Source organism: Neovison vison, chromosome 1 (assembly GCF_020171115.1).
Source record: "Neovison vison isolate M4711 chromosome 1, ASM_NN_V1, whole genome shotgun sequence".
Classification (NCBI taxonomy): Eukaryota; Metazoa; Chordata; class Mammalia; order Carnivora; family Mustelidae; genus Neogale; species Neogale vison.
Genome location: NC_058091.1, coordinates 308,828,271 through 308,969,932, shown reverse-complemented (window position 1 = coordinate 308,969,932; position 141,662 = coordinate 308,828,271). Strand labels below are relative to the sequence as shown.

The 141,662-nt window shown below is 51.5% G+C and overlaps 1 protein-coding gene and 1 pseudogene across 1 annotated transcript; both read left to right on the top strand.

The window, feature by feature from the left end:
* Nucleotides 1-53,224: 53,224 nt before the first annotated feature.
* ANKRD33B (ankyrin repeat domain 33B) lies at nt 53,225-123,495 on the top strand. The gene is made up of 4 exons (XM_044233824.1): nt 53,225-53,591; nt 99,245-99,374; nt 115,005-115,145; nt 122,290-123,495. The coding sequence occupies exons 1-4, from the start codon at nt 53,238-53,240 to the stop codon at nt 123,120-123,122; spliced, it is 1,458 nt and encodes a 485-aa protein (XP_044089759.1). The 5' UTR covers nt 53,225-53,237; the 3' UTR covers nt 123,123-123,495.
* Nucleotides 110,200-110,299, top strand: LOC122898259 (annotated as a pseudogene).
* Nucleotides 123,496-141,662: the final 18,167 nt, after the last annotated feature.

Genomic DNA, 141,662 nt, shown 5'->3' with positions numbered 1-141,662 from the left:
AAAAAAATCCGTGCCTGAGCATGGGAGGTGCTAAAAATAGGGGTTCCTTGGTTTCCAGAAGAGCAGATAAATGAACAAACAGGCCATAAGCAAATGTGGTTATTTCTTCTGGGAGGTTTCTTTCTTTCAGGGGTCCCCTGGAGCTATAAAATACACAAATACAGATTGATAGATTTTTCTCATTCATTCAGAAGCCATTTATTTCTTGGACACCCATCCATGTGTAAGGCGATGGGCACAGCAGCCCAGTTTCTGAGCGACTGGAGGTCCTCCAGGAGATGTTAGGAGGGGAAAAGAGCTCGAGACCATTTTTTGTTTGCTTTTTAAAAGATTTTTTATTTATTTGAGAAAGTGAGAGTGAGAGAGAGCACAAGCTGGGGGGGAGGGGCACAGGGAGAGGCAGAAGCAGACTCGACACTAAACAGGGAGCCCAGCACATGGTGGCCTCGATCCCAGGACCCTGAGATCATGACATGAGCCCAAGGTAGATTAGATTAATAATCTACCCAGGCACCCTGAAAGAGATCAGAACCATTCTGAGAACCCCAACTTCTGTTCCAGAAATTTCCTAAGGTTCCCAGCAATCATTGCCATGAATCACCCATTTTGGTTGCTGATTTATTGCATACTTTGGAATGGGGACTGTGTGATTTGAGGTGGGGATGGGACTATGGGAGTCAAGATGAGACAGGGAGAAGCAGGCTGGGCACAAGACAGTCTCTGTCTCATCCTCCAGGCTCACAGCTAAGGGTAAGCCTTGTGCTGAGTGTGTCCTTCAGCCCCTGCTCCAAACGAGGGTCAAGGTCAGCAGCCTCAGGCATCCCCCGGAGCTTGCACACCTCCTGAATACTGCTGCCTTTTCACGAGCTCCCTGGGGGATGGGGTCATGTAAGCATTGGGAGACTCCTCTGGACCCCGAAGGCCTGGTGCTCCCTTCTGACCTCACACTCCCTCCCCCTTTTGGGAAAGCCAGAAAGCGGGGCTCCCCAGCCTCAGCTCCTCCAAGAGGATCTGCTTCCTCTCATGTCCAAACTGACGGGGGCTTGGGCGTGGGGGTGGGGCGCCTTCTTGCTTCCAGACCTTCCACTGCTGTCTTCAAACCCTGCGGCTGCAGTATCAGGCCTGGGGCTGACCAGACTGCGAGCACTCTGAAGTTTTGCCTGCTCCCACGGGTGGCCTGTCCTTGGGTGTCCTGGACACTGCCAGGGGACACACAGCTCCTGGGGCAGAGACAGAGTGGGCTTCGTTACTCACAGCAGAACAAGCAGCCCAAGGTTAGCTTTAAAATACAGCGTGGTAGTAGAAGACCGGAGATACAGTAAGGCCCACAGATGGGAAAGGTAGGATGCTCACCGCATTTACCAGCAGCAGGGGGCCTGCTCCCAGTGGGGGCCACATGGGGAAGCATCAGGAATGGGGGGGGTCGCAGGCAAGAGACAAGAGCCTTTGTTGCGGTTTCTATGGGGAGGAGGAAGGCAGGCAGGTTAGAGCTGGCTGGTTTGGGTAACTTCCATGGGCTCTGGGCAGAAGGGCTACCCCTAGGAGCCTGGTACCCGTCCCCAGGAGGCTGAGGCTGCGGACTGCTGGCCGGGATGGGGGCGCGGGGCAGAGGAACGGGAAGGACTGTTGGGATCAGGATCATGTTGCAAGGTCAGGATTCCCAGCCTTACCAGGTGTGCAGAAGAGGGAAATTACAAGTCCCCCTACCTGAAACAGCCAGTGAGACACTGCTTCAGAGGGGCTGGATCTGGTCAGTCCAAAAAAGCCATCTAAAACCTTCCTTTCTCCATCTCTTGGCTCAGGCTGAGACATTGGTGCACTCAGGAGCCTCGGAGTGGCCTGGCTTTGGGAACCTGCCTGTCCAGATGTGGACCATCTGAGTGGCGAGACCTCAGTCCCCTCACACCTTTGCACTGACACTGGGTGGGGGGTCCTCCCGAAGGAAAAGTGGGGATGTTGTGACTAAGAGAAGCAGACAGGGATCTGAATGGGCAGAAACACCACAGGAAACACTCCACCTCTCCTTATAACCAGCAAGCACTCCACGTTTCCGCCTCTGTGTCCCTCCCAACACTTTCACCCACAAGTGACCACACTAAGGGTCGTGTTGAACACTCAGTATTTGTGGGACTTGGCAGAATGATCCAGCTGTGATCCAGATGTGCTGTCTGCCGCTGATCTTGGGGAGGGGGCTGTGAAGCTCCACTAGGCTGGCCTGTGCCCAGCCTAGTGCCCTGGTCATGGGGTCAGGGCTGTCCCCTTGGATGACATTTACTCAGAGAGTAAATCCAGACGGTCAGCACTGACTAGCCGCATGTTAAAATTTCCCAAGTGAATCGGAATGGGGAGGATATAGTAATCAGAACGAAAAAATGTTGTACAGGAGAAGACGCATCCTTTTACCTTTTGAAGACTTTTAGGGACCCAGGGAGCTTCCCGGGGCTGTGCTGATTCCTTTCGATGCACAACCACGCAGCGTCTGCCGCGGGGGTCTTAGACCCGCCAATCCTGGGGATAAGCTGGGGATTATGTCTGGGGGATGAGGACATCCGTGCCCTGGGTCACCTGGCTGGAAAGAGGCTCTAAATTGCGGGCAGTGGGGTGGGGATAGAAAAATGGAGGGGGAGGGGTACATTTTTCCTACTTAAGGGGCATCTCAGCGCATGTCAGTGGTCAAACAGCCGTCCCGGAGCATTCCCATGGGGTGGGGCAGGTGCCGGGGTAGCCATTCCCGCCCCCCCCCCCCCCCCCCGCTTCGTGCTGAGAAGCAGAGAAGAAGTGTGAAGAAGAAACGCCAGGAGAAGACCAGGCGGAGGTGAGAGAAGGCAGAGGAAGTGGGGGCGGGGGAGGTGGAGAAGATGGACAACACACAAGTGAAACATCGGCGATGTTTCCTGGACCCCAGACATGGTCCTAAGATCGCCAGCAGCACGGCTCCGCACAAGCCTTCGAGGCGGGAGCTGTGATTCCCCCCTTGTAAGGCTGCAGAGATGGAGGCAGTTTAGGGCCTGACAGTCACCCAGCCTTCCCTGAAACACAACGTGGTCACGAAGCCGGTGTTGAAAAGCCACGCGTGGAATCTGGAGGTTCCCGCCACAGTATTTGCTGAACTGTTCGAGGGTTGTGAAATCCACCGGCCCCCAGGCTGAGCGTCCCTCCGGGGGTGCTCGCAGCCTAAGAAGGGGACACACAGAGCCGCAGGGCTGCGGGGCGGCTCGAAGATGCTCTTGCTGGACGCAGCCCCTGGAACGCCGGCAGGAAACGGAGGGCCTGGAACTTCCCAGAGGGCGTCAGCACTTTCGGAGGGTTCCCAGTGCGGGAGTCGGGGCCAGCGAGGGAACTGATGGAATGGAGTTAAATGGGGGTGGGAAGGGGGTATTAATACCAACGGAGGGGAGGACCCTGCCCCTGGCGTGGCAGACAGTGAAAGGTTTGAAGATGGAAGGCTTTAGTCAGGACTTTTTCAGTTGCAAAGGACAGAAACCAAACCCAAACCAGTGGAGGCAGAAATAGGAATGGGTTAGGACCACTCTGGAGCCAGTATGGCAATGACCGCAGGACTACAGGGGCGCTGGGGAGGAGCCAGGACTCCCTCTTTACTTCGACTCTAATCCCGGCTCCTCCCTGCGCCGCCGAGTTCCTCCCACGGGGATGCACACGGTCCACGCCGGGGCATCCATGCAGCTGGGGGCCACGGTGCAGGCTCCTCTGTGTGGAGGCTGCCCTGACTGCGTACCTTGGGGTGGTGACATTAACATCGTGCCCCTTTAGGGAACCCTGAAGAGAGAACAGAGACCCGATTTCTCAGCTTCAGTAGGAAAAGCCCCAGGGAAGAACTCTGATTGGTCTAGTTTCTGTCACGTGATCAGCGCTAGACCAATCACTGTGGGCAGGAAAACAGAGTATCCAGGCAGGCTCGGTCATGTGACTACCACGTAACTGGGTCCTGCGGGGATGCAGAGCAGGGGGTGGGGGTGTAGAGGTGCGCCTGCGCCGACTGGCCGGCCTCTCGCGGGAGGAGGCCTTTTCTGAAGGACGGGGGCGAAATGCTGGTGTGGGGGTAGGGGGGTGGCCAGGCCTGCTGCTCCCGGATGTGGACCGTCAAAGGCAGCGTCTGTCAATGTCGTGAGCACAACCTACAACCTCCCCCCCCCCCGAAGAATACCAGCCCAAGCCCGGCTCTCTATCGGCCTCTGAAATTAGAAACAAAGTGTCGGGAAGATAAACTAAAGGAGCCGGAGCCCGGCCTCCCGCTGCGAGAGAAAGGATGGGAAGTTGAACGGGACCCCTGACCCTGACCCTGACCCTGACCTTGACCCTGACCCTAACCCTGACCCTGGCCCTAACCCTGCGGAGCCGGTCAAAGGGCAGATCCTGACTCCTGACTCGGGAGATGGGGGCAGGGCCTGAGAGTCCGCTTCTCCGGGAGCCGCCCCCCCCCCCCCCCCCCGCGATGGCGACGCCACGGTCCCCACGCCCCTCTCCAGTCCGGAGGACTCAGCGTGCGGAACCACTGGGACCGGTGAGCGCTGGATGAAGCTGCGAGCCACGCGTCCTGGCAGCCACCAGGAGGGCGCCGCCCCGTGTCCCCCCTCAGCCCGGCGAAGCTGGAAGGTGGCAGAGCCCGGCCGGTGGACGGGTCTTCTCCCAGCTGGCGCCAGTCCGGGTGCTCGGGGCCACTCAGCTGCTCCCTGGACGCACGGAAGGGGGGATCGGCTTTTGTCCTTGGATCGGAAACGAGGACCTCAGTGGGGTCCCCCTCGGGACATCTGTGCGGGGTGAGAGACGGCGGGGCCTGTGAGCTCTTCTGGGCAGCAAGGATGGAGGCCCCACTCCCAACCTCGCTACTGTATGATGAAGAATGATGCCACAGATACAGGCTGTCTTCTCCGGAACCTGAAAGCTTTGGTTGATGTGGCAAAGTCCCTGCACATACAAGTGAATTAAGGAGCCAGAGGTGGGAAATCGCCTGGCTTATTGGCCCTGGCCCTCATTAGGGGGCCCTGACAGCAATCCCGTGGCCCACTATAGAAGGGAGGCAGACGGAGATTGCCACGGGAGAGGGACCCATGGGACCAGGGAGGCAGCGATAGACTGATGCAGCCAGCCAGAAGCCAAGGAATGTGGGCAGCCCCCGCCCCTGCTGCCCCACACCCCACCTCCGCTGAAGCTGGAGGAGCGAGGCCAGGGGTTCCCCCCAGAGCCTCTGGAGGGAGTGACGCCGCTGACACCTTCACTTCAGATTCGAGGCTCCAGAACAGGGAGAGAATACACTTCTGTTGTTTGAAGCCACCAGGTGTGGGTCCTGTTTCTGGAGCCCCGGGAACTGGGAGCTGGTGGAGACCGCCCCTCCTCCCCACCACGGCTCTGCAGAGCCCAGGTGCGCCTTCAGGCTACAGACAGTGGGGCTTTCCCGCTGGGCAGAGAAGCCTCAGGGTGTGGCGAAGTTTCCTCGGATGAGCCACAGGAGGCCTGGATAGCTGCAGGTGGAGAGAGCAGGGAAGGGATGCATGACCTCTGCACACCCACACCCACAGGGGGAAGGGCTGTGCCCGTGCAGCTTCCCCTGGCTCCCACCCAGCCTGCCATCGTCAGGCTGTCCACGCTCAGTTTTCTTCCCCTAACTCCCACATTCCCTGACCCAGCAACCCCCCCCATCCCTCCCACCCCGTCCCCACTCTGCCCCATGCTCCACCGCCATGACTTCTCCCAGGCGTCAGTGGGTGAGGCTACAGCGTTCCCTTTGTTTTTATTAGGACTTAAACCTGCTCCAAAGCCCTCCTACCTTTCCTTCTGGGTCTCAAGAGCCTAGCCTATGGATTAGAAGCCCTACCTGTTAAAAGCCGTGTCTTTTGTGTTCCTGCGGTAAGGAGCCTGTTCCGTGTGTGGGCACCTGTCAGAGACAATGCGAAGGGGAAAAAAAAAACCACAAGAATTTTATTTTGAGATCTTCTGGGGCACAACAGATTGGATCTCTGAAAAAGGATTTTTTGGAATGGTGTAGACATACAAATAGTACCTGAGGCCGGATGGGCCTCTTTAGCACCATCCTGGTCGTGACAAAGGTGGGGTTATGATTGAACTGTGTCCCCCCCACCAAAAAAAAAAAAAAAAAAGCTGTGGTGAAGCCCTAACCCTTAGGACCTCTGAATGTGACCTGATTTGAAAACTGGGTCATTGCAGATGTTACTAGTTGAGATGAGGTCCTCCTGGAGTCAGGTGGACCCGAATCCAGCAGGACCGGTGTCCTCTAAGACGGCCACATGAAGACGGGGACATACAGGGAAAATGCCTGTGATGGCAGAGGCAGAGATTGGACACCTACATCCACGAGCCAAGGGATGCCGAAGATTGCTGGCCAGCCACCGGCAGGTAGGTGACAAACAAGGGGAGATTCTAACCAGAATCTCAGGGACGCTACTAATGCCTTGATCATGCATGTCTAGCCCCCAGAACTTTGACAATGAATTCCTGTTGCTTAAGCCACCTGGTCTGTGGTACTTGGGAGAGGGACACAGGTAGTGTCGACCCTGTCCTTGGTCACCCCTCTGCCACAGTTCTTGGCCAGCCCTCAAGGGTGGACCCTCTTTTCCTCCTTGTCACCCACAACAACGCCTTTGTCCCATGTCTGAAAACGGCTGATGACCATTAGGGAACCCACCTGACGGTGGGAGTCGGAGAAGGGGAGCATGACAATCAGGGATCCGATTTTTTTTTTAGGGATCCGATTTTTGACAGAACCTCTTTAGCCCTTCAGAAGAAGTCCAAGACCAGCAGAAAGTCCAAGCTTCCCTTGTGCCCTTGTCCTTGCTCAAACTGCCTTGGGAATTTTGGAAGAAAATGCCTTTAGAACCAGATGACAACACACACGAAGAAACCACGAATGTCACGTTGCAGCCGTATCTTGGATTTCCCTTCTAGTAGGGAACGCTAGTAGGGTTCCATCACCCGGCTCGCTCGCCTGACCTGATTCTGAATAACTTCTAACCATTTCCAGAAATCACCTCCAGACTGGGAAGGTGAAGGGCACCTGTTGAGACATTAGAGTCCCGTCCCTGGCAGCTCACGTTGGGGTCACGGACTATGACCGAACAGCTTTCTTCTGCACAACTTTTGTGGTCTCAGAAATAGAGGAAACAGCACTTCCTTTTGGTTAACGCCTTTCTCTTATTTCATTGTCTCACCTCAAGGCTGAAACCAGTCCATTCTGAGTGAGGAAAGGAAGTTGGTGCTCATTTCCCTGGGCTGGGCTCAATTCCTGAATATTCTTCCAGCGGGAATGACCCAAAATTTTCCACTGAGCTTCCCTTCTGTGATTCTTGACTCACCAACGCATGCAGGCTCCCAGTTAACTGAGCTTTTTAAATCAAAGAACAGGTGAACCGCGCTTCTCGCTCCTGGCCTATTTTTATATCTTCCTTATCCTTGTCTCTGCTCTTCCCTTCCTACATTTTTTAAATTTTGTTTGCTGTTGGTGCCTGAATTGAACGTTCCTGCGATCTGTCTGTATTGTCACGTGAGGATGGAGTGTATCCGTTTTATTCCTAAGTGGAACGCCACTGTTTGAGGAGCGCTTGGGTGGCTCAGTCAGTTAAGCCTCTGCCTTTGACTCAGGTCATGATCCCGGGGTCCTGGGAGCGAGTCCTGCATCAGGCTCCCTGTCCAGCGGGGAGCCTGCTTCTCCCTCTCCTTCTGCTATTCCCCTGCTCATGTGCTTTCTCTCTCAAATAAATAAATAAAATCTTTTAAAAAATAGGGTTATTAGAGATGTCATTCGTTGATACGAGGCCATACTGGAACAAAGCCATCCTAATCCAGTATGATCGGTGTCTTATAAACGGTGGAAATTTGGACAAAGATACAGACACCAGGAGAATGTCATATGAAGATTGGGGTAAGGTGTCCACAAGCGAAAGATTGCCAGCAAACTTCCAGAAGCCAGAGGAGAGACCTGGACACATTCTGTCTCCCAGCCCTCCCGGCAAATGAACCCCGCTGACCCCTTGATCTCAGGCTTCCAGACTTGACAGCTGTAAGACATTCAGTTTCCGTTCTCTATGCCACTGACTTGATGGTACTTTATTATGGTAGCCCTAACTAATGGTATATGGAGTGGTTATTCACTTTTAGAAAGATGTCTGTTTGGTAACGAATGCTCTCACCAAGTTAGCGTTCCTTGAGGTAGCCTGACTAGCAATTGTGCTTACAATATATTTTGCCTTTCAATGGGGCATCTGGGTGGCTCAGTCAGTCGGTTGGGTGTCCGACTCCTGATTTCGTCTCCAATTATATCTCAGGGCTGTGAGACCAAGCCCCGCCAGACTTGGCAATCAGTCCAGAGTCTCCCTGAAATTCTCTCTCCGTCTCTGCCCCTCCCCCCCAAAATAAGTAAATAAAATAAAAATAAATAAATAAAAATAATTTAGCACAGACCGGCAGACGCAGGCATGTGGCGGGTCCCAGCATTCAGCCACCGCGCCTTCCCTGGTGTCCTGGTCTCCTTTATGGCTGGGATAGCCCTTGCGGCTCCCCCCTCCCCTAGGCTCCCTGGACACCGTCTCCCTTCCCCCTGTCTGCATCTCGGCCTCGCCCACGCTGTGGGCTTCCACACTCCATGCCAGTCTAACGTTGAGTGTGGCCCCCTCTAGTCACCAACCGAAGCATCTTTAAGCAGGGTTACACATTGGTGGGTAGTCTGGAGGGTTAGTATTTCCCTTTGGCAGAGAGCTTGCCTGTCCTGGAAGCAAGTCTGGGCAACTCAACCCCTAGGGGATTTCTCTGGAAGGCTGAGAGGAGGAGGGGAGGTCTCTTCCCCAAGGTCTGCGCTCACATCCTCCAGCTGGAAGCCCAGATTTAGGATGCGCTCTTCCTCAGAACACATGACCCAGAATGGGGCTAAAAATAGCACAATTTCTTAAAATTCCACAAGGTTTTGATTATGGAGTATCCTAGCTTCCCCCGCCTGCCATAATGAGGCACCACGAACTGCGGGTAGGGGGCTTAAAGCAAGAAGTCTATTCTGCAACCGTTCTGGGGGTGAGACTTCCCTCCCCGCCTCCCCCCATGGCGGCCACCGCCAGTCCTCTTGGTTCTCGGTTTAGAGCCGACTCACTCCTGTCTCTGCCTCTGCTTGCACGTGGCCTTGACCTCTGTGTGTCCGTGACTCTGTGTCCAAATCTCTCTCTGCCTACAGACGCCGGTCACATTAGAGGCGGGGTCTGCCCACGCTCAGGATGACCTCATCTTGACTTGATTAAGTGTACAGAGACCCTGCTTCCAAATAAGGTCCCATCCCGCGACTCTGGGTGGGGGTGTATTTGGGGGATACACTGTTGAACCCGGTGCACAGAATATCTCCAGTTTCGAAGTCAATGTTTTGCTTTGTTAAATGTGTTGCATTTGAGAATCTCTTGCCCCACTGCCTTGAACTTGGATGGTTTAGCTATTCAGTGCACATCTGTGGGTGAGGATAATCTCTGTGTGTTAGTGGCTTTACATCATGTAAGTTTATGCCTTACTCTTGGGAAGCCGAGAAGGGGATTCTGATGAGCGGGCGGTGGCCCGCTGAGCCATGGTCTGGGGACCTGAGGTCTTTCTGTAGGCTTCCCAGGTCTCCCTGCTCCGCCGCATCAGGCCTCGGCGAAGGGTGCGCAGGGACGGGCTTGGACAGGTTTTCCCGGGCTGGGCCTGGAAGTGTTTCTCATCACGTCTGCGTGTGTTGTGCAGCACAGGCCATGCCGAAAGGCAAAGGTAGTTGGACCTGGAGGGGCGGGGCTGGGAGAAGAAGAGAGGGATGAGGGGAGTAGCCGGTGTTCGTGTTCGCAGATCCAGGGGGCTCATCCAGGACAGGCTCATCCCAGCAGGAATTTTCTTTTGGCTCCTTCTTCCCCTAGTTCTTCTGTCTTGCTAAGCGCGGGCTGGTCACCCCTCGGATGTCCCAGTCTCGATACCCTGCAGTCCCTTGGACACCAAGATGCAAACATCAAGGGAGCATTGGCCCTTTAAAAGGTGGCCCTCACTGTATAAATCTTAAGTCCGTGTTCTTGGACATGGCCTAAGGGAATCTGGACGGCCTAGACCCAGAGGAACCTGTGGGGCGGGGAGGGGAGCTGTGGCTGGAATTCACGAACTTCTGTCTACCCCTGCCTCCGGCTCTCACCAGGGACTGGGCAATCCTACCCTCTGAGACTCGGGCCCTGGCGGAAGGTGCTGGCGCTGGGGGACCCGGGGTCCAGGTAACCGGACGGGGCGTTGGGGACCACACCTGGGCACCTCTGCTCCAAAGATTAACCTCACTCTCCCGCTTACCTGGCTCGTGGTTTTCAAACTGCCACCCGAGGTCAGGCGGAAGCCAGTTCCTAAAAATGAAATAAAATAGTACCAAATAGAAAAATAGCAGGGCGCACAGAACAATAGAACATAGGAAGAGAAAATATGCTTCAGGAAACTTTGATTTCCCTTTATATAGGTCTTTGTTCTGTGCGTTATGATGTAAAGCGTTCCACCGGAGGCTGCAATCAAAACGAGCTGAAAGCAACTGAAACTTGAAAGTAGATGATAAACAGACACCAGGGAGGTGATAATGATGGTCTGGTTTTCACAAATGCTCGGTGCCTCTGGCAGGAGAGAAGGTGTGAGGTGGAGGACCAGCCTGGGCTGGGCCTGGAGCCACCTCCCCCACCCAGGACAGACTTGGGAGGGCTGCTTCATCCCCCACCCCCAGCCTGCACTTCCCCATCTGTAAAATGGGTTACATAATTACCCTGATGAAGAGCAGGAAGAGGAAATCGCGATGCACATTTCTCAAGCGCTTTCCATCTTGGAGGTCGTTTTGAGCATCTTGGGTCCGTCTCTGTACCGTTCCTCTGATTAAGTCCCAACACCAGCAGGTGCATCTGGACAGACCGGGAAGCCAGGGCATGGGGAGATCGGGGAACGGGCCTGAGCGACCTGATGTGCATGGAAATGCCCGACACAGTGCTTGGTCCCCAGAACTGAACAATTTTCAATTTCTTTGCCATGAATTTTGTTTTGAACGTTTTAAAGAATTCTTAAATATAAGCAGATGGGCACTGCGGGAAGGCCGTGGGAGAGGCTGGCTAGCAAGCTGCGGGAAAACCTGCTTGAAGAGGACTCTGGAGTCTGGAGCTGTCAAGTCAGCACCCCCCCCACACACACACACCACCTCCAGACAAGGACTGCTGTCCCGAATTTTCAGCATCAGAGGAACCACAGGAATTGAGAGGACGGGACCCTCACATCTCAGCCCAAGGGGAGGCCTCAGCTGTGGCTTCCAGAAGGAAAAGATATCTTTCCAGAAGGAAAGATAATGATGGGCCTGCATGTCACTAAATTGGCTTATTGCAGTTTTTAAAGACTAGAGACCCAGGAACCCGCAGACCTCCAGAGTCAACACTCCCTGGAAGTAAAAGCCCTGTGGTTCAGACACAACTGGGAGGGGCAGGGGGTGCCCACCAGGGAACCTGGAGGCTGAGCTCCCTATGAGGGCATCAGACAAGTCATTAGACCAAACTGTGAGCCTCAATTACGTCTTTGTTTCACAGAAATTATAAACAGAAAGCAAAGAGAGGATTGCATCACACCCTCCCAGGGGCAAGGGGACGTTTGCTCTGAAAACAAAAGTTGAGCCCAGGGGGAAGTGCACCGGGGCCCCTGGAAGCACTTTCATTCAGCTCAGAGGGAGGGCTGCCCCCTCCAAGTGTGCTGCTCCCCCTCCAACAGGCGCCCCTCTGCCCTATTCTGCCCTGTTCTGACTCCTTCCACATAGTTTTTCGGGATCATCTTAAAGGGTGTAAGGTGCTTTATGCCTTATCTTAATACACTTGGTTTTTTGTTTTTGTTTTTGTTTTTTTTTAGTTGAATCCATGATTTGTTTTGGTTTCATTAGCAAAACTCAACAGTGTATCTCCCGTGATGCTCAGCTAGGAGAGGGCATGAAACGAACGTGGAATAAAACGGTGAGGCTGCTCTCACCACGCGCGCAGTTACGTGATTAATATTAAAGCTCGTCATGAGAGGACAGCTGACTGCTGGAGCTTCCTCTGCCTCCAGTCCTGCCCCGGAAGCCCCCCAGTGGGAGCCCCCCAGCTTGCAAAGGCTGCCCCTCCCCACCTCCCCTGCAAAGAGCATCCTTGCAAACGCTCACACCCTGGAAATGAGGGCAGGTGGGGGTGAAGGCGGGGTCGGGGGACAAGAAATTAAGGGGTCTCCTATGTGAACCCAGAGCAGAGGCACCGGAACCGAGTTCCCGCATCCCCCTCCCCAGCCTACCCGGAGCAGAAACTTGTTCCCCCAGCCCCGGAGTCCCCATGTACATGCCAGCTACTGCAGAACCCCCAGCTCCAGAGCTTGTGCTGGGCTTGGGGCTCAGGGTCCCCAGGATGGGGGATGGGGCGGTGTACACAGTCATCTGGAGGGATGGGCACAGGCTCCTTCCTCTGGGCAGGACAGAGGAGCCAGCCCAGGGTCATGGGGAAAGAGGCTCTCCCTGTCTGCTCATTGGGGAAAACATCGTCATCCTGGCTGGGACTGTCCCCTCCCCGCCCCCCCAGCCTCATTGGGAGCCAAGAGCCAGAGCGGGAAGAGCTCTTCCCAGCTCTCCTCCAAGAGAAGCTGCCTTCTTGGGTGACAAGAAGTTCTGCACTGGGACGTCAGTGGCTGCAATGTCGCTTGCTATCGCCTATGTTGCTGCAAAGCCATCTCAGGAAAGAGTCAGAAAACAGTCCCTTTCTCTCTCTCTCTCTTTTTTTTAAAGATTTTATTTATTTATTTGACAGACAGAGATCACAAGTAGGCAGAGAGGCAGGCAGAGAGAGAGAGGAGGAAGCAGGCTCCCTGCCGAGCAGAGAGCCCGATGCGGGACTCGATCCCAGGACCCTGAGATCATGACCTGAGCCGAAGGCCGAGGCTTAACCCACTGAGCCACCCAGGCGCCCTCTCTCTCTCTTTTTAAATCCTTTCCAGAGGTAGATTGGCTACGGCTGGGCACGTGACCCCAGCTGGGCCAATCAGAACCCTTCCTTGGATTTCTGAGCTTGGGTGGGAGCCGCGGATGATGGCTGGCACCCAGGGTCCTGGCAGAATTGGGGGGGGGGGCTGTAAGGAGAACGTGAACTCAGACAAAAGCCAAGATAATCCCTGGAGAGAGTTTCTGCTTTGTCCCGGGTGTCTCTGAGGCCCTGCCTGCACCATCTCCCCTGTTTGGGTGCTCTGGGCCATCTGTCGGTTTCACCCGGAAGCCCTCACTGATGCAAAGACCACCCACCCTTGTCTTCCCTGCGTCTCCAACGGGCTCGACGGCGGCGCCCACACTCCACCTCACTCCAACCAGTGAATGAAATAGCAGTTTGAGGGACACGTGGTTAGCATCACAGCGTTTGCCGTCTCTGCCGTTCAGTTCCCACTTCTAGAACCTGGTAAGTCAGAACCGAATCCTACTTTCTTCTTTGGAGGTCATTTCACACGTGTTGAACAGCATTCGTTTTAACCGGCACCTGTGAGACTCTGTTGAGGTGATTTGCAGAAACAATCTGCTGGCCTAATGAAATCAGAAGGGCCTTGTTTTCCATCCCGAACTTGGGGATTAAAGAGGAAAAGCCGGTGTAAGCAGGGCGCCCGGTGAGCGCAGCTGTGGGATTGCGCAGCTCCGCCTGGCCAGGGACAGTCAGCCAGGGACAGTCGGCCAGCACACGACCTCAGATGACGAAAATGAGTTCATCAAAATGAAGGGAGTCCCGATTTGACTTCGCAAACAGCTCATCTTAAAAGAGAGAAATAATCCGAGACAATGACTTGGTTGGACAAGTTGTTTCTACTTGATGGCTGTGGCCACACTAGGGACAGAAATAGGACCCCGGTGTGTATTTTGACAGAATGAGACCCTCGTTTGCTTGTTTAACATGAAGCTCTTTCCGGAGCACCTGGGTGGCTCAGTCAGTTGAGCGTCTGACTCTTGATTTCAGCTCAGGTTGTGATCTCAGGGCTGTGGGGGTCTCAGGCTCTGCCTCGGGTGTGGAGCCTCTTGGGATTTTCCCTCCCTCTGCTCCTCCCTCCGCTCCTGTGGCCCCTGCTCCAAAAAGTAAACAAACAAGCAAAAACCTGTTTTCTTCGGATTATAAAACATACCAGTTAATTTATAGAAAATTATTTATAGAAAAAGCCTAATGCCCAGGGCTGGTCACGTGAGGAGGGTTAGGGTGGAAGTGGGTGGGGGGGCCGGGCAGGGTGGTCAGGCCCCCCAGGCAAGGAGCACAGTGTGAGAAGGAGAAGCTCACACTGGAGCCTGGTGCTCGACTTCTCTGCTGTCGCAGCTGTAAGACCACCTCCGGAGTGCACAGAGCCGAGGGCAGCAAGACACCCACCATGAACGGGACTTTCTGCTCTTGGGTGTTCGAGAGGGTGTGATGAGGGTGTTCTAAGCTTTAGGGAGCCAAGGCAGCACCCCGGCGACCGTGGCGTGACAGAGAGCTTGAGGGGCTGTTTGGACGGTCACCAGCTGTGGCTCACTGAGGCTCTGACCTGGGCTCCAGCAGCAGCAGGCCTTGGGGTCCCAGGCTCTGGTGACCCTGGAAGGCAGTGTCGGTCCCAGGGGTGGCTCTCTGGGGGCAGAGGCAGTGGCTTGGGTTGGGAGCATGTTGTTGAGAGGACAGCCCTCAGTGAGAAGCCCCACTGCACCCTGTACTCCCCACCCACCCCCCGCACCCCTGCACAGCACTGACAACAGTTCCAGCGACTAATGAACTGTGAAGTGTCTGCCTCTTGTTAGGGTAACCGGCCATCAGTTACACATGGCGGCCAACCTGTCTGGTTTGTCCATGGTTTCCCCAATTTCAGCAATGAGTTTGCTGCACCCCAGGGTGCCCCCCCCACCCCGCCAGTCCTGGGCAAACCAGAATCCTTGGTCACCCTCCTTTGCAGACAGATGGAAATTTCCAGGAGCAGGGCCCCGATGTCTGTTACCTGTGGCCTCTCCTGTACCCCACCACCCCGGACAGATGGTGCATCCAATAAAATATTTGCCAAGCGGGAATTATGATTACCAGAAATCCGCAGTAGATATTTGCAGAATAAATGTCCCCTTGCCCGTAAATGAATTGTTTTCCATATGATAATATATTAACACAAAATGGGACAGACTGGATTTCCAGATTTGTCCGAAAGGGAAGAGATTTTTGTGTTAAGTAGAAAGTGCCAAAGAGGATGAGTTTCTCGGGATAAATCCTCTAAAAACATCGGCCCATGGCCTCGAGGGGGTTGGTGCGGATTTCTTGAATTGGTCTGTAAGCGGAGATTACAGACATCCAGATCCTCTCAGATACAGGAGCCAGAGCAGGAAAGACAGATGTTAAGCGAATGTGACAGTCAGAGTAAGAACTTTCCTTGCATGTCATTTGCCATAGAAATGCCACAAACATTCCCTTGGGTGGGATGTGTCAGGCTCCAGCAGGCTTGGAGAGGTGACGTGATTTCCTCAAGGATACGTACAGAGTAGAGATTTGAAAGCCAGGCACTGTGTGGTCGTTCTTTGCCCAATTCTCCCGTTTCACGTTGGCCAGGGCCATGGCGATGACGCCCAGTGGCCAGTAGATGGTTTCCGGAGGCCGCCTAAGCTGGACAGACGCGTCTGTAACTGTAGGCTGATGGCCTCTTGGCCAATGTTAAAAATGTGCGGAAAAGAGCCAACACGGCAGGCCTGGTTGTTGGCTCCTGCATGTTTCCAAGGAAACCTGGAACCATGATGAACCCTTGGGCAATCCTTGGAAAGGTGGCTCTCAGAAGGTTTATGATGTCAGCGGTGGATGATTTTGTTGTGTTACACCTAGAGCAGTGGACCGGGACCCACCAGCTTGTGGCTTGTTGTCGCGGGGGCTGAGATGGATGACATATTCCTGGTTTCACCGTGGGGAGTCCTGAGTTTGAGTGGGCCTGGGGTGACTGCTAGCAGGATAGGTCTATCCTGCAACTCCCTACCCCTTTTTGGAATTTCTGGGATTCGTAGGCTCAGGTCAATGTACGTACCTGGAGCTAAATCCGCAAGGGCTTCCCCAGACCTCTGTAACCCAAAGATGCTCCCAGACCTTTCCCCAAAGATGATATACGAAAGCCCATGAGCAGAGGTGACTCAAACTAAAGTCAACATTACCAATAAACAGACAAAATTGCCATCAGGCACCTCCGCGTGCGAGGAAACGAGAGGGACACCTCACTATATATTCTTACCAAACACGTATAATCCGAATCTGGTGATGAAAGCCAAATTTCAGAAAATCTGGGTGCAGAGTCTATGAGAGTTTTTATACTATTCTCTTATAACTCTTTGGGAGCCCCTTATGTGTCCCCTTCAAAAATATCATGGTCATGCAAGATTTTTTTTAAAAAGGCAAAAAATAGCTAACAGAAGATGTCAGATTAAAGGAGACCGAAGAGAATTGGCATCCAGATGGGACCCTGGACTGGGAGAAAATTCCGTGGAGACATCACGGGTCACTGACAATCAGGTAGTAGTGCTGGATCAGTGATGAACTTCCTGGCTGGGATACCGCCCTGCGGCTTTGTGAGAGGACGTTCTTGCTCTTAGGAGATACACACGGGAACGTTTAGGGGTAATTGCATGATGTCTTCAGTGACTGGGGAAAAGTAATATGCACACTTATCTAGAAAAAGAGGGGTGATGTGGCAAAATAGAGCAAAATGTTAACAACAGGTGTGTCTGGGTGAATTTTTCACATTATTTTTGCAACTCTTCCCCAAGTTCGCTATTTAAAAACAAAAGTTGTAAGATAAAATATATACAAGTCTTATTTTATTTTAAAAGACTTTTTACTTATTTACTTGACAGATAGAGATCACAAGGAGGCAGAGAGGCAGGCAGAGAGAGAGAGAGGAGGAAGCAGGTTCCCTGCCGAGCAGAGAACCTAATGCGAGATTCGATCCCAGGACGCTGAGATCATAACCAGAGCTGAAGGCAGAGGCCTTAACCCACTGAGCCACCCAGGCACCCCACAAATCTTATTTTAAAAAGAAAATATTCATGGGCGCCTGGGTGGCTCAGTGGGTTAAGCCTCTGCCTTTGGCTCCCAGGGTCTTGGGATGGAGCCCTGCATCGGGCTCTCTGCTCAGCAGGGAGTCTGCTTCCCCTTCTCTCTCTGCCTGCCTCTCTGCCTAATTGTGATCTCTCTCTCTCTGTCAAATAAATAAATAAAATCTTAAAAAAGAAAAGAAAAGAAAATATTCATAACACAAAGTTAGAAAATGTTAGGATCTCTACCATACAGACTTTGGGGACAAAATCACCCCAGCCTCTAGGAGGCAGTGTGGTGCCCAGTGGCCAGGGTGGTTGAAAATGAAAGAAACAGTACGCTTGGCACTGACCCTGGCAGAGAGTGCCCGAGGCCCAGAGCCTTACCTGGAAGAGGAGAGCATCATTTCCTGGCAGAAGATGAGGAAGATGAGAAAAATCACTTCTGGGAGCAAGTGAGCTTCTAGAAGAATCCAAGGAGCTGGAAGCTCTGCCTGTGTCCTCAGAGGCCTCAGTGAGGGCAACTGTGACCTTTCGAAGCCTGTCCTTCCTGCCCCAGGCAATCAGAGCCACATTATCTCAAGCCAAGGTGCAAAGGCTGAGTGTCTCCTGGGTGTAGGATTCTGTGGGACTGAGGAGGCCACCAGGAGAGGCCTGTGAATGTGTGTGTGCACGTATGTTTGTGTGCACACGCGTGTTTGAAGTGTGGAGGTGGTGGAAACCCTCAAAGCCTTGCAGTTACCACTACACTGGGGTCAGCAAACAACCTCACTCCCCCGAGAAACCCACGTGGAGGCCATGACGATTTCAAGAGGGCAGGGCGGCGGCCGGCACTGCGCGGGGACTTACTCCGTGTCAAGGAACACTTGAAATATTTCACCCCCATGAACGCTTAACCCTCATAACAACCCCGGGGAGTACCACTATTATCTCTTACTTTGCACGCGAGAGGTTGAAATGACTCGCTCGAGGAGATGGGAGGTTCTTGGCCAAAGTCGAGGTGGCCTCCCTAGCGCTTCTCACACACCCGTTCTTGATCTTGCCCTCCTGGAGCATTGGCTGAGTCGCCAGTAGGAAGCAGCTCTGAGGAACGGTCCCCGGTGTTGTCATCACTCCGGGAGACGAGCCAACGGTTTGGAGCGACGGCGAGTTCATACACGGCATCACGGCCTCACCTCTCCCTCGCTGCGCTGGTCACGGTTCTATCCATTGCTCAGGTATGGAAGGACCAAGCGCTTCAGCTGGCATTCGTGCGTCTCACACCAAATTGGAAAAAAAGGATGGGTTCATCCAGTTGGCATTTTGGGAGCATCTTAAGATATTTAAGTGTACCAGCTCAAGCGTTGGTGCCTTCCCATTAGGGAAAACTGAAAACCAAAAAACAAAAACCCCAGATAGCTGCCAAGCATACTCTGAGCATGATCTGTGCACATGGCCAGAGCCTCCTTCTGTCTCCCTCCGGAGGGTCATTTCAAGGGGAGCAGTCCTTGGGGGAAATGCTCTTGGTCCCTTCCGAGTTATTATAAAGGTTTATAGCCACGCCATGAGTCTGCGTTTTGGTTCGTCTGTAGGCCACTGCAAAGAAACACAGTAGCTAAGCAGGTTGCCTCTGCTCCGAAATTTTTTTCTTCTCTTTTAAAAAAATTATTTCTATTAACATATAATGTATTATTTGCCCCAGGGGTCCTCTGTGATTTTTCAGCATGAATAGCTACTTAGCCTTGGCCAATGGACCAAATTCTTTAAATGCTTTAAAAAGAGTCTGTCGTGTCTGGGAGCCGGTGAAAGCCACGTGCACCTGCTTGGTGTCAGGAGACGGAGGGGCTCTAACCCGACAGCCACAAAGCTCTTCATTGAACACAGGTGTCCTCCAAAGCAAGTGTACAACAGCGTCACCTGGGGACCCTGCCCAGCCCCAGACAAGTCAACCAGCCTCCGCGGACAGGCGCCGGAACTACGTTCCCAAGCAACAAAATGGGCGAATGGATTTAGGTCAGAAACGTACAGAGTCAATGGAAAGGCCGCTCTTCTTGTCTTCCATCGCCCAGCTACCGGCTAGGACTCCAGGAGCCACTGTCAGGAACGGGGGTCTTCTCAAATGAGATCACAGTGTTAGGTAAATTAGTCCCCCTAAAATGCTCAGATGTTACCCATCTGTGGTTGTTTCTCATTCACGGGAACAAGACAACCAGAGCATGTAGTTCATACCTTGAGGCCTGAGGTCACTAAAATTGAGACAACGACATTTCTGCAGTAGGCAGGTGTGTGGCAAGCCGTGTTTTCCACAGTGTTCCCCCCGTCCCTCATGCTCTTGTGCAATGGGACCTTGTCACGCCCCCCCGTCAAGAAGTACAGGTTCTTTCTTCCAGGCCCTGGAAACTGGGCTGCCTGTGGTTCTCTTGTAACTAACAGAATGTAGTAGGCGTGATGCCGCGTGACTTCGGAGGTCAGGTTGGAGCAGGTCCCGAGGCTTCTACCTGGTTCTCTTGGAATAGTCCCTGTTGGGGTGCTCCTGCTCAGACCCCAGTCGCCATACTGGGAGAAACCCAAGCCATGTGCATAGGCTCCACCAACCAACTTAGAAGCTGGCCTTCAAGTCATCCCACCCTATGTGCCGAGAGCCGAGAAGCCTCCAGATGGCCCCGGCCCCAAGCCACTCATGTCTTCCCCACTGAGGCTTCCATCCCTCCCCATCTCACTCCATGCACCTTCCTGACCACAGAACCTCAAAGCATGAGAAAATGGTTTTCATTCAATGCCATTAACTTTGGGATGCTTGTTCTACAGCAGGGATAGCCAAAATAATGGGGCTTTCCTGTGTCTTGTCATGAGGATTCTTGGGTGATGGGTCTCTGGGAATAGGGACCCTCAGGGCGGCCAGGCCCTCTAGGCTCTGGTTAAGAGACCAGCTCCACGGGCGCCTGGGTTCAAATCCAATCTCTTCCCCTTACCAGGTCTGTGACCTTGGGCAAGTTACTTAACCTCTCTGTGCCTCTCAGTTCATCTGTGTAGTGGACATAATAATTGCCATCACGAGTGGGATGTCATGAGGACTAACTATATTAATGTACAAACAGCTGCTGGTTTGCCGGCAGGGCTCTAAGTGTTGGCAACATCGGCAATTTGCACAGGCCTTGGCCCAGATTTGATCTCTGGAGGGTTTACTCTGATCGCGTGGGCATTGGTACTCGGAGGATAGTCCTCTTTCTTCATCTCAGGTAGTGTGTGTCCCTCCTTGTCTGTGAGCTGGCAACTCGGGCCATAAAGAAAGATGCTGCCTTCCCGCCGGAAGGAGCTGGAGCGCTCCCGGGGAAGAGCAATCCGGTGAGATCGAGAATAAAGTGAAGCAGGGGAGAACCGGGCAAAGAAGCTGGCAGGAAGGGAGCCTGGCCTGGGTGGGCGGGTCGGTGTGTTACTGGGGTGTGTGCTTCTGTGTGTGCGTGTGTGTTACGTGTGTGTGCTGTGTGTGTGGATATGTGTACGTGTGTATATGCAAGTGCATGTGGTGTGTGTGTACACATGTGGGGGGGACCCCAGGGCAGGATGGAAGAACGCCTCTGGAGAAGTGAGTCAGCCTTAGCCAGCGAAGGGCACACGAGATGTGAGCCCTGCACGCCGAGGTTTAGGAATCGGGGGATTTTACGCAAGGTGGCAGCCAGCTCGGTGATGGGAAGGCCCCCTGAGACAGGGCCTCTGGCAGTGGGGAAGGGGGCACGGGGTGGGGGGCCCAGGACAAGACACAGGCATGACCACCGGCCTGGTTCCCGAGAGTGGGGTACCGTCCAGGTCCTCAGCTCACGCGGGGACAGCCCTCTTCCGTGTCCTCCAGCATGGAGGGATCGAATCCAGCTCTCCGGACGCGGGTGTGCGTGGACACACGACTTTGTTCTCGGGCTGATCTCTCTCTTGCTGGTGAAGGAGCACGCCCACCGTCCCTGGTCCCCACACAGCGGAGCCCTCCTCGCCCCTTCCCTGTTCCCTCTGCTGATCGCCGCTGCCCCCCGCCGCCCCCCGCCGCCCAGCAAACCGCATCGAGGCGTGTGCACAGATGAACCTGGGGGGAGGGGCTGCTGTAATCATTTTAAAGACTTGACTTGACTTTCAGGAAAGCGCTGAGTATGATGGACTGTCGTGGCGGGCAATCCGCAGGGGCCGGCGCCGCCGTTCCAGACACCAGCGGGCGGTCTTCCTGCAGAGGGTCCCAGCCGCGGCCCCGCTTGGCTAGAAGAGCAGCTTCAGCTCGTAATCACCAAGCGTCGTGATGCCAGGGGTTGGCACATCGTGGGTACTTCATAAACATTTGCGGGACGAGCGTGCATGAAAAATGGAATGGAAGGCACCGGCAGTTACGAGGTCCTGATTAAAATTGTTCTCACTGAAATCTCCCAGCCAGGAGCAGCTGCGATTTCCAACGTCACCCACGCCAGACGCAGGCTTGTTCGTAGCTGGGCACTCCAGAACGGAGGAAAAAGAGCAGAGTAAGGGACCAGCTCATGCTGTGCACCTGCCTCCAGCGACAGGACCCGCCTGTCCCCACCAGCTTCGGCAACCCCCACCCTCTTTAATGGCAAGTTCCCAGTCCATGGGCCAGGGGCTCCAAGGGTTTTAGAATGGGGTCGAGCAAATTCGTGCCCCCGGAAACAGCACTTGAGTGGCAGGTGTGGCCTCTTGAGGATGCCCTCGTGGGTGATCTTACCTGGTCATTGGCCCCGCGCGTTGGCTGCTCCCCACACCGGATGGGCCTCCGTGTGCAGCCTGGTCCGCCTGTCCAGGTAAGCGCAGTAGCCCACTAGTTCCCACGTCTGCGTCTTTCAGGGGGGTGCAAACTTCTTTCTGGCTTCCCGTGGGCATGTTTTTGGGCCTCCAGGAGCCACCTCAAGCCCCGTGGGGCTCTCCTCTGGCAGCATGGGCCTCCCCCGCGTGACCGGCCTCCGGCAGACTCGACAGCCTTCTCTGCGGCAGGGGAAGGCGCATCGCGATCCGGCAACTGCTTCTTCACCACCTCCGGACGCCCAGGTCCCCCAGAGGAGTGACCTTGAGAAGCAGAGATGCGTATTTCGGCGTCCCTAAAACTTGAACTGCTTTCAAACCTTGCAGGCAGTTCTTTCGCATAGATCCCCATTAAAATCAGTGGAAAACCGTCAACTGCTAAGGGCTGATTTGAAGTCCAATGCGCTATCCATTGCGCCACAGAGCCTGTGGATTACAGCAGTTGCCTAAGGGCTGATTTGAATAGGAGAAAGCTGAGTGATTCAGAGTGGAGTCCGGGGAGCAGGCTGCATGATCCAACTGGAATAAATAGGCAGTTTTAGGTGAGAACTAGGGCTGCCTTAAAACAACCAAACTGGTTTTCATATGTGACTGTTCACCTGAACTTTCCAAGTACCACATAGATGTCTTGGGCAAAGACAGCTGTATTACTAGAAGGTATTTGTTTGTTTGTTTGTTTGTTTTTAAAGATTTTATTTATTTATTTATTTATTTATATGACAGACAGAGATCACAAGTAGGCAGAAAGTCAGGCAGAGAGAGGAGGAAGCAGGCTGCCCCTGAGCAGAGAGCCCGATGCAGGACTCCATCCCAGGACCCTGAGATCATGACCTGAGCTGAAGGCAGAGGCTTAACCCACTGAGCCACCCAGGTGCCCCTGAAAAGTATTTTTTTCCCCAAGCTTGCCCACAATGACCTTCACTTAGATGGACGAATGTAGGTGTGTTTGTTTTAAAAGCCGGTCTTATTCATTTATTGCCACAACAAGCAAGGTCTAGAAACAAATCTGAATAAGCTGGAACGATCAAGGTGATGTCCCCCAACAGACATCAGCCCACTCATTCTGTAAGGGGGTCTAGCTTTAGAAAGTAATAGTTATTTTGTGTCTATAGGGACTGTTTCCCCTTTTCTTTCCTTTCAGGCTTCACAAAAGTAACAGGGGCCTCTGAGTGACCGATACTCTCATGGGAGACTAGTCCTAGTCCCTAAGACCCCACGGAGGCTTCCCCGCAGACTATTTCTGCCCTCTCTCCTAAGTGGCTACACTCGGGTCATTTGGAGTTTTTATGGCAGACCCACTTAGCAATCTACCCGGTACCCATCCCTGCCCTCCGCCCTGTTGGCAAAGAACCACCCTTCAGCCCAGATAAATGCATTCCTCTTGCAGCCAGAGGCCGGATGAAAACAGAAGTCACCTGACTTCTGCAAATGTCTAGCTTTCCTGATGAAAGGCACAGACATGGCCACGACGCCCCTTGTCTCCCATGATGTCTGGGGCTGCAGCAGCCCTTTTGAAACCAAGAGGAAACAAGACTGAGGATGAAAAAGCAAGTTGAGGGCGCCTGGGTGGCTCAGTGGGTTAAGCCGTTGCCTCCGGCTCGGGTCATGATCTCAGGGTCCTGGGATCGAATCCTGCTGGGATCGGGCTCTCTGCTCAGCGGGGAGCCTGCTTCCCTCTCTCTCTCTCTCTGTCTACTTGTGATCTCTCTCTGTCAAATAAATAAATAAAATCTTTAAAAAAGAAAAGAAAAAGCAAGTTGATAAGGACAGGGACGAGCCTGGGTCCCTGATGCCATTGTTCAGCAGTGGAAGCAAGGCCGGCCATTTCAGGCTTCTGGGCTTCTTAGCATCCAAGAAGCACAGGACCATTTGCTGCGGCAACTGGGCTCTCTGCTCTCACCAGCCTGACCTAACTCACCAGCCATCCCTCATGCAGCAAACACATGACAAGCACAGCTGTGCGGCCGGCAGGCGGGGTGGGAAGAGCCATGGATGGAACACTGAGGCTGGTAATTCTTGTCTGGACAGGATTCGGCAATCAATAGTTATAACATAATTTTTAGTTTCTTATGTAAAGTGCACTAAGGCAATTGTGTATTAATAGTTTAAATTTGCAAATGACTCATGTGCTTGGGAGGCCATAATCTTTAGTGGGTGGCAGGGGAGGGGATCCGATGCTGTTAAAGACCCCTGCTCAGGGGAGACGGGAAAGGAATCGTGTTTAGCTCTCGCCTGCTCTGTGCCCACGCTGTGCCCACACTCCTCCTACGTGGGCCCACTGAGTTCCCGCACGCATTTTGACAAAGAGGCTGTATTCTCTCTTTTATACATTTTGAACGCCAGGCTCAGAGAGGTTAAGTCATTTGTGCAGAGCCACACAGCTTGGAGAACAGAGCTCAAGGATGACTCACGCATGACTACACTCGAATCACAATTTCTTGACGGAAACCTATCGGAGAAGAGCCCCGTCCCCACCCGAGAAGCATGCAGTTTCTTGGGAGGGGGCAAAATTCCTAATGTTAGAGGTTCCTGAAATCCTCCCTTGATGCATTAGCTGAAGAAAATTGCTGGGTTGCTCTCTGGAATATTTAGGGAGAATGTGAATTAGGAGCTGTTGAAAGAGACATTAATAGATGTGAAGTTTCTGTCGTGATTCAACCAATGCCTTGTTCATAAGTAACAGACCTGAGAGCCCATCTGTTTAATTCTCCTCTTCTTGTGGGGACACAGCGGAACAGGGATCGAGTCCCCCTCCCCCAGGACAGCCTGCGAAGCCCTCCTCCCGCTACCTTTATGGAAAGGGCTCGGGGTCCGCGTCTCACGTGGTGTAGGCAAATAATCCGTGTCCACGCCATCTGTTCGGTTACCTTCATCTCTACCCAGAAAAGTCCTGAGTGCCGACCTGTGCCAGAGCGAGCGGACTGAGGGGGTCTGCAGGCCAGTGGGCTCAGCTGACGTCTTCTTCCGCCACTGTCCCTAACGCCCCCTCGGGAGGAAAGGGGGAGATTAGATTGCTCCAGGTCATGAGCCGAATTGTGTCCCCCCACAGCCCCCCATTCATATGCAGAAATCCTGAGCCCCAGTACCCGCTCAGGGGACGTTGTATAGAGGGCACGGCTTGCATGGAGCACTGGGTGTGGTGAAAAAATAATGAATAATGTTTTTCTGAAAATAAATAAATTGGAAAAAAGAAAAAGAAAACCAGGTGCAGATGTACTTAGTGAAGATGAGGTCGTGAGGGTAGTCCCCAGCCCCATCACACGGGTGTCCTTCCGGAAGGGAAATCTGGGCACAGACACACGCAACGGAGCTGGGCACAGGGTGAAGGGCCCACGAGTCAAAGGAGCGTGGGAGATGCCCCATGTGCCCCCAGGAGCAGGGGGGAGGCATGCAGCAAAACGGGGTACACACCTATGTGTACATGCGCGTATGTACATGTGTGTGTCTATGTGAATGTGTATGTGTGTGAGTGTGTACATGTGTGTGAGTATGGGTGCGTGTGTACGAGGGTACGTGTGTGGACGTGAGTATGGGTGCCTGTGTGCATCCTGTGTGAGCGTGTACGGGTGCGCGTGTGGATGTGGGACCATGGGAGTCTATGTGCGTGTGCACACGTGTGGACGTGTGGGTGAGTGTGCCAGCAGGTGAGAACGGTGTGTGAGTGTGTCTGTGTCTGCGTTTGTGAATGTGTGTTAGCGTGCGCATATCTGTGTGCATTTGTGTGAGAGAGCAAACACATGGGCGAGAACGAGTGTCTTGTGCCATGAATATGTACACAAGTGTGATCGTGTGTGTGGGAGCGTGTGAGGGAGCGAGTCGTGCGCCAGACGTCACCGTAAATCTGTCAGAGGTTTTGTGGCCTGTCACTCTCCTAGCAGAGTCTGAATTCCCCATGGAGAAAAGACCACGGAGGGGTCCCTTGCTGTGCCTGGAGAGGGTTTGGGTCTCAAAGGGGCCGAGGGTTTCTGAGCCTCCTGATGCCTGGCGCCTGCAGACAAGGGGGGTCCTTGGGAACAGTCTCTGGACACGCACCGCAAGGAAGGGAAGAGGCTAGTCAAGGCATTTTTATGGGATGGAAACACTGGGAACGCCTCACTGTTCCACACTGGGAATAATTTAATAATTCACCATCCCCCCCATATAATGCCTACCACACAGACTGAAAATCAGATTCTCAAGAATTTTTAATGCCTATGAAATCTGCTTCTGGGGCACCTGGGTGGCTCAGTTGGTTAAGCATCTGTCTTTGGTTCAGGTCAAGATCCCATGTCCTGGGATCGGAGCCCCTTGCTCCGCGGGGAGCCTGCTTCCCCCTCTCCCTCTGCCTGCCCTGCCTTGTGTTCTGCTTGCTCTCTCTCGGTCGAATAAATAAATAAATATGATCTTAAAAAAAAAAAAAAAGGAAAGAAAGCTGCCTGCGATGGTGGAAAACAGCAGTATCAGAGCGACGCCAGAGCCTGGAATGTTTTCTGCGCTTACTTCTGGCGTTCGAAGCCAAGGTCACCACTTGCTAGCTGTGTGACCTTGAGCAGGGAGCTTCCCTCCTTCACGTGGTTTCTTCATCTATAAAATGGGAATGACAAGAGTGCCAACCCCTAGGCAATGGCGTGAAATTAAAAAGATGTCCTGTTACAAAGCACCTCCCCACACACCTAATTCGTAGGGTTGCTGACTATTTTGGGAATAGACACAGGCTGCTTCCACTATCCCAAAGTGGAGTGTTCCTGTGAAAACTGTACTAAGCCAAAATGCAAAACAAAGGAGCAATTACCACTAATTGATGTGAACATTTTTGAGCCATCCCAGACCTCCCAAAATAACCTCTCTTAGGCTTTTCTGATACCTGAGGGCACCCTGCTGATAGAGGCACCAAATCCACGGAGATAAAGCCCAGATGCTCACAGACACAGAGTCACAGCTGGCCTCCGGGACACAGCCTGTTTCCAGGGGATGGAGCTGGGCGGGGGGGCTCTCTCGCTGCTGTTGGGGGTGGGGGGTGGGGGGCTCTCTTGCTGCTGGGGGTGGGGCGTGGGGAGGACACACTGTTGCTCCATCCTGTACAGCTCACGTCTGTGTGAAACCGATGCTGGACACTTGCCGCCCGCTTTTCACCTTCTCTCCTACAAGTGAAAATCCTCTTTGGATTTCTTTCAGTTAGCGAAAACAGGTTTCTTGTGAAAGTGAAGTGCGGTCTTTCCTAACACAAATTTTCCAAAAGTGAGAGGCACTGGGCTCCCGTCATGGCCACTTTCAAGCTCTGGATGGCTTAACAACCAAGTCACAAAATTTTTGAGGACTTTGCTGTCACCCTCCCAAGCTAGCTGAGGTGAAGGGAGCAAACCACTGCCAAGGTATCGCTGGGAACAAAGTCATACATGTATGAAACGCCTGGGGCAATGCGTAGCACAAAAGACAAATACCGCCTCACTGCCAAGCTACTGTATTTTGAAACATGGAACAAAATAAATCCGCAGGACGCCGAGGCACGGGCCGGTGACACAGTGGGATGGGCCCGGGGCCATGATCGAGCACTTCTGCCCATCTGAGGTCCGAAAACCGATTTTCAAATACATACGTGGCTAAAATGAAGTTCACCAACGTGCCGAGGGCTGGGATCGAGGGCAACATGCATAAGGTTGAGGGTTTGCCCGGGTTCGCACAATCAGCACAGACAAGGCTGTACTAATCGGATTTAGTTTAAAGGTGGGGGGAGTTCTGAAGGTGATAACACATCTCTCGGGAGGAGGCTGGGGAGACCCGGCCAGCGGAGGGTGCCTGTGGAGCGGTCCCTCCACACGGCCCTAGCTGCTGCAGGACTGGCCCCTGTCACCCCAGAAGTGGCCCAGGACGCCTATGTTCCTTCAGATCCAAAGGGTTGATGTTTTCCGGGCACATCCTGCCTCCCAGCGCAGCGAGACCAAACCAGCCACCTCTCTGTCCTGGACTGCGGGCATTGCTGTTGGGGGCAGCAGGTTGAACGGTGCCCCCTCCCCGCTCCCTGCCCAAGTCATGTCCACCCGGAGCCTCAGAGGAGACATCATTTGGAAATAGTCTTTGCAGATGTAATTAAGATGAGATCATTCTGTGTCCCGCTGGAGGAAGATGGGCCCCTCACCAAACGCAACCACTATCTTTATAAGGAAGAAGATGGCCATGGGATGTCAGGGCAGAGATTGGGGTAATGCAGCTGCAAGCTAAGGAACCCCGAGATTTGCCAGCAATCCCTACAGCCCGGGAGAGAAGCAGGGAACAGACCTTCCTCCCCAATGGGACATCTGAAGTGTGTCATCCACTCCCTGCACAAAAGGGAAGGGGAAACAGGCTGCTGACCCTGGGCGGCCGGGAGGAAGGGGCCCCAGCTCTGGGCCCCCATCCCCCCACCCCCCTGGGCTGGCGGTGCCCAGAGCCCCACGGCCACCCTCGCAGGCTGGCTGCTTGCCTCTCCCAGGCTCATCACCACCTGCCCAGCTGCCCGCCCCTCCCCCAGGGCATCAGGGATGATCGGACTGCGGACTGCGGACTGCGGACTGCGGACTGCCGACTGCGGACTGCCGACTGCTGGGAAGGCCTAGCCCAGCAGCTTAATAGTCACTTCGGAACTAGACCGGTGGCAGATTAAGGGTTGCTAATTTGGAACCAGGGACTGATGTTCTATAAAAAGCAGAGGCTTTGGGATCTGTTTCGCTTTTTTTTTTTTTTTTTTATAAAAGTAAGCCATTTTAGAAACTCTTCCTACACAAAAGTGATGAAGTCAGAGGAATTAGTCTGCTTCCCTCACCGGTTTCTTCTTTGGTGCGTCCTCCTTTCCAGCTTCCTGTCCAGTCCCTCCACATCCCCCCAGATGTCCCTGCCCCACGCTCGGGGGACGAGACTTGTCCAGGCTGCTCCAAAACGGGTCCGCAGCTCTAAAGAGACGCACCCATCCTTCTAGGAGTCCAGGCACAGAGAGAGATGTCGGGGTGGCAGGGACCCACCTAGTGGTCCTGGGGTGGGGGGTCCAGCGCTCCCGCAGGAAAGGGTGGCTGGTGACAGAGGGGGTGCCTGGGAGTGGGAGACTGTCCCAAGGGCCCATGTGACTCCCGATGGCCCTGCCAGAGTGTCTGCATTTCAGAAAAGCAGTACAGGGAGAAGAACCCTGGGGAATGAGTTGCTCATTCATTCCGAGGAGTGAGGAAGGCCTTCCGGGGACCCTGCGAGTACAGGCCAGAGGCTCCACGGAAGTGACCCTAAACTCTTCCCCGGGATGGACACACACGGAATCTGTGTCCTTTCTGATGCCAGGCACACCAAGGCCTGGAGACGTCGCCGCCTTCTCCTCCTTGGCCTGCAGAGGGAATGTAAAGAGAAGGCAGCTCCGGGCTGGAAAAACCCAGAATGTTGAAAGTGACTGGGAAAACGAGCTTCCCGTCATTTCCTATCTTTATCCTGCAGAGCGCAAGTTAGCAAGCACAGTAACTTCGAAAAGCATCTGTGTGAACACGCACACGCACGCACACGCACACACGCACACATCCTAAAGGGAACGCATCTCCAGAAAGCAAATGAGGTACCATCTGGGAGCCTTGAGTGAACCAATGTCAGCTCGTAAAGTCCTTTTTTTTCCTTTTCGTTTTTGAGATTCGCCCCAAACCTGTTCTTCTGGCCCATCATAAGCCACTCGATGCGGAAGCCAAGCCGTTCCTCCCTGGAAAGATCCCTTGCTGTGCAGAGGCCCCCACTCTCTCAGTGGCAAGTTCCAGGACGTTCGTTTGAGGCCCCAACATCTGCTGTGTAGCCATTGAGAGAAATTATGAGAAGCCGTCAAGGCGGAGAGGAACAGAGGCCAGGGTTGGGAAGCAGGGGCCGGAGTTACTGGGGGCCTGCGGGGATGAGCTCACCCTGACCTCACTAAGAACAGGGCCTCCTGGGCTGAGGGGGCACTGTGGCTCACAGACCTCCGGACGGCCCTGCCCCTGTCAGCGGGGCACTTGAAGCCACCTGTTCCTTGGGACACAGGTCTGGGAAGGTCCCTGTCACAGGGAGGGGACAGGAGGCCACAGAACCACAATGGCAGGACTAGGGAGAGGCCCACCCAGCCATCCCACGAGTGAGGTGACCTCTTCGCAGAAAAGGCGCCAATCTGGTGACACGCCACCTCTGCCTTGGGTGTCTTCGCTTTCTCAGCCGGTCCACTGAAGTATCGCATCGCGTCTACTCCCGACTGTGTGTAATGCCCTCATAGTACGTAATTACAGAGCGAAACTTGTAGACTTACATATGGTATCATACAGTGCACTTTATAAATTATATAACATGCATAATAGTATAGTAATTATATAATATAATACAACTTAAAGTGTGATAGGATTTATAGCACGTACGGGTCTATGATTTCTGTCAGGTGTGTAACCACCAGCATAATCAAGATGAGCACAGAACAGATCTAGCACTTTCGAAACTCTGGATCCTGATGCCCCTTTGGAGGCGGCCTTCCTCCAACCCTGGCCCCCTGACCCCCTCCGTCTTCTGCCCTGTCCTGGAGGCCTCTGGAGCCTGCCTTCTTTCCGAGGGTTGTCCATCCTGAGCGGCTGGATCTTGGTTGTGCAGCTTCCTCATCGACCCCACTGGTCCATCGTGTTATTTTCAAGTTTAAACATTTTATTAACAGCCAGATCCCGCTTGATTTTATTCTGACTTTCCAGGCTTTAAGGGAAGCAAACTCAGCCAGAATATTTGCAAATATCCTTCTTAGCTTATCATGTTTTCAGCTGGAAGAAGTGCCTTGGCTGACAGTCACGACCTGGGCACGATTTAAATCATTTTTGATTCATGTCAGCCTCCTGAAATGTGTTTGGCAGGGCTTCCCCGCGACCTGGTATACTGGTATTATATATTTTTTTAAAGTCCCCAACACATGAAATCCCCTTCCAAACTTAGATCAGACCTCACTAAGTAACATTCCTGAAATGTCTACGATCGGTTCATCTGGAACTAGACAGACCCAGTACGAGTAGGACCTAGAATTGTCACTGTTACCAAGCAGCCCACCCCCACCCCCCTGCCAGGAAAGGGCCCCTCGGCCAGTGGGGTTGCTGGAAGAGCTCTCCTGACCCATAATGAAAGATATCATGCGTCAGAGCAAACTAACCAAAAGTCACGCAGGGTGCAGAGGCCTGGGGGGCCTGGGGCTCATGGTGAGGATGCCCACTTCCCAGGGACTGGAGTGCTGCCCTCCTCTTCCCACCACGGGCCGCTGCCCACCTGCCGGACGGTCTTCCTGGAGATCCTACCATCATCTTTTAGGAGACTCGGCCTTTTCAGCCCCTCCCTGCCTGTCCTGGGCCCCAAGCTGGGTGGAGAGGAGGGAGGTTTGCATGGCAAAGCCTAGAAGGGGAAAATTCCAGGTGGAAAGAATGTGTTCAGATGCTTATGACTCAGGGTGTTTGGAGGGAGCAGCAACAGGAGGAGAGGGAAGGTGAGGGGAGAGGAGAAAAGGAAGAGGGAAAAGGAGGAGGGGAAGCCGGTGTTGCCGGGCCAAGCTGGAGCGAGCCCTGGGGTCCCGCGGAACAGTCCGGGTCTTGCCCATACCTGTCCTTATTCCTGACTCTTCCTTTTATCCTTCACTGTTTAATGACTACCTTCAGGAGATAGAAGGTTTCAGGGGAAGAGCCCAAGCCCTAGGACCCCAGTACAGAGGGGCTCCGACCAGGTGACGGCCATGAGAACATTCCAGAAGGAGCGAAACGGAAGACAAAGGACGGACCTGTGGTCTTGCATCCGAACATGGGTGTGTTGTGGGCGTGTGTGTTGTGGAAGTGTGATGTGTGTGTGTGTGTGGACACGCCGAAGGGCCCCGGTCAGGGTCAGGAGCTCTGCCCTTCCCACCCGCACCTGGGACAGCCGCCGGCTCTCCAGGGCACCCCAGGCTCCCCCAGGAGGCAGCAGGTGGCGGGCGCGCTGGACTCCATCGCCACGCCCACCACGGAGCCCGGCTCCCGCGACGAGAATAAACCGCTTGGTAGAACACGCTGTGCAAGGTGGAAAGGAACAAATAGAAAGTCCCCACGCCTCCCACGCCTGTGGGACTTCTGGCAGGAAAGGGGGATGACTGGAGGCTGAGGCAGAGGCTCGCAGCGGGACTGGCGGCCGCGCGATTAATGACTTGTTCCTTTCGGTGTCGCCTACTTCCAAGGAGTCGCTGTAAACATGCGCTTTGGGATTACCCTGTGCCCCCTCCCCCTTGACACCCAGGGACACATAAAGCAAATCGTTTAAAAAAACAGCCTGAGAACATCCAGCCTGGAGAAGGACACTGGTCAGGATTAGCTTACGGTGATCTTATGACAGCGCCCTGGGGTGCTGGGGGAGGGGGACCGAGCTAACTTCTGCCCGGCGGAGGCCACTGTTCTGATTTCTACAGGATTCTGAGACCTGACTGGCTGTGCTTCAGCTGCAAATCAGGCTTTTTTTTTTTTTTCTTTGTCTTCACATCTTTGGGTTGACATGGAAACGCGGCTGGGCCCGCCCCAGCCCCATCTCGGGAGACTTGCCCCACTCCCAGGCCGCCGCTGGCCACCCTCTGGGCCTCCGCTGAGTTGGCTGAGGGGGTGCGCAGGGCGCCCGCCCACTAGAAATCCAGGAGGCAGCCTGCAAAGTGGACTGGCTTGGAGAGTCTTGCCCAACAAGGCGAGGACGGGCCGTCAGCTTCCTGGTTTCTAGAACTGCTCAAGCAGGAGCAGAGGGCGAAGCCGCAGTCGTCTCCGGCAGGTGCAGCCAGGCCGTGGCTGACCACAGTGGAAGAGAAGATGAGGCAGAGAAAGGGTGTGGGGTCCCGAGTAAGGAAGCCGGCGCTGTGGACGGCCCCAGGAGCCCCGGCGGACGTGGCCTCCCCCGCCACAGACGCTCCTGGGGCCCAGGTCACCACGACCAGCACCCTCGGGATGTCCAGGTCCAGTGTCGCCCAAGCCTGGCTCACACATGTCGTGGCTTGGACCGTCAGGAGGTTCTGGACCCTGTTACCTCTGGGACAATAAACTCCACCAATAAACTCTCCATGGGAGAGCCTATGCCCCTTGAGGGAAAAAGGAAAATCCATGTAACTAAATCAGCCTCCACCATGCAGGATTTTAAGATTTGTACTGGGGGGTGCCTGGGCCGCTCAGTCGGTTAAGCATCCGTTTTCAGCTCTTGCGATCGCGTCCTGGGTTCGAGCTCCGCCTTGAGCTCTGTGCTCAGCAGGGAATCTGTTTCTCCCTCCCCCTCCCCCTGCTCATGCTCTCTCTCAAGTAAATACATAAAATCTTTAAAAGTAAATAAATACAATAAACTTCGCAATGGGATGGGGCCAGGATCAGAGCTCCAGGGCCTGGCCACTCCTGTAGGTGGGCGGTTCCCGGCCAGGCCACTCTCTGCTCCTGCCCCGCCCTTCGCCTCCTACCAGCATCCCTGGAGTCTACTTATTAACTATCAAACGCAACCCATTTCTGTTCCAAGTCTGTAAAGACGGATCCAATGACCGCTGGGTGTGGGGTCATGCAGGGGGGCTGTGGAGGATGACGGAGGGCGGAGATAGGATGTGAATGTTCATCGGGAGAAGCACAGGGAGGAAGCGGGAGGGTCGGGATGAAGGCGCCCCAGAGTCCCTGAGGCTGTGTTAGTGATCGCCAGCGGCACGTTATCTCTGATGGTTCTCTCATGGGCTGCTCTGAACTAGTTCCCCTGAAAGTCCATCCGCGCACAGCAGAAGCGGGGGGGGGGGGGGGGGGGGGGGGGAAGGTAACACAATGTTAACAAAAACCAAGGCCATCTTGGCCAAACAATCAAGGTCAACACCAGCCGCGATTAAGTCCTGTTGATAATGCGGGCGCTTGATAGGGTGTGTGATGAATACGGAGTTCACCTCCGTGGTCCTTCTCCAAAACCCATCGTCTCCATCTATTCATTAGAAAAATATCAGGCAAATTCTGATAGAAAAGCATCCTACAATATTCTTGACACCACTCCTCAAAACCGTCAAGGTCATCAAAAACAAGGAAAGTCTGAGAAACTGTCACAACCCAGAGGAGCCTAAGAAGACAAGACCGCTAAATGCAGCGTGGAATCCTGGATGGGATCCTGTGACAGAAAGTGAATATGAGGTGAAAATGAAAGAAATCAGAATAATCTATATACTTCAGTTAATAACACCGCACTGATACTGACTCATTGTAGCAAATGTACTACACACTAACGATCACTGTCGGTAACAGGGGAAGCTCGGAGCACGGCACGTAGGAACTCTACTATAGCTCAATATTCTGTAAATTTAAAACTGTTCTAAAGACATCTATTAAAAACAAACAAACAATACCCTGTGGCAGTGAGATTTGGGATGGTCAGTCTGAGAACCAGTATCTCTAGTTCTCCGTTTTTCAATATCTTTTACTAAAGCCATTTTCGCAGAAGCTAGGTGCGGTGGGAATTCTGTAGTTTGCAACTAAGAACCTCGACCAGGATATGCTTTTCCATATTTACATACGACACTGAAAAAAAGAAAGCTGCAGGAGATCTGGTGTCATTTTCCATTTTGAGTTACAGTCATTTTAGTAGAAAGGCAGGATAATGTGTATGAAGTATCTGGGGACTGAATCGGGGCTAATGAGATAATATTTGCAAACCGCTCTGAGCCCCCCGGAGCTCCAGAAAGGCAAGGAACACACATTATCATCATGAGACAAAAAATTTTTAAAAAATGCTTTCAAATTTTGGCAGGAAGGCGGATATAAGTGGAAATCAGTTCAATTACTCTTGCCTTTCAAAACAGACAAGTTCTATAAAAGTTAAAGCGTTTTTTTTTTTTTTTTTTTTTGTAAATCAAATTCCTCCTTCCTTCCTGTGTCAAACATTACTGTTCTATGATCTTTCAATTATTTTTGTCTGAGCTCTCTTTGACAATGTACCCCAGCATTTTCTTTGCTTTCAGGTTCTCTGGCAGGATATTCTCACATTTCAAAATCTACCCGTTTTGAGAAAAAAAAAAAAAAAAACCCACAACCATCCCAAACCATTTGCTTTCCTTTGATGTTATTTGAAATTTCAGAACAAATAACATGATTGAAAGCAAATCATTGCAATGGTAATAATAGCAGAAAATGATTTTTTTTTCCTTTAAAGATGCATTTAAAAATATTGTCAGCTCATCGAAACATCGAGTAAGCCTGGGGTACGTTTGTCCTTCCCGAAGAGGAAGGTAGAGCTGTCAGTGTTACTGCCCCTCAGCATCAGCCTGCTACGCTGTTTGGTTCTTCAGAGTCTGTAGGGAGGAATAATATGTCAGTAAAAGTTGGATAACTATGAGACTGCCTTCTTCCTCAATTTAAGGTGAAATACATCTTCTAGAAATTCTCCAGTGTGGTTGCATCTTAGTTAAGACCCTGCTGTGATTAGCAGGGACTGTGGGGCGGACTGCACTTGACCCACCTTCAACCCAAGCTAGGTTTTTGGGGTTTGGTTTTTTTGTTTTTATATCTTGCAAAAGATCATAAGAATTAGCTAATGCATTCCAGAACATTTTGCACCAAGACCCTAATACAATCTTGTTAGATGCATGGCCTATTTCCTAAGATGTAACTGAAAACGGTTTAATTCACCATTTTGCAAACACGTAGCAAGAGTCGCCAGTTTCAAAACTCTGCCAGTGGAATGGCATCCTCCCTGTTCTCCAGGCAGTTCAGCATTTTAGGATTTTTTTGATATGCCACACCTACCTCCTGGCCCCAAATTCAGTTTGGCAAAGATATTTGATGTGGCAACTAATTAGAAATCCAATTTAAATGACACAGGAGATTCACTGACAGCCATAATGAAAGCCAGACGTGGGCTGATTTCCCAGAAGGTGGATGGATGGCTCAGTTATGTGATGCAGAAACCCGGGTTGTCCTCTTGCTATTCCTTTTGTATAGTTTTATTGGGAGGTGTGTTCCTCTTGCAGACCTGTAGAGGTCAAAGCCACCTATTTCCTCTTTAACATCCAGTGGGAAACGGAGTGGGTCTGTCTGCCAGTCTCCCAGGTGTGAGGGTCACACGATCATCCCAGGACCAATGATGGGACAGGCACCGTGAGGTACTGATATGCGATAAGTCAGCCCAGATGCTGGAATGGGGAAGTGGTTTCACCTCCCCCCCCCAAACCTTAGGCTTCTCCTGGACAGAACAGGTGCATCCAAATGAAAATCTACTTCCCCTTAGGAAGGGGGAAATGGCAACAGAGGCTCCCACCAGACCCCTTCTGCTCTGCAGTGATTTTCTGTTATCAAAGTCATCTTTGGTAAAAGCTCAAATTTCAAAATTTCTTCTTGGACATGTTTTCTGGCACAGATGGAATATTAGGGGGAAAGGGAGTTTATTGATAAGCTCCAAAAAGAGATTTTTCAGTCACGCCGTCTAGAAAATAGTCCCTAAATTCAGCCAATACACACCCTAGATACAAATTCATTTTTTGAAATTCTTGAAACTCATGGAATTCTTTTTAAGAACTTTGTCTGTGAACGTTTTCAGTTGAAGAAAAGGTATACAAAGACAATTTTAGCAAGGATTCCCAGCATCCATGGCTTGATTGGGCGCTAAATATCTTTAATAAGGGGAAGTTTATATTCAAACTTCCAAAAATAGTTGTCAAAGATGATAGAGCTTTGCCGAAAGATATCATTTTCAGATGTTTACAGATGCCTGTCTTCTCTCTAGTATTTCAAAAATACATCTGCCTCTTGCAGCAGGTGAAAATGTGTATTTCATTTTGTCAATCAACAAACCTCGGGGCAGCACAGATCTTCATGGAGTGCAAAGTGAGTCGTCTGGGGGCTGACGCATGTAATTAACTTTCCGTTAGTGGAGGTCTTCTTATCAATTCCTGGACAGTCTGCTGAAAGGTACTGCTGATGAGGCATGGCCCAGCGTGCTCCCGAAATGAGTGTTTTCCTTTCGTTTTCACTCGGTATCTGCGAAGCCCAGCATTTCAGAACCACCAGCTCAGAACCCCATTAATGCTTTTTTTTCTACTTGGCCAATTTACTTGGAAGAATTTTCACTCTGCTTCAAAAATATCCTCCGCTTTCTCGAAGACCTGAGCAAACCACATTTCGTGTCCAACAGTATTTTGAGCCCACGACGCCTGATCAGATTATGAAGCTCCATTTCCTTGATTGGTTCATTCACCACAAGTAATAGGGAAGATAGGGGCACTAAATCAATGTTCTGCACATCTTGAAGTCTGATGTCCTAAGCAAATTCGGCTAATCATTATTTGATTGAAAAACTGGACGAGCCTAAACCGCAGTCCAATTTTTTTTCTTAGATTCTTCTCCAAAGACAACTTTGGCAGTTCGCAGGCTGCAAATGTTCATGGGAGCTTCTCCACCGGGAAAGGCTGACTTCATTGCTGCTGTTGTCCCGTCGGTTTGGGGAATGGAGGAGCTGAACCATACAAAACCTTCAGCGCTTCGTGGGTTCCTGATATGATGCTATGGTTCTGTCCCATCTTACCTGCAGCAGAAAATTTCCTTTTGCGGAAACACAAGTGTATAAACATACAGAAGATCCTCTTAAAGTATTTTGACCAAAAGAGCATTTAAATCAAGAATTTCTGACGTAAGGGGTGCCTGGGTGGCTCAGTGGGTTAAGCCTCTGGCCTTTGGCTCAGGTCATGATCTCAGGGTCCTGGGATCGAGCCCCGCACCGAGCTCTCTGCTCAGTGGGGAGCCTGCTTCCCCTCTCTCTCTCTGCCTCCTGTGATCTCTGTCTGTCAAAAATATAAATAAGATCTTAAAAAAAAATTCTGACATAATTACACAACATTTAAAGAAGTCCAACATACTGAAAAAATACTCCATCCATTTCTGTGAATCCTTAGCTGACATCATCGGGCACTTGTGATGTCATCTTCAACTGTCCAGAAGGAGACAAAAAGGCAGGGGGAGTGAAAATGCAAGGTTTTGACACAAACACCGTTCCTGCACTTGGAACATGACGGAGGGTGTGGTGTGATGCCTGGTCCAGACGCCAGACATGTCTGAGACCCACAGTGCTGGTTCCACCTCCGGTTTCCCAGTCCTGTCCTAGGCCTGACCCCACCACAGCCAATGGTGAGATTTAAGTCCTCTCTGTCAGCCGTGGTCTGATACCACCTTATCAGGACAAGGGCTAACCGGTACAGACAGAAGACAGTCCCAAGGTCTATTTTTACACTTTATTACAGTATGTAATTATGATTATGTAACCCGATGTTATTTTTAAAATATATGTCTATTTGTATCAAAACAGCTCCCATACTGTGTAGCAGGAAACAGCAGAATGAATTAAATTTCTACAGCGGTGAACACAACACATTATATGAACACATGAGTTTCTCTCAAGGCTTTCTTGCTTTGTTTTCTGCTTATCCCTGATGTTCAGGAGGCTTGCTATTTTTTCTCTGTAGTTTGTGTATAAAACAAATATGCATTTTGAATTCTCCAGAGGTGACTTGAGATAAGGCACTTACTATGCTTCATTTCTGCATTCTGTATTCTGACGTCCTCTGCCACTAAATACTTGCATATAAATTGCTTAATGTGGAATGACGTGGCAGCGAATCTCGGGGAGCAAGAGTTCCTCTGCGCATCTCAACTACGCTGATTTGCTCAAGTGCACGTGAGACAGAAGCATTAAAAGAGGCAGGCCTTGGGTTACGAACGAGTTTGGGCATTACAACACCGTTTGTCAGTCACTTATTTGGAGTCTGGAATCCTATCTCCTTTAAGCAAAATGTTATAAATGGTGGGTCAGCAATGTCCTCTCTCTGTAAATTGAATTGTAGTGATCAAATGACTCATGACATCTGTGGACTCATGTAGATAAACAGACCAGCCCATCTTCAAGTTCAAGTTTGGATGCTGGAGGCAGGGAATTGTAGTGATGCGGGAGGTCCATGGTTCAGAGAGAAGCTACCCATGGTTTACCTCCGGCAACCTTCCCGCCTGTGGGTGTAGCCTCCATTGTCTTTGAGCAATCTTATGTCTCAGTAAGTTGCGGCTGACTGTCCTAGCTTCCTGTGGCTGCCATCATCAAGTACCGTGAACTGAGGGGCTTCGAGCGGCAGAAATCGCTGGTTGCCCAGTGCTGGGGGCCAGGAGTCTGTGCTCTCTCGGGAGACACCAGGGGAGGACCCTCCCTCACCCTTTCCAGTCTCTGGCAGTCACTGGAGGTCTGTGCTTGGTGGCCCATGGCTGGGAGGCGCGCAGCCCAATTTGGTGTCTGTCCTCATGTGGCCTTCTCCTGGTGTCTGGGTTTCCGTGTCCAAATGTCCCTCTGCCTATAGGGGCACCAGTCATTTTGGATTAGGGTCCACCTTCACTTAGGATGACCTCATCAGAACTCAATGACCTCTGCAGAGACCCTACTTCAAAATCAGGCTCCATGAACAGGGACTGGGTAGAAACAAATTTTGTGGGGCACCCTTCAGCCCCGTGCTGTAACTGGTAGCAACACTGTAGGATTCTGTCCTGTTCCGAGGAGGTTCAATTGAGTTCTGTCCCGCCAACATTGGAAAAACCAGTGTGGCCTTCATCTGCCTCTTCGCTTCAATATTCTGGATCTAGAAATGCATCTGTTCAGATTCTCCTTTAAATGGAACATCTGCCGGGTTAAAATCTTGAACAGGCATTCTTTTTTGTATCTGTATGAGAGTCATCATTTTACTTTTTAAGAAAATGATGTAGAATGACCAGGAAGGAAAAAGAATGCCCAAGGGGATTCCCTTCCCCTTCCATGGGCCTTGAGCCGACCCAGAGCAAAGCACTGCAGTAGGTCAAAGCTACCTTGAACCACGTCTGCCTTCCCCTCAACACCTGCTCTTCCTCCCAGGAGATGTCTTCTTAGTGTCTTGGTCCAGCACGCGGAGTGGTTGGAGCCCTCACCTGGGGCCTGAGCACCTGACAGAAGGGCTTTCTTGGGATCCCCGCCCACCTTTCTCCATCCAAAGGCCTGCGGTCCTCAGTGGCTCTGGTGTGAGTTCACTGTCAGGCAGCGACCACCCCCGTCCCTAGGAACACCTTCTCCATCTCTCCTGCCTTTTAGAAAGACAATGCTCGCCGATCCAATTTAACCACTATTCAGTATGGTGTAGTGATTTCCAGTGGTGTCATTGAGATTCTGTTCCTGTTTTTTCCAGTCTCTTCCATTTTTGCTGCTGAATTCAAGTGTCTAAAGCTTTCTTTTCTTTTTCTTTTTTCCCCCCAATTGCTTCTTGTGGCATAGCTAGAGAGCTAGAAAGTCGGCTCTTATGAATTGGGAAAGTTATCAGATAAAACATTTCCTTTTAATCTATTTTTTTGGAAATGGGCAATTAATTTGCTTAACATTTTTTCTATTTATAAACTTCTATTCCCTTCTTTATTAGGTGCTTTAGTTTAAATTTTCCAAAAGTGTTGAAAAGTATATAAATAATTCCATTTTTAGTCATAACTTTAAGGATTTAAAGATAGATTTATACAAGGGCATGCTTTGTACTTTCCCACTGGAAATAAATTAAGGGCTCATGAACTTTGGATTGTTCAAGTAAATTACGGTGTGATTGTGTAATTCAATGCTATACAACCGCTAAGAAATTTGTGGGTGAGGGGTGCCTGGGTGGCTCAGTCAGCTGAGCACCTGACTCTCAGTTTCGGCTCAAGTCATGATCTCTGGGTCCTGGGATTGAGCCCTGTTTGGGCTCTTCCCTTAATGCCTAGTGTGCTTGAGATTTTCTCTCTCACTCTCCCTCTGTCCCTCCCTTTGGCCCTCACCCCAGAACGTGCTCTCTTTCTCTCTCAAGTAAATAAATAAATCTTAAGGAAAATAAATTTGTAGATTAGTATTCGTTAGTGCCATTTGCCGTGCTGTTATAACAAAGTACCACAAACCAGGCAGCTTAAAAGAACAAAAATTTATTGCCTCCCACTTCTGGAGACCCGAAGTATGAAATCAAGATGTCAGGGGAGACATGCTGTCTCTGAAACCTGGAGAGGATCCTTCCTCACCTCTTCCAGCTTCTGGTGGTTTCTAGACATCCCACCTCTGTCTTTGCATGGCTTTCTCCTTGCGTGTGTCCCTTTTCTTCTTAAAAGGACACCAGTCCTATTGGATGAAGGTTCAACCTACTCCGGGATGAACTCATCTTAATTTAACCAATCTGGGGTGTCCAGTTGGCTTGGTTGGAAGAGCATGCGACTCTTGATCTCCAGGTTGTGAGATCAAGCTCCACGGTGGGTGTAGAGATTACTTAAAAATAACATCTTGGAAAAAAAAAAAAAAAGAAACAACTATAACAGCTAATTATATCTGCAATGATCCTGCTTCCAAATAAAGTCACATTCTGAGGCACTGGGAGTTAAGACTGCAACATTATCTCTTTGGGGGATAGAGTTTAACCCATAACATCATGTTGAGATATCTACATCATATTCTCAAGTAGAAAGAGGAGTAAAAAGATAGCATGCATAGTACTATCTCATTTAATTACAGAACGGGTCTGGTGGAATCCCTCAGGTTGGTGGGGAAGTATGTGTCAGCCTCCAAGGACAGCCAGAAGCAAAGCTGTACTTACTAAAAACTGGTTCTGATGGAAGAAACTGGTTCTGAGCCATTTAAAGTTAGATTTTCAAAGTTTTGTGGTAATCACTCAATAGAATTGAAGTCAGATAACTGGATTTCAGGTTTGGAAGGTTTCAAAGCTGTAAATACTCACCAAGACCAGGGAATATCCATGGTTTATGGCTCTTCTGCCTTCAGGACTGAGGAGGAGACCCTCCAGCAGAAAGCATTAGGCCTGCCCCAAGAAGGGATTGGCAAGGAGTAGAGGAAGGTTCCAGGAGACCGAGTTGTCCCTCTGAAAGCCGAGGGTAAAAGGCCAATGGGGCGTCCGCATACCTTGGTGGAAGGGACCTGGCAACTCCAGATCAGGCCTGTGGTTGCAGGAGTCTGTAAATTCCTGGAAGCTTGCCCATGCTTGTCATTCCCGTGTTCCTGTCCCAGGCCACAAGGAGAGAAGGCAGGCAGATTGGAGGGGATGGTGTTTCACTGCTGCAGAAGGGCCTGAAGTGTAGAAGGGCTACTGTGTGTCAAGGAAGGGGACATTGTAACCACAGCTGCTGGAGGCCTGGGCAATGGCCACGGGCTTCCTGGAGATGGCCCAAGATGGGTCCACCAATGCCTCAGCACTGGGGGGTTGGAGAGTATGATGATGGTATCCTGCTAACCCTCTCCACTGCTTCACTCGCTAATCTTCCAGAATTGGACCTGGGTCTCAGGTGGCTGGTACTCTCCCCAAGCTCTACCCTGCTTCTCCAAGGGTTTTTTTTTTTTTTTTTTCTGGAATCGTGTGTAACTGGAGGCTGGTTTGGGCAGAGGAAGACTGGGCTCACCCTTCACAGTTACACTGAAGAAACAACGTGCTTGTGTCCTAGAGAACAATGGGAATGCCAATCCTAACGCTTATGTAATACTTATTATGTGCCAGCCTCTGTTTTAAGCATTTTACATAAATTAGCTCATTTAATCCTCATTAACGAAACTGTGAAGAACGCACTATTACTATTCCCATCTTGATAGACCGAGAAACTGGAGCACAAAGAGCTTGAACAGTAGCTGAGAGACTCTTCTGCTAGTTGAGGAAAACTCAGGTCTTCCTCGGCCTGGGAATTCTGTTAATAATGTCACCAGAGCAGGTTGATCTTGAAGAATAGTGTGTATTCTGGTGGGCTAGCTGGGGATTGGGAGCTACTGGACACATGCTTCATTGCCAGGGTCATTCTTTGGGTTAAATAATGCACAGCAGTAGGTCTAAGGGGAACACTGGGTAGGCATTCCAGTCGGTGATCTGGCCATGGGGAATTTGGGGTCAACAGTGATGTTAATAATGGTTAAGCTCCTGAGCCAAGAAGAAATGTCTAAAACATGAGTAAGGCTAGAAACAGTTCCAAATTCCAGACCTGAGGGGATCTGGAGCCAGAGGAGGCCCCTTCTTGCCCCACTGGGTAGGGTGGAGATAGGAATTCCATTCTCAGTGGGAGGTTATGAGGTGAGGGGGGGGGCTCTCCTCCAGAGGGTAGCCTCTAGCTACAGGGTTTAAAATAATTTTGGGGGTGGGAGAGAGCTGGGCTCTTGATTTATCTTTCCCTCCAGGAAGGGCTAATGCATAAGAGCAGCTAATATTAATCGAGTGCTCATTCAGTTAATTTCCATGTTAACCCTCTTCCAGGTAACAGTTTCCTCAACCTTGTAAGGCAGGTGTTACGATCTCTAGAGAGGGTAGGTAGTCCTGGAGAGGTTAAACAACTTGCCTAAGCTAGAGTTTTTAAGAAATTTATTGAAGTGTAGTGTATGTTGGGAAAAATTGTAAGGGTGTAGATCGACATTAGGCTGTAGATCTCCCAGCGAACCCATCTGTGAGCCATCTCTCCGGACGACAAACAGGGCCTGAGATGCCAAGTGTCCCACACACCTCCTGACGCCTTCCCCAGTCACTGCCCCACCTCCTCCCCAGAGGTAAACATTATTCCGATTTCCAGCAAAAGAGCTCGGTGTTCAAAAAAATGAAAGTCAACCAAGTAAAGGTGAAGATCTAATTGGTTTTATCAAATGATTCATGAGCCCGTGGCATTCCGTCTAGCGAGTGGGGGAGAGCTGCAGGGAGTCCCACAAATGGAAGCTTTCTCTAGAGAGTTATTAGCGAAAGGGAAGAAAGGGTGGGTTCAGGTGAGATCACTGCGCTGAAGGGGGAGGGGGAGGGGTGTATATGCGGATTGCCTCATCAGCCTTGGGGTGGTTTTGGGGATTGGGGACAGAGAAGGCTTATCAGACAATTCCTGATGGACCTGGTCCGACTACATTCCCAGAGGGAGTTGAAACTGCAAATAGTTTAGGTGTTAATCCAGATTTGGTGACTTGGCTTAAGTGACACCATTTTGTGTTTAAACATCAGTTTTGCCTGATGTTTGACTTTGTATAAATGGAATCATACAACACGTGTTGTTGTGGTTTGGCTTCTTTTGGCCAACATTATGGGGGTGACACTTATCCCTGTGCCGAGCGAGCATAGCCGAGTTCTCCCGTTTTCCTGGGGTTATGGTGTCCCATTGCATGCCCTTGTGCTGGGCGCATACCCAAGAGCCAATGACTGAGTCACAACGTTGGTGCTGACTGGGATTTCGAACCAGATGTGTCAACTTGAAGCATAACCGTTGTGTCCTATGCCGCCATGCGCCATGGTTGGCGTCAGGCTGGGGTTATGGAGGCAAACCCAGACCGGCATCGTGAGGAGAGACTGGATGTGGCGGTGGAGCTGGATGGGGAACGGAGAGGAGTAGCGGTGCTCGGAGAGCTGGGGGGAGTGTGGCGAGCAGAAGGGGACAGTCCCTGGCGTGGCTTCCTGGGGAGGTGGCGATGTCGTTCCACTGAAGGAGAGCAGAGGAGGACCCAGTTTGTGGGAGAAGAGTGTGAGTTCAGTCTGGCCCAGGAAATGTCCCAGGATGCCTGAGGGACCTCCAGTGGCGTGATCCAGGGGGCAATATGGTGGAGTCTTTAATGCTTTGGGCTTGGGACTCAGGAGCCCTTGCTGTGGGCAAAGCCAGGGAGATGGGATTGCGAGGGGAGGATGGTCCCGGGGGAAGAGACTTGAGGACCCCGACACTGCAGAGTCAGGTTGGCTGCCAGGACCAGGTGGTCCTGGTAGGGGTGGGGAGTAGGAAGTGGGAAGTGTCTAGTTAGCGGAAACCAAGAACGGGCACAAACATTGGTGAGTGGCTCTAAGTCCCTCCCAGTGTGGTGACCACACCCACATTGTTAGGACCCTTCTCTTTTAGCAGGGGAGGCTAGAGTAGGGGACGCTAAAGCAAAGAGCCCTAAGAGGGCTGGTTTGGGGAAAAAAGAAACAGTTTAGTATGAGATATTTTGGGAACTTAGGGAAAACATTTTAGAAACAGACTGACATAGTTCAGAAATGGGGCTGTTCCCCTGACCCCCTAGAGAAGGGCCTGGGAATGTGGGGATCAAGGACTGGCATGGGGAGTGGGGACAAACGACGCAACAGAGAGACAATTAGGTGACGTGAAAACAGTTGTCATGCTGCATCCTCTGTGGTGCGTGGTGGGGGATGGGGTCCTGCCAGGAAGAATGGGGACCACCGGAGCCCCTTGGCCATCTAGGACAAGACAACAGTGATGCGGGTCACCTTACCGTGCCTCTCGCCTGACACACGCGTTGTTAGGCTTGAATGAGGGTTACCACGACCCACTCCACAGCCAACACAGTCAGCTCAAGGATCCCCTGTCCCAAGAGCATGCGTCTAGTTTTGTGTCATATCCAGACTCTGGTCCAGCTGCTGCCTTCAACAGAGAAGCAGTCTCTCGCCACAGCTGCCTAGATTCAAGGATGTGCCTGAGGGCCTGCTCTCTGCGGGGTCCTCCTCAACTGGATCTGCTGCTTTTCTGACCAGGACCACGCTGGAATCCCTCCCATTAAATCAGTGCTTAAATAAGAAATACAGTCAGTGAGAATGACAAAGGACAGGAGGTCTGGGCTCATAAACAAGACACCAGAAGCAGGTCTCTTCTCAAAGGGGAGCCTATTCCTGTAATCTCCTTACAGCCCCGTGGGTGAGGGGAACTCAGGAACCAGCTGCCATTGCAGCAAATGTGGGCATGAGTCACGGGGAGGGGGGCGGGGGGAGGACTCCGTGGAAAATCTATGATAAAATGTGCAGATTGAGCCGCTGATTGTGCTTCTGCCTCGCTCCGTAGACTAGATGACTGAGTAACTCCAGATTAGGAGAGGGAAGAATAGAACTTTGGGATGTTATCATCGTAAACTGGGGCTATTTTGGGTCCAAGACTAAAACATCGAAGTGTTCTGGGGGTTGTGGAGAGCACCCACACCCTTCCAGCCACGGAACCGGAGGCTGGCGCATTCAAGTGTAGAAAGACGCACGGGTAAAAAGTAGTAAGTGTGGGCGCTGCCGCTCTCCGCGGCGCGAAGGAGCCGATCTCGTTCCTACAAACTCTGCCCTGTAGGGCACTGCAGGTCAGGGAGGGCGGTCAGGTGACTTTAGATTTAGGGTCATGGCAAAGGCGGGATTGCTCAGCTGTCTCCTGCACTGGTTCACCAAAGCATGCTTCAGGAGAAGAGTCAGACCCCTGCTGCCGTAGGATGCTGCGGGGCCAGAATGGTCTCTGTTCTTGAACTTCGAACTTTAGCTCATGGTCCTTCAGCCAGACTTGCCCCTCAGCAGTCCCATGGGCAGAAGGCTCACTGCCTTCCCCTTCCTGGAGCCACAGGGCCAGGCCCTGGAGCCATGGAGTAAGGGGGATCCCCACTTCCTGGCTCTGCCCTGGGGAGCTGCGGAGTGAATGCAGGCGACCTGGACTGGGTCTCCTCCGGGTTGTCCGCGTTCAGGCAGACAGCGGGCCTTGCGGGGTGTTGAATTTGGGTCAGAGCTGGAAATGTCCATTGAGTTTAATAGAAAAGAAGCCCCTGCAGGACCCCTGGGAGAGGTAGGGGCAGAAGACAGACAGTGGGGTGAAGAGTCCCCAGGGAGGAGGGCTCTGGGTCTGGGGGTCGGGACAGGTGCCTCTTCCACTGGAGACTGAACCACCAGGTGAGTCTCAGCGAAGCCATCAGTCAAGGGCCCTCCCCCAGGAGGCTGGTTTCATCTTCTCTGTGGAGCGTGAGGTGAGGGCTTTGGGGAGGGCGGTCGGTTGGCCTGGGGGGCCAAGGGGAAGAATTGGGAAGGCCGTTGTGGGCATGAGACTGGGAGGCAGGGACAGATCAGGACCCCATGACCAGCTTCGCTCCCACCACAGCTTCCTTCAGGTCTGAATTCAAAAGCCCCCTCCTCAGTGGGAGCTTCCCTAACTCTCTCGTCTGCAGTTGTAACCCCTGGACCCTCCCATTTTCTCTCCCTGCTTTCGTTCTCCCTTGGCACTTAATGGTATTTGACATACTATGTATTTCTTGCATTAATATGACTGCTTTTTTTTTAAATACTTATTTTTTTTATTTCAGAGAGAGAAGAGCAGGGGGAGGGGCACGGTGGGGGGAGACAGTCTTCAAGCAGACCCCCTGCTGAGCAGGTGCGGCTCCATCCCACGACCCATGAGATCAGGACCTGAGCCTAAACCAAGTTGGACACTAACCGAGGGAGCCCCTCAGGCGTCCCTGATTGCTGCTCTCAAAATCCCGGGGAAGTGGGCACAGAGACCCAGACGCAGAGAACGCCCCCCCCCCCCCCGAAGGTGCGTTTGGAGACAGATGGTGATGTCAGAGACCAGGCAACTCCGAAGATTGCCGGCAGATCGCGGGAAGTCGGGGACAGCCGTGAAACGGATCCTTTCTCACAGCACTCCGAAGAAAGTAACCCTCCGGTCACCTTGGTCTTCCACTTTCCAGCCCCCAGAATGGTGTAAGCCCCCCACTCTGTGATGTTCCGATGCAGCAGCCCCAATCAAGGAGCACCGCAGGGGACTGACATTTTTTGTTTCATTTTTTTCTATATTTGCCCCACGATTCTCCCAGCATGCACTGCAGCCCAGCCCAAACTCTCCGCCCTTAGCTCTGTCCCCACGGGTACACTTTGACCCGAAACCCACCCGCACGAGATTAGGCCAAGTGATAGGGGCAAACCAAAATGTAGGATTCACCAACGGTCATTTTAAAAATCTGGTTTAGTGTTTGCATTTATGCTCCGTGAGGGAGAGCGGCAGCAAGGCGGCGCTCAGAGACCTGTGCCAAGCACGTGGGGGCCCAAGCCCAGAGCCTCGTGTGACGCCTCTCCGTTTGGTTTCTCAGGACGGGCCTCTAGAAGCAGCACCAGGAGCCCCGGGCCTCGAGCCTCCTCGGCTGGTGTCCCTGGGCAGCCTGAGCACGGTAGTCGCGCACCAGCAGATGCAAATTGGACTTTACAGGTAACCTTGGAAGGTCAGAAGCTGGTTCAGAACCCGGACATCCCCCAGGGTCCTACTAAGTCTTCCCCCCTAGGGTGGTGCATTGCTCGGGTTTTGAGAAGGAAGACAGTTGTGCAGAAATCGCTGGAACACAGGGCCCTGAGAGCTAGTAAGAAGGCGCGAGCCATGGAGCTGTCCTGGGTAGCCCTTGCCCTTTACACAGGGTGGGAGATGGGGGTGGGGAGAAGCCTTCCGTGTGTACGTTGTTTAACAAACAACTTTTGACATCGCATTGGACTCTCTGAATTGACCTTCAGAATCTTAACCGCAATCTTGAAAAATAACCAACTTTATTCAGATGAGGACCCAAGGCCTTTTGTCCTTGAGTAAACAGGCCTTCCCTAACTGTGCCCTGTTACTGCTAATTCCCACCAAGAGCAAGAAAAAGGGAGAAGAATTGGCAATAGGTACACACACGCCATGTACTTCCTCCAAATATTTAACCACAAAGGCAGAAATGCTCCCTAAAAATAGCAAAGGAAGTTGTAAAATGGTTAGATCCGTTCAGGTCTCAAGACTGGGGATCCTGTGTGAGGGCCAGACAGCCGCTAATCTCTTTAATAAGGAGATCCAGAAATAAACACAGAGACTTTTCTTTATATTTCTAAGCAGATCAGAAGGGTAAGCTGGTCTCGTCATTCTATAGACGGACTGACTTTGGGATACTGTAGGTTGCTTCTACGTATTGTAATCAACCCAGGGAAATTTGCAAAAACTCCACATCAAATAATTTTGGTTTACTGAAACTGTTTTTTAAAAACGAGAGACTGAAAGGTGTACCATTTCCACTGGCTTCTGCTTCTCTCCCAGGTAGTGGGGGTGCAGGAGTTCCCTGTGAACCTCAAAGGCAACACCCTTCTCCAGACCCTGATCTTGTAGTTGAATTCTGTTGGGGGGGGGAGTGGGAGCCAGACAGTGGAGCTTCTCAGCCTTTGTGAAGCCTAGCCAAGGGACCCCAAACCCATCCTGATACCCCATTTTCTTCCTTTGACACCAACCAAGGGCTGACCTTAATGTCCTTTTTTTTTGTTTGTTTAAAGATTTTATTTATTTTATTTGACAGACAGAGATCACAAGTAGGCAGAGAGGCAGGCAGAGAGAGGGATAGGCAGGCTTCCTACTGAGCAGAGAGCCCTATGGGGGCTCCATACCAGGATCCTGAGATCATGACCTGAGCTGAAGGCAGAGGCTCAACCCACTGAGCCACCCAGGGGCCCCGCTTAATTTCCTTTTGACTGAGCCTATCACTCAGTCCTGATCCCAAGAAAGCAAGCCCCAGGCCAGGCTATGATTCATTCTTCTAGAAGGCTAGTGGTAAACAGCCATTTTCACTTTAAAGAGTTTTATTGCTACCCTCCCAGGGTAACAAAATTGGTTAAGGTGCTGCTTTTTCTTCTTGATTTGTAAGCAAATTCACTAGATTCTGGTGTGAATTGTTTGTAACAGGCAGCACAATTGTTTTGTTTTTCTCCCATTTGGCTTTTTTGGGCATGTTTTTATTTTATTTTCTGAATTAAGGTTATATACCCACAGTATACCTGACTATACCCTTAGTAATAGACATTCAAAATCTAGAGCCATTTGGGGCTCCGGGGTGGCTTGGTCGTTAAGCATCTTCCTTCAGCTCAGGTCAGGATCCCAGAACCCTGGGTTCAAGCCCTACACTCCACGAGAAGCCTGTTTCTCCCTCTCCCACTCCCCCTGCTCGTGTTGCCTCTCTCGCTGTATCTCTCTCTGTCAAATAAATAAAATTTAGAGCCCTAGGGTTGTGATTTAACAGTGGTAGAATCATTAGAGGAAGCCAGGTCTGATACCCCGATCCGTTCTTCAACCCCTGTCACACTGCCTTTCCTATGGAAAAAATAAAAAAATAAAAAGCATTTCTCGTTGACCTCACATGGGCGAGTTCTCTCTGCAAACCACAACGCATTTGCAGAACCAGTCCTTCAGAGCAGCTTTTTTTTTTTTTTTTAAGATTTTATTTACTTATTTGACACACAGAGAGAGATCCCAAGTAGGCAGAGAGGCAGGCAGAGAGAGAGGGGGAAGCAGGCTCCCAGCTGAGCAGAGAGCTCGATGTGGGGCTCGATCCTAGGACCCTGGAATCACGATCTGAGCCGAAGGCAGAGGCTTTAACCCACTGAGCCACCCAGGCGCCCCCAGAGCAGTTTTTAAATAAAGGGTAAGTTGATACTTATTGTGTGCTAAATTCTAGATGGCCTGCGGAGGTTTTAAACCAAGTCTTTATGCATCCACCCTCCAGCCCTGGTTATGAACCCTGGAGCAGACTTGGATTTACTCCATCCTCCGCCTTCCAAACGAAGGTGGGGGTGCGATGTTCCTACAGGTGCGTTCAGTTCTGAACACACTGTTTGTAATTTTGAAAGACTTTCCTGTTGTGTTATGGTTAGGTGGCCTGTTCCAGAAATAGAACTGAAGTGTATATATTTTTAATGGTCCAAAGACAAATTATCCAACTAAATTGGCAAATTGTATAATTGCAATACATATAAAACTTTTAAAAAACCCTCATAAATTAAAATAGTTCATTGAAACTGAAATCTTGGAGACAATGCAATTTCTTGAGATTTTAAGTTATCCTGAGTGTGTCGGCAGTTTTGGTAAGCTACTTTGGCCTTTCTCTGCAGATTTTGAACACGTGAGTGTTGACCTTATTAAACATACACGTGCCTCATTTTGTGTTCTTTTAGCAACACTGAGAACCTATTGTCTTTGTGATAAAAGGGGAAAATGAGCTGCTTGGGTTTGGGGGCTGGTCACTCACAAATGACCTTATCTGGAGTCCTTATCTGGAGCAAAGGGCTCCAGAAATTTCTCTTTGGAGGGGAAACCCCATTCCAGTGCTATTTGGATCCAAATTTCTAAGAAAGACAAGGAGGAAGTGGTGAACTTGGAAGATAGGGCCTGAGTTCCGGTGCTTAGTTATTGAGTAATGAGGACCACGGGGCGGCCCGACTCCAGAAGAAGGTGCGTGTTGCTTGGTTCTAGGGCTGGAGATGCGCAAAGACCCGCCCCACCTCGCTAGGGTTCTTTAATTACGACCCTGCACAGACCCGCTCAGTACTTGGTTAGGAGGAGGGGGCTGGCAAACCCAGCCCAGCCCTCCCGGGGCACTTCAACTTGTAAATCCCCCGACCTCAAGCAACAGGCCTTTGGAGAAGGCTAAAACCACCGTCAACCTTGAAAGGTGGAAATTCCCAGTGGGAATTTATGTAAATTTGGCCGGCTACCAAAAAAGAGGTAGATCTTGATTTGGGTATTTGGGGCTTCAGAAAGAAAGCCCCAGTACAGAAAGGAGCCAGTGCGCCCGTGGTCACTGCTCGCTCAGTGCATGGTTGTGTCTTTACTGGAAATCCCGGCCCTCCTGCTTCCCACCCTCCTGATCCCCTCGGAAGCCGGGTTCTGACCCCGCTGAATTCTAGATGGGCCGGCGAAGGGAGCACACCCTCCGGGGTCACCGCGGCGGAGGGTCTCCCCCAGTGCAGGGTAACACCAGGGGCTTACAAGGCCTCGCAGGTCAACCCTGTTCCCCCGCCCCCCAGAGTAGTTTTTTTCTTTGAACTTTATTTTATTTTACTTTTAAAGATTTTATTTATTTATTTGACAGAGACAATGAGAAAGGGAACACAAGCAGGGGGAGTGGGAGAGGGAGAAGCAGGCCTCCCGTCGAGCAAGGAGCCCCATGCGAGTCTGGATGGCCGCACCGGGGATCAAGACCCAAGCCAAAGGCAGAGACCCAACCACTGAGCGACCCAGGCGCCCCTCTTTGAACTTTATTTTTTCAGTGTTCCAAGATACATTGCTTATGCACCGCACCCAGTGCTCCACCAATCTGCGCCCTCCTTAATACCCACCACCCGGCTCACCCAACCCCCTACCCCCCCCAAACCCTCAGTTTGTTTCTGAGTCCGCAGTCTCTCATGGTTGTCTCCCCCTCCGATTACCTCCAACTCCCTTCTCCCAAAGTCCTTCGTGTTATTTCTTAGTTTTGACCGCGTTCCCCACTGAGACCCCCAGCTTGCCCTCCCAGGCCAGGGATCCTCCAGCTAGCCCCCGACGGCTTCCTCTGTCCGGTTGCGTCCACCCTTGGGCCCCGGGGGGCCTTGCGCCGCCTGGCCCATGGTGGACACGCTGTCACCAGCTGTGGAAAGGGTCAGGAGGGAGAGGGGCAGAGAGAGGGGTGGCCGTGACCCGCGGGGTATCCGCATCCTCCACGCGCAGCCACTCTACGGGGATTTGGCTGGTCGCACGCTCTCTTCCCCGCGGTCAGGGGCTCCCCGCGGCAAGTCACCCCCCGCAGCGGGACAAGCCGGCAGAGGCCAGGCCCCGGTGGCGGGGCGCTGGGACTAGACCGCGGCAGGCTCCCGCGGCCCGGCTCGGCGTTTGGCAGCCGGCCCCGAGTCAGAGCCCCGTCCCGGCCTCACGCGGTTCTCTGTCTTGACTCCGCAGATGCCGGCACAGTGACATTGGCTAGGAGTGTTAGAGGAGGGCGCCCCTCAGGCTCTGGCCTGGAGCCTTCCATTTTCCCCCAACGTCCCCACCTGAGCCCCTCGAGACACCACCTTGGGGACTCTCAGGAGCAACCTGCGAGCCACAGTTGGCCCGAGCTCCGCGGGATCGGGGGACCCCGAGGACCGTCCCCTTCGGAAGCTCCCAGTTCAGAGGGTCACGGCCCTCGGCGGAGCCCCGGACCCCTCGGTGGACGCCGCCTCCTCGGCACCCAGTTGTCCTCCGTGCCTGCGCCCTGCTCCCCGCGTCTCCTCGGTCTTAAGCTCGGAGTGGAGTTGGCCTCGGAGCCCAGTCTCCCGGGGAGGTGGAAAAACGAGCTCGGCGGCTCCGGTGCCGAGAAATTTGGGCAGCCGCGGCCGGGAGGCCTGACGCCCGGGGCAGTACTGGGCCCCGGGGGTTTGGCGGCTCCCCAGGCGGGGAGCAGGCTCAGCTCGCGGCGTCCCCCGACCCCCACCCTCGCCCTCATCCCCGGGGCCGCCGAAGGGGAGGGCGGGGCCGCTCGCCGCCGGAGACACAGGCGCGTTACTGCTTCTAGTTCTCCGCGCGGGCGCCGCTCCGCTCCGGGGCAGGGCGGCCGGGTGCGCGGGCCCCGCGGCGCCGAGGACCGGGCTCGGAACTTTTTGTTGGGCTCCGGGCGGGGGCACCCGGGGCGCGCGCGCCTCCTCCAGTGCGGCGGCCCCGCCCTCCTCCCCGCCCGTCCCCGCCCGCGCCCGCCCGCCGCGCCCGGAAAGCCCCAGCGGCTCCTCCCACCCCCGAGGGGGCTTTCTCCAGCCTCCAGTGACTTCAGTCTCCGAGCGCAGCCACTCGGCGCTCGTTTCCGCCGGGCTGGAGCGCGCGGAGTCCCGCTCGTCTGCGGCCGCAGGGCACGAGGGGCGGTGACCCCGGCGCACGCCCCGCGCCCCAGTCTCCCGGCCCGCGCCCCGGCCGCCAGCATGGTGTTGCTGGCCGGGCCCGGGCCGGAGGGCGGCGGGGCGCGCCGCGTGTCCCCGCAGACGCCGTCCCCACCCCGGGACGCTCAGACCGGGGACGACCCTGCCGACTACGAGGAGTACGAGGACTTCTCGTGTCTGCCCGACACCCGCAGCATCGCCTCGGACGACTCCTTCTACCCTGTCGGAGGCGAGGAGGAATACGGCACCGCGAATGCGGAGAGCGTCCCAGAGGGCGTCCCGGAGGAGGCGACCCTCCTGCGCGCCGCCTGCGCCAACGACGTGGGGCTGCTGAGGGCGCTGGTGCGGCGGGGGCCGAGCGCCGAGGAGGTGCAGGAGACCGACCGCAACGGCCGGGTAAGTCGGCATCCCCGCCGGCTTCGGATCCCCTCCACCCAACCCCCCGTTCCGCGTCGCCCTGGTCCCGGCTCTGTCCGGTCCCGCGGTGACTGTGCCGCTGCCCAGCGCGCGTCTTCGTCGCCGGCTGGGCGTGCAGCGCGTGCGGAGCCCTGCGCGGCCCTGCGTCTCCCGGGCCGGGGTCCCGGTCTGGGCAGTGGCGGGGGTGGGTGGTGCGGAGCGTGGCCCGAGGTCACAGCACCGCGGGAGACGCCGCTGGTCTCCCGTCTTCGCCGCCTCCCTCTCGGTTCCCACCCCCGGAGTCCTCCTGTCCTTGAATTCCCCCCGCCCCCACCCCCGGGGGGCCCGCGCTCCGATCCGGGTTGGAAACCCCTCGGGTCTCTAACAGCTGGGCCCCCTCTGGCCGTTATCTTCCTTGCCCGCGGGGACGACGTCCTATCCGGAACCCCAATTGCCTTCACCCCCCGGCCCCGCCGCTCACGCTGCCCTTGCCCTTTCTCTTGCGCGCCCGGAACGCGGACGGGCTCCTCCGGGCCCGTGGGAGTCGGAGTTTCCTCCCGGACCGCCCGGCCCCCTCCCGCAGCCCCCAGCTCGGCGGCGCCCCGAGAGCGTGGTCTCCGACCTCGCCGCCCGCGTGGTCAGTGCCCCGAGCCGCGGCCGGTGGGGTCCCGGAGCAGGGCCTGGGGGCGCGGCGGTGGGAGCGCTGACACCCACCCGGTAGGGCAGCGAGGATGGCGGGCGGTGGAGGGAGGCACGAGGGATCCGTTAGTCTATGTCAGGACTCAGCAGGAAACATTTTGAAAAGGGAAGAAAAAGTTGGCTTTCCAAGACTCGAGAATGCCTGGTTCGCAGAACAACCCACCAAACACTCGGGGCGGGGGACACACCGCAGAGGGACCCCAGCGGCTGAGCGCCCGTCCGTCTGTCTGGGTGGACAGCGGCAGCTGCTCCCCGGAGTGTCACGGAGTGTCACGGTCTCCGGGTCCCGTGGGATCCGCCGCCCCAGCCCCGCACGAAAGGGGAGTGCAGGTGCCTTTCGCTCAGGAACCCGTGGCTGACGGGACGTAGGTGGTTGAACTTGGGGACCCTGTGCCTTTCGTTGATCTCCCAGCGGGGTGGTGTGTCTCCGTCTGTGCTTTGGGCTGGGCTTAGTCATGTTGGAGCCTGCCAGGATCGCTTTCTGCTTCCACACTTTGGCGGCTCAGCTTGACACAGCATTGGACAGTAGGGAAGGGACTTGTGCTTGGTGTCGTGTGTCCCCGGGGCTGGCCCGGAGGCCTGGTGGTGGTAGCCTCCCCTTCCCTTCGCGCAGCCTCTTCTTGCCTCTGCCCTCGCGGTGGGGGTGCTGCTGAGGCTGTTTCTGCGCTCTGGTTTGGCTTTTGCCAAGGTGAGTTTTCACATGCAGGTGTTGATAGAAAACCTCTCTGGCCCAAAGCAGGTAGTAAGGCCTGCTTTTAAGGAAACCCAGCCAAGATCAGGAAGAACAGGGTGAAGGGGGTGGGGTCTCCAGGAGGCTGGGATGGGCAGAGGGGGAGCAGCTTGGAGGCTCCGCTGGGCCTGCTTTAATGATGTTTCTTTTGGGGGAAAAAATTAAAAGTTTGGGGACTGCTGCATTCTAGCCATCTGAGAATGATATGAACAGATGGTGGCTAGGGGGGTTTCTGGGCTACTTTTGAAAGCCACTGCCTTTGGGTCTGGGGAGGACAGTGGAACTGGACGGAAGAACAGGTTCCAGCCTCTCTGCCTTGGTTTCTTACTTGAACCTCCCAGGGTCCTGAGCATGAAACCCCCTAATGCACGTGACACTGATAGAGCCCTTGTTAACCATCCCCTCCTGTTTTCTCGGCAGCCTCCAACGGGCTCTGAAGAAACATGTCCTCCAGGACTTTTCCCCTCTGCCAGGCAAAGCTCCTTTTCTCTCTGCCTTTCCCCCTTGATTGCAGAGTCTCTTTGTTTCTCTGTGTACGGTCTCATCCTCTCTGCTCCCCACCAAATTATGGTGGAGAAATGGTACATGGCTGGCAAAGGGAAGACTCCTGGGCTCTTGTGTCTTCCGACCTAAAGGAGCAAGTCCTGTGTTCTGTGCTTTGGTGGGGGTGGGGCGGAGGCCAGAGCTTCTCTTCTTCCGTGGTTCCTAGATTCTGTTGGCCAAACAGCCTCCGTCTTCCTATAAAAACTGCGAATAAAATGTTGTAAAGGGCCAGTGCGCGACCTGTGGCAAATGGGGCCAAGTGTCATTGCGGACTTATTTCTTGCAGACCTATTGTGTGCTAGGCAACGGTCAGGTACTGTAGGAGACTGGAGGGAAATTCAACAGTCCTTGCTTTTGAGAGTCGATCTTTTGTTTGAGGCGAGAACTCAAAGTAATAGTGTTCCAGGAAGACTGCCTGGTGCTTAGAACCCGAGGCAGGGCCCCAGAAGGCAGTCTGGAGAGATGCAGAGCCAGTGTCTTCCAATGCAAGAAGCTCTGACAAGCCTGGAAGCCCAGCGAGGAAAGACTCTGGAGGGAGGACGTTCCGGTCAGCCAACCGAGACAACTGGGTGGTGGCAGACTGTGGTACAGAGAGGAAGGTTTGTGGGAGGCACAGCTGGAGAGCTCAAGCCGGGTCTGGTGGCAAGAGGCCGGCCCAGAGGAGCTGGCTAAGAAACAGGAGATTGGGAGGTAGAACTGGTTTCCTCGTGACAGTGTTCAACCTGGGGGCGGAAGTGTCCTCACTCACTGCCTTCAGGTCCTGTCTCAGGGGCACCTTCTCAGGGTGGGCTTTTGTCTTACCCCAGTCTAGCCTGCAGCACCTCCAGTGGGTAAACACATTCCACGGGTTCAGGGATTGAGAGTGGTCATTTGAGAGAGTAGCTGACATTTGACCAAGATGTAGAGAAGATAATGCGGGGAAAGTGATCCATGTAGAGAGATCTGCAAGAGCAAAGGCCCTGAGGCATAAGCCCTTTGGGCCTGATTTATAAGCTTCTCACAATTAGAGATAGTCAAAACTTTACAGAAAGCCTTAGCGAGAAGTCTGGTGGAGCAGAGGGGTACAGAGAAATCGGCAAGTGCAAAGGCCCTGAGGCATAATCTTTTTGGGCCAGATTTATAAGCTTCTTACAATTAGGGATAGTCACAACTTTACAGAAAGCCTTAGCGAGCAGTCTGGTGGAGCAGAGGGTACTTGCTCCATCAACAGAAAGTGCAGCTCACAGGCCCTGCCCACAGCAAGCTTCCTACGAGAAAAATGTCTCTAAACGCTTTGAAAGGATTTTGGGGTACATTTGTTGAACTAATTGTCTCCGGTCAGTTGAGAAGACAGTTCTGCCAGAGCTGACAGATGTTTCATCTGATTTGAGTAACTAAGGCTCCGATGTGTCTTGTTTAAGAAAATGTGTTCTTTCCTGGCTCCTGAGATGGGTGGGACCTTGGATGTGGCTCAGCATCCAGTTTTCTTCTAAAATATTTATTGCTCTAAAAGGATTGCATGATTTAATATGCAACATGTAAATATTTGTCAGACAGTTCTCTCCAGTAACATTCAAAGTGTGCTCTGGCTGTCATTTAGATTTACGGTCGTTTTGTTCCTTCTGACTTGGGGACGGTGAAAGCTGCCATGATTCTTTTTCTTAATTCTTCTCTTCCTGTTATTATCTCCCGAGATTCACCTCGATGGCCGTGACAGCTCTGGAGACAGGACTGAAACCAAAAGGACGCATTTGTGCTGCTTGCTCTGTTGTAGAAAGGCAGTTTGAATGTCAGACAGCTCTGGAACCAAACTAGGTCCAGTTACGCTAAATTTAAAATATCGCCCTCCTTTCTTGATGTCGTTCTTCTCCTGCGAGGTTAAGTTCCAGGGGCTCTCCAGAGGCCCCGCCCCCCCAGGTGCTCTCTAGGCTCAGCCCAAGCCGAAGCCACACACCCAGCTTGGGCGTGTCTCTCTTTACTTGTGGGGGGGTGGTGCTTTATGTTTTATAGATTTGTAGCAGTGACCGTGACCTTTATCCTGTCACACACAAGAAAAAAAAATTGGTGTTTGGTTTTTGTTTTTGTTTTTTCGAATGCCCCTGGAGGACTGATAAACTTTGGAATCCCCTTTCCCTACAATGAGAAATCAGGTTGTTGGGAATCCACACCCAGCCAGCCCTTGGCCTTCCCCAGGCCTCAGGCTTCGAGCACTGTGTGCGCTTAGAATGGGGCTAGAAGTGAATTCTGGTCTCCGTAGATCTGAGGGCCGTCAAGCCTGGGGAGCTTGTGGGCTGGGAGCTTGACTCTGCTACTTGGGGATGTATGTTAGTGTGTTATTTCTGATGTGTGGGGGAGGGACGAGGAAGGGAGAATGAGCGGATTAGACGGGAGCCCAGGGGGCGGGAGTGGAGAAGGCAGTCAACGGAAGCCCAAGCTGACAGGCCGGGTGACAGATGCCTGTCTGCTTCTTTCTCCCTATGGACCATGGGTAGGGCGTGGGAGGCAGTGGGTGTAGGGGCATCCCTCTGGGCCCTGCAGCGGTATAGAGGCCCATGCATTTTTTTTTTTTTAGGACTTAATTTTTAAAAAATATTTTATTTATTTATTTGACAGAGTAGGCACACAAGTAGGCAGAGAGGCAGGTAGGCATAGAGAAAGAGGGGGGAAGCAGGCTCCCTGCTGAGCAGAGAGCCCAATGCGGGCCTGATCCCAGGACCCTGAGATCATGACCTGAACTGAAGGTAGAGGCTTAACCCACTGAGCCACCCAGGTGCCCTAAAGGTCTTAATTTTTTAAGGACAGGTTGAGATTCACGGCAAAGTGGAGATCCTGGCTGGGCAGTCATTCGGCTGGAGTCGGCTGCGGGTGGCAGGACCGGGAAGGTCTTGTCTAGGGCTGACTCTGCCCCGATGGCTTCTCTTCCTCCAGCAGGCTGGCCTGGGCTTGTTCTCCAGGAAAGGGTACGGGTTTCAAGAGGTTTGTGGTCACTTCTGCTGACTAAAGTCACAAGGCCAAGCTCTGATATGCCCTCTTAAGGGGGAGTTTGCTTTTGTTTGTAAAAGGATATTATTCACCAAAAATGCTGAGCACTTATTTGTTTATTTTCAATTTAGTTTTATGAAGGAACATTTCAGGTGCGTGCCCGAGTAGAGGGTACCGAAAGCCTTGGCGTCCTGACCATCCAGCATCAGGAAGCCACCTGCTCCCGAAGGTCTGTTTTCATTTTCTCCGGAAAGGGTGTTTTTTAATGCCGCTTTTTGTGTTTTTGTGGATGAAGATTTCAGAAATTTAGGAAGACCATTGCCATAGGATTTTAAAGATTTGTTTATTTTAGAGAGAGAGAGAGAGAGAGACAGAGCATGGAAGGGAGGGACAGAGGGAGAAAGAACACCCTTAAGCAAATGACCCGCTTGAACGGGGAGCCTGACCTGACCTGAGAAGTGGAAACAGACCAAGAGTTAGATGCCCAACCGACTGAGCCACCAGGTGCTCCCACTATCAGGGGATTTTATTTTATTTTATTTTTTTAAAAGATTTTATTTATTTATTTGACAGAGATCACAAGAGGGCAGAGGCAGGCAGAGAGAGAGAGAGAAGGAAGCAGGCTCCCCACCTAGCAAAGAGCAGAGGCTTAACCCACTGCACCCAGGCACCCCTTACTTTTTTTTTTTTTTAAGATTTTATTTTGTCAGGGGATTTTGGAGGTTATTTGTCTCCCGTGTTTTTGTAGTAGAACAAAGTGAGGCTCAGAGGAGAGGGGATCTAGGGTGTCGGGAGAGCTGGGTGCTGCAGGGACCCCGGGCCAGCCCCTGCTGCTCCTTTGAACCCTGCTGGGCTTCTCCAAGGGGCTTCTGAGCTTTCTACCCTCGCCTCCTGCCATCTGTGTGCCAGAAATGGGGGAGTGGTTGGGTGATTTTGAGCATCTGATTTCTTTTCTATCCTGTGCTTGTTGTAAAGGAAAACTGAGGGAGAAGTGTTACAGAAATCAGGGTCTATGAACTCTTGGAATATCATTTATTCATCTGACATTTGTATCAATTTAATAGGCAAAGTATTCAAAGCGATTCTGCGTGGCAGCTTGGGCTACGTGTGGCTGTGACCTAGGGAACGCTCCTCTAAGTGCTATTTAACTAACAGTAAATCACTAAAATCCAGGCCGTTAGGTCAATAACTCTTTAAGGCTTATAGGATAATGCAGATTTTCTCTTCTTCCAATGTCCATTATGGTAACGTCTGTTTTTCTAGGGAAGTGTCCTATTTTTTTCCCCAAGTTTTAAAGGTCACGAGTCTGAAGTTTCTGTAGAGTTCTCTTTTTAATATTTGTTGTCAACTGTCTTATATCCTGTTTTTCTATATTTTTGAGTTTGTGCTGTTTCTCTTTGGTGACAAATGCGGAAAATACCTATCCAGTCAGTCCTATTGGAGAGTCGACTTTTGCTGTGGATCTGCTTCTTTACTCTGTCATCAATTTCTGCTTTTTTGAAAAATTATTTCTTACCTTGGGTTTATTCTACCTATAATTTTTCTCTTGAAGTATCAGTTTTGCCTTTCCCCCAGGTTTGGTACACAGTGTTTTCTTGTTGTTCTGTTCTAATTTACCTTAGGATTTCTTTTCTCCTTTTTTTTTGGATCTAGAAATTATTTAGAATTACATGTAACATTTAAAAAATGTATATTTTGAGCTTTATTATATAAATTTTTAAAACCTGATTCAGAGCCTGTGGTCTCTGATACTTCTTTGAACTTTCTTGAGATTGGCCTTCTAGCCCATTATTGGGCCAGTAATTCTGAATTACAACCATGTGATATTCTGTGATTTCTCCAAGCGAGTCCAACAGTTCCCATACGTAAGATAAAATGTAATTCCTTTTAATTAAAAGAAATAAGAAGGTTGAAGTAAGTTCTTAAAATATGTGATCAAAGAAAATATGTTTCATTCAAGGTGATTGGGAAGTACTTTTTTTAGACAGCTTACTGGAATGCTGGAATAGGTGTGGTGTGAGTGTGTGTGCGTGTTCGCGCGCGTGTGTGTGTTCTCAGGAGGTCAGATTTTAAGATGTAGTAGGATGTTAAGAGTCCTTGATGTCATTCAGTGTGTGTACATAAAAGAGACTGTTTTCAAGCAGTGTTCTTACGTTTGAAAGACCGTTGAAGGTGAATTTTACTTATTTCTACCAAGTCAGAGAGAGGAAATGAAGGTAGATGTGACATCCCCAGTGACAGTCAGCTTGGCGGCCAGATTGGATTGAGCTGTGGGATTGAGAGCAATTTCAAAGTAACAAAAACAGATATATGCTTCCCAAGGCGTATTTATGTCAGCTCGGAGTAAGTTCAGTCCAAAGTAGGCAAAGTGATGGGATATGGAGCCAAGCATTTCTCTCCGGCTTCTGCTTCTGGGATTTAACTAACTCTTGGACTAGATACCACACCTGCCGAGCGAGGGTCTTTCCAGCTGAGAGAGGCAGGGGCAGGAGGTGGGGAGGGGGCAGGAGGTAGGGAGGAGGCAGGAGCCGTGTTTTGGGGGGGGCGCCTAGGACAGGCCGATGAGTGAATTTACCGTAGTCCATTTTCTGAGACAAAGGAAGGTGCGTGAAGTTGGTTTATACATAAGGAAGTGGGGGGAATTAGGCCGAGTGAAAAAAGTCCATCTCAAAAGAGTCGATGCTGGATGAGTCCATTGGTGTAACATTCTTGGACTAAGGCAGTTGTAGCGACGAAGAACAGCTTACAGGTTGCTGGGGTTAGGGTTTCAGGGAGAGGAGGAGTGGGTGCCCCTCTAACAGGGTAGCAGGAGGGGGCCTGTGGTGATGGCAGCCCTGCGTCCGGACTGCGGTGGCCAACACGACATGTGTGCACGACAGAGGACCACTCGGCCCCCCTGCCGCCCAGCAGCTCTGGACGGCAGCAATGCCGTTTCGTGGTGGCGCACTTGCCCCGTAATCATGTAAGATGTTGACACTGGGGTGGAAAGCCAGAATGGAAAGCTTCCTGTAGGTCTGTGGCTATTCCACAATCACAAGTGTGAAATGAAGGAAGGCAACTCTTAGAGATGGTTAAGATGGAAATACTTTATGTTTGTTTTACCACCATAAAAAATTGGAAAATTAAATGAAGGCATGCGTTACCTTTCACCTGTAGCCTTACCGCCATGAACAGATCGACTCTCAGAAACGAAAGCAGGATCAGACCTGGCTCATAGGTTGGGAATGGCACCTGCTGGGAATATGACATGCTTGAACCACTGTCATCACAGGAGAGCTTTTCCCGGGTTCGGGATCCCAGGCCCTACCCCAGACCTACTGGACCACAGTCTGCACTTTAAACAGCTCTCAGGTGATTGGCAATTACCCTTGCTTGAAGACTCTGGAACTTTTCTTAGAAAACAAGTTTGGTGGCCCCAGATGGCAGGCTTAGGCTGGTCACGTGATCCTGGACAAGTCACATGATCTTTTGCTCCTGGATGTCCTCTACATCCCCAATCTATAAAATGCCCAGAGGGTCTGGGCCGAGTACATCAGTAACTTCTGTATTCAACGTGCCACATCGTAGGTGCTCTGTAAGTGGAACTATTGTTTCCATGACGAATTAATCTCAAGATAGTTTCGAGTCCTGCTGTTTGAATTTTAAGCAAGGGATAAGGTAGAAGCAAGAGAACAGTGTGTACTTGGTGATGACTTTTTTTTTTTTTTAAAGATTTTATTTATTTATTTGACAGACAGAGATCACAAGTAGGCAGAGAAGCAGGCAGAGAGAGAGTGGGAAGCAGGTTCTCCGCCAAGCGGAGAGCCTGAAGCAGGGCTAGGACCCTGGGATCACGACCTGAGCCGAAGGCAGAGGCTTAACCCACTGAGCCACCCAGGCGCCCCTGCTTGGTGAGGACTCTTGTGACCACAAGAATTTGTTGAGTGTTTATATTCAATGAAAGTGGCATTTTTGTCATGGGTGCAGATGATAGGGGTGGATGCCACCACATCCCGGTGCATCCTGGGAGCACTTTGGTGGAGCCTGAGTCTCCATCCCCAGGGGGTGGGGGGGATCGGAGCTCTGAGGCCAGGCGGAGCGTGGGCAGGACCTCGACTCAGGAGCAAGGAGGAGGGAGAGCAGTTTGAAGAAGGGAAAGATGGTGCAGACACCTGGCATCAGGACAAGCCTTTTTCTTTCTTCAGTGTTTTCCTCGAGTCCAAGTTCATGCAGACAGTGCTGGAGTCAAAGCCCTGGCCTGTCCTGGGACGTCCGCCAGACTAACGCTGCCGTGATGTTCTGTCAACAAGTCACGGTGGGTCGGGTCGCGGATTCCCCGAGTTTCCTTCCCTTTCTACTTGTCCTTGACCTTGTGGAGCCCGGTGTGCCCAAGGGCCTGGCCCTGCCCCTGCCCCCTCCTGTCGGGAGGGTCAGTCTGTACGGCTTCCAGATGCTGGGCGTGGAGCCTACTTAAAAAACAAAAAATAATAAATGGAAGCAGGAGGGACTGCAGTCATGTGCTCAAGACAGCGGCCGTGACTCAGCTCCTGGTCGGATGGTCCGCGGAGGGAGTTAGTTAGGCCTTTTCTCTTTGTTCTTAGATCATGGGTGGGTTTCCAGGAAATGAAAGCCAGTTACTGCCGCTCCAGGCTACCCTGGATGCCGCCGGGGAGACTGTGGAAGCCGGGTTAGAGCCGCGGAGTCCTGCCTTCGCTGGGGGGTGTGTCTGTCTCCGGAGCCCTGGACTGTCGTGCTTCTCTGGCCCAGGTCGCATCTGCTGCAGAAAGGCATGGAGGAGTAGGGGAAGGAGCAGCTCTGGTGCATCTGGTCACCTGCGCGTCCTCCTTTGTCGAAGGGTGGGCTGGCACGGGCCACGTCTGAGGTCTCCAGGCTCATCCTTTATGCGGCGTGATGGGTGGAGAGGCCGCTGTCCGCAGACACCTAATGGCCCTAGAGGGTTATCAGCTTGCTCTGTTCTGCCCAGGTTTTCCCACGGTGGCACTGAAAATCCTGCATCCTGGGAAACCCCTGGGCCCCTGGCAGACTGAGACGGTCGCTCTCCCTACCTGGGAAGAATGCACTCGTGGGTCGGGGCCACTTACCAGGTGTTGCGTAAGAGGAGCCGAGAGGTCTGCTGGACCACAGATTTCCTCCTTCGGCAGTACCCGGAATTCTTCCTTTGGAGGAAAGCTGTGGTTTTAATTTATATTTTGGGGGAGGCGGGGATTGCCACTGGGAAGGCAGCATGTGCCTAAATTTAGTCACCTAGACTTATCTTGTTTTAAACAAGCTCTGTGCCCAGCGTGGGGCTTGAACCCGTGACCCCAGTTGCATGCTCCACTGCCTGAGCCAGCCAGGTGCCCCTAGACTGGGTTATTTTTTAAATTTTTTATTCTTTTTTAAGTCATACCAGAGGTCTGTCACCCAGAGGGGACACATGGCAGGTGTGTCTTCTTGAGGGTACTTTTGGGAGGCAGGGGAGGGCCTGGGCCTCCGGGAGGTCCTGGAGAGGAGGGTTGAATCTCCATTGCCTTGTGTGAAAAGGAATAAATACATTTCTCTAAAAAATTCAGTTACTTAAAATGTGCCGTGAACTCCCTGGAGAATTTGAAATTTTCTGTGGTGTAAACATTTAAACCCATTGGTTTTAGAATGAGGTACAAGTGTATTGAGTTATTAAAAGAAAAAAAGAGCAAACCCCTATCTTCTTTGTTAAAAGCAATGTTTTACAGTGATTCTGCTAATAATTTTATCAGTTCCCCAAATACTTAAGATGCTGCTAACGTATTTTGGAAGGTTCCCTAATGTTACTTCAGTGCAGGGGCCCTTTGAACCTAACTGAAAAATTCATGTCAACCATTTGTTTGCATCTCACAGTTTCCATCTACCTATTTGCAAATGGCTTGATTTGGACACAAGAGTTTTAGCAAACGCATAGAGACTGTTTCCTTATCAGTAACCTGCTTACTTTAGAAAAAAGTCTCCAGAGAAATGGAAAAAGCTCATTTTTCAAAGAAATGGCTATACCCGAATGTTTGCTGTTAAAACATGTTGGACTCCTATTTGAACTCCTGTGACCGAACACCGTGGACAGTGTGACCTCCACACACCAGCATTCCCTGCTCACGGTGCTGGACGCTGGAAGTCCAAGATGAGGCGCCGGTGGGATGGGCGCCCGGTGGGGTCCTGCTTCCTGGCTCTGCTGGCTCAGGGCGGGCGGGCTTCGCACTTGGTCTCACACGGGAGAAGGGGCAGGCGCTCTCTGGCATGTATTTTATGGGGACACTCACCAAGGGGCTCCACCCTCCTGATCTAATCACACCCCAAAGATTTCCTAATACATGAAATCCTGAAGAATTTTAAAAAATGCGTTTAAAATATTTTTCCCCCTTGCAGGAGGGCTTGGTTATTTGTGTAATATGTGGCTACAGCCGCACCTGCCTGGCTTCCACTCCAAAAAAGCCTGGGATGTTCTCCTGGAGAATGGATGGGTTCACATCTAGATGATCTCCATCTCTGAAAGGATAGAATTCTGTAATTTGGTGATTGAAAAAAAAAACGTTTACATGAGTAAAAATTAAATAATGATGTTCTCTCAGAATGTCCAGGAATAGAAAAAAATTTTTTAAATGAAAGCTAATAGAAGCCTTGAAAGTTGTAAGTGATGGGAAATCCCCCAAATGCGGACTAAAAGGAAGTCATCTGAAGGGGAGAGTGAGGAAAAGAGAACATCCTAGCAACAGCTGCATCGATACGTAGCTCACGCATTATGCGATTCTCCCCCTTAGAGCTGACAGTTTGGTGGTTTTGGGGACGTTCACAGATGTATGCAGACGTCACCTGGGAGAGAAACCTTGTACCCTCCGAGCCGTGACCGTCTGCCCAACCCACCCTTCCAGCCCTAGGCAATCACTCATCTCCTTGAACCAATTACAGTATTTATAACAGGATGTTCATGAAAGAAGAACTAGATCCTTGTCACTTTGTGACTGCATCTCTTGACCTTTTGCCCCATAAAGGAGTACAACATTGATTTCACCACAGGAAGTGCCCCGTGCAAGATGTGCGGGACCGGTGACAGGTGCAGGCTCTACCTTTAAGTGTCTTACCGTCAGTTTCCTATGACTTACAGTGTATGGTAGGAGCTCAGGTTTTCACACAAGTGTGCCAAGCCCTGCATATGGCCCATTTCACACGGAGCATCAAGCCCAACTGACCCCTTGGTCATCCCTCCTTGGTCTTGCTGACCTGTCACCGGGGTCCGCAAAGTGTGGCCGCAGCCCAGCAGCGTCCGTGGCATCTGGGGACTCACTCCAGACTGCCTGAATCTGAAATTCTGGGGGCGGCTGAATCTGAAATTCTGGGGGCGGGGCCCCCTGTGTCCCACCACCCGCCAGGGGACCCCGACTCACTCCTGAGAACCGCTGTGGGCAGCGCGGACCTCTCTGGTCAGTTTCGGTTCATCGGGGCGGGTCCCTCTCCTGCCCTAGCATGTCTTCGGGCTCTGCTTTGGAGAGAAGAGGAGTTGGCTTTTGTCAAGCGTGTCCGGCCCGTCCCCCTTTCTTACTCCTGCCTCAGGGATAGCTGTGAGGCTGGCTGGGCTGGTTTTGCCCGTGACTGGTCTGGGGCCCGGGGCCAGGGGAAGTGGCTCAGTAAAGGCCAAGGACACTCTGAGGCTCAGCCTCCACCCCTCCCCTCTGGGCACGGAGCCCCTCCCCGAGTGGATTTGGACCCTCCCCGCACCCCCCTCTGGCTCTTGCCCATTGCTGCCGGCGTGGCCTCTCCCATCTTGCCCTCTCTGCTGGTCTTTCTCTCCTTGTTACGTCATATTTGGAACCCTCCTCATAAACAAGGGCATAAAATCCCAAAGCAAACAAGTCCCAGACTCACTTGCCAGTGGGTTGGGTCTGACAGTCTCCTGGAGCCCTGTTTCCCAAGGCCGGAGGCATGTAGGGCGGACAGTTTTGTAGCCGGCTCCCAGGGCCCTACCAAGGCTGTGGGGGCTGTTCTGCCTGCCCCCGTGTCCCCCCAACTCCCACCTTTGGCTTTGCAGCTCTCCCTCTGGCTCTGTTTTCCGTTTTTGTGAAAACATCCATTCCGAGGGCCGCTCCCATCTCCTGGAGCTCTTATTTCTTTACCCCCAGCTACCCACATAAACTTCCCCGCCTTCCCCAGCATTTTGGGCTTTGTTGTCCGAGTTGGGAAATGACCTCGCTCAGGGGAGGAAGGTGGGGATGGCAGGCCTGTGCCCGGTGCGGGGCGATGCACAGCTCTGCTGGGTTTCAGAGCCCCCCATATTAGCCATCTGCTGCAGGAGTCTGACAGTGGCCTGACCTTGGGAACTCCCAGATGCCTTGAGCCCCCAAGAAGTGCTCTGCAGCAGGCATCATCCACACTGAGGCCACCTCCTTGGACCCCATGGATTTCTTTTAAAGATTTTATTTATTAGACAGACAGATATCACAAGCAGGCAGAGAGGCAGGCAGAGAGAGAGGGGGAAGCAGGCTCCCTGCTGAGGCTTGGGGCTCGATTCCAAGACCCTGAGATCATGACCTGAGCCGAAGGCAGAGGCTTTAACCCACTGAGCCATCCAGGCGCCCCGACCGCATGGGTTTCTTGTCCAGTGCTCACTTCCTGGTCTCACCTGGACTTACTGATTTCCTTTTTGTTTTGGCCCATTTCTTGAGCTTCTTTCCATGGGTTTGTCTCTCTATTCCCTGGGGTGGTGATTTTTATGCATTAACTGGATGAGGCTATAGCACCAAGTTACTTAATCGCACACCAGTCTCTGTGAACTGTGAAGGTACTTCGTGCATGTGGTTACCAGCGGCAGTGACTCAACGTTAAGGGAATGACCACCGTGAATGTGGGTGGGCTGAGTTCAATCAGTTGAAGGCCTTCAAAATGAAAACTTGACTGTTTTCCTGGAGTAGGAGGAATTCTGTCTCAAGACAATCATCAGCTCCTGCCCGAGTTTCCAGCTTCCCAGCTCCCATGCTTGTATGACGGGTTCCTTAAAATACATCTCTGTGTGTCTGTATCCCCTGCTGGTTCTCTCTGGAGAGCCCTGACTCACACATCGCCTTAGGAATACTGCTGCCCGGTAGAGCCCACTCCAGGCTTGTTCTGCTGACGCCAGCTCTCAGCCCTGGACAGCTCTCCCAAGAGTCGCACTTGCATTGAGATCATCTGCAGGATGTTCCTGTGCCAGCCCTCACCCAGCATCTCGTTGACATGTCTGAAACACAGTGCGTCACCGCCCTCCAGCTTTTGGCATTGTTGCTCCTTCCTCCGGGGCTGCTTTCGTGGGTGGGCACCCTGTGCAGTACCCAGGGCTTTGTGCTTCCGAAGGCCCCCTGTTGGGTGTCAGGCTTTGCTGTGGCTGTCTGGAAAGGTTTAATGATTCGGACCCAGGGCCCAGGATTTTCATTTTGCACGCAGGCTGTGAATTCCGGAGCCGGCTCTGGATGTCGCCATGGGGCTAGGTGCGCCTGGCTGTAACCCTGCAGGCAGCCCTCCCCATCTCCTGCATCTAGTCCCTTTCTAAATAGTGGACAGTCCCGTGCTGATCTCCCACTTTCTTTTGGGGTCACACTGCTGTATTCCGGGGCTTTGCGACATCCCCCAGAGACAGATGCTGGACTTCCTCTCTGGTCCCCCCACGTCCCCCACTGCTCCCTACCCCTGCGGCATCTTGCCACTTTCCACTCTGTTCTGCCACGGCATCCCAATTTGTGTCCATACATGTGGTTTTAGTATAGTAGCAGCATTTCCGAAGCTCTCCCTTCAAGTTCTCCTCCTAGAAGGCTCCAAATGCCCGATTTTCTCCTATTTCCCGTTGTGTCAGTAAGGTGACTGAACGGGGGTGACTTGCTGTCCCTCCCAGCCCTGGCAGATCCTTATTGTCCCTGGACGCCCCGCCTTCTCCTCCCTTTACCGCAGGGCGGTCGCAGGTGGCCCCTTTGCTGGGATCTTCCTTCCGTGCCTCCTCCCGGGGCGGCTTCTCTCTGAGCTTTCAGCACGGTTTGCAGCTCGTTTGTAGACCGGTTTCCTCTCTCGGCGTGCTGGGCTCCGTGAGGGGGAGTGGCAGTGCCCGTGTCGTTCAGTGGATGTCCTCTTCAGCCCCGCAGAGGTTGGCGCCCATAGTAGGTGGTTTATATCTGCCTCTTGAATAAGACTGGGGAACCGTGTCTAGCTGTCCGTTCTATACCTTGATTCTGAAATGCGTACAACTACAGTTTTAGGTCATACGCTCCAGTTTTTAATCTGCTTGGAGGCGATTTTTGTGGATGGTTTAAGATAAGGATCCGATGTCATTTTTTCGCATGTGGATATCCAGTTTCCCGGGTATCATTTAACGAAGAGACTGTCTTTTCCCCTTCGTGTGTGTTGTTGGTGCCTTTGTTGAAAATCAGTCGACTCACCACGCTTGAATTTTTTTCTGGGCTTTGTTCTCTCTCTGTTGATCTGGGCGTCTGTTTTTGTGCTGAAACATACTGTTCGCATTACTGTCGCTTTGTAATATCATTTGAAATCAGGGAGTGTGATGCCGTCAGCATTGTCTTTTTGCTCAGGGCTGCTTCTGGGATCTTTTGTGGTTCCATACAAAATTGAGAATTTTTTTTTCTATTTCTGTTAAAAATGCCATTGGAATAGGGATTGCACTGAATCTGCATATTGCTCTGGGTAGTGAGAATATTTTAACGACATGAATCCATGAACACAGGATATCTTTCTGTTTCTTTGTAGTTTCTTTCATCTGTGTTTTATAGTTTTCAATGTACAGACCTTTCACTTCGTTGGTTAAATTTATTCTGATGCATTTTATTCCTTCTGATGCTATCGTAAGTGTGATTGTTTTCTTGATTGGGCTGAAGAAGTATGACTCTTCTTTGCACGTTGATTTTGTATCTGGCAACTTTACCAAACTCATTTATTAGTTCTAACCGTTTTCTATGGTGGAGTTTTTAAGGCTTTCTATGTATAGGATTATGTCATCTGCAGAGATCATCATCTTTTTCTTTCTGATTTGGATGCGTTTTATTTCTTTTTCTTGTCTGATTGCTCTTGCTACTATTTCCAGGACTGTGTCAAGTAGAAATGGTGAGAGCGGGTGTCCTTGTCTGGTTCCTGACCTTAGAGGAAAGCTTCCAGTTTTCCCCCTGCGATGAGGATGTTTCCTGTGGGCTTTTCACAAATGGTCTCAAGTATGTCGGGGCTTCTCTGCCTTCCCCAAGGCCAACAGACTTGGCCTTACTGACAGTTGGGCCCAAGTAGTACTTTGTTGTGGGCGTTGTCTGGTGCCCTACCTGATGCTGAGTGGCGTCCCTGCCCTCCGCCCACTACCTACCAGTAGGAAGCTTCTCCTCCCCTCTGTAGTTGTGACAACCGGAAATGTCCCCAGACATTGACAAACGTTCTTTCAGGGAACAGAATCACTCCCCAGCGGACGATCTCTGAGATAGAGATTAAGGGGAGTATGCAGGTGCCTTACTGTACGTGGAGAAGTTCCTGAGGTCGTGCAAGAATCTATAGTATTTGGCACACCTGGTTGCTCTCTTCTGCCTCTTACTCACCAAACGTCTTGTTCGGTGTTTCTAAACTTCACACGGCTTCATTGGAAAATCGTGTTTCCCGGCTCCTGCGAGCTGCTCCTGGTCCATCAAACGAGCCCTGTAAACACTTCTTCGTTTCTCCGCCGGAGTGTCTGCGGTTGTGCGACACCTGCCATTACACTTCATTTTCCTCTTGGAAAATACTCATAATAGGACAAGTTGTGCTCTTAAAACTGTGATATGAGGAGACGAGCGGCAAGAGGCAGGACGCATCCACTCAAATTTCACAGAGTTTGCCTTTCGTGGTGATCTGTCCGGGGCTGGGGAGGAGGTCTGGAGGCGGCCGCCACATGCTCGTGGAAGCTTCATTGATGATGAAGCTCCCGAGGAGCCCGAGATGACCCATGTCATGCCTGGCGAGAGTCGCCATGTGCATTCTGTCAAGTAAATCGCGCGTTTGGTTTTGATTTCAGGGGGTTTTTATTAACTCATGACACTTGGAGCAAACACTGGGCTGCAGTTCTTCCTTTAAAAAAAGAAAACTATAAAGACTATCTGCATGAAATAGGCTTCTTGATTTTGGTTCTTGAGTTTTGAGGTGACCTTCTTTTCATGTTAATGGATTCGTTGATTTAGCAAATATTTATTGAACGGACTGCGGTCGGCCCTGTTCTGGGGACCGGAGGGCAGAACACAGAAGACTGAAATCCTTACTCAGACGGAGCTCCCGTACTTTTGGGGAAGAGAAACAGTACACAAGACCATCACGTAAAAGGCATAAAAACCCTAGCATGGGGCGGGTGCTGAGGAGAAACGGGAGAGCAAGCAGGGTGTGAGTAAAGAACACGTCCAGAACTTGCCCTCCGCGCGGAGGAGAGAACCTCTAAGGAAAGCCGGGGAAGAAGTGAAAGTCTTGCAGTGCTGCTGTCTAGGGGAAGAGCAGCCGCAAGAACAAAGGGCTATGAAGTGGGAACACCTGGAATGTTCTGGAACAGCCAGGAGGCCAGAAGGGCAAGAACAGAATGAAGTGGGGTGGGGGCCTGGCAGGAGAGGTCAGAAGGGACTGTGAGCTCCCTTAACGAGAGAAGGCCCTCCTTGGGCAACCAGAGTTCGAGGGGCAAGAGAAGGAGACCCAGCTGGACTCAGAAGTGAGTTTGAGTAAGGACCTGTGAGGCTCTTGCCTTCAGGACTGCTTGTGCTGAGCGCGTCTGGTCCATCACACTTGGCGGGATCAGCGTCCTTCCAAAAGTCCTGTGACAAAATCACGCATTCCCCGCAGGCATATTGGGTTGGCAGCCACGGTCCCCAGACCTGGTCGTTGGTTTCCAGATCTGTCTCTGGGCTGCGCACTGATATCCCGAAACTTCCAACTCTTTCGGTCTGACTTCAAGCCTGGGAGGTCATTTCCCTCTGACGCAGGAAGTTCAAAAGTGGGATGGTGTGGGTCTGTGGCGCGCCAGGCTTTCCTCTTGGGGCAGGAGACCCCGAGAGAACCCCGAGACCTGGAACGCCCTTCTGGGGTGCTTGTGGCTTCCTCTGCCAGTCCTCGTGGCTGCTTTCTTCCTTCTAGCGCTCATACGGTTCCTAACAACCTTTAGGCCCGCAGAATGGTTCTCATCCTCCGTTTTCATGCTCCGTTTTTTTGCTCATGATCTAGTGTGGGCCTTTTGCAATACATTTAGGTTGACCAAGAACTTCCTCATGTGCTTCCTGCCTCAGCAGCAGTTATGTGCTCAGAGATTGGGAGGCTCTTTTGCTGAATTTCAAGGTGCAGTCAAGTTGTAGAACATGAAGTCTTCATGGTGGCAGAATGTTTCTAATTTTACTGATTTGTGAAGATCCTCCTGAAGAGTTTGACTTACCCTGTGAATGATCACACGACCCTCCGATCTTCACTCCTTTACTCTGATATATTAACAGTAATATTTGTTAGATTCTTTTTTCTGCTTCCAGTATAAATATTTCAGGGTGGAAAATGAAAACAAAACAAGAAAGGCCCAACTACAAAGAAGAAAATATAAATAATTACCACTGGTACCCGGAGATAATGAAGTTCATGTTTGACAGGAACTGTTTATCTATCTATCTATCCCTCGAAAGTTTGTCCTATAAATATAGTTTTTTTTTTTAAAGGTTTTATTTATTTATTTGACAGAGAGAGATCACAAGCAGGCAGAGAGGCAGGCAGAGAGAGAGGAGGAAGCAGGCTCCCTGCTGAGCAGAGAGCCCGATGCGGGCCTCGATCCCAGGACCCTGAGATCATGACCTGAGCCGAAGGCAGCGGCTTAACCCACTGAGCCACCCAGGCACCCTATAAATACAGTTTTGAATCCTGATTTTTTCACTTCTAAATATACTCTGAGCTCATTTCTGCTGAATGTACTTTATAGAGTCTTGATTTTAAAAATTTTTTTAAATTAATTTTTGAAAGATTTTATTTATTTATTTGACAGACAGAGATCGTAAGCAAGAAGAGAGGCAGGCAGAGAGAGAGGGAAGCATTCTCCTTGCTGAGCAGAGAGCCCGATGCGGGGCTCGATCCCAGGACCCTGGGATCATGACCTGAGCCGAAGGCAGAGGCTTAACCCACTAAGCCACCCAGGTGCCCCTGGAATCTTGATTTTTAAAAGTGATTCCTGCATACATCGTTGTTTATTTAATCATCTGTTGGGCATTTTCGTTGTTTCGAAATTCTGCTCCTTATAATAATGCTCCGATGAGTGGATGTCTTAGTGTATCTTTTACTGGCACTCAGAGCTTTGCTTTTTAGGTCACGTTTTAGGAGGTATATTATAGTTTAAGATAAGCATGAGCCTTTGAAAGGCCATCTGGCTTTCTAGGAAGACAACTGATTCCTCCTTCCACCAGCAGGGTTATTATGAAACGGCCTGTTTCGCTGGATCCTTGCGACACTGCACATTAATTATTCAACATATCGAAATGGGTTTGTTGGTCTTTGAAAGATTCAAGTCTTGCATTTTTATTGTAAAATATTCAGCTAACATAGAAAGGCAAAATGCCAAAGATGAAACTCTCTGATCTAGAGATAATTAAACGTTTCAGGTGTGACTTCACAGTCATTTAATATAATATGGTACATGTAATCTACTTTTTTCCTTAGCAACTTATTGAGGACATCTTTCCATGCCAGCAAGCACATATCATTATTTTTAATTGCTGCAATATATTCTATTTTCTGTACATTTTCATTTATTTAGTTTAGGACTTCCTGGTGGACATCCTGGAGATGATTTCTAGTTTGTCCCTTAGAGCAATGCAGCAGTTTATAAATACATTTCCATAGATCTATATATCTATATCTGATTTTAAGGAAATTGATAGGTCATTGATAGGTCTTGAGTTTGGATGCACATGGTGGGTCCTGTTATTTTCATGAAAAATTCTGCCTCTGCCTCGAGCACGGGTAGACTTCTGTTTCCGTAGCATTATATCTGGTCATTCTAATTGCTCTGGCTCCATTGGCCCTCCGAGTTAAGACCCACGGCATATGGATTTCCCTTTGCAGTGAGACTCAAAATATTAGGAATAGAGCCTCCTGCATCAAGCCGAGCCTTAGAGGGAAGACAACATCGAAAAGAGCCATGGCCCACTTGCCCTGGATGGATCCTGTGAGCAAGTAGACATTTGTCACAAGCCATTGGAATTTGGGGCTTGCTTGTCACTGCTGCACAACCTAGCCTGTCCTGATTGGTGTTGCACATAATCACAACTTGCCTTCTAGAAGAGTGAACCTGGTTATGTTCATTAGCAAGATAGCAGAATACCTCTCCTTTCAATGCTATTTTCACTCATTTTAATCTTCCCTAAGTCATGGTAAAAAAGCAACATACTGCACTTTAACGTGCGTGTCTTTGATGATTAGTGATGTTGAAACATGTCTCATATATCATTGTCTTCTCTGCCCATTTGTTTGGAACAGTCTGTGTTTTCTTCTTGAGTTCTAAGAATTTTTAAAAAATGCCAAAGTTGTTATTCTTTGTCTAGCATATGTTCCACATTCTTCTTCCAGTTCGTATTTATTTTTTAAATCTGCTTCAGAGTTTATAAAATTTCTTAAGTACATGGCTTGGTATCTTTTGTCAGTTTGGGAATGCCCTCTGCTGCCGTCTTGTCAAATACTGCCTCGTTTTCTTTTCCTTCCCATTGTGTGACATCAGATTGACAAATATTAGACCTTTTCCATTCTGCTCCATGTGACGGTTATGTGTTTTTTTCCCCTTATCTTTCCATCCTTGTTTTCCTGTCTGGTCATTTTTCATTCACCCATCTTCCAGTTGACTAATTCTCTGTGTATCCTGTTCTGTGAACTGATTAGTTCACTAATTAGTAAGAACTTACTTAGTTCATTAATTCTGTTTATCCTATTCTGCTTCTTAGCTCCTTTTTATTTGTTTTTTATTTATTTTAAAAGATTTTGTTTATTTATTTGAGAGAGCGAGAGAGCACGAAAGTGAGCCCTAGCTGGGGGCTGGGGCAGAGAGAGAGGGAGAAGCAGGCTTTCCAACTCGGGGCTCCATCGCAGGACCCTGAGATCATGACCTGAGCCAAAGGCAGATGCTTAACCGACTGAGCCACCCAGGCACACCTTAATGCATTTTAAAATTCTCAGTTTCAGTTATTTTGTATTTTATTTCCAAAACTTTAATTTGATTCTTTTTTTACAGATTCTAATTCTCTGCTTAAACTTCACATTTGTCATTATTTTCTGCTACATATTAATCACAGTTACTGTAAAGTGATCACTTGTAATTATCTGTATCTCCTTGAGTTTTTTTTTTTTAAGATTTTATTCATTTATTTGACAGACAGAGATCACAAGTAGGCTGAGAGGGGAAGCAGACTCCCCAATAAGCAGAGAGCCCGATGCGGGGCTTGATCCCAGGACGCTGGGACCATGACCCAAGTTTAAGATGCTTTAACCCACTGAGCCATCCAGGTGCCCCTTGAATTGTTTTTTTAATGGTCTCTTTTCCTTTTGGTCTTCTCTCCTGATACTTTTTTTTTTTTTTTTTTTTTTAAATGGTAGACACTGAATGTGAAAAATGGAAGTAGCTTTAAATGGTGTTATCTTCCCCCAGAGAGGACTTAATTTGTTCCTGGCAGACAGAGTGGGCGGATGAAAGCAGGCCAGGTTGTGGTCTTTGTGAGGTCTGGTCTATTTCTGGCTTGCCCCACTCCAGGGACAACGAGCCCTTTGGGCTTGCTACAGGAAACGTGGCATGTTTAACAGGCCTGTCTTCCTGGGCAGGCCATGAACTCCGATTTTGTCTCCTTACCCCCCCGAGACTGCCGCAGACTTTGCCTCACGCCTCTGATCTGTACCTACCGCTCTCTGTTGGTGTCCTGGTCTCTCAGCCGTTACGATCAGCAGACACCGGGAGGGGACAACAGTGAGGATGGAACTGGTTTCAGGCTTTCCCGTCCTTTCTGGGATACACAGCCTGCAACTCCTGGTGGTTCTGGAAGTCGGATGCTTCCAGATAGATATTTTTGAAAAAATTCAATTTTACTTGTGTTCTCAGTGGGGGCGTAGATGTGATTGAATTTAGCCGTTCCCAGCTGAAGGTGAACGTTCCTATCCTTTGTCTTTTTACTTTGTGTTCCTGTTGTTTCGCTGAAGAGCTGTCGATTTTTGTGTAGTCAGATTTATCTGTCTTTTTCTTTATGGTTTCTGGCTTTGCTATTATGCTTCAAAATGCTTTTCTAAAGCCAAGTTTATAGAAATCGTCATCTAAATTTTCTCCCAGTGTTTTTTCGGTCGTATATTTAATGATTCATTTTGGCATAAGCCACTAGGTAAAGCTCCGATCTTATTTCCCCCATATGGCTTGGGCATTTATCCAACACCATTAACTGAGTAATCCGTCTTCTGTGAATAACTGAAATATAATCTTTTTTGTTAAGTACATGGTGTCTCATTAATATTTTAATTTTCACTACTTTGCTTACTAGTGAGATTATCCATATTTCACATATATTTATTGACTTTGTTTTCTTCTGATTTTTTGTTCTTTATCGATTGCTTAATGCTGACATTTAATACATTTCTGTTGATAGTTAAATAATCTCATTCATTTTGGTGGTTGTTTTTAAATTTCTTTTTAATTTTGTTTATGATTTTATAAATGTAAATGAATATTACGTTTTCATGTAAAGTAAACTTAACATTTTATTTATTTTGTTCATTGTTACTACGTTTTCAAAGCCTTTCCTTGTCTTGTGATCAAGGATATTAACTATGTTGGGATGTAATTTTGTATATGTATATTTTTGCCCTTAAATTTTTAGTCCTTTTTGTCTGTGTTCTGATATATGGTATATGTGTGAATACTTTGCCTGCTTAATAGTCAGCTTTCCCAACACTGTTGGTTAAATAATCCATCCATTCTTCATATTATTTCTTTAAAATGCCTCGACCTTTGAAGACAAGTCTTATTCTGTGCCATCTGTCATTTTACTTTTTCTGATTAATGTACCTTTTTTTTTTTTTTTTAAAGATTTTATTTATTTATTTGACAGACAGAGATCACAAGTAGGCAGAGAGGCAGGCAGAGAGAGAGAGGAAGGGAAGCAGGCCCCCCGTTGAGCAGAGAGCCCGATGTGGGGCTCCATCCCAGGACCCTGAGATCATGACCTGAGCCGAAGGCAGAGGCTTACCTCACTGAGCCACCCAGGCGCCCCTATTAATGTACTTTAAAAAAAAAAAAGTTCTTATTTATTTATTTGACACAGAGAGAGAGAGAGAGAGAGAGAGAGAGAGTGAGATAGAACAAGCAGGGGGAGAGGCAGCCAGAGAGAGAGGGAGGAGCAGACTTAACGCTGAGCAGAGAGCCCCATGCGGGGCTCGATCCCAGGACCCTGAGACCATGACCTGAGCTGCAGGCAGAGGCGTAACCCACTGAGCCACCCAGGTGCCCCTTAATGAACTTTTTAATTCTTGTTAATATTTTATTCTCTTCCTCCTGTTTTTGATTTTGTTTTTTTTGTAAATTGAGGTGTAATTGACATGTGATATTACATTAGTTTCGGGTTCCAGTGTGATGATTTGGTATTTACACATTGTGACGTCACCACCACAATAACTCCAGTTAACATCCCACAGCCCAGAGTGCTGCAGCTTCCCCCTTGTGACGGGAGCTTTTAGAATGCACTGTTAACAACGAGCGACAGACTTTCAAATACGCAACACGGTATCGTTAATCATTGTCCCTGTGCCGGACGCGACATTCCCCTGGCTCATTTATCTTATAACCGGAAGTTTATACCTTTTGACCCCCGACACCCATTTTTTTTTGAGTTGTACATTTATCTGCTAGAAGATATTCTTGCCAGTGGATGCAGCCCGGACCTTTTCTTCTGTCCGCTCTGGAAGGGGTCGCTTTGAATCATTCCCGCTGCCTTGTCTTGTGGCAGTCACCTCCCTGCTGATGGACAGCTCGCTCCTAATGGGTGTCTCGATTTACCCATTTGGAACAGTGGTTCCCTGCCAGGACAGATGGAGGCTGACAAGACTGCTCCCCTCCAATCAGACACACCCGCGCATAGTTTTTCATATTTATTGTTCTAGTGCCTTATTGTTCTGTGTTCTCGGCCTGTCTGGTGATGCTACCAGCTAGAAAAGCCTGGGGCTCTCGCCTGGGCACGGCCCCAACCAGAGCCCATGTTGTACTGGGTCGACCCTTGTGGTTCTTCCTGTGATTGCAAGATGCCCTCAGCAATCAGTGATCATCAGGGAACTTTGAAATCTGGGACTGGCTGCGGGGAAGGAAGGGAGGGAGGGTCAGAAGGAGGAAAGGAAGGGAGAGAGGGAGAGGGAAGGAGGGGGTGGAGGGAGGGAGAGGAGGAAAGTTCTGGAAAGAGGCAGCGGGGAGGAGGGAGAGCACTTGCGGGCCCATGGTTCTGCATTTATTGGGGTTGATGGTGGGGCCTAGGGTCTGGGGGGTTCAGTCTTTATTGGTGAATTTAAAACACAAAGTGGGAATTACGGCTCAGGAGGGGGGAAGCAAGCAGCCCGGCCATCTGGAGTTATCTAGGTCACCCACGGCTTTCTAAACTGGGGAACATGAGGGGTGGGGCAGCGGGGTTCCTTATCTCGTTGAATAACTCGCCCCGGGTTTAAGATGGAGATCTCGGAAGCGGGTGCCTCGAGAATTAAAAGCTTAAGGTCAGGCGCTTAGAATTGAAAAAGCGCGTTGTCGGGCACCTACACCGCACGCCGCAGTATCTTTCATTTCGACCCTGGTTTCTTTGCGGTCGTTCTAGTCGGTGTTTCTGGACTCCGGTGTGAGGCAACAACGTTCGCAACCTCATCCTTACTTCCTCTCCCCGCGCCCGCCTCTCGTTTGGTCCTCACGATGTTTCTGCTGGCGAGATTAATAACGTTTTCTCCCGTCTGTAATTAGGCCTCTGTGGGTCTCGACTTGACCTGTGGTTGGGTTCCCGCGGGTGCCAGCAGGTAGCCCTGCGGGTCCTCTAACGAGCGAGCGGACGGCTAGACCGCCGTTGCTTCTTCGTTAAGTTTTACGGCATACGTGGACTGACTGTTTCCTTTTCAGTTTTGTAACGCTTTAGCTAATCGACCCATTAAGCTCTTAAAAAAAAAAGACTGCTCTTAGCTTTTATTCCTTCACGGTTGGAGCTGGAATATCGCAAAGGCCTTACTCGGTTCTGGATGTGGTTTCAGGTATGAAAACTTTGTAGGTGGGGAGACCTCTCTGCCTTCCATTCGGTTCTGCTGTGAACCTGAACCTGCTCGAAAAAGTCAAGTCCACAGAAACAGCGACAACAGAATTTTGCGGCTGAATGTTTGGAGCATTCGATCAGTCTGTGAGCGCTGGTTTTGGAAAGTCCGAGAGGCACCCCTAACTCGAAATCGTAGAGCTACAAGTAGCAGGGATGAGAGACGCCCCGCATTCCTGATACTCCTGTAGGGAACGGGCATCTCTGAGCAGACGGGTGGGTGAAGGCAGAAGGACCCTGCTCAGAACTGGGATTGCCGGGGACTAACCGGAAGCCTGGGCGAGGGGCGGGCCCTCCCCTGTTACCGATAACGGGGTGCTCTTTGAAGGCCTTCGTTGCCCAGAAGGTCTGTTTCTTTGGGGCATGTTTATGTCTCAAGACGTCACTTGCAGAGGATTTCTCCTGTCCATTTCCCTGATCATCTGTATTTTGCCATTTACGAAAAGCTGAGGTTGCGGCTGGCTGGGTGAAGAAAAGCTGAACGAGGGACCAGGCCTCTTGACGATTTTCGAGCGGGGCACGGCTGGATTGTAGTTTTGCAGATGCCCGCACACAATAACTGCTTCTGTGGGAACAGGTATCCCTGACAGGGTGCCAGCTGCCCGGGGCTAGGGACGTGGGGGGCGGGGCACAGGCGCTGGGAGCTGAGGGAAGGGATGCACCGAGTGTGGAGGGTGGAGGGGAGTCAGGCCAGGAGGCAGGTGACCGGATGGAGGTGCTTGCTGCCTGCTGCCTTCTCGGGCTAGGGAAGGCCTTATCTAAGGGTGGTGCCCGAGCAGGAGAGGAGGGGGAAGGTCTGGTACAGGAGAGGCTCAGAGGGCCTGGGGTGAACGTGGTCCTGGAGCGTTGACGTATGAGTGTCCTAGGTCAGGTAACAGATGAGCACAAAGTTGGTGACTTAACACAAGTTTTTCCTCTCACAGTTCCAAAGGCTAGAAATCCCAAATCAGGGCGACAGCAGTTTGTCTCTCTCCAAGAGACCCTAGAGGGGGTCCTTCCTGCCTCTTCCAGCTTCTGGTGGCCCCAGACGTTGTTGGTCTGTGTGTGCCCGGCTCCCCTCGCAGCCTCCAAGTTCACGGGGCCTTCCTGGGTCCGTGCCTCGTCTCCAGATGACCGCGTCTCAAGGCCCTTGATGCTATCTGCGAAGACTCTTGCCAAATAAGGTCACATTCATGGGTACCAGGGGATAGGACTTGGATGTGTTTTTTTTTTTTTAAGATTTGATTTATTTATTTTACAGAGATCACAAGCAGGCAAAGAGGCAGGCAGAGAGAGGTGGGGGGAAGCATGCTCCCCGCCGAGCTGAGAGCCCGACGTGGGGCTCGATGCCAGGACCCCAAGACCATGAGCCGGACCAAAGGCAGAGGCCCAACCCACTGAGCACCCAGGCGCTCCTGGACATGTCTTTTTTGAGGGGGGTGCACAGTTCAACCCACGACAGGTGGTTAGCGGGTAGGTGAGGGAGAAGGGGTCATGGCTCAGAGGCCTAGTGAAGGGAGCCTTCTCAGAAGAGGGACCTCAGTGGGGCAGGGTGTGGCAAGGGGCGGCCTTGAGCACCCTTCCAGCGAAGAAAGGAATCCCCAGAGGGTCACCCTTGCCTACGAGGCCCTCTTTCTGGGCTCATCCCTGCCCCCCAGCTGGGCATTTTTGCCCCAACTTTTTAGTCACCACTGTCTGGATGGTTATGACTCTAGAAATCTCTGTCCATTGTCCATTTTTTGGCCTTCTTGGTGACGGGGCAAGTGTGACGGTATGAACGAGGAAGGAGGAGGCCCTTCTCATGCTTTACTCCGAGAAAAGACATTGCATTTGCTGACTCAGGGCAGAATTTGAGGACACGCTGTCTTGCCTGTGCCTGGAGGAGAATTGTCTTTGGCCTAAGCCAGGCAAACTGTTGCCGGCCAGAGAAAAGCAAACAAAACAACCAAATAACTTAAATATGCGCCCCTGCCCTTTCCCATTAACCTTGCGTTCTACTATGAGCCTCTGATTCAAGAATTGAATTGATTGAATATATCTTGTATGTGTGTGAGACCCTGCTCTTCGTCGGTTTTAGATTTCCGAGCCTCCCTCTGTTGGCCAAGAACGCTGGATTTTCTTGCTGCGCTTCTTGCCTTGCCGGACAGACTTTGGTATTTCCTCAGGGGCCCAAGTTGGAAGATAGCTGCCTGTCCTGACGTCCTGTCCCATGTCCACGTGCTGGTTCTCCTGCTGGAAGGCTCCCGGCGTTGCTTCCCTCGGCGTCCGCGTGCCACTGGCTTCTTGGGTGGCGCCGTGTGCTCCCGGGTGACTGATGGGAGGCCTCTCAGGGCTGCCCCACCTCTGGCCCTGCTCTTGCCCCCGCCCCTCCCGCACCGGCCATGCCTTGTTGCTCGCAAGCTGTGTTTTCTCTGCTAGTAGTAGCTGATTGAGGCATAAGTGACCTATCTTGAATTCTAAATGAACAGCAGATGATTTTTGACAAATTCATGCACCTGTGCCTCCTCCCCCAGCTCAGGATAGAATTTCCTCTAGTTTCGGCTCAAACCCCTCCCCCTGCCCTGAGGCCACCACTGAGATTTCTTCATCAGCACTGGGGCAAGAGTGGGACCTCACGGCGTGTGCCTTGGTGCCTGGCTTCTGTCACGCCATGTAATGGTTCTGACATCTGTCCCTGTTATGCAGGTATCACTCAATCGCTTTTCTTTTTCTTTCATTTGTAACAGCTTTATTGAGATATAATTCAATATATTTATACATATACTTTGTCCATGTAAGATATAGATCTGAATGGCTTTGGAGAACGCTCCATGATGACCGTCTCTAGTGTGGTAAATATATATATAACATAAAACTCCCCTTTTGCCCACTGTAACCGGCGTATGGTTCTGGGGCAGGACTTAGCTCACCCTGTTGTGCAATCATCATCACTACTGTCTATTTTTATCACCCCAAACAGATACCCTGTAACTGTGAAGCAGTAACTCCCCATTCTTTCCCCTCCTGAGTTCCAGGAACCTCTAACCTACTTTCTGTTTCTGAATTTGCCTGTTCTAGATCAATCACGTAGTGGAATCACATGATATTTGATATTTGTTTCTCTGTGGCTGGCTTCTTGCACCCAGCGTAATGCCTTCTAGGTCCATCCATGCTGTAGGGGGTGTCAGAATTTCAGTCCTTTTAGTTTAAAGAAATAACACCCCAGGGTCTGAGACCACGTTTTGTTCATCTGCTCACGGACACTTGGGCTGCCTCCAGCTTTCAGCTTTGCGAATCATGTTGCTGTGGACACAGGTGTACAAATACCTGTTTGAGTCCCTGCTTTATTTTTATTTACTTATTTATTTTTAAGGATTTTATTAATTTGACAGAGATCACAAGTAGGCAGAGAGACAGGCAGAGAGAGAGGAGGAAGCAGACTCCCCACTGAGCAGGGAGCCCAATGTGAGGCTTGATCCCAGGATCCTGAGATCATGACCTGAGCTGAAGGCAGAGGCTTAACCCACTGAGCCAGCCGGGCACCCCGAGTCCCTGCTTTAAATTCCTCTGGGTACATACCTAGGAGTAGAATTGTGCGGTCATATGGCTGGTTTGTTTGTTTGTTTGTTTGTTTTTTAAGATTTATTTATTTATTTTAGAGACCTAGAGAGAGAACGGGTGCAGGGGGTGGGGTGGTGGGCAGCAGCAGAGGGAGAGAGAGTCTCAAGCAGACTCCGTGCTGGGAGCAGAGCCTGACGCGGGGCTTGATCCCTTGACGCTGAGATCATGACCTGCCTGAGCAGAAGTCGAGATCGGATGCCCAGCTGACGGAGCCACCCGGCCGTCCTCATGGCCGTCCTATATTTAGCTTTCTGAGAAGCCACCGAAACATCTTCTTCAGCGGTTACGCTCTCTGGCACTCCTCCTGCCAGTGGTGCCCACGCATTCCAGTTTGCCCCTCATCCTTGCCGACGCTTGCTGGTTTTTGTTTTTCTTCAGGACAGACCTCCTAGCAGGTGTGGCCTGAGGCCTCCTTGTGGTTTTGGCCATTTGTACAGATCTTCGGCTGAGTTGGTTTTTGTATCATTGTTACTTTGTTGGGATAAAATTTATGCACAGCTCTTACGGGTACAGCTCGGGGAATCTCGGCAGATGAACACACACGGATAAATATTATCCAGATTGAGATACAGGACGTTTTCATTACCCTAGACAGTTCTTGCCGCCTCCTTCCCAAAATCCCTCTGTACAGCCTTTTATCACCGTAGATGAGTTTGACCTGTCCTTGGTTTCATTAAATGGACTCCGACAGCTTGTCCTTTTTTCTGTCTGCTGCTTTCAGCCGACGCCGTGTGTTTGAGACTCCGGTGCTGCTGCCGTGTCGGGCTTCGGGTGCCGAGCGGTCCTCCTCAGCCCCAGGCGGCGGAGCTTGGAGTTCAGCCTTTGGGTGGCGAATGTGTGGGTTGTTGGCAGTCTGGGTCTGTTAGGAATGAAACTCTGCCGAACGTTCTTATGCACGTGTTTATGGGGATGCAGACTTTATTCCTCCCGGGAACGTACCTGTGAGTAGGATTGCTGGGTCATCAGGAAGGCGTGGGGTGAATTTTATTAGAAACTCCAGTTTTCAGTAGGGTCGGTGCATTGTACACCCCCACCTGCTGGGAGCCCGGAGATCTCCGCCCTCGCTAGCGTTTGGTATTGTCTTGTTAATTTTAGCCCTTCGGGTGGGCGGTCTCGGTGGTATAGCAGCGGGGGTTTAATTTGCATTTCCCTGGTGACTAATGATATCAAGAACCTTCACATTTGGAAAAGGTTATAATTTAAGTTTTGGCATTAAAAAAGTTGTTAGAAGACATTAATGAACACCTGGAGGATCGACATCCCAGGCCCAGAATGTTCTGTTGAAGCCGGCAGTCAGCCCTGACTGACTGGAGTTTCAGTTTCGGTTAAATCACGGAGTTGCCGAGTCAGCTTGAAAAGGTGTGTGTGTGTGTGTGTGTGTGGGGGCACATATTTAATGATTATTTTGAAAATAGGAGAAAATGGCAAGGCTCTCCCTTCCACCCTACCTCCCACCCGAAGCAGGTGTTTTGTTTTTTGTTTTTGTTTTTGTTTTTAAGATGTGGGCTTTTCATTTCTTTCTTTCTTTCTTTCTTTTTTTAAGATTTTATATATTAATTTATTTATTTGAGAGAGGGAGAGAGAGCAGGCAGAGGGAGAGGGAGAAAGAAGCAAGCTCCCCGCTGAGCAGGGAGCCCGACCTGGGGCTGGATCCCAGGACCCTGAGATCCTGACCTGAGCCAGAGGCCGCCGTGGAACTGACTGAGCCTCCCCAGGCGTCCCCAGGAGGCAGGTTTTTAGGACCATCTGATCGGGACAGATCCGGCCTCAGACCTCAGTTGCTTCTCCCTCGCCTCAGACAAGACTCTGGCTCCTTTGCCCTCCTCACGAGTCCTTCATGGTTTCCCGAATTCCTCAGAAGCTCTCCGCTGCCAGCCTTTGCCCGTGCTTGGCCGCCACCTGGGACGCCATCCCCCTCTTCCCTGACACGGCTGGGCTTCTGGCTGCCGTTGGGCACAGCGGGGTGGCCACCAGCCTCCTCTCCCCACCCCTTTCCTGTCCCTTGTTCTCTCCCATAGTCCTCTGGGCAGGTCTCCTCAATTGTTTACTTCTCTGTCTGCTTCCCCAGACTGACTTTCCCCAGGGGAAGGACTGTCTGATTTCACAGTTCACCTTTGCCTTCGTTAACACCCAGCCGGGCACGTGCAGCTCGTCAGTACCAGCTTGCGGGGAGGTGACCCAAGATGGGTTGACCAGTGACCAGAGAGCCCTCTGAAGGCAGTGTGGCCTGCCTCCCCCGGGAGCCCGCTTCCCACTGGATTTGCTTTGTTACGCCATCATAGGGTTCCTACTCCCAGATCTGTAAGGCAGGTACAAACCATAACATCGTGGCCATCTCTCCTTCTCTGGGATCCCTCCATCCCAGCCTGTGACCACGGTGAAGGACCAAGGAGCAGGTGGCAGACAGGACCGATGAGGTGGCATTTTGAGGGGGTGCTGGAGGCACCTGGGCCAGGATGAGGGACAGTCCGCTCTAGTCAAAATCCAAAAAATAGCAAGTCGATCAAAATAAAATAAAATGAACAGGAAGTCAAATTAAATTGAAAATAAAATAAAGTCAACCAAAATAAAAATTAACGGGAAAAGCAAGCTGATGTATATTTCCAGCATCCCAGGAGGGTTTGACTGAGAAGCCTTGCACCTTGGGCTTCCGGGTGCAGTGACACCCATGTTCACCGGAGAGCTGTGCCCTGCTCCCACAAGCTCTTCGCTCTTTTTGTCCCGTAGACCAGCTGGGACTTGAGACATGCACGCTCCGATTCCCTAGGTCTGGACATGCCGGGTGGGAGGGGCAGCGTCCTGGAATCCAGACAAGCTCTTAGGGGAAGGCTTCTGCTACTGGTCTGGGGACCCCACTCTGAGTGGCCTGGGGTTGAATGTGAACCAATCAGAACACAGGAAGTTGGTGGTTTGGGGCAATAATTAGCCAAGTTGTTGATTCTCCATTGATGGGTTTGGACTGTACTGTGTTAACACCACAGCCAGACACAAGACCAGTATCTGTGGATTACAGACTCAGTATTTATGAAAAATTTGCCTTAAAAAAATCTGTGTCTTGAGTTTATTTATCATGAGTAGAGCAGACTGTTGTCTGAGACCCTCCAGCATACCAGCTGGGCAGAACTTGGGCGTGGCAGGCTGGGTCTCCCAAAGGGGTTTCAGTTCTTTGAGGCCAATGTCACGGGCAATTTGGATTTGTCTTTTGAAACTTTTTTTTTTTAAATAAAGATTTTATTTACTTATTTGACAGACAGAGATCACAAGTAGGCAGAGAGAGGAGGAAGCAGGCTCCCCACCGAGCAGAGAGCTGAACTGAGCAGAGAGCCTGGTGCGGAGCCCAATGTGGGGCTTGATGCAGGGGCTTGATGCAGGGCTCTATCCTAGGACCCTGGGATCATGACCTGAGCCGAAGGCAGAGGCTTTAACCCACTGAGCCACCCAGGCGCCCCGTCTTTTGAAACTTTTAAGGAGTGTTTTTCCAAGAAAGGAGGCTGATGGTAAACCCCCAGGGTCCTGAAAGGGCCAATTCATTGTTTTTTTTTTTTCTGTTCACGAATTGCTTGCTTGATTGTAAATTTATTTCTACCCTTTTCAGCTCCGTCCAGGAAGGGATAAGCCCCAGCTCTCTCTCTCTCTCTTTTTTCTTGGTACTGGTTCCTGCCAATCTACGAACTTGCTTATGAAGTTGAGCAAGCAGGACACTGGGAAGTTTTATCAGAATTTTTTCTTCCTTAAAAACTTTTGATTCTCTGATGATTAAATAAAAGTGTTCATTGTAGTAAAATGGGAGTTTTTATTACAGAAAAGTATAAAGAAAAAGAAGCCACCTATAATGTCATCATCTGGAATCAGTCACTTCTAAAATTCTGGTGCATTTCTTTTTTAGTTTTTTTTCTTAATGCATTGTTGATAGTTTCATAACTGATTTATCAAAGTATATTTTTTTCATTTTCTGTTATGATTTAAGCCTTTTCTTCATGACTAAAATTCTTCATATGCCTCATATTTACTAATGCTTAATAAGATATAATAGAAAAATGTTCTTTTTTAAGATTTTATTTATTTGTCAGAGAGAGGGAGCACACAAAAGCAAGGGGAGCAGGAGACAGGGAGAAGCCAACTCCCTGTCGAGCAAAGAGCCTGAAGCAGGACCGATCCCAGGACCCTGGGATCATGACCTGAGCCGAAGGCAGATGCTTACCTGACTAAGAAAAATGTTCTTTAACTCTCTCTCTCTCTCTCTCTCTCTCTCTTTTTTTCCCTCATTTTAAAAGGAGAACATTTTTGAATAAAGGAAAAAATAGTGTTGTATTCATGTCTTCTGAAGAATCTGGTGGAGTTCTGATTTAAGCCCAGAGGGGAAATTTTCTTAGCTGGTGTGTGGCATTAATTATATCTCTTGTACCTAGCATAATATTTAGTAGGTCTTAATGGCTGATTATTTAATTATGTATTTCTTACAAAACATATATTCAGCCTTAGTCCAAGAATCCAGTTCTTGGATGAAAACGTAAATTGCTAATGCGTGTGGCGTGCGGAATTATGACCCTGTATGTCAGAAGTCTCTTCTTATCAAAAAGAAATTTTTCTTTGATTAAAAAAAATAAAAAATAAGTCTCCTTTTATGACTCACTGATGTTTAATGCCGCCTGACGTCCCCTCAGAGCATAGTGGCCCGTAGAACAGTTAGCACTCGTACCCTCTCCCAGTTTCTGGATTCAGTAGCAGCTCGGCTGGCGGTTCTGACTCAGGATCGCGCAGGGGCTGGGGTCTGTGGGCCCGAGGGGGGTCAGGTCTGGATTCGGCCGATGGGCTCTAGCATCCCGTCCACCAGCCCGTCCTCCCTGGCAGCGTGGTTTCTGTGCCCCTTTGCTCTTCTAGTTGTTCTCTCTCCTTAAAGGTCTCTGTTGCGCTTTGTGTGTCTGTCGCAAAAATTTGGGATACGTGGTGAGAGGCATGTGTCACCACTGCTGGGAGTTGCTGCCTGGAGGGGCTCTCCTGGCAAACAGGCCTGGTTTGCGCTCATTGATCGTCTGATGACCGTGAGAAAACCACTGGCTGATACGTGGATAATATGGAATGTATACAGTGCCCGTAATGTGTACACCGGATTTAAAGAGACCGTATAGTTGAACAAAGTCTCTTTTGAAAATGACCGACTCTCAGATTATAAATCCAAACAAGAGGTTTGCAGGAATAATAAAATTCCCGTTGTTTGGAAAATTTGGTCTAAAGGGAAGTTCTTTTGAATTACAACTTGAATTTGTCTCTTCTCAATCTAAAGGCCGCTAGGCAAGCCCTGCCTCTGAAAGAATTTTCCAGATCACATTTTGTCCATTTTATCCATAGTAATGTTTGTTGTTTATTTAAAACAACTTACCAGGGGCTCCTGGGTGGCTCCGTCCGTTAAGCGTCTGCCTTCGGCTCAGGTCATGATCCCAGGGTTCTGGGATCTTTCCTCGAATCGGGCTCCCTGCTCTGCAGGAAGCCTGCTTCTCCCTCTCCCACTCCCTCTGCTTTTGTTCCCTCTCTCACTGTGTCTCCCTCTGTCAAATAAATAAATAAAATATTAAAAAAATGAAAAAATAAAACAACTTATTAGGCATCTCTTAATTTGACATAAGAACACATGAATAAAAATATAGCTTGGAACCACATCATCAGAATATTATATTTGTATGCTTATAATGTGTGTACCTTGAAAGGACTTTGAAACCAATCCAAAGTATATATCTATATATTTTAAATTTTATTTATTTATTTGACAGATAGAGATCACAAGTAGATGGAGAGGCAGGCAAAGAGAGAGAGGAAGCAGGCTCCCTGTTGAGCAGAGAGGCCGATGTGGGGCTCGATCCCAGGAACCTGGGATCATGACCTGAGCTGAAGGCAGAGGCTTTAACCCACTGAGCCACCCAGGTGCCCCCCAATCCAAAATATTTAATAAAATCTCTAAGTCCCCACTCTAATGATACGTATCTTCAGGGTGGTTAGTTAGAGTCATTCCTTCCTTCCTTCCTTTCTTAATATTTTATTTATTTATTTTGAGAGAGAGCGAGTCGGGGAGCAGCAGGTGGAGGGAGAGAGAGAAGCAGGCTCCCTGCTAAGCAGGGACCCAAGGTGGGGCTCGATCCCAGGATCCTTGGATTATGACCTGAGCTGAAGACAGACACTTAACCGACTAAGCCAGCCAGGTGTCCCGCTAGTTAGATAGTTAGAGTTCTTCTCCTTCTTCTTTTTTTTAAAGACTTTTAAAATTTATTTGACAGACAGAGATTATAAGTAGGCAGAGAGGCAGGCAGAGAGAGAGAAAGAGAAGAGGAAGCAGGCTCCCCGCTGAGCAGAGAGCCCGACGTGGGGCTTGATCCCAGGACCCTGGGATCATGACCTCAGCCACAGGCAGAAGCTTTAACCCACTGAGCCACCCAGGGGGGCCCCTCTTACATCTCCTTTCAGAGCAAAGAAGGATCATTTATGAACGTAGCCCTTCCAGGAGCCATGCACACATCTGAGCAGCTCACCCCAGAAGAGGTTGCGTCCCATGCCCTGTTCTGATGAGGTTAGGCTTGTTTTCACTAAGAGTGGCCCCCCAAGATCTTTCCGCATCAGCGCCTGCATTCCGGCGTCATTCTTGTTGGGGGCGACAGAGTGTCGCATAGCCTGTGTTCATTAGCCCATCATCCCTCGGTGTGGATTTGGGTTTTCCAGTTGTGGCGTTTTATGCAGATCTCTTGGCGTACCGTTGATGTCCTTGACGCGAATTCCCCACGGAGGAATTCTGGAGCCCGCTTTCGATTTCTTCGAGTTTGGTTGTTGCTTTCCCACCTGTGTGACTCAGCCCCAGATCCGGCAGCACCGGCTAGAGTGATTCTTCACACACGAAAGGCACCTGGGTTCTTGGAGGTTCCCCGGGACCCCCAAGTGATTTCCTAGCTTGGATGTGTCCGCAACGTAAAAAGCTCGTAGCTCGTCACGGCGCGTCCGTGGCTCAGTCGGGGCAGGAAGCCGAGCGCCGGGAGAGCTGGGAGGTACTGAACCATGCCAGGGGCATTTCATTCCTTCAGCAGGTGCTTACCGAGTGTCTCGTGGATGCCAGACACTGGGGAGACAGAGTCAGAAAGATGGTGCTTCTCCACTCGGAGCCCACCTTCCCGCGAGGAGTGCTCCCAGCCCAGTGGGAGCACCAGCAGGTGGGCGTAGAGGGGGCGAGCCCTGGCGTGCGCAAGGACCAGACCTGTGCCTGGGGACTCGGGGATGCGACCGTGGAGGCGGGGAGGTGCTCCAGGTGGAGGCCCCTCCAGGCCTTGGAGAGCTGAGTCAGGGCAAGTGGCGATGGTGGGCGCTGGCGAGAGCCCCACCCTGGGGACCTCATGTGGCCGTGTTGGAGCTCGGCAGCCGCGGGTGGCGGGCAGCGTGCGCGGGCACTCGGGCGTGGACAGGGGCCATGCTTCCCGGCTGGAGCGCCGGCCTCGCGTGAGTGTGTCTGGAACGTGCGGCAGGACGTGGCTCCTGGGTTTCGGTGTTGCAAGCTGAGAAAGGAAACCGTCATCGGAGCCTCTTTCTCCATCCTGTTATTCGTGAAAGTACATGGCAGGCCCAGTGGAGTAGCAAGGACATAATCTTAACATAAAGGACAGTGTTTGCCAAGGAGAAAAATAAACAGGACCTCAATCAGCACCTATGTAAGAGTATGTTATATAAACCCGTGCCCGATCTGTATGCATGTGTCTGTCGGTTTTGCGTGTGGTGTGTTTGTCGTGCTAAGGAACAAGCCCCAAGATTCGCTGCTTACTCATTCACGCTCTGGCAGGTTGGCTGGAGGTGTGTGTGTGTGTGTGGGGTGGGGGTCTCCTCCGCAAGTCCTCACCAAGCCGCAGGCTGAGAGAGAGACAGTCCATCTCTGAGCTCCAAGGATAGTCCATGCAGAAAAAAGGGACACCGTGTGCTGTCTCCTGAAACTTCTGTCTGGAAGGGACAAATGCGCTTTTGTTTGTGACCTACAGCCACCCAGGTGCCCCCCCCCACCTTGCCTTTTTTTTTTTTTTTTTTTTTTTTTAAGTTCTGTTGTGTTCCTTACCAGCTCCCCTGTGGACTGTCACAGACACGTGGGCAAGTGTGTGTCCTATGCATGTGGAAGACGGGGGGAGGTGGAGGAAGGATGTCGATCAGGACTTTTTGGGGAGCGCTAAGGGTTACTTGGGAAAGCAAAACCCTCTAGATGGTGAGCTTCCAACCACTTGTTTTTCTGCTAGACGCCCAGTGAGTTCATCTCATTATTTATAGCTTCGCATTTCTGAATCAACAACTCTCAACGGCAATTTCCTCTGCCCCTTTCCAGGAGATGCAGCAAAAGCTCACGGGTGGCGGTTTCAGCACGACTCAGGGCGCCCTCCCCGCACCCGCTGCCTCGTTAATATCTTGCTTAATGTTGATTATGTGTTACAGTCATATTTGGGATATGTTGGGTTAAATAAAATGCAGCATTAAAATAAATTTCACTTGATTTCTTCATGGGGTCACCAGAACACTTAAAGTTAAGTATATGGCTCGTATTTGTGGCTCCTGTTTTATTTCTGTTGGAGAGTGTTGACTCTGAATATGTAAAGAACTCAGGCTGATCAATAAGGAAAAGAAGCCAGCAGGAAATGGGCAAAGGAGACAAATCAGTCATTCCCTGGAACACGTGGGAGGGCTTCTATCTGACTGGCAATGGGAAATGCAAGCTCAAGACAGTAACAAGGACTTCCCATCGAGCTGGGGAAAAAGAAAAGCGGGATTCCTCGCGAGGTTGCACACGGGCTGGGTATTGATGGAAGAAGGTCGGAACTTGCATCCTCCGGGGGTGGCGTGTGAGGACCTGCAGCCACTTCGGAGAGCATTCTGGGGGTTCCTACCCCCATCTGGTTCACTTGTGTAGGGGGTTCTCACTGGATGGTGATTTTGCTCCAGGGCAGGGGCTTCTGGCAGTGTCTGGAGACATTGTTGGTTGCAGGTCACTGGGGGTAAGGGACGCTACTGGTGTTCAGTGAACAGTGGCCAAGGATGCGGTAAACATTGCACAGGATGAGGGGTCGCCTCTCAGGGTAGAGACATAGGGCCCGCAGGTAAACGGCGTCCTGGTGCAGAAACCCTTTTAGACACCAGTTCCCAAGTACCTCGAGGTCAGGTGCAGCAGGAGATACAGACCAAGGTCCTAACTCCGTGCTCCCTAGTTACACCTGTGGGACTTTGGAACAATTTAAATTAAATGTCTGTCATTTTAGGGGTGCGAGTGACTAGTGAGGGAACCATATGTGCGGATGGTGTGCTTGCCTGGTGTTTGGGTTTCTCTCACATCCAGCCCTGAGTAGATCAGGTTACGGGCTCCATAGGTACACAGAAATACGACTTTCTGTAAATATTTTACGTACAAGCTAACACTCTGTATCTGACGTATTGTGGCATAGGTAATAAAAGTTCAGAATCCACATCAGGATACCTATCAGCACATACCTGGTTGCCTCTGGGGAGGAAGGATGCCCCAAAAGGGATGTTGGCCCTTTCTGGAAGGCTGATTTCTTACAGTAGTGTGAAGCGGTTAGGACAGCATATTAGCCTTTGTTAGTATAGTCAGTGTGATGAGTGTGTTTGTTGTATCACTTGCTTTCTGTTTTCCTTTCTCAATATTTGGAATCTGTTGGGGCGCTTGGGTGGCTCAGTCCTTAAGTGTCTGCCTTCGGCTCAGGTCATGATCCTGGGGTCCTGGGATCGAGCTCCGCATCGGGCTCCCTGCTCAGTGGGAAGCCTGCTTCTCCTTCTCCCACTTCCCCTGCTTGTGTTCCCTCGCTCACTGTTTCTGTCTGTGTCGAATAAATAAATAAAATCTTTAAAAAAGCAATTGGAATCTGTTTACAGATTCCGGGAGCTCCGGGAGTTGAGGCTGCTTAGGCACAAGTGGCTTATCGGGGGCTCTGGGGTGGAGTCCCCGCAGCACTGAGCTGTGCTTGGCACAAGCAGGCCCAAAGTGTGTGTTGCACCAGCTGTCTATAGAAAGTTCCATGAGACTCGTTCCTGTGAGCCGGCTTCTGAGAGGTCCTGGGTCCATGCTCTACCGTGGGCGGTGCCCTTGGCACCTGCCTCCTGGCCAGCTGGTCACCCCCACGCCCTCTGTGCCAGGCCCAGACATCTCTTTACCCTCCAAACTTCTGATAACACATCACAGGAAGTAGTTGGGATCAAGACACTTAAAAAAAAAAATCACACCTCGAAGTCTAATAACTGTGCGACTTTAAAAGACAACATTGTCCTCTCATCGAAATTGCACACTGATGTGAGTTCTTAGGAAGCCACTTCAGAGAGGAAGTTTGCTGCCTGGGCTCTGCGGTTGAGTTCAGTCGGCTCCCCTAAGACAGCAGGGAAGGGTTTGCCTCGAGCGAAAGAAACCGCCGTTTCTTAGTTGAACGATACACGGAGAAACCGCACAGTCGGGCTTCTGCAGGACGGGGCTGGCGGAGGGTGCCGTGCCTCGCAGGTGCACCAGCTCCTGGGCTGCCCGTGGAAGGCCGGCAGATGCGCTCCTGCCCGTGGAGCTGGCCTTGGAGCATCAGGACTCCCCTTCCCCCTGCCCTGCGCTGAAATAATGAACCAGCGTCGGAGGAAGACTTTCATAGAATGCCCTTTCCTTTGGCATCTCATTGGGAGAATAGCTTCACTAGACGGTAAGGACATGTTCACAGGAGACTCTCAGAGTGGAAAATCTGAGCCCGTCTTGGGTTTGCTTCATCTGGGTGGAGCTGAACCAAGAGCCCGGCCCCAGCAGGGACCTACCCCTTCTCAGGCCATTGTCTTTGCTGCAACCAGTGGTCTGGGATATTTTTATCCTGGTTCTGACCTCTCCCTTGCAGCGGAATATTCTTTACTTAGGGCCCTGATTTTAACTCAATTCCTAAAAGTTAACAAAGGAAAACATGGCTGTGATTTCTATTCTAGAAGGCCCAGTAGAATGTGTTTTATGACGTCTGACAGACTTCCAGGCTCACAAACAACCCGTCTCCCAAGATTATGGGTTTTCCTGGACATTCCCCTGCTGCTCATTTGGCCTCAGCGGCCATCCCGCGTGTGAGCCTATCTCAGGGGACCAGAAACGTTTCTCAGAGCCCCGTGTCTCCTCACAGAAGCTGCAAATGTTTTACGAGGTGTATAACACAAAAGCAACATTTTACAAAGTGATAGTTTGGTGAGAATTATTTAAAGCCTGCAAACTCAGGCAATGTTAGCGTGAGTGGAGTTGCTGGATTTTTTTTTTGCCTTCCAGGTGGTTAGGACCAGTGCTGGGGCCAAGCTGGGGGTGGAGGAGGGCTGAAGGTGGATGTGGCCTGCTGTCCAAGAGGGTGCGGGCCACGCACGCCCTTGCCACCAAAGTGTGGTAGTGCAAAGGTCAAATCCATTGACCATCTGGGAAGAAGCTGTTTACTAAAAATGCTCATCTTCATTTATTTGTTCAATAAATATATCACAGCTTAGTGTTGTTCTTAGAGCTGGGGACTCAGCAGGGACCATCACAGACCAGATTCCTGTCCTGCGACTTACGTTCTGTTCTCATCATGGTGCTTATCAGAAATAAGATTATTGGAACTATGCCAAACACACCTGACCCAACAGATCAGGCCCATGCTAGCAGTAACTCATGGCACCTTCTAGAAATACCGTATATTGTAGAGGACTGAGATTCTCAAGTTCTTTCCCAAAGCCGTGTGACCGTTTTCTGCTTCGTGCTGGTGGTCGCACTATGGAGGACGGAGAAAGGTGTTGCAGAGAAGTGAACTTCGGAGTAACTCAAGTTTCTTCTCTTGGTACCAAATTTTTAAAAATTGTACTATGAACAATGGAGGTTTTTTTTCTCACATTAGAATGTGGGTAATATCCTTTTTATTCTGGATGATCAGGATAATTCCTATACCTATTTTTGTACCATGTGGGCTTGGGGTTCATAGAGCTTCTTGGTGTCCTGGTCTCTTCGCTTGGCTATTTGTCAGCTCCTGGTCGCCTCTGCCCTCCACCCCTCCTCCCTCCTCACAGGTGCTTGTCTCCTCCACTGTTTATAGTGGTTGTCATAAAATTTTATTTCCTAATGAAAGTGTTATGGACGTAAACACCATTACTTGTACTTTTTTTCATTGTGAATTAAAATCCTGCAAGTTCTTCACAAATACAACTTTGTTTTAAAGAACAAGAACTATACAGAAACATAGGGTAAAAAGCAGTTCCTTCAAAGTGTGTTTTCCCACCTACCTTGTCTTAATCAGGAGTCTCCAGAGAAATAGACTGATAGAGTCTGTGTATCTTTAGGTATCTGTGTATTTGTGTCTATATATCTCCATATGTTTTTAGCTAGAGACACACAAATAAGTGTATCTCTAGCTAGCTCTATGTAGCTATAAAACAACTATATGTAACTATGGAGATAGACATAATACACACATACAGATTTTTTCTATTAAGGAGTTGGTTCATACAATTGTGGAGGGTTGGCAAATCCAAAATCAGCAGGGTGGGCTGGCAGGCTGGAGACGCAAGGAAGAGTTGTAGTTCAAGTCCAAAGGTGGTCCCCTGGCAGAATTCCTTCTTGCATAGGGGTGATCTGTCTTTGTTCTATTCAGGCCTTCAACTGATGGAATGAGGCCCACCCAAATAATGGAGAGCAATCTGCTTTACTCAGAATACTGATTTAAATGTTAGTCTCGTTAAAAAAACAAAAAAACAAAAAAACCCCCAAAAAACCTTCACAGAAATATCTAGAATAATGTTCGACCAAGTATCTGGTACAACATAAAATTATGACACCAAAAATTAACCGTCATGTACACTCTATTCCCATTCCTTTTACAGAGGATGTTAATACTTTGGTGTGATTTATCTAGATGTTTCCTGTGCATTTTCTGGTTGTGTGTGTGTGTGTATGTGTTTGTGTATGTGTGTGACCTTTCTTCCTCCTGCCTGCATCTCTTCTATCAATACAGTAAATGATGTTAAATCCTGATGTTAGAGCCTCCTTTCTTTGTGAGAGGCATGGGATTTGGGTTTGTATATTTTCATTTTTTGATGTGCAGACCCTTACAGTTTTTAAGCAGAAACATCTCAACTCATTATTTTTGATGTAATTGTGCCATTTCTATGGTGTGTAGCCTTAAAAATTGGTGTGTAGCTTGTGTTTTAAGGGACTTGAATTTCTAGCTGATGTCGAAATAGAAGTTTCCCATTGTAGGTAGTTTACTGAATTTTTCTTAATAATCATATTTTATTCTCATGGAAGCTTAGTAATTAAAAAAAACAGTCTGTATGTGGCTTAGGGACCATCTGAAAATGGGCTTCTGTCAGTTTAGCAAGTGGTTAATATTTATTTGCAGTTGTGACTAGTCTTGTGGTTTGTCTTGGGAGACCATGGTTCAAGGGTGTCAATAGTCCCCCAGTAGGGAATGAAGGTTATTGTTTTTAATAGTAATTAGTCAGCCTCTGTTGGGACACGAGAGGCATCCAGTACCATTTTATCCTGAGCTCTCAAATTTAAGTTTCTGTTTTTTCCCCTGATTGTCTTCATTTCCGACCTAAGGTTGTGCTGAGATTTCCAAGGTTGCTCCCAGTAGCGGTATGCTGCACGTTTTGGGAAGTCTTACCTTAGGTGGTCAGAAGGGGCTGTGATTCCAGAACGGACCCTCCCAGTGGTTGTGGTAGCAAGGAATGGAGGTGAGCATGATAGGGAGAGAGCATGGAACCGAAGTCAGGCGTCAGGGGCGCTCGGAGCATTGCTTTATTATCTGCTGATGGGAATTCCTCCTTTTAACCTAGGGTCCTTAAGTAAAGATTGGATGGCCAGATTGGCAAAGGTGGGTGCCCTTCGGGATGTTTTTGAAGGACAGGTTTTCAGTATGTGTTCTAGCTTTCAGATTATTTCTTTCCTTTAGTCCAGAAATCCTACTTCTAAGAATGTCTCCTGAGACAATAAGGAATGAGATGTACAAAGCCTTAGTTCTAGGGGTTTTCATTATAGTTGTTACTCATAATAGGGGAAAAAATAGGGAATCGATCTCCCCATCCAAAAGTAGGGATGCTTTAAATTATGATTAAATTATGATCCAAGAGTAGGGATGCATTAAATTATGATTCTAGAATAGAATGTTCCATACCTGGTGGAAATGTTGACACACCCGTGTTTTGATTGATGTGCAAAGATGTTACGGATACAGTCCTCATTGAAACATAGAGCAAGTAATCCTATTTGGGTAAGAAAAAATGTGCATGCATGCATGTGCATATATCTGTTTGTGAGATTGTGTGTGTCTGGGTAATTTTTTGCCTTCTCTGTTTTCCGATTTCTTTTCTGTAATAAATAGGAGCTTCTTGTGTCGTTATGTAAGAAGCAAGATGTTACACTGTGTCCAGCATGCCTTATTTATAAATCAGGAAATCGTCAGACACTTGAGATAAACCTCCAGAATGAGATTCTGGTGCCTACCGCGTGGAGTCACAGGTTTTCCCAGACCTCTGAGTGTCAGAGAGCAGACACGTTGGGTGGAGAACGCAGATGTTGGTGGCAGTGAACTCTGGTTAGCACAGACACGGAAAGCCTGGGCTCACCTGTGCTTGCTTTTCTTTTAAGTTAAGTTATTGTGAACCATTTCACGCTATGGATGGAATGACGCACTTCAAAGAAGGCGTGAGCTGGGGCATAGGAAATAGGCTTTACTATGGTTGCAACATTATGGAGTTCCTTATGCTGCCCAACGGATGATGGTGTTAAAAAGAAAATCTGTGGTCGTCTCTAAAACTAAAAATTCTAATATTTGTGATTCAGTGTTCTTTTGGGACAGCCACCGGAGCTTACTGAGGTAAGTAGGTAGGATTGCCCGTGCCGCCTCCTTGTTTCTTGAAAAATGGCATTCTTGTTGGAAAGCTGGCCCACGTAGAGGTGGGTCAAGGTGGAGTTGCTCTAGGCACGAGTGTCCCCTGTGTGGTGCTGTGAGGGCCTGGCAGTGCTCAACGTCCCGGGATCCTTAGCTCTGGATGGCCACGTCTTGAATTTTAGCGTGTCACTGAATCCGTGTGTGTGAGGACCCTTAGATCATTTTCCTTTGTCGCCCACCATTTAGTCAGCTCAGCGGCTCCAGCAAAAACCGGAAAGTGGATGGCCGCTCAAACGGCAGAAATTCATTTCTCCCCGTCCTGGAGCCTGTAATGTCTTTCTCCTCTGACACCAAATCCGTGTGGTTCTTCCTTCGTGGTTCTTCCTTCCCGGTTCTCCAGCTCCCTGACACCAGTGGTCTCCAGCGATGCCAGGAATTCTGACCCGAACTCTCCAGTTAGTGCAGACCCACAGGTGGGGGGCTCCGTCCCGCAAGTCTTGACCCAGGGGTCACCCACTCATCCAACGGGCTACAAATTTGGGGATTCCTACCCCCTGCTCGTGTTTTTTTTTTTTTTTTTTAAAGATTTTATTTATTTATTCGACAGACAGAGATCACAAGCAGGCAGAGAGGCAGGCAGAGAGAGAGGAAGGGAAGCAGGCTCCCCGCTGAGCAGAGAGCCCGATGTGGGGCTTGATCCCAGGACCCTGGGATCATGACCTGAGCCAAAGGTAGAGGCTTTAACCCACTGAGCCTGAGCCATCCAGGTGCCCCCCCGCCCCCCGCTTGTGTTTGATGATTCACCAGAGTAACTCACAGAACTCCGGAAGGTGCTTCACTGGGGACTGTCACTGGTTTATCATCAAGCACACAAGCCGAGAACAGCCAAATGGAAGTTGCTCTGGGCGAGGTATGGGAAAGGGGTGTGGACCTTGTGTGCCCTTTCTGGGAGAACCCCCTTCTCAGGACCAACCCAGAAGCCCCCCGAACCCCACTGTTCAGGGGTGTTTGTGAAGCTTTCATTAAGTGGGTACGATTTGCTCTGAGCCTTCAGTCATTGGCTGTTGGTGACAGAACTCCGTCTCCAGCCCTGCTCCCCTCTCTGGAGGTGGGGTTGGGGTTGGTGCAGAGAAGCGGCAAGATCTGACCTCCTGCTTGCGTGGCGGTCGGTCTTTCTAGAGACTGGCCTCCGTCCTGATGCTCCCAGCACCCTGCCCCCCCCATGTGCGTGCGTCGTCTCGGGCATGTAAGAACTGCAGGTTCTAAGTGTTTTCAGAGCTGTGTGCCGGGAACTGGGCACAAAGACCAAATATTTATTTTTAATGATAGCATCCCTCCCAGCTGGCCTCCCCGTAACCAGACCGGTCCCGTACACTCCTTGTCCATCCTGCAGCTGGACTTGGTGAGGGCACCTGACGACTGATCGCTCAAAACTCGGCCCGTCTCAGGGTTTGTGCTGTGGCCTCTGGGCTTCCGATGCCCCTTCACTTCCTCCTTCCAGCCCCCGGGCCTCCCAGGGGTGCCTCCCCCACGGCCCTCGCTCTGCCTCACCTCCTGCCCAGCTTCATCTACTGTCCCCTTCGCAGGGAGCCCCCGCTGCGCACTCTGTTGGAGACTGAGCCACGTGTCCCCCGCACTCACAGCCTCTCTTACCCTCGTGTCCTTTCTCACACGCTCTGTCCTCACCCTGGTGGCTCCCTAGTTAGCTCTGTCTTCCCGTTGGAAGGCGCACCGTACAGGGCAGGGATCTCGGTTTCCAGACGTTTCCCAGGCATCGTGCCCTCTCTCGTGGGCAGCCCTCTAAGAACACTCGAGAGTGAACAAGTGCCTGGCTTGTTAAACCGCCAACCGGAACCGGGCCCTGGGGTTCTCTGTGTCCCACCGCGGGGGGACAGTGTGTGCACGCGGGGTCTTCGGTGGTGATGCTCGGGCTCTGGCCCTCTGACCCGCTTCCCTCTTCACTTCTAGACTGGCCTTATTGTCGCCTGCTACCACGGCTTTGTGGATACTGTGGTGGTCTTAGCCGAGTGCCCCCACGTTGATGTCAACTGGCAGGACAGCGAGGGGAACACGGCCCTAATCACAGCCGCGCAGGCAGGTAAGACCCGGCTTTGCCTACTGGAGGCTGGGGGGCAGCTGCTAAGCGGTGGGGGGCGGGCGGGGGGCAGGGCTTTGCCCTTGAACTCAGCTCGTGAAATTAATGTAAGGACGGGAATTGATCAGCTCTTTATTCTGCTGCTGAGCGGCACAGGAAAGGGCCGGTCAGGACAGGGATGCATTCTCCTCGTGCCTTGGGGACGGTGCAGTTTGTGCAGAGCTCACTGTTGGGCACGTGTCACCCTGATAACTCCCCAGCATCTCTGAAGGTGAAGCTGCCGCAGAAGCCCAGGCTCGTCATCCCTTCCCCTAGAGCATCGCACCTACCCAGTGCTTGGGGATGGGGAGCGGAGAGATGCTGGTGACCTCCCGCCCTCGCTGGCGATAGTGACTAGATCCCATAGACAGGTTGTAAGTGGTGGTTACTGGATCTGCTAGACGTATTTACACAGTAACCTCCCACTTGCCCATGGATGTAAAGAAAAGCCGGGAGCGGCTTGTCTGGAGTGTATCAGTATAACGAGGCAGGATTGCACTGTCCGGGGGAGAGCGTCCCCCGAAGCGTCCTTCAGGGACGGCTTTGTCACTGCGAGAAGTGGCACTTCTGCCGTCACTGCTGAGCACCTGGTGGCTGTCCTCCTCTAGAACTGTCCTCAGACTTTTTTGGAGACAAGCCTGTGCTCGTCCCTCTGGACCACACGTCGCTTGTCCTTGGGGTGATAAGTGGGTTTGTCACTTGACCAGCTCGGAAATTCTTGGCTTGCAGGATCAGTCGGTTTGATGAGTCAGGCTCTCAGCTGCAAAGACGCTGCTTCCCGCCGAGTTGGGAAGAAGAGGTGTTTGCTTACTGATGGAATGTAGGGCACCGCGCAATGGCGTGGGGGGCTGGGCCTCGGACTCCAGGCTGGGAAGCTGGAGAAGATGCCCCCGACTGCACCGCACATTGATTCTGGCGAGAGAGTGCTGCCACCAGCAAAGAGAGGCCTCTCTGTCCCGCTGGGCATCACGAGCTCCTGGGTCAGAGCAGCACGGGGGTGACTGTGATCCGGGGAGCCCAGCAAAGCCGGCATTTGGCAGCTTCACTCCGTGTAATGTCAACGGGGAGTGGTCTGTACACACTGCTTTTTAGTCAAGCTGGAGGAGGTGGGGGACCCTCCCGAATTGGGGGGGGCTAGGTTGTGCCAACACGCGTCTGCCTCGTTGGGTCTTAGGGTGCAAAACTTTGCCTCCATGGGGGTACTCCAGGCTTCGAAAGCTGAGATCCAGGATGTCCTGAAGTGCACGAGGGGAAGAGGAAAGCGGGGGGCGTTCAGTGATCCTGGGCTCCCCGTTCACCGCCTCCCACTGGCCCAGGAACTGGGGATGCCCACGTGAAGGGCAGCTCTGCCCTCCAGGAATTCCCCAGCGCCTAGGCCTCTGATGGAGCTCTGACGGAGGGGGCCCCGGGGGCCGTGGGCATGAACGCCCCAGCTGGCCTGCTGGTTGAGGGCAGGGGTCAGGGAAGGGGGGACGCGGGGACTTGAACCGAGCGCCGCAGGAGGCAGAGGGAGGCTGCTGCAGCCGGGGCAGCCAAGTGCACGGGGTAAAGAGGGAGCAAAGCCCCTCTCGGGCCGTGAGGTGGGAGGCTTGCGTGTGACTTGGAGGGATGGTAGGTGGCTCCAAGAGGAGGCAGGGACCAGATGGTCAAGGGTTTAGATGCAACACGAGAGAATGCCTTTGAGTGCGGTGAGGCTGGGTGTGGGTCACAGCGGCTATTAGCCTCGGGGACCCAGAAGCCGTTTCCATGGCAGAGAGGAAGCACGAACTTCTTGGCCAAGAAAGTGGTGTGGTGTTGTGGGGGGTGACAGGAAGGCGACCCCTGGGCTGGACGGGGCATGACGAATTCCCGAGGGACGTATGTGCAGTGATGGTGGAGGGGCGCCGGCTCCGTTTGTCGCTCAGGGCTTCGAGACGTGGGGCGTCTAAGAGGCCTCGGCGGCAGGTGGGGGGGTGGGGCTCCAGGCTCGCGTGTCCGCTGGGCGCAGAGCGGAGGGCTTGGGGGCCACTGGAGAGCGGGGCCCGTGGCACGGCCTAGACGTGAACACCAGGAGAATGTGCAGGAAACGAGGTTTCCTTTCTTACGGATTTGCCAGAACTCTGTGTGCGTTAAGGGTGTTGGCGGTGGCTTAATGCCCATGAGAGAACCTTCTGGAATCTTCCCCATTTGAAATAATAGGATTAGTGACTTGTCCTTTGCCTTCTCCCCACATTGAGTGTTGCAGGGGAAGCCGGAGTCCAGCCTCCTTTTGTATCTTTGTTGAGGCCCTGATATTTGCCGAAACTTGGAAATATCTCCCACCTCATCCTTGATAGTGAAAATAATACTGCCTCCACTCTGGCCCCAGTGGTCGCGTCTCGGCTCCTTGTCTCTGCATTTGCTCTGACTTACATTCGGTGTACTTTTAGGAAACCTCACTTAATCTCTGTGAAACACTGCCTTGTTTTGTTCATCTTCCTGAGATTCCTTCTCAGACCCAGAGTAAGTAGCCCGGTCCTCACGCCGCACCGTCTCTCTCATTTCCCCCGTCCCGTTTCTCTAAGATCTGGGCAGATTCTGCGCATGATACCATTAACGTGTCTCTGTGCCACTCATCGGATTACCTTTACTTTATTCTTCTCGAGCATCCCCGGGGTCAGTGTGTTCGGGTTTATGTAACGAAAGTCCCACATACTGGGGGTATTGTGCAACAGAAATCTGTTTCCAACGGTTCTGGAGGCTGGGAGTCCAAGGTCAAGGTGTCATGCAGGGCATTTGGTTCCTGGTCAGAGCCCTCCTCCCGTGCACGGGGCCCCTCCTTGCTGTGTCCCCTGTGGTGGAGAGAGAGAGAGTGTGAGGTCTCTGCTGTCTCCTCTGATAAGGACACCTGTCCTCTTGGGTCAGGGCTCCTGACCGTGGTGACCATCTTTAACCTTTGTCACCTCCCCAAAGGCCCCGTCTCCAAACACAGTCACCTGGGGGGTTGAGGGCTCAACAGAGGAACTGGCGGGGGGGGGGGATCCAGAGGTTCATCCCTAACACTCATCCTTCCGCAGGGGCTGTGATTTTCTTGAATTGATGTACTTTAAGTCACAGCTGACGTAGCTCCTCTCGGGGTCAGAGAGAAGCCCCGCAGAGGGAGAAGCAGCAGGTGTTTTCTGGGCCCAGGGCCCCGGGGCCAGCGGTGCAGAGGGAGAAGCTCGGGGCCGAGGGCAGCCCAGCAGCGTCTCCCATCCTTGCTCCGTCCGTGTAGCTGCGTGGGAGACTGTAGCGTGGTCAGACCATCAGGATCACCGTGGCTGGCGTGTGTGTCATTCTCTGGGCCCCACACGTCGGGGTGTTGCGGGGAAGTGTCCGGGCTGTGACCCCGGCTGGGTCGTGTGGGACGGTGGCGGCCCCGGGCACTTTCTCTACGTGGCACCGCTGCTGGTCTGCTAAGTTGATTATAAAATGTAAGACGCAGTGTTCTGAAGAAAACCACAGGAGCAATCGAAGTTAAACACAGAAAGCCGGTCAAGTTCGGGGTGAAAATCACTTAGCTCCTTGGCCCCAGGGCCTTCTGGTTCTGTTGTCTGGAGGTGACCGTTGTTCATCTGATGGGTACAGGGGTTCTCTTCCCTCTTCAAAAAATGTGTATCATTATAATGTATTTTCTTTTCTTGTTTTTAGTTTCTCTCTTTCTCCTGGCGTCCAGATCCTTAGCTTGATTGCTGATGGGGGTCAAGCTGTGGCTGCGTCTGGCTAGGTCCTGGGCGCACCCTTTTCCTTGGCAGCCGCCCGCTCCCTGCACCTGGGCTGTGACCCCTGGGACGCCCACCCCAGGCCTGCTGTAGGACTGAATTGTTAAGGGGAGATGGGTGGGGAGGAGTAAGGTGGTTTTTTTTTTTTTTTTGCTACGTTGAAGAAATCTGATTAAAAAGCACTTCCTTGTTTGTCTTAATTGCTTCAATGGGAGGAAGTGATTTTTTCCCTAATTTGTTCCTTTTTTTTTTTTTTTAAAGAGCTTATTTATTTGACAGAGAGAGAGATCACAAGGAGGCAGAGAGGCAGACAAAGAGAGAGGGGGAAGCAGGCTCCCCGCTGAGCAGAGAGCCCGATGCGGGGCTCTATCCCAGGACCCTGAGATCATGACCTGAGCCGAAGGCAGAGTCTTTAGCTCACTGAGCGTCCCTGATTTGTTTCTGAAGGTGGTGACAGGACCTCCCAGGGCTGGTCCCTCCCTGTGAGCACCCACATCAGCGGGGGGTGGCTCATCTGTGTTTTGATGCAGATTTGGCTCAAACAGGGATTGTCCGGCCTAGTCCCATCCCTGCTCAGTTTCAGATTGAACGGGTCTAGGGAGGGGCCTGGGAACGCGCATCTCTACCGGCTCCGGCCCACGCCCCCAGCGATGCCCATGCCGCGGGTCTGGGGATCCTGCTTTGAGAACTGGAGCCTGGGAGGCTCTCATACCAGTGCGGTGGCTGGGATGGCTCTCCGTGGGTACCCAGGGCTGGGGAAGTCACGCAGCCCTTGAGATGTCCGTGGGACACGGAGCCATCAGGAAGGTGAGAAAGAAGGAGACCCGCCGAGGATCTGTTCGCGCTGCTCCCCGCTGGAGGAAAGAGGCTGTTTGGGCTATAGCCGAGAGATGGTCGTGTCCCATTTTTTAAAAAAGATTTTGTTTGACAGAGAGAGACATAGCGAGGGAGGGAACATAAGCAGGGGGAGCGGGAGAGGGAGAACCAGGCTCTCCACTGAGTGAACTGAGAGCCCGATGCGGGGCTCGATCCCAGGACCCTGGGATCATGACCTGAGCCGAAGGTGGACGCCCAGCGACTGAGCCACCAGGCGCCCAGGCTGTGTCCCATTTTAATCCAACTCCGTAACCAGTTTTACTTACCGAATGGCTTCTAAATTCCAAAAAGCTGTCTGGGGATGTGCGCTTACGGTAAGAAAAAGCGCCGCAGAAGTATTCTTTCGAGAAAAAGGCCGCGGTCTCCTCCCCCACATTCTCCCTCCCGCAGACCGCGCTCCCTGTCAGACACACACGTGTGCACCTGTGCTTTTTATTTACCCGCACGTGGGTGGTTCTCTAAAGAATTTGACCTTAGGAGATCTGTTCACATCCCCGGGGATGCAAGACCTACCTTGTTCTTCTGGCAGCACGTTCCGGGGTGTGCTCGTGTGCTCGCGGCCGCATCCCCTGCGTCCCGTAACGGCGAGGCGGTTTGGTAAACCGTGACTCGTCCGTTCTGTGCAAAATCCTCTTTGAAAACAAATATTTACCGCGCAGTTACTTCCTATCCGAGGGCCACGGTGGTGAGCCGAAGCCCACGGATTCCAGCCTCCCCAATGTGGAGAGCGGTGCCTTCCGGATTTCCAAATTAGCCTGTTAGGGACAGTGCTGTCGCGAAGTCATTTTGTCTGGGGGTGCCAGACACCTGAGTGTCCTTAGTCCTTAGTGTCAGGTCCCTTAGTGCACCTGAGACTCTAAGCCTGCAGCTGGTGGGGCAGGTGCTGGGCAGGGAGGCAGGGGTGAGTACCCCCATCTCGCCCTCTGCCCCAGCCCCTACTGAGCCGCACCAGAGACCCGAGGGCCGAGAATGGGCAGGGGCTGTGTGTCGAGGCCCACCTCGGGGCCTGAGAACAAGGGAGGAGAAGGAAAGAGAAGCAGTGCACGGAGAGGTTCTTAGCACTCCGTTGCTGCATCAAAGGACGTGCATGTTTTTTTTTTTTTTTTTAAAGATTTTATTTATTTATTTGACAGAGAGAAATCACAAGTAGGTGGAGAGGCAGGCAGAGAGAGAGAGAGGGAAGCAGGCTCTCTGCTGAGCAGAGAGCCCGATGCGGGACTCGATCCCAGGACGCTGAGATCATGACCTGAGCCGAAGGCAGCGGCTTAACCCACTGAGCCACCCAGGCGGACATGCATGTTTATGTAGCCACTGCTAAGGGGCCTTTACCAAATCCCATACCCATTTAACTTCCCACCAGTTCCCTGGAAAACACCGATTTTGAGTGTTTGCCAATCCCTGAGGGACGGCTTGCTGTTCTGTTTCCCTGATTGTCACTGGAGCCAGGATCTGCGTTTCCGGGCACAGTCACTGAACACCCAGAGAAACGGGGCTCTGGCAATGAAGAAACTGCCTTCTTTTGCAACGGGGGTCGCTTCAGTGAGTGGCCCCCCAAGGCCCCATGAGACCGGAGGCCAGCCTCTCAGAAGGGCTGGTGACCTTTTTCTCCTGATGACGAGACTCTGCAGCTCAGCTCCAGGAGGGAGGAGGAGCAGACCCCCGTCTTTGTGTCCTGTTCTCTGCAGCAGGAAAACGTTTCCAGGAGCCTCCGGCAGAGTTTCGTTTGTATCTCACTGCCAAGGGCTGTGTCACATGCCCCGTGCCAAAACACGTCTCTGGCAAGGGTGACAGAATGACCCCGAATGACTTGGTCTATTAATGCTGGTCCCGGCAGGATCTGTGTGGTTCAGGTAAACTCTAGAGCAGCCGTATGTTTATGTTACTTGGTACTGTAATCTCTCTGAGTGCCCGGAAGTTGGGGTCCTGGCTCCCTACGGCACTCACTCAGCATTTAAAAAAAAAAAAAAAAAAAAAAAAAAGATTTAACTTATTTATTTGACAGAGAGAGATCACAAGTAGGCAGAAAGGCAGACAGAGAGAGAGGGGGAAGTAGGCTCCCTGCTGAGCAGAGGACCCAATGCTGGGCTCGATCCCAGGACCTTGAGATCATGACCTGAACTGAAAATAGACGCTTTAACCCACTGAGCCACCCAGGTGCCCCCTCACTCAGCATTTGGGAGTGTACATGAGGCCACGAATGCCTTGCTCGGCCTGGCTAAACTGTGATAAGATAGGGTTGGTTGGGTATAAGTAACCTTAGGTGCATTCTTGAAACTTGTTACTCCTTGAACTTATTTGTATGGTTCTGAAGGAAATGCATGGAGACTGGCCTGGGATTACGTGTGCTGCGCGCTGCAGGGGACAGGGGGCAGTGAGGTTCGCAGGGGGTGGGCGTGTTTTGAGAAGGTTGGGAGGGTGCACCAAAGGGTCCCTGTGCATGGCCTGGCTCATGAACCAGATTTAGGAAGGTCCCCCTTCAGGGGGGAAGGTACCACTTGGCCCGAAGCCAGGAATACATGCCTTTTTAAAAGGATTTCATGCATTTATTTATTTAGAGAGCACAGTTTTTGGGGGGGGGGCACAGAGGGGGAGAGAGAAGAGACTCTCAAGCAGACCCCTGCTGAGTGAGGAGCTGGACATGGGGGCTGGATCTCCCCACCTTGAGATCACGACCTGAGCCAAAATCAGGAGTTGGCTGCTTAACCGGCCGAGCCACCCCTGTGCCTCTAAATGCCTCGTTATTTTTATTCTTTTTGCTCTCACCTCATATGATCATGATGCTAGTCTGACCTCATTCTGATTATTTTCTTCTTAGCTTTTTGGAGTGTTTTCCTTTTTCTTGGTTTCTAGAGTTTCCATTAAGAAAGTAGAGCTTGGCAAGTCTGTGGAGTTTCCTAGCATTGCCGGGGTCTTTTCCTGTAAACTCTGGTTTTCTGAGCCCTTCTAACACTGGCCATGGCAGTGCCCCTCCCCTCAGCGGCTCACCCTGCTGTTCAGTCTGACACATGCCGCCACCCTGCCCCCAGACCTCTCTGTACCACCCTCTGTGCTCCCCTTTCCGTATCCATCCCCTCCCAACCTCCACGCTCGGAGAGCATTTTTACTCCTGCTGCTTTGGTCTGATGTGACATTTCCAAAGTCAATGGTTCCCTCTACTGGCCTGGCTTGGAAAAGTACATTTCAAGTACCTAGAGTCAAACCAGTCAAATCTTTAGGCAACTCAAATTCTGTAACATTTCCCCATTATTAGAGGAACATGAGTTTATTGTCTGTTTGCTTCCCTTGAATAAAGGAGTAAATAAGATTCTTAACCGAAGGCTGATAGTCAATAAAATGCTGAGTGAATTAACAATTAATACTTGTGATGTCCATGTAATTCTTAGGTAATGTGAGTGATAGCTTGGTAATTAACAACCTTTTTGATAAGTGAATTTTTTTCCAAGGTAGTAGTAATCCTTGCATCTTATCATTTACCAAATATGGACTTAGTGAGTTTGGAGTCAGCTGAAAGTTTTGAATATATGAGGATGGTCATAAGGTTTGTAGTGGTGATGGGGATCCATAGCCACAGGGGAATGTGGACCTGGGGTATCATAGTTCAGGTGCCTAATCCAAGTTTGGGAGACCAAGAAAGAGCTTCCATTGCAAGAGATGGCTCACCAAGTAGCTGCGTAACAAAAGAGAAACAAGTTTACAGACATGTATACCTGTGTATGCATGGGAGCTACCCAGGAAAAAGTGAGTAACTCAAAGAAGTGACTTAGAACTCCAGCTCACATGGGATCTTCAGCAAAGAACAAATATGGGGAGAATTTACAGGACAGAAGAAAGTAGTTTTAGGCTTCCAGAGATGGCATTCTTTGGGAAAGATAACTAATGTTAGATAAAGACTGGAAGGTTTGTTGTGTAGATTTCTCTGGTGCCACTTCTAGGCTGATGAAATCTCAGTCTCCCTAGTGATTAACTTCTGTCCTTTCTGGTACAGAGGGAAGGAGGGACTTCTTCAGAAATTTATGTCTTGCTTTTAGGCAGATGGGGGAGTCTAGGGAGCCTTTCTTGTGTCTACCTTCAGTTCAGAATAATCCTTTGTCAGAGTAGCATATTGCTAGTGGTTTCTTCTACTACCTTTCCATGAGTAGGGCAAGGTTAAAAGGAGCTAGCTTGTTAAAGAGTTGGGACTTCACCTAAGAAGTAGAAACCATAAAGTGTTTAAAGTGGTAGTTGTCTTGATTAGAAGAGTTTCTTGGAGTTATCAAGTTGGTAGTTTAGAGAAGTTATGGGAGGGCAGAAATGGGACCAGGGGGGACAGTTAGGGGAGGGGCTGTAGCCAGGTGGAGGAATGGTGGCCCAGATCAGGAAGCAGATATGGGGGTGGAGAAGCAAGTATATATAGACTGCAAGACATTTAAGAGATGGAGGTTGACAGAATTGCATAACAGTTAGAATGGGGAAAAGTGAGGGAGAGCTGAAGACAGAGCCTAGCTTTCTGGCTTGGACACCTATGCCACTGGTGATGTTCATCACTAAAAAAGAAACATGACAGAGAGGAGCAGGTTCAGAAGATATATGTTTTGGGTTTGATTTGTTTGTGAGACACTCCAGATGAAGTATCTATTAGACAGATATTTAGGTAAAGTCAGGAAGAGAGACAGAGCTGAAGAGTTTCAGGGTGATAATGGATCCAGGAGAGTGGATAGGTCACGGAGGAAGAGTGTAGGGGCAAAAGGAAGGTTAGTCATGCGTCCGAGACACAGCAGCATTTCAGGAAGAAGAGAACAAACTTGTAAAGGAAATTGAGAAGGAGAGGCCCCTGTGATAGGAGAAAAATCAGAAGGGTGAACTCAGGAGATCCACGAAAAGAGAGTGTTTCAGAGAGAATTGGATGGACAAGGGATAAACACTGGAGAGGTCAAATTATGAGGAAAACTGACTTACAGCTGTTGGGTTTCCTTTAAATATGGTCATTGGGGACTGATGGAAAGCAGTTTCAGAGGATTTGGGGAGTGTAAGTAGCAAAAGTGAGAGCAGATGGCTCTGGACGTTGAACTGAGAAGTCAGATGACTGAGGGTCAGGGCTGGAGTCGAGAGACAGGTGCACAGGATTATTATTGGTCACTGCAATGGACTGGGTGTTTGTGTTCCTTCCAAACTTGTGTTAAGTCCTGACCCCAAGATGATGCTATTAGGAGGTGGGCTTTTGGGAGGTGATTAGGACGTGATGGAGGAGCCCTCAGAAACAGAATTAGTGCTCTTACAAAAGAGATTCCAGAGAGTTCCCTCCCCTCTTCTGCCCTGTGGAGACAAAAGAAGAAGAGGAGCAGTCTGTAAATCAGGAACCAGACCCTGGATCTGTGCGCAACTTGATCTTGGACTCCGCAGCCTCCAGAACTGTGAGAAAGAGATGTTGTTTAAGCCACCCAGCCTATGGTTGCTTGTTAGAGCAGCCTAACTACACATAATATCTTTTTTTTTTTAAGATGGCGGACCCTTGCACATGTGTACCCAGTTAGGTATTGCTGCTTAACAAGAAATCCCAAACCCTCACTGAAAATATTTTTCTTGTTCATGCATCATTGAATGGGCTGGGGATGGGGTAATCTAGGCAGCTTTTGCTCACATACATGTGAGTGAGCTGGACCCTGCTGTAGGATGTCCTTGTGTTCTTCACCTGGGGAAGCTGAGCTCCACACACTTCTCGTCCTCTTCCTGGGACCGTCAGACTCTCCTGGGCATGTTCTCATGGGTATCCAGACTCCCTCTTACACTCCTTTTCTTAGCCAAGTAACTGTATTTCAAGCTTCTGCTTGCATCATGCCTTTGAATGTCCCATGGGCAACGTGACAAAGGGAAAGGTGAAAAATTTGGGCCGTCACTGTAGTCTAATGGGAATGGATTTGCAAGAAGGGAGAGGTCGGAGAGAAAGAAGAGGTCATCGGTAGCACCAGTGTTCCACGGAAGTGGGTGGAGAGTGTTTACAAAGCGGCATCTTTAAAGAGAAGAACCACCCTTCCTTTTTCTTAGGGAGGGAAGGGGGAGAGGCTGCTTGTGGATGGGGGGAAGTTTGTGAGGTGCTGAGGGAAAGTTGGGGGGGGTTCCCTTACTGTGGTTTCTGTTCTCTCTTGGAGGTAGAAGGTGCGTCATCTCCTGTGAGTGGGGTTGGCTGTGGGTAGGGGATTTAAGGGGGGAAAGTTTGTGCTCACTTCGGCAGCCATCCACTAACATCGGACGATACAGAGATTAGCCTGATCCCTGGGCAAGGATGACACGCAAATTCATGAATGACGTTCCATGTTTTAAAAAAGAAAAGAAAAGTAGTGGGAAGGTTAAAAATTTTCCACTTGGGGCTTGGGGGATAGTCAGCTGGGAAGCGGAAGCGTAGGTGGACCATGTGGAGGGGCCGGGCAAGCTTTCCCTCGTGGACCCCGTGGTGTCCCGGATTCCCCACCCTCATATAGTCACTCGGCAAACATGCCACTGGCCCACCATAGTGGACCCGGAAACCTGTCGGGCAGGCCATACCCGAAGTCATCTTGGGCTTTTTAGTTCCTGCTAATGGCTCGGCCAAACAATCAAGTCCTGTCCTTCCCTTCTTTAGGAGCCGTCAAAGTCGGCCACACCTCTCCATCCGCCTTCCTGGCCTCCTGGGGCTCGTTGGTGCTCACCACTGAGGAAGCCTTGGGCGCAGAGGGGGGAGAATCTGCACCCAGCTGCCCACCCAGAATCATTGTCCTACCTTGTGTTCTTGTCGAGGGGCCCCACACTAGAGTCACCCTTTTTTATTTTTAAAATTTCAAAATTTTAAAAAATTTTTGAAGATTTTATTTGAGAGAGAGAGAGTGAGCACAAGCAGGGGTGGGGTGCAGAAGGAGAGGCAGACTTTTCCCCAGGGAGAAGCCCACGCGGGGCTTAATCCCAGGACGCTAGGATCGTGACCTGAGCCGAAGCCAGACCCATACCCAACTGGCCACCCAGGCACCCCATAAACTCCCCCGTTTTAAATAAACACTTTTGGTTTTAGAATAGTTAGACTCAACAGAAGAGCTGCAGAAAGGGTACAGAGAGTCATAGGCCTGCACCCGGTGTCCTCGTCGTTGGGATCTTACAGTAGCGAGATACGTTTGGCACAATGATGAACCAGGATTGATGCTCTGTTATCATTCACTCAAGCCCATTCTTCACCCAGACTTCCTCATCTTTCCTGTAATGCCCTTCTTTTGTTCCAGGATCCCGTGGGGGGGGGCTGTATTACATTTAGCTGTCACGTCAGACTCCTCTTGGCTGTGACGGTTGCTCACACTTTCCTTGTTTTTATGACCTTGACATTGTGGGGAGTACTGGTCAGGGAGTTGGTAGAATGTCCCTTAGTTTGGGTGTGCCTTCTGTCTGCTTCTGATTAGACTAGAGTTACAGGTCAGGGGAGCCGGGGGGGGGGGGGGGGGGAGGGGGGGGGAGGAAAGTGACATTCTCATCACATCTTATCAAGGGCACCATTTAAAAAACAAAACAACAAAAAACGCAGTGACACTTGCTAAAGATGGAAAGGCAGACTTTAGGACCACTGGGAGAGGCCAGGGGATCACCGCAGCGGGATTTTGCAGTTTGGGAGAGATGTTGGTTCATCTCCGAATACGGCTCGGGCAAGTGGGACTGTAGAGCCAAGGAGCAAGGTGGGGTCAGCGGGTGGAAAATGACTCGGGGGTAAGGGAAGTTGTGGCTACACTGAGCTAATGGGGCTCTTGCTGAAGGCAGGCCAGGGTGAGTGGTCATCCCCCCCCGCCCCGGGGGGTGTGGAGGACGAGGACCGTGACCAGATCTGGAGGGTGTGGCACTGGCCGGACTGAGCAGAGTTCTCGCTAAAGCTGGATTTTCCTGGAAGTTCACGGCTGGGCCTGGAAGATTCATGAGGCCGGTGTGACTCATCACCGCTGGTGTTTACTGGGTCACCTGGTTGAGGTCATGTTTGTTGGGTATCTCCACTGTCCCCCCCCACCCCCGCTCGCTGTAGTGGGTCTTTGGAAGGAAGCCACAAGGCGCAGCCCACTAGTTACGGAGTGGGTTGTTGCATTCCAGCTCCTTGAGAGTGTGCTATCCCCATGAACGATGCGGGATTTTTCTGTGAGGCACTTGCCACACACCCTGTCCTCTCTAAGTTTCACCGCGGTGATGCTGATATTACCTCCCAGTTCCAGAAGTGGAAACAGAGACTTGCCTTCCCAGGGCTACCCAGATTTTTTTTTTTTTTTTAAAGATTTTATTTATTTATTTGAAAGAGAGTGAGTGAAGGAGAGAGAGCACAAGCTGGGGGAGGGGTGGAGGGAGAGGGAGGAGCAGACTCCCCACTGAGCAGGGAGCCCGATGCGGGTCTCGATCCCAGGACTCTGGGATCGTGACCTGAGCTGAAGGCAGATGTTTAACCGACTGAGCCATCCAGGTGCCCCAAGCTGCCCAGATGTTAAGTGGCAGGCTGGGACTTGAACTTGGGTATTCTCACACTCAGGTCTTCTCAGTCCTAAGCTGTGTCTACACGGGCTCTCAGTCACGCCACTGAAGCCGACTCATCCAGAATTCACTTCACCCTTGGGTCACTTTTGTTCTTCCCTATGCAGGCTCATGGGGGGTGTTTTGGGGAGTCTCTGTGGTGAGCCCACCCTTTGAAAGGCTTTGTCGGAGGACTTCAGGAACCAAATCCCATCCTGAAGGTTGGATTGCGCTCAAGCTAGATTTCAGTATGGTACATGTTCTGGTTCTGTTATGTGAGGAAGGCCGTGTTAGCCTGTCTGTCTGTCTGTCTGCCTATTTTATTTCTCTATCATCTGTCTATCTGCCTTACTAAAAGAAGGAAAGCTCCCCTTGGTTAGTTGTCATGGTTTTGAAGAAGTGTTCAAAGAGAAACGGCGGCAAATTAAAAATGTTGGGTTTGAGCAAAAGTGGATTCAAATTAGGCAGCATCGCATCTAGCAGGTAGAAAGCTCCCGCCCCCCCCCCCGCCCCCCAGGAGTTGTACAGAGTAAGAGGAGGAAGGGGAAGGGGAAGGGGAAGGCGGGAGGAAGCGGGGAGGAGGAACAAGGAAGCTGTGCAGGGCAGAGAAGTGGGTTGGTTACGGCAAGGTCACTTTCCTTGAGGGGACACCAGGGCGCTGTCAGGGAGCGGTCAGGATCCCGAGCGCTGACCGGCTGATTGCTGATGGATGGGTTGAAGACTCTGTCTCTGGGGGAACCAAAACTATAATTAAGTCTCGGTTCAGTTCCTGGGGGCTTAGCCTAAGCGACTCCATTTTGGACCCGTTGTCCTTTTTCAACAGAAGAGAGGTTACTCTCGGGATGTCCTTGGAAGCATCTTATCCACCCCTGATTTTATTGTACGAGGCCACCAGTGTGACAGAGGTGTCTGCTGTCCTGAGAAAGCCGGTAGGGAGGCGGGACGGATTTCGTGGGCCACGGAAAGCTCGTGCCTGTAGTCAGCGAGGCGACCACGTGTTGGTTTTCCTGACTCAGCGTCCGCAGCAGAACAGTTCTGTGCAATGGGCTGTTTGCTGTGTGGCTTTCCGGTTTTCCCTCTCCCTGCCTGTTCCAAGCATTAGTTTACAATGGGGCAGAGGACGTCCTGCTACAAATTACGACCGACACACTTTCACGTTTGAAAAGAAATGGCTCCGAATTGCAGTTCGTTTCGCTCTAAATCTGATGGGTGCTGCGGAGCGTTTAGCTGGGGGACGAGCCTAACTGAGATCAAAGGACCCCCCCACCCCCCCCACCCCCGCCGACAGCTGGCATCTTCCCCAGCCTAGAAGCTTGGATGACAGTGGAGGGCCCGGTGAGTGCCCGAGTCCCAAGCGCCAGCTGCGGGGTGGGGGGGGGGCGGGATGCGTGAGTCTCCTGCCGGAGGGTCACACCTGTGGGTGCGGCTTGTGTCTGGAGAGGTCCTGTTAGTTAGGGTTTCACGCTCAGAAGGCTTTGTGGTTCACCTTTTAATTTTTACTGCGAGTTCAGCAGACAGGCTGAGGTCCATGGTAAGCAGGTGACAGTGGTTCTAGAAGAGTCCGCGCCCCGATTTTGGTTGGGCCCCCCGGGGAAGGGGCCTCATGGCTCCGGCATCAGGCTGGCGCAGAGGCCTCCCGGGGCGGGGAGAGGCTGCAGCTCATTTCAGGACAGAGAGCCCTGGAGTGTCCCTGAGGCCCCAGCCTGCAGCCTGACCGGGGGGGTTCCCCAGGAACATGTGTGCCCCGGGAAGAACAGGGTGGGGGGCATTTCAGAGGGCTGGATCGGCAGCGTGTAAGGAAGGAGACTGGACGCCCAGCCCCTCCCCTGGGGCCGGGCCGCCTGGGACTGCTGACGGCTGGCCAGGGCCTGTTGCCTGAGGCCAGCAGGGGCGAGGGTGGGGATGGCAGCTCACAGAAGGGCAGGGCCGGGGGTGTGGGGGGGAGGGGGTTGGTAGCAACAGTAGCAACATCCCCCATGTTCCTGCCTCCTGCCGGCAAGTGTGTGTGACAGAGACAGACAGACAGACACATCGGAGTGGTAGCGGCGGATGACAACATGAATTCGCGTATCCCTGGGCTGTGATGAGGACCTTCCCCGAGGCAGCGCTGAGAAATGGCTCCGAGGTTCATTTTCAGTTGAGCGTCTGCTGGCCCTGGCACCTCCTGCGGGGAGCTGACAGCCCACAGCCTCCAGGACCTGTCTGTCCCCTGATCAGCCAGTGTCGCTGCAGGCTCGCTCCGCTCCGCCCGGCGTCCCCACCCTCCGCGGGCTCCCCACGGACCCTCCTTACCAGTCGGAAGAACAGCTGAGCTCCCCGGTGCAGGGTGGGGGGGTGGGGGGGTGCAGAGAACCGGAACAGACCGGTGTTGCCCCGTGTCTTGCTGTTTCCCGGCGCCATGAGAATTACTCCTGCGGCGGAGGGCAGCCCGGCCCGGCCGCGCGGGTGGCCTGGTCCCGGAGGTCGGCGCGTGGCACCGCTGGCGGACTGTGCCGGTAACCGTTTGTGACTCTCTTCGCAGGGCACGCCACTGTCACCAACTACTTGCTGAACTATTTTCCTGGCCTCGATCTTGAGAGGAGGAACGCGTTCGGGTTCACGGCCCTGATGAAAGCCGCCATGCAGGGCCGGACGGAGTGCGTCCGAGCCCTGATGCTAGCAGGTTGGTACCCGCCCCGCGGGGAGGGGTGTCCTGAGGGGCTCGGCAAATGCTGATCCTGCTTCCTTGGAGATCGTGGACTGAGATGAATCCGTTCCGTGGGGACGAAGCCTAGTGGGTGCAACAGAGACTAGGGTCTTTGAGGATGTGGCTGTAACCGGCTGAGGGCAACCGCCGGAAGGAAGGCAAACCCTTGGGGATGCGGTGGGAGGGAGGTCCCAGTACTGGTCACTCTGTAGGAAACCCCTCCTTGCTCCCTGATTGGCTTTTCCCTCAGCCCTAGCTTCCTCCTGCCCGTATTTGTTCTTAGAAATGTGTGTTCAGGCCTGGGCTCCCATGCGGGCATGTCCCGCTGAGGATTGCCCCGGGGGTGGCGGGGGGTGGGACCCAGAAGCCATCCTGCATCCCCACTTGCTGGTGGTTGGAATCACATGCTGATGTGTGTGACATGTCACTGAGCGGAAAGTTCTTAGGTGGTAGCTTTGGGTCAGTGGGCACCCCTGCCGTGCCCTTTGTGACCTGGTCCTCCGGGAGGGAGCGCTTCCTTCTCTGAGGCTCCCCGCTCCCCATCGTGCAGTGAAAGTCATGACTTCCCTCCACCCCCCAGGATGAGCTGTGACCCTGCTTTAGACGAGTTGCTGCTACTTATTTTTAGAGGAAACTTTTATTTGGGACGAATTCAGATGTAGGGAAAGTGACAAATAGCCCCGAGTCCTGCACGGCCCTCTCTCCTTGCTGTTCCCAAACTCCGGGCTTTACTCCGGTTTCGCCCGCGCATCCATTGCTGTCTCCCTTCCAGGATCCCATCCAGGCTCCCTCAGGAATTGTCCTGTATCCCCCATGTCCTGGGGCCAGGGACAGTGGCCCCGTCTCCCCTCGTCGCTCCTGACCTGACCGTCTCCATACTGGCTCGAATCCGGTGTCCCCGGCCTGTCTGGCGTTTTCCTGGTGATCACACTGGGGTGCTGGGCTGTGTTTTCTCCCGCTTCCACCTCAGCGCCTTAGCAAGTGACGACAGGCTTCAAGGAAGAAAACTTGCACGGAAATAAAAAAGAGCATAATTAGATTTAATCCCATTGATGGTGCTTTTGACTCTGACAGTTTTCATTTTTTAAAGGCAAGATATCGGTTTCGGCCACGTTGAGGCCTTGCCTGTCCTATAGCAACGAGAGGTGGTTCTTCCTCATTAAACGGTGTTCGTGATGCTTTGTGTTTGGAGGAAGCTTCGTCTGCATTTACTACTTCTGGAGCTAGTTATAATTGAGTTATATGATTGTATATGTATATTATATAAATTATATTGATTATAGCTATGAGTGATCAATTGATTGATTTTTTAATGTTTCAGGTTTTTGTGGTTTTTTTTAAGATATTATTTATTTATTTGACAGAGATCACAAGTAGGCAGAGAGAGAGAGGAGGAAGCAGGCTCCCCGCTGAGCAGAGAGCCCAATGGGGGGCTCGATCCCAGGACCCTGAGATCATGACCTGAGCCGAAGGCAGAGGTTTTAACCCCCTGAGCCACTCAGGTGCCCCTGTTTCAGTTTTATTTAAATTCTACTTAGTTAACATGGAGTGTAATATTAGTGATTTAAAACTTAAAACAGCCAGCACTCATCACACTGAGTGCTCTCCTGAATGCCCATCCCCCAACTAGCCCATCCCCCTCCCCAGCAGCCTCAGTGTGTTCTCTATGGTTAAGAGTCTCTTACAGTTTACCTTCCTCTCAGATATTTTCTTTTCCTAGTAATTTACTTTTTTTTTTTTAGGTTTTATTTATTTATTTGAGAGAGAGAGAGAGAGAGAGAGCGTGCACAAGTGTGGGGGCGGGGGAAAGGGGAGAGGCAGAGGGAGAAGCAGACTCCCCGCTGAGCAGAGAGCCCGATGCAGGGCTCGATCCCAGGACCCCACGATCATGATCTGAGCTACCAAGTGCCCCCTGGGGTGGGGGTGGAGGTGGGGGCGAAGTCCCCTCCTGTTGAGATCCACTGATGTGACTAATTAGGAGAGGATAGAAAACATAAGAAGAGCATCTTTTCCCTCTTACAAGCGTTTCCTCCTTCCAGTTTTGCTATATTCCACTTAAAGGAAAAATCTTTTTGGGGAGTTTTTGAGTGGCCCTCTAAGATTGTGGTTGTTTAACTTCTAGAGATTTAAATTTCCTGCTCTTACTAAGGTGGCCGACGCTTCCTTTCCCCAGGAAAACACAGAACGTTTTTCTTTTACAGTAGATGTGCATGTTTGTTTTATTTTTTATTTTTTAAAAGATTTATTTATTTGACAGACAGAGATCACAAGTAGGCAGAGAGGCAGACAGAGAGAGAGGGGGAAGCAGGCTCCCCTCTGAGCAGAAAGCCCGATGCAGGGCTTGATCCCAGGACCCTGGGATCATGACCTGAGCTGAAGGCAGAGGCTTTAACCCACTGAGCCACCCAGGCGCCCCTGCATGTAGGTTTTAAAAGAAAAAGCCAAAACCTGTGTGATCAAAGTCCCTCCTGGCTTGGGTGGACAGGCAGCATGAAGGATCCTTGATGGGATATTTAAAAAGTTGGCACAAGTATTTTTAAGTCTTGTTATTTACATTTAATATATCAGCATTTAGAAAAACCGAAACCTTTAAAGATACGTATGCCAGAGTATTTCTTTGAGTTGACATTTCAACAGAGTGTGCATTTGTGTGCGGCTGGGGAGGGTTCCCTGAGAGCTGATCACAGAAGGGCATCCTGTGTTCATTCCAGAAGCAGAAGCACAAGCAGGGTTGTGTGTGAGTGGTCAGGGTAGAGTGGGTGTCGCCCATCCTCATGGTTTCAAGTGCAAGCGTCGCTCTGTACTTGGGAGTATTTCTTGTCCCTGAGTTGGATTTCCAAGTTGCAACTTCATTATGTTCGGTAAGACCCGTTTCCGTTGAGAAATGATGGATGATTGAATTGGGCGCCCCCTCAACTGTTTAGATTTTCCAGTCATTTCCTAACATCCAGACACGTATCATCATCTTATCTTACCTTGTCAGGCAGAACGAAATAACATTAGAATGATCAAAACGTTAGATTTTCTTAAAAACATAACCAGGTTCTGAAAAGCTGATTTATGGGCTCTTTGGTTTTTGGTTTCCCGAGGAATAATGTCAGCCCCGCTGATAAGCATCGCAAGTGGGGCTGCAGGTTCTTGTTAATTCCGTGGAATACTAATGCCCCCGAGTGACAGGCCTATTCAAATAAGTGGCTCGGAGAAGGCATAACGAGGCCGTGATTTTCTCTGAAGGGAAGCAGAGCTCAGTGGAGGTTGGCTGGCGCCAGACCCGCTTAAGGGAACCGGCTTTTATGCTGAAGTGTGTGATTGCCGTGGCGTTTGGGAAGCAGACACAGGCAGACAAGATGCTCGCCTCTGCCTGCGATTCCGGGCAACAAGGCAGCCCTCTGGGAGGTGTCGGGGCTTGTTTAATGAGGGAGACGCAGTCCCGTTGTTGGCCAAGGTCGTTCCAGTCCGGACTGTGTGCTTCTGGAAAGCCAGGTGATTTGATATCACTGCAGAGGTTTCTTTCTGTTGATCAGGAAAACATGGACTTCCTGTGACCTGAGAATTGGCCGAGTTGGGATAGTCTCCAGTGATCATGCAGTGAAAAGGCTAAGAGTCAGGTGTTCCGTGTCCCTGAGGCCGGGCATTTCGCTGGCCCGAAAGCAAACCTTGACATGAGGCCGTGGGGGCAGGTAGTTTTTCTGGAATGTGAGCCAGGAAGCCGCGTGAAGGAGAGGGAAGGGGGTCCCTCGGGCAGCCGGGGGTCGGCCCTGCTGACACCCTCCACAAGACCAAGTACAGGGTATCTTGGAAATGCCTCCAGGGCTGGGGCAGGCTGGAAGCAGGTGTTCTGTCCTTGCCGCCCTCCAGATCGGGTCTCTTTCCTGAGACCCTGAATCCGGATTCATTTCCTCAATTATACCCCAAGTCCCCAAGACACAGGCCGGGCTGGCACAGGAGGAGACCTGCACGGACTGGTCCACAGGGGTCCCGTGTGACCAGAAAGGCCACTTGGTGAAGGGAGGGCCAGAGCTGGGCTTCGAAGGGTAGAAAACATGGGGGCTGGCAGAGAAACAGGAAAGGAAGGGACACAGCTCTGCCTGCCTACCGCTGGTCCCACGACCCAGCCGCGGCTCTCAGGGGACGCCTCTGAGCTGGAGTGATGGAAAGTAGCTTGTTTTTCTTTAGCACTTTTGGAAAGCTTTCTGCTTCCCATCGCAGACGTCCTGACTTGACAGTGGCTGAAAGAAAACAAGCATGTTTTTCTCACCTCACCAGAAGCCTTGCGGTGGGCAGTCACAGAGCGGCCCTGAACTCCGTGAGGACATCACAGAGCTAGGTTCCTTTTTCTGTCCACCCAGCTCCGCCCTCTGTGGCCCCCCTGCGGCTTGGTCACCAGAAGTCCAGGCTTCAGATAGGAAGCAGCACCACCAACCGCACGGTCGCTTTTATCAGCGTTCCAAAGCCTTCTCTTTGGGCCTCACTGACCAGCTGTAAGGCAGGCGAAGGAAAAGGGGAATGGGATTGTGGTTACGGGGTTAGACCGGTAATTCCCAGGTGGGGGTGTGTGTTGCCCCCTGCCCCCCGTCCCCCACGAACATTTGCTAATCTCTAGGGACATTTTGGCCTGTCACAACTGTGGAATCCCACTGGCATCTACTGGGTAGGGACGGGCTGCCCTCAGAAGTCTTACCAAAGCACAGGAGAGCCCCCACACCACAGATCTTCCCCAAACGTCAGTAGTCCTGAGGAGGGAAGACCTCGGGTTATAGCAGTCACAGTGTGTTGCCTAGAGCTGAGTACGTTGCGGCCTTGAGGAGAACAGAGGACTGTGTGTGGACAGCTCACAGCATTCCACGTGGCGGCAGATGGATTCCTGGGCAGGACACTCAGTTTTGTTCTGTGTGGCCGGAGCTCTGGGCAGAACAGCCTTGGGTCGGGGGTGAGGAGGCCCACAGTCCACGGGCAGGAGATGCATAGGCTGGCCTGTCATAGATCTCCGTGTTCTCCAAAACGTTTCTGTATTGCGTGTCGATCATGGGTGCTGGTCTGCCCTGATTTAATCATGGCCGTCCAGTCCAGGCCCTTAACGTTGCCCTTGCTGATTGCGAAGGGAACTGGGTCCCCAGATTACAGCCTGACTCACGTCCCGGGCCGCACCCCCGTCAGCCCGGCCTTGTTCTTCAGAATGTGTGTGGTTTCCAGGATCATCTTGAAAAGGCCCGAGGAGGAAACAGGACGCGCGCTACACTTTGGACAGCTGTTCCTTTAGTTTTCCATTAGCTTTTGAGAAATGACTCTCTGCAGCCGTGTTCATTAAGATTTTAATTTTGCAGTTTGTACCTTTTTAAGTGACATGCAATTAATTAAGGTTTAATGTGTCATCTATTTTTTGCGGTGACATTTTTACTGCCCCCTTTTCATTTTTGTCAGTTTATAAATTGTACTCTGGCTAATGAGTTCCATCCCGATTTCCAGTTCCAAATAATTACCACTCTTTTAATATGCCTATTTTTTAAATGTGCCCCAGAGTGAAGAGCATTATGAGGCGATCTCAGGTGGGCTGGGCCTGCCTGGGCCGGGTGATGGTTGGGGGGCACTGCAGGGGTGCAGGGGCAGGGAGGCTGGTGAGCCCTCCTCATCTCGTTGAGCACACACTGAGCCGATGCCGCGTGTCAGACACCAGGATCTGCGTGGGATATAAATGCTGAAGCTTCTGCCAGTCCTGGTCCCCGGGGAGCTCACAGACTAGATAATTGCCCTACTTCTCCACATTGCTTTGCCAGGGAAAGTATGACTAATGAGACCTGAAATCCTGAATGATTTTTAACTGTGTATGGGGCTGAGATTGGACCAAGATTAATTGAACAGCAATTCCTTATTAATTTCTCTTATAGTACCACACTGAAATTTATGAACATTTCATCAAGTTGAGTTGAAGTTTAAATTTGCAGTATTAGGAGGGGCCGGTGCATGGTGTGAGGGAGATTTATTAAGGAAGTGACTAGTGTAAGGGAGACTGAGGGTGTAGGAAGCAGGGTTCTCTAGAGACACAGAGCCAATAAGAAATACACATTTAAGAGATTTATTTTAAAGAATTGGCTCACGTGATTTTGGCGGTGGGAGAGCCCAAAAGTAGTGGGAGCAGGCCATTAGGCTGGAAACTTGGACAGGAGTCAATGCTGCAGTCTTGAGGCTGAATTGTTTTTTCTCCCCAAATCTTTAACTTTTGATATGAAGGCCTTCAAGTGATTGGATGAGGCCCACCCATGTTATTGAAGGTAATGTCCTTGACTCAGTCAACTGATTGTGGATGCTAACTACACCTAGATGGGTGTTTAAACCCCTGGGTACTATAGTCTGGCCACGTTGACACAGACAGCTAGCTGTCCGAGAGGAAGCGTTCTTCCCTGCATGATGGCGGGAAGTGAGAACTTCCATTACCAGCTTTGAGGCCTCAGGTAGGTCCCTTGGGCCGTGTGACTACCATCCCTCAGTGCACGCCTCCTACCAGCCAGGATGAGATGTGTCGAGGAAACCAAAACGAGGAAGATGTGTGCTCTGCCCAGGAGAAGCCCACGGTCTGGTAAAGAGGATAGACCCTGGACCCACTAACCACTGAGTACAAGACGTGTAGGGACCACACATTTCTTGCAAAATAGGGACCCTCACATTCCTCCCATGAGATCTATGAGGAAAACGTGAGATGATAAGTAAAGGGGATGCCAAATGCTTTGCAAGTGATCATTCCCTTTAGTATTCTAGAACATTCTGGTAACATCAGTGACGTCTTCATGAGGCACCTTTGCTGTCGAGTCATCTCTCCATTGCTGGAAAGCCATAAAATCTTGTTTCTTTAAAAATTCCAGGATGTAGGGACTGTGTTCAGGCGGTTTTGCTTAGGAAAGCTAAGCCCTTCAACGGAGCACTTCTGTGGGTTGTGTAGTAATGATAGTGCAGGCAAGTAGTTCTTGGTCAGGCCATTTCATCCATGGGGCACATTCTCAGGTCGTATGTCACTAGGTTTCAGAAGTTTTACCTTTGATCCATTTCCCTCTTCTGTTTCCTGCCATTGGCCAGGAAAGTTCTTGCCGCCTTCGCCCATGACTGTGTGTATTTGCATTTTTTTCAGGGGCAGACGTTCATGCCAGAGACCCCCGCCGTGGGATGTCGCCCCAGGAGTGGGCTGCTTACACAGGCCGGTTGGAGGCCGTCCGCCTCATCCAGAGGCTGCTGGAGCGACCCTGCCCGGAGCAGTTTGGGGAAAAGTACAGACCGGAGCTGCCGCTGCCCCCGGAGGCCACTCTGAAGCCCACGGGCTCCAAAAACTGCTTGCAGAGGCTCACGGAGCTTGTGCGGTCCGTTCTGACCTCCCGCTCACGCCAGGGCCTGGAGGATGGGGGCGTCCTGGACCACATGGTCCGGATGACCACGAGCCTGTACAGCCCCGCCGTGGCCATCGTCTGCCAGACTGTGTGCCCCGAGAGCCCCCCCTGTGTGGGGAAAAGGCGGCTGGCGGTGCAGGAGATCCTCGAGGCTCGCGGGAGCCGGGCTGCGCGTGCCCGGGAGAGTGACAGGATAGAGGGCTCTGAGCAGCCGTTCCGGACCTCGCAGGCTGCGGGGGTCTCCAGAGAGGGGGCACCGCAGGCCAGCCTCCCGGCCCCGCACCTGCCGGGGGCCCCGCGGAGGGCCAGCCTCCTGCCCCTGCAGCTGCTGCGAAGGAGCAGCGTTCGGCCCGGCGTGGTCATCCCCCGCGTGCGCATCAGCAAGGCGCCCGCGCCCACCTTCCAGCCCGAGCGCGCCTCCGCCAAGGGCAGCACCAAGGACAGCGCCCACCTGCAGCTCCCCAAGTGGCGGTACAAGGAGGCCAAGGAGGAAAAGCGCAGGGCGGAGGAGGCGGAGAAGCAGCGGGCGGCGGCGGCGCAGAAGGAGAAGCGGGCGCCCTCCTGGAGGAAAAGGACGTGAGGGCTGAAGCGTGTGAGGTGGGGGAGGAGGCAGTGGGGCTCCGCGCTCGGAGAAGGACGCCACTCTCCTGCCTTCACCCCTCCCGAAGCGCGGCGCCTCCCTGCATGTCCCCAGCCGGGGGCCCAAACACGCTGCGTTTGTTCAGGCTGCACCGTTGAGTGATGGGGCAGGGCACCAGTCGACTAGCCTAAGACCAGTTCCCCTAGAGATCAGTACACCTGGCCGGCAACTCTGCCCCAGAGCCTACCTTTTGAACCTCACTTGAGAAATTTAGAAGAATTTTGTATTTTTAATTATGATCAAATTTGCAGCATTGATGGGCTGTTTGTATTTAAGACGGTTTTAATACATTTGCCCGAAGACCCTTTGTTTAGCATACTGTTTCTGGCAATAATTATTTGTGATAACTCTGATTTCATATGGAATTCGTGGAAGTCTCCCCTTTCTTCTGTTTGTCTTTCCTTCTCATTGTAGGCATGCATGAGCATTATATGTCCTTACAGATTTCATGAAGGGATTCTGAACATTTGTTTCTGTCCGATGGAGGCATTTCCTTTTCCAGCAAAATGATGACATGAGACAGGAGAATCAGACGTTCTCGTATCTTATTTTATAGCTCTCTTACTTAGACGGTAATAATAACGAAGAAAAACCTGTTGTCAAAATATGAAACCAAGCAGAGAGAAGCATGTACTTATTGCTAGAACTAAGTATCTTAAGCAAGGGACTTTAGATAAACTGGATGCAAAGCCTTTAACATATTAAAAAACAGATACGACAGATACGAGAAAAATCTGTTATTTAATAAAGCGGGGGCGAATGTAATCAATTTTTACCAGAAGTACAAAATTAAGTCCTCTGAGCTTTCAGATAAATTGAATTCAGATACCCTTAAAATATAAAAAAAGATGCAAGAGAATAAGGCCCCAGAGTGATACAATCTGCTGGAAAGGGGGAGGGGCCAGAGGAACAGGAATATTAAGCAAACTTGGTTTTAGGCAAATTCTCCTGGAGTGGGCTGGATGGCTCCCTCCTCCAGCCTCAATTCCAGAGAGTCCCTGGTGTGGAATTACTTTTATTTTTCCTCTGATGACTGTGATGTTCAGTTTCTCCTCATGCAGACTTTGTAGAATTTCCAAGATGCAGGGAACCTGGGCAGAGCACGTGTGGGATATGCCTTGGGCCCTGAGCTCTCTGTGTGAGTTTCTGTCCATACTCCAAAGCACTGAGAAATTCTAATGAATCTCCGGCCATCTGGGTTATAGAGTACCGGTCACATATGCACTACTGACAGCACTTTATTTTAAGATTCTCCTACTCGGGAGCCATAGATTTCAAAGCGTAGAGACCGATTGGGAAGCTGTTTCTTACAAGCCTGGATTCGCATGTCGGATCGCGCTCCCAGGCTGGGCTGGGACTCGGGCCCCTGTCTCATGATGTGGGCAGGGATGGCGCTAGCCTCTCCCTAGTCCCTCCCAGTTGGCATCGAGAGTCATTGAGCTTATCTGGGGTCTCACACTTACCTCTCAGGATACCTCAATTAACAGGCTGTTGGGCAGCCCCAGCCTGATGGTCAGGGGTGATGATAATGCAGCTCTCAAGGTCAGATTTAAGCGAGCTCCTCCCTCTTTCCAGAACGGCATAGAGGTCTGGCCCTGCTTTTAGCATCACTGATACTGGGCGGCTGCACGTCATCCTAGTGACCTGGAGTTGGGATTGGCCAAGTCCCCTTGGATGAGATGAGGGCTGGTCCCCGAGGGGAAGAGAAATGCGCCTAGTCTCCCCAACAGTCTGGTCCCGCATCCGTTGACATCACGGTCTGGTTCTTGTATTTTCACTGCTTTGAATGGCTGGCCGCATTTTCTCACTGAGGAGATCACCTTTTGCCTCCTCGCTTCCCGCGGTGGTCGGGGGCAGGGGCGGTGTTGGCCGGTCACCTCCTCCTGTTTTCCGCACGTCCGCTCAGCTCTGTCACCACGTTGGTTCCCCGCCTTCCCCCTTGCCTGCTCCCTTCCTTGCTTGCCTCTTCTGCCTGTTTTCTTCCGCAGCTTCGGCCAACAGCTCTGACCCTCCCTGGCCCCACCACTCTGAGGTCTAAGAAAGGGCAGAAAAGCAAGGTGATCACGAGAGGCAGTGCCGTGTCCCTGTTGAATTGTGGAAATACCTCCACCGACCCAGTGAACGAGGGACAGATTTTACCAGCTTCTGTGTGGATGGTCTTAGAATTTCGGCACAGCTCTCACTCATGCCTTTTTTCCCCCCTTAAGATAGGTTCATTTATTTATTTATTTTGAGAGAGAGGGGGGGACAGGGAGAGAGACTCTCTCAAGCAGACTCCCTGCTGAGCAAGGAGCCCGATGCTGGGGCTCCATCCCACAACCCATGAGATCACCACCCGAGCCGAAACCAAGAATCGGATGCTCCACCGACTAAGCCAGCCCCGCCCCCCACCACCCTTGTGCCCATTTAAGGGAGGGAGACCTAGTTTGCTTTCCTGACAGATGAAGCACTGCTCCGCTGTCCCGGAGGGAGCGGGGGACCCGGGGTCTGCTTGCCCCCCTGGTGTTTATTACCTGTAAATAGTGAATTTCAAGTTGACAGGTACCTTCTCAGGGATTTATATATACATGTAGTTAGAGGAAAAGATGAAGTATATTTTAATACTTTTGAGTGAATTATGATTACACTAGACGGAAGAAAGTGTTCCAAGGCGACGTCAATGCTGCTGTCTTCCAGGGAGATGTCCGCCATCTGCCTCAGTTGGGATTTTCTGGTTCCTGGAGACCCAGGACTTTGGCAGCTTGAACAACTCTGGGGTGGATGGGAAGTCACCTCAGCCCCTTTCAGTTACCTCTTGTGGGTGCGAACCCTTGTATTTAAAACAGATTCTGCTGGTATGTTCAGTGGTGGTGGCTGCATTAACACAGATGACCAGCCTCCGATTTTACCTCTAGAACTGGCCCCTCCCCCTCTGCCACCAGGGTGGGCGGGGTGACAGTGACAGTTTCTTGTTCTGACTTATGGGACTCCAGTGCTCCAGGCTCAGCCCCGCCACCGGGCTCCCCCCTGGGCAGGAAGAGGGAAGAGCTGGGAGAGCTTCGTCTGGGATGACCTTGGCGTTCAGAGCATAAACTTGCCATGTCTTTGGCTGCCCTGCAGAAACAGCCCAGAACATCATGGACCGACCTTCCTGTCTCCGAGGCCACTCCCGGCACGCTCCGGGCCACACTGCATACCTCAGCGACATGATGAGCGGGAGTCGCAGCCCCTCGTCTCGGCTTCGGGCCCTCCCGGGACACCAGGCTCATTCTGGGGAGAGGGACGGAGAGATGGGTGCCCCAGCTGGAACACGGGGCACGCGGGTGCGGACCGCCTCCGCCCGCTTGCTCTCATGCTGGTAGGGGGTGAGCAGGTCTCTGGTGGTCTGCGTGGGGGCCAGGCGGCTGTGCATGAAGCAGAATCCCACGAGGTGGGGCCAGCCCCCAGTCCCGAAACGGATGCAAAGCCTGTCATTCCTAGGGAGGGATCCGCGGTAGCAAGTCGTGAGGAAAGGGTCCGCTGCCACCGAGAGTTCGGTAAAGGAGCCAAGACTAAGAAGTGGACCTGGTTTATCTCTTGCAGCCTCTGGCAAGAGTCCTGCCAGCACCCCCCCCCCCACCGTCCCCACGACAAAGTCGGAGAGCAGACCGTTGTGCTGCGCCAGGAATCCAGGCCTGATGCAAGTCCGCTGGGGTGCACCTGCAGAGCCCTGCTCGCCCCTTTCCTGGTCTCGTGCCACACATGGGCCCCCGGGCTCTGGACATCCATCATGAACCGTGTAAAGCTGCTGGTCACAAGCTTTTAAGTGATGACATTGTTCTTGGTACCCCAGTATTTGCTTGGGGCCCTTTACGGCCTGTGCAGGGAACTGGAGGCTCTACCGGCTGTGGCCTTTCCGCAGGCTGAAGCCCCTGACCACGGGGTCCTCGGTTCCCGGACCACCTTGCTGTAGAGGAGGGAAGGCCGAGGGTCCGTCGCAGCAATGGGAACTGGGTGGATAATCCCAGTGGGAGGCTATTACCGGCAGAGAAGGTAGAACAGTTAGTTCTTCCTAAAAGGCTGATGGCTGCGTTCCCCATTTCACACCTCCGTGCGTTTAAACTTGTCTGGGTGACTCTGGAGTCAGCTGTTCATTTCTGGGACCTTGAATTCACACGTTTCTTCATTAACATTTAAAAGAAGAGACTAAAAAAAAATTCTTCCAGAGATTTTTTTTGGGGGGGGAACGGGGGGGGGAATTAAAAAAAAAAAAGCAAAACCACAAACCCACACTACCTGAACTGATTCAGCTAGTTTCCGAGCGACTCTGTTGAATGCCCGTGCTGTGCACACGATCTCCGCACTGTGAGCCAGTCTGATACAGGACTTCTGTGACAGGCGCGACCCCTGCAGGGCTCCGACGGCCCTTGGTCGCCAGCCGTGCCAGAGTGGACAGTGCGTGCTAAGGTGCGAGCGTGCCCACACGCGCGGGTGTGCACACAGGTGAGCTGGAGGGAGACCAGGCATTGTGCTCGCCAAGGTGACCTCTGCTGTGGCTCCCAGGGAGTGTCAGAGGTGACCTGCTTCGATGGACAGCCTGAGACTCACTGGAAGCCCTTCATCCAATGCGACACACAACACAGCCAGCATGTCACATCCTAGATCTTACTGCGTGCGAGGTGGTGTTGGCCCAGACGCCTCCTGCAGGAGCTCCCTGGCCATGTCCAGGAGCCCATCAGGGACATCTCTTTGCCTTTGACATTCACCCTTTGCATTGAGAGGCGGAAGCCGGAAGCCAGGATAACTCTGCTTGTCCCCAAGCTCCACCAGCCATTCTGCAGTGGGTGGGGACTGAGTTTCTTGAAATTTGGTGCCAGGTTAGCTGTAGAATGATCAACATCTTTCCCTGAGGAAGCGCTAGGATTTTCCCAAGTCTGCCCAAGTATTAGGTAGTCTAAGGAAACCAGACACAGTTGGAGTTTTGAGAGAAGTTGATTCATCCTCCTGTTACACCTTTGTCTTGTTTTAGAAGGAAATGTAGGCAAGAAACAAAAATGAAGCTGCTCATTCAAGGGAGAGCAGTGACCTGTGTTGACCTGATGATAACGTTTTGAGAGATTGCATTGAAGTACTGTAATGGCAGTTTTTGAGCAAACGTTCTAGAAACTGGTTTGGAACTGTACAACTTTGGAAAACTGGATGCTAACTATATAAGGACCCCATAAACCTTGGGAGCCTTGGGGACATCCTGAGGAATGGGAATGGGATCCTCTGGTCAGATGAACAGAAACAGCTCTCCTTGGAATTCCCTTCGTTCAAATCATTGTCCCGCCTGGCGTTTGCTAGCGCGCCCGAGGATGGTGTTTTTAATACCGGGAGGACTGGACAGACTCGAGCACGGGCTGTCTGATCGCAGGTGAGGCCATCTCGATATAGAGGCTGTTTTTCATGGTTGTTTCTGAAAATGGATGTTATAAAAATGTTGACTCTGGATAGAACTGTGTACATTTCATAGGTTTTTATTTTGAGGTGAGTTTTGTTACAGTTTATAAAAGCTATTTTCCTAGTTAGACCTCAGGGCTACTTTGGGACCTACAAATACACGTGACTCCCAGCAGCTTCAAATTCTTGCTATCCAAAAGGTTAACAATACTCTTTAAGTTAAATATGCTACCTTTTTCAGCAGAAAGAATGTGTCTGTCCCTTTTAAACTCCGACAAATTCTGTATCTCATATTTAAAAAGTGTAGAAAAAATGATGTAAAAGTATGGGGGAATTGTGGCTACAGGATTAAAAAATCACCTGTGAAATAAACATTCTCATGGTACAATGGTGTGGTAGTGGAATGAACCAAAGTGTGTATAAATTAGAAAAGAAGACAATGAAATATATCCGTATTTTTAATGTCAGTTGCTTTGCTCGAAATAGATGTGCACTTTCTTCTTCCAATACACTACTTTTCGACAGTAAGATTTTAAACTAATGATTTATCCAGGAATATTTTCACTTATGTTAAAATAATTCCGTTGCTGTCCTCCACTTCTGGGGTGGGGGGCATCTGGTTGTGTGTGTGTGTGTGTGTGTGTGTGTGTGTTTGACAGAGCCGGGAGCACAGGCAGGGGGAGCAGCAGGCAGAGGGAGAAGCAGACTCTCCCGCACTGTGGGGAGCCCTTTGCAGGACTTGATCCCAGGACCTTAAGATATGACCTGAGCCGAAGGCGGATGCTTAACCTACTTAGCCACCCAGGGAACTCTGTATGTATTCTTTTTTTTTTTTTCCAATTTATTTATTTTCAGAAAAACATTATTCATTATTTTTTCACCACACCCAGTGCTCCATGCAAGCCGTGCCCTCTATAATACCCACCACCTGGTACCCCAACCAATAGCTATTTATTTGGGAAATACCCCTCTGCCTTTAGGAAATCTGAAGTCTGACCCATTAAAAGATCGTCATTCTACTCCCCTCCCCGAAAATCATAATTATTAAGGAAGAACCTAAATAGGAAGTCAAATTCTAAATAAAAGTTTCTTGGCCACAATTGTGATTGGAGATTTGTCTTTTTATGTGACAAACGTGTGTTTGTGTGTCTGTATGTGTGTGTGTGTGTGTGTGTGTGTGTGTGTGTGTTGCATAGACATATTAGGAAATAGGAACACATGCAAGGGATTGTCCTTAAAACAAGTGAAAACCCGGACGTGCAGGGTGGGGCGCGGAGGGGGAACAGGGGCGTGGTCTCGTCCGGTTTGTTTCCATCACTGAGTCTGCTTGGGACACGGTGAAACTCCACGCTTCCGCCCACTGCAGCCGAGGGCTAGGTGGGATTGGCCCCAGGCAGGTGCATTCCCACACTGCCCACTCTGTCCCTCAGCCTTGGGAGTGTCGTCCCCACGCCGGGCAGCCCTGTGGTCGAGAATGTCAGCCCCCTGGACCTCAGGACCCTTGCCTGTGTGCAGCCCTGCTTGCTGGCTCTCCACGGTCACTCCTGCCATCACCCTTGATGACGTCCTGGCCGGTTTGCAGCCGGAGACAGGGAAGGTGGCTCAGGAGTCCTAAAAGCCTCTGGTCTGCTGACGAAACAAACTCCAATGTGCAGATGGCCAGCAGCTCCCCGTCCCAGGGCTCATGGACTGGCAGTAGCTGGTCACCTTGCACTGCCTGCCCCAAGACCTGTTCTCCTGCCCAAGCTCATTATGGCTCTCACTTTATTTATTTATTTAATATTTTTCAAAATTTAATTTTATTTTTTCAGTGTTCGACCTCATTATGGCTCTCACTTTATTTATTTTCTATTTTTTTAAATTTAATTTTGTTTTTTCAGTGATCCAAGATTCATTGTTTGTGCACCACACCCTGTGCTCCATGCAATCTGTGCCCTCCTTAATACCCACCACCAGGCTCACCCACCCCACACCCCCCTCCCCTCCAAAACCCTCAGTTTGTTTCTCAGAGTCCACAGTCTCTGATGGTTCGTCTCCCCCTCCGATTTCCCCCAACTCACTTCTCTCCATCTCCCCATGTCCTCTGTATTATTCCTTATGCTCCACAAATAAGTGAAACCATATGATAATTGACTCTCTCTGCTTGACTTATTTCACTCAGCATAATCTCTCCAGTCCCATCCATGTTGATACAAAAGTTGGGTATTCGTCCTTTCTGATGGAGGCATCGTACTCCATAGTGTATATGGTCCACATCTTTATCCATTCATCTATTGAAGGGCATCTTGGCTCTTTCCACAGTTTGGCGATTGTGGTCATTGCTGCTATGAACATTGGGGTACAGATGGCCCTTTTAAAAAATTTTTTTAAATTTTTTATTTTTTATAAACATATAATATATTTTTATCCCCCGGGGTAAAGGTCTGTAAATCACCAAGTTTACACACTTCACAGCACTCACCATAGCACATACCCTTCCCTAATGTCCATAACCCCACCCCCCTTCTCCCAACCCCCCTCCCCCCAGCAACCCTCAGTTTGTTTTGTGAGATTGAGAGTCTCTTCTGGTTTGTCTCCCTCCCAATCCCATCTTGTTTCATTTATTCTTCTCCTACCCCCTTAACCCCCCATGTTGCATCTCCACTTCCTCATATCAGGGAGATCATAGGATAGTTGTCTCCGATTGACTTATTTCGCTAAGTTTGATACACTCTAGTTCCATCCACGTTGTCGCAAATGGCGAGATTTCATTTCTTTTGATGGCTGCATCGTATTCCATTGTGTATATATACCACATCTTCTTGATCCATTCCAGATGTTCCAGATGGCCCTTTTTTTCCCACTATGTCTGTATCTTTGGGATAAATACCCAGTAGTATGGCTCTCACTTAAAACAACAACAACAACAAAAAAACCCTAACAGAACTTTAATACATCTTCCTGGCTATAAATAAATAAATAAATAAATAAATAAAATGTATAAATCAAGCTCTAATTGACCTTGATATTTCAAAAGTGTTCTTTAAAAAGCAAACTCAAGAAATTAGTTGCAAGGGTAGGATTTCAACTTTTCTTTAGCTCTTATTGAAAAAAGCAGCTTTATTAATAGTGCCATGAACCTACATGAGAAGCTGGACTGGGTGGCTTTCTGTGGGCCACGGAGAGCAGGAGGGTTCGGGGTGGGGTGTGGTGGGGAAGTTATCTTGCTGTGGACAAGGCTGCACAGTGTCTTTACTCCCTGGGCAAAGGAGTCTGTTGGCTGGGAGCCCTTAGCCGTCCCACTGCCCCATCACCCTCTGTCCCTGGGCTGCTCCTGGGGAAGGGGAGAACGGCCTTTATGTACTAACTGTCCTGAGTGGTCATTGCCAGGGGCAGGCAGGGTGTCCTTCCTCACCAAACCCCATCAGGACGGCCCTACTCCCTTGGTTGGAGTACATGATGCCCTCTGGGGCTGGAGGGGAAAAGTCATGGGTTGGATGGGAAAAGCATCCCTTGGCCTCCTTTCTCTCCCACTGCCGTGCAGGAGCTGGGTGCAAGTCCCTCCCACGCTAGCTCCCACCTGTGTCTCCTGACTTCTACCGACTTGTCCCAGTCCCGCACTCAGGCCAGGCACCCTGGAGATGCCGTGGCCGTGCTGGTGTTCTCCCTGAGTCTGTGGACTGACCTCCACAGTCACATAAACCAGAGGCTCTTCAAGGAACCTGCATGTGTAGGACCAGTAGCCTCAGCATCACTTGGAAAATGGTCAGAAATACGTCCTGGTCCCACCCGTATTAGTTTCCTGTGGTTGCGGTGATAATCGGAACTAACTTGGATGGCGTCGGGACCAGGAATGTGTTCCCTGCCGGGTCTGGGCCCAGGCATTTGATCACCACGTCAGCAAGGCTGTGCCCCACTGAAAGCTCTGGGCGGGGTGGGTCCCTCCCTGCCTCTTCCAGCTTCTGTGTCCACACATCTCTTTTTCATGAGTCCACGAGTCGGGTTAGCAACACCCTCCTCCAGGATGACCTCGTCTTAATTATATGTGCCACCATTTTATTTCCAAGTGAGGTCACATTTGCAGGCATCTGGGCTTAGGACTTCAACAGATCTTGTTGGGAGACACGATTCAACACACACCACCCCAGACCACAGAGGCAGAGATGCTGGGAGCCCGGGAATGCTGCCCCCCTAAACCCTTTTCCCACACTCACTGTCCAGCTCCTCCACCTTGCTGGCCACTGGTGTCACCAGCCCCTTCTCCTCACTCCAGCCCTGAAGGCCACGAGTGTAGAGGCCTTGTCTTTGTGGTTTACGGCCGTCTTCCAGCACCTGGAGCAGGGCTTGGCTCCCGGCCATCATTCCGGTGGTATCTGCGGGCTGGGGGGCCGCACCGGGGCTTCCTGACTTGGGACTGAGGCCCTTGAGCACGGGGAGTAGGCGGAGTCCTGCTCTGTCCAGGAGAGCCCAGATACTGGGTCCGCTCTGCCCAACTCCAGCTGCCGAGCTCTGGGCAAGTAACCCAATCTCATGCTTCGGGGCCCTGATGCGTAAAGTTGGGTCACCTGGGTGGCTCAGTTGGTTAAGTGTCCGACTCTTGATTTTGGCTCAGGTCGTGATCTCAGGGATATAACGCCTGTGCAGAGCCTGCTTGAGATTCCCTCTCTCTTTCTCCCTCTGCCCTTCTCCCTCTGCCCCCCCACACCCCACACCCCACAATCCACTCTCTCTCTCTCTAAAAAATAAAATAAAATAAAGTAAATAAAGTGGGGCTTTTTCTGGTTTGCAGGGTTTTCATGAAGATCCAGTTAAAGGACACAGAAACTGTACCAAGATCTTTAACGAGGTTGACACAGAGATGGCAGCCGCTAAAAAGTTGTTTCCTCCCTTTCTTTTTCGTTTCTCTCCCTTTCTTTTTTGCTGTACTCCAGACTAAAACCTAAGGACAGTCACAGGGACAGCTGCTTCCTATCTTTAGACCAGACTCCCAGGCGGGGGTGCAGCTCTAACCCCCACCTTCCCCCGCACCGTCTCCCACTTACACCTGCTCTCCTCCCGCTGGCTCGGAAAGCTCCTTTTTATCCCAATGCCCAAAGCGCGGTCACAGCGGGAGCCTGCACCAAATGCCCTTGGCATCCCCCAGACAACAGTCCCTCCATCCCACAGAGGCAGGAGCGAGAAGAAAGGCATGTCACTTCCCTCTCTGGTCCTGGTCCTGGGACAGCCTCGAGGGCTGAGCTGGAGCTTCTGACTGTGGGTCTTTTGGGGTCTTGTGGCTCCCTTCCCCATCTCAGCTGCTGTCTGTACGCATCTCCTGGGGTCACTCATGGGGCCTGCACTCTGTGCCGGGAGGTGAGCAGGAGCTGGAGGGGGCCCCAAGCACACCTGGGGCAGCCACCAACTTCCTCTCTTCACCTGCCGAGGTGGAGGGAAAGAATCGACTTGCCCCTGGCCGAGGGGGCAGTGGTGGTTCTCTGGGCACCAAATGCCTCTAGGGATACTGTCGATCAGGCCGTGTTGATGAGGGCACTGGTGTTCGACAAAAGCAATGTTAAATGACAGTTGAAACTAGCTCAATCAGCTTGGCAGAAACAGCAATGTGGGAAGTACCCTGCCTTATTAGATTCAACCTGGCTTTTCTCCCAGAAAAGCATACGGGATAGAAGATGCTTGGCTTGCTTAATTAAACGAAATGACAATATACATATTCTAGGCTGTGTGGGGAAAGGTCTTTGGAGACAGACAGACAGGGGTCTAGTCCTGGCTTTGCTCCGTGTTTTCCTTTTGACCCTGGCAGGGCTTGTCATTTCCTTAGAGAACGAGTGTCTGAATGAACTCTGCACACCCTGCCTGTTGCCGGTCCTGGACAGAGTGCTGGGGGGCCACTCTGAACATAGACTCTTTGTTCATTACATTGGTTGATGGTCCTCAGGGATTCTCCATCTCTTCTCTGCCTCCATGACCTCCATGTGATCAGGAATGCCTCTCAAGAACCCTTGTGATTCCCAGTGGGAGGTGGGTCAGCATAATAATTATTGGCTTACGGCGGGGGTGAGGACAGCCATGTTTTACGTAAATGCTCAGTAAATGTGAGGAAGAGGAGAACGGTGGTGACGATGATGAAGATGCCGGTGGGGGTGGGGGTGGGAAATACATCTACTTGGATGCCTTCGGGATTCTTGGAAAACTGTAAGTCTGGTAAGCTTGCATGGTTGAAACAAAGCATTACTTACTAAGTGCCCATTTATCCTTTTCTTATTATGTTCCAGGTCACCTACTTGTCCTCGAAGACAATGCTCGTTTATCACGCTGATGCAGATTCTCTTCCTTAGACAGCGCAGTGCTTTGTGCCCGCAATACCCCTTCGGTTTTGTTGTTGTTTCCTAGGATAACGTTTCTGGGGGCTCCTTTTAATATTCTAAGAGCCTCGATGAGGAGAGTAGAATCCTCTGTGAAGCTGAAAACAACATTCCTTATTTTAAGGCAGGAAAAAAGCTTTAGCTCCGAAGGCAAACAACAGATCTGCGGAGGATTCCATCCGTGATCTTACCTGGCGGGACGGGCTCAGCGTCGTGCTGGGGCTGGGAAACGTATGCGATGGGACAGCAGCCGTCTCTGAGGGGGTTTCCCGATTTTGCTTGAAGGAAATCGGACTTATCGTGACTCCAAACCCTGTTGCTTGGGTTTGTTTGTTTGTTTTGGATGTAACTTGTTCCGAGGTCCTTTCGACTAAAAATCTCCCTTCTCAGGCCCACGGGGAGGTGACGCGAGCCAGGATGTGGGTTTCTCGCCTCGATCCCGCAGGCGAGGACGGGGACTCGCCCACGGTGCTCTGTTGTGGCGGGCACAGGAGGTCTGGGGACCGCTTTCTGGGCTCAGGCCTGACACCGCCTCTGATGTTTGGCAATTCCAGGGGCCAGAATTAGCTCAAGTGCTACTCCTTTGTACCACATGACTCCCGTAGCCACACGGGGCTTCCCCGGTGAGTGATGACTCCCTGACACACGCTGTTTCTAGAAGTGACCGAACCCGAGAGTTTCTAGCCAACTGATGTACAGAGGTCGAGGCCTCCTTGGCCTTGACGGGGGAGAGTTCTGTGATGAAGCACGGGACTTCGGCAAACTTCTGTTCCGTCTCGTGCCCTGAAATGTGGTTCCTGCACCTTGGAGCGTGGTCTAGTTGCACGCGTGGCTGCTCCACGTAGAGCTCATTGGACGTCCTCGTCGCGGAGGGGTGGGGAGGATGTCACCTCTCCCAGTGCGTCACCCAGGTAGAAAGTGTTGCATGTCAGAAGCGGCCGCCTCCTCCAAAAGGTCACAGATGACCTTAGTCCTTCTGTGGCCGAAAGCAGCGTTTGTGGAGGGGCTGTTGCTGGGGAGCTGGGGACTCTGCCAGGACGCAGGGGTACAAGGTGCCGCCAAAGTCCCTGCCTGAAGGAGATCTCTACCCACACAGCTTTCTCCTCCCCCTTATCATGCCTGGCTGCGGGCTGTGGCACAGAGACGCCCATTTCCCCATTTCACTCCTCACTCCTCTCCCACACGCGCTAGCTCCAGGGTTAATCAGCTTGAGATGTACACGGTCCCTTTTGGAAAACAGGATGCAGTCATTGGGAAAGAGGTTTCTAGATCTTCCTAGGAGAATAGGAAATAGCTGAGTCAAAAGCCTGGGTGTCTGTCCTGTTTGTCCCGGTGAGTGTGCTGGGGAAGTCACGGAGGGGACATTTATCTCCTCTCCTACTTGCCTCGGTGACCGGGGAGGTCACTCTTACGCTAGAAAAGCGTTGCATGCTCTCCCTGAAGGAAAGCCTTGCTTTCTCTAAAAACTTCTATCCCAGCCGGGAGCCGAGCTGCATCCAGGCAATTTGCCATTTGCTGCTGTGGGGACTGAAGGGCACAGCCACGTTCAAGCTACTCTAGCTGCTCGTCCCTAATGTGCCCTCATCACGGAAACGCAGGTACCAATTTTTTTAAGATTCTAGGATGCAGGAAATTCATCCCTAATGATGTAGTTGTTTTGCCAGACGGCATGGAGTTCTAGAGCAGGACCATTACGGCTTCTCAGCTTTGCTGTTGTCGACACTTGGTCTGGATAATTCCTCATCGTCAGGGCCGTGCTGGGCATTGTGGGATTTTTGGTTGCACCCCGGCCTCCGCTCACCGGATGCTGCCGCCGGCTCCTCTCCCTCCCTCCCCAGCGCCCAGCTGGGGCAACGAAAAGTGCCTCCAGATATTGCCAGACGTTCTCCGGGGATAAACCCGCCCCCAGGTGAACACCACGGCCCCAGAGAAAACGACCATTCCATCGACTCTCCGAATACACCCCCTGCTCTCGACACATCTCCATTTGAAGAACGGCGCCAACAGGTTTCTGGTCAGCCGCAGGGAAACCGGGCCCTGTGCGGCTTGGGGGACTCTCTCAGGGGACCCTCGGCAGCACAGGCTGCCGGTGCTCAAAGGTGATCCAAAGGCTTCTGGGGGGAAGTCCCGAATCTTCCTCACAAACCAGCGCATTATCCCATCATGTTGGGTCTTTTTCAGTTGACAAATCTGATTTTTTTTTTTTTTTGAAGTGTAGCACTTGGATTTGTAAGAATATTTAGAATTAAAGGGGAGGGAGAGGGAGAAATCGTTTTCTCTTGTCCTGGAGGCCCTTACGTGCATTTCAGACAGTCTGATCAGAAGGGCCGCTCAGCGGTGCGACAGCACGTCGGGAAGAGATGCAAATGCTTCCGTGTGGCCAAGGCGGAAACAGGTTCGAGATGCTGTGAGGAGCCCCGGGACAGTGAGAGGCAGTGAACGGTCTGCATGGTTTTTTTTTTTTTTTTCTTTTTTAAAGATTTTATTTATTGATTCGGCAGACAGAGACCACAAGCAAGCAGAGAGGCAGAGAGGTGAATGGTCAGGACGGTTCATTTTACGTGTCCCCTTGGCTGGTCCCCGGGGCCGAGGTATTTGGCCGAACATGATTCTGGATGTTTCTGAGACGCTCTGGCTGAGGGTAACCTCGAAGCTGGTGGACTTCGAGGGAAGCAGGCGCTCTCCGTGCTGCGGTGCCCCTACCCGGTCACACGAAGGCCTGAAGAGCACGAAAGACGGACCTCCGCCAGCAAGAGCGAGTTGGGCCAGCGGACAGCCGCGGGGCTTGAACCTGGGCTCGATTCTTCTGTGGGTGTCGCCCCTGCCGGCCCACCCTGCAGATCTCGTCAGCCTCCGTAAACGGAGGAGCCGATTCTTTAAAATGAATCTTTATGTCTCCAGCTAGCGATCGGAGAACTCTGGCTAACGCAACGATCGAGGACATTTCAAATACTCGAGTTTCACGGTGACGCAGCAGCACCCACTCAGCCCCGGCCCACTCCAGAAGCACACGGCTGTCGATGCTTCCTGGGATGGTTATGAAACGAAAAAAAAAAAAAAAAAAAAAAAGTTTTGTTTTGTTTTTGTTTTTCTGCTGCAGAGCCAGCAGGATACCAAGTCTCAGGGGAAAAAAAAAAATTTACTTTGGGGTTTGTAAAAAAGAAGCATTTAACCAGCACAGCAGCTGTGAAGTTAGAAAAAACTGCAGAGTGGCAGAACGGCACCGGCCACCGAGGCAGGAGACAGATGTCTTAAAAATAATTCATTAATTAAAAACCTGCTGGGTCTGGCAGTATCTTTCCTTTCCTTCTAGGTCCTCCCTCCAGCCCTGTGCCTTCTCGGGGTGCCCCCACCCAGGAGGGGCCGTGCCGTCCACTTCACTGGTGGTCACTCCACGGTCTCCGGGGGTTCCCATCGTTTCCGGCTGGTTTTGGTGAAGCCGTGGGTACACACTGGCTCTCTGCCTCCCTCCCTAGCCTCTGGAAGCACCAGGACCGAGGATGGGGACCCATATTATCTGGGTTTGGGCATTGCTTGGGTGCCCTGGAGTCAGGCTTTGAGATCCCAGTGCCTGAGGGTGAAAGGCCCGTTGCTGGCGCCCCACTGCCTTTGCCCTGTGATTGCTTGAATCGGGCAGAATCTCATGGTGTCTCTGGTCTTGCATCATGAATGAACAACCATCACGATGATGAAGATACATTAAGATCGACCGAATGCTCACCGCCCCCGGAAAGTTCAGGAAGGTTCCTTTTGGCAGTGAGAAAGCAGAGGCCCAGAGGAGAAAAGCTATGTGTCGGGCTCTGCAGGTTCTGAGTGAAGAGTGGACCATGACCTCGGAGGGCCTGCCTGGCTCTGAGCTCTGACACAGCTCCATCAGGGGCTGGCCCTGGCTTGAAGAGGGGAGCGGAGGCCGTCCCCTGTGGTGGGTGGGCATGGGTGCCACGGGTGTGGACCTGAGGGCCAGGAGAGCTTGGTCATACGGCCCCTTTCTCCTGGACCCAAGGAAGGAACGGCCCAGGTGGAGACTTGTTGAGCGTGGGGACCCAGTGTCCCCAGACCAGGCCAGGGTGGCAGCGGTCCTCACAGCTGATCCAGCCTGGAGAGGGGGTCTGCTTCTCAGTCTACCCCAGGGCAGAGCACAGGGCTCTGGCTCCATGGGCAGCAGCTGGATGAGGCGGCAGGAAGACCATGTGTGCCTCCCCATAACTGCCCAAGTCTCCCAACAACCCAGAACCCTTGTAAACGTTACTAGGGGGTTCCTTGGTGAAATCAGTCGAGGGCTTGAGCTTTGTACTGGGGCGACAGGACCCCCAGTTCACAGCATGCGGAAGCCAGGGGCAAAGGCAAGCCTTGTTGTCCTCCGGGTGACTTCTGTCCTAGGGGGTCCCTTGGGTCCCCAGGGTCCTAAGGATCTGCCTATCCCTGCTCTGCTGATCTTTACCTGGGCCCCTCTGGCCTCCTGTCCGGTCCCATGCTGTTGTTCCTGGCCACAGCCTGGCCCAGCATGGAGGCGGCCCTCCCTGTCCGCACGCTTCAGTGCCTGCTTTCCCACATCTCTGCGCCCTGCCCGTGCCACCGCCCATGCTGGGGGCTCTGTTGTTGTGAAACTGGAATCAACCAGGGAGTTAATATGCACAATTGTTTCCATTCTGGCAAACCCCCTTTCTCTGCGTACATAATGGCCCAGTCAGGCAGGTAGAGAACAGAGGACCAGAGATGCTAACTGAAGAGCCAGCCTCAGCAGGGGTGAGGTTGGAACCAGCTGGGTAAGCCAGTCTCCCCCTCCCCAGTGCATGGCCCCCTGCCCAGGCCTTGCTGCAAGGCCCCCTTACCACCTCCCCCGTCACGGGGCATGTCTGGGCGTGTCTGCCCAAGACCCGGCTTCTGCTTAAGGCTCAGCTCCGCCCAGGGCAGCCCAGCCCACGCCTGCCCTGCCCTCCCCTTTCAAAGGTAGCCGCTAAGCGGAGCTTTGAGTCCCTGTGAGGTTTTCAGATCAGCCATGGTCCTCATCACAGAGCTTCTTTCTCTGTGCTTTGTGCCTTCTGCTTATCCTCACCTGTGGCTATCCAAACCGCTGGCATCCGGCACCCTGGGACTCCCTGTCTCCCCCAGGACTCCCAATTCCTCGGCCTGCCCAACCCTTGGGCCATCTCCCGAGCCCCATGGGTCCCCCCCACGGCATTGCCCTTCCAGGCTAGCAGGCCGTGGGGCGTCTCACTGAACTCACACTCTGTAGCCAGACAGCCTGCCTGCAAGTCCAAGTGCCCCGAGTCTCCCTGGCCTTGCGCGCGGGTGCGAGGATGTGGCGAGCCATCTCCGTCCTCCTGGATGGTCGAGAGGCTTCTGGTGGACAGTGCATGGACAGCGCTCAGCGCAGGGACGGGTGGACGCCTGGCCCAGCACGAACACGCCGCAGGGGTGGCGGCCACCTTCCCGGGGCGGCCCCCGTCCCCGCTGGCTCACGGTGCCCCTGCGCCCCGTCCCGAGTCCCCGCGCCCCGTGCCACCGCCCGTCCCTGTGCTCGAGTGCAGGGTAACCTCTCCCTTCCCCAGCTCCTCCCATCAGGGCTGGCGGAAGCCCCAGGATGTGATGGAATAATCCCACTACAGACCCCGGCCTCTCTCTGGGTGTCCCAGCCATCCTTTCTGAGGCTCGGCAGCAGGTTCGACCCCCTTTACCGGGTCCCGACGACCACCACCCCGGCTCTTCACCGCGGGAGGCCGAGCACCTGCGTGGGCCGAGTGCGTCCGCTGTCCTCCTGACCTCGGTGTGATCGTCCTGGGCCCACATCGATTCTGTTCCATCCTCCCCGAGCGGGAGTTCCTGCTCTAGCTCACGGCCCCCCGAACCTGGGCTCCAGCACCTTTGCCACCAGTGCTCAGGACTCCTCCTGTCCTCAGTGCTCTGCGGCGTCCCCGCCAGCTAGGTCAAGGGAGTCTCTCATTGGCTGATTCGTTGCTGATGGGAATTCTGGCTCTCCACTTCCCAGAAACCCCTGCTCTCAGGTCCCCGAGGGTGACAGAATCTGTCCCCTCCTCATGTAGCTCCTGGTCCTCCCCAGTCTCTGGGTTCTGTCAGCAGAACTCTCAGGAACCCATGCCCGTGCAGCCCCTGGCTTGCTTGCTGCCTTTTTCCCCTTGGCCTGGAACCCTGGGTTCCCATCTTCAGTGTGTCCCCAAGGGCCCCACACTCTCTGCCTCCCCGAGCCCCACCATCATGTCCGCCCCCACCCCCCCACGGATGGGTGCAGGCCGCCCCCCCGGCCCCAACACCAGTCCACGCCTTGGCCTCGGAAGAAATCCAGTTCCTATCCTCCCTTCCCCCCCGACCATCCTGAGCATCTGCTGTCTTTAGATAGTCTGGGTTCTGGACATTTCCCAGGGACAGAATCTTATACCACGTGGACTTTTGTGCCTGGTGTCTTTCACTGAGTGTTAATGTGTTTAAGGTTCGTCTGTCTTGTGCCTGACGTTAGAGCTTTACTCCTTTTTAGGGCCACATAAAGACCCCTGGATAGATACACTACACTTAGTCGATCCACCCTTCAGCTGATGGACATTTGGACTTTCTGTGCCTTCGGGCCACTGCGCAGGCTGCTGCTACAAAGGACTGCGTGTGAGTTTTTGTGTCGACACGTGTTTTCATTGCTCTCCGTGGCTGCCCCGCATTTTACGCTCCCACTACCACGGCGTGGGGGTTCTGATTTCTCCACATCTCTGCCAACACTTGTTTTTATCTGACT

Coding starts and splice junctions, on each gene's coding strand:
- ANKRD33B (XM_044233824.1), top strand. CDS start 53,238: ATGGTGTTGCTGGCCGGGCCCGGGCCGGAGGGCGGCGGGGCGCGCCGC. Junction 53,592..99,244: donor AGACCGACCGCAACGGCCGG/GTAAGTCGGCAT, acceptor CTTCACTTCTAG/ACTGGCCTTATTGTCGCCTG. Junction 115,146..122,289: donor CCGAGCCCTGATGCTAGCAG/GTTGGTACCCGC, acceptor CATTTTTTTCAG/GGGCAGACGTTCATGCCAGA.